This window comes from Arvicola amphibius, chromosome 9 (assembly GCF_903992535.2).
Source record: "Arvicola amphibius chromosome 9, mArvAmp1.2, whole genome shotgun sequence".
Classification (NCBI taxonomy): Eukaryota; Metazoa; Chordata; class Mammalia; order Rodentia; family Cricetidae; genus Arvicola; species Arvicola amphibius.
This window is the reverse complement of record NC_052055.2, coordinates 23,601,740-23,745,918: the sequence shown is the minus strand read 5'-3', so window position 1 is coordinate 23,745,918 and position 144,179 is coordinate 23,601,740. Positions and strand designations below refer to the sequence as shown.

Genomic DNA, 144,179 nt, shown 5'->3' with positions numbered 1-144,179 from the left:
AATGGGCTTTGTAAATTGTAAAGAAATATGCCACAAGTCAGAAAGCTATGAGGTCTAATGAGCTTCCCATGCAGCTGTTTGAGCGCAGCGAGTTCAGCAGAGGAAAAGGAGCTCACCAAAGCTTTCCATGGATATTTGTGAAATAAGTTTTAACTTACAGTCAGTGCCCGCGATGTTTTATTAGCTGTAAGCGACATTCAATTGGTATTGTGTCCTTTCCTTCATTTTGTAACTTCCTTCCAAGTGTCTTCATTGAAAGGGAAGGTAGAGAGAATGTATTACCTAAGCTTAACCAGGCTCAGGAGCTCAGTTAGTAAAGGAGTTTCAGAACAGAGGCTTACTTAAGTTTCAGGCAGTGACTTGTAAGAGTTCTTAAATGAGATGAAGTCATAGCAGGCACATTCCCCATGTGCTCGAAAAGGAAGTGTGAGGGATTGCTGCTGGCCTATAACAGAAGTAGGCATTTTCTGCTTAGGGAATGCGGTTCATCCTAGATATCTTGGATTAATGCTAGTGTGCTCTCCAAACCAAAGGAATTTTGCTTAGACCAGGCAGCTGTTTTCACCTCTCCAGCTGCAGCTCCTCAACCAACTCAGTTGATATTCATGCATAACACAAGCTCTGATTTGGGAATAATTGCTAGATTAGCTAATAACAGAGGTCCCTCTTTCCTGCTTCTATTACCCCTTGAATAGCTATTCTGATGGTTAAGTCCATTTTCATTCCAAAGAGAAGAGCAAATTCCAGCAATTAGTGAACATTTTATAGTTCTTGACCTGTTTATAAGAGCATGTTTCTGTTGTACATATTATATGAAAAGTCAGTAAGTAGGGCATGCTTCATTAATTGCAGTTGGTTGTATGTGAGTCATTTTTTTTACCACATGTACCAACTTAAAATGCAGTAGCTCGAAGTATAAAATTAAAGATGTTTGTTATTTATGGATAAAGCTGAAAAACTTAAAAAACGATTATAAAATGCAGTGTGCTACTTTTGATGAAATAAGTTTATCCTCGGGAACTGTTTAAAGAAAGACAGGAGTCAGAGAGAGTTTTGTAAATATTTCCATATGTATGCAACCAGTGTTCTTTTAGTGCTTTTGAAGCCATGGTTAAGTGTAATGTCAGAGTCTCATATGTTCCATTAGTTATGCATTTTAATACCTATATGACATGGTATTCATGTCCCGTAAAATTCCCTTATTGTAAGTAAACATTTCAATGATTTTCATTGCTCTAATTATTTCAGAACATTTCCGTCAAGCTAACTCTCTTGAACCTTATAAAGCAATGCTTCACTCCTTCTGCACATCAACAGCTGATACATTTTGTGTCTTTATAGAGTTATCTTTTCCAGAAGTTTCATACCTGCAGTCCTTTTTGTATCATTTCATTCATTTAACATAATGTTTTTTAAGGTTTATGTTGTAGTATATGCCAGCATATTGCTTTAAAAGAAAAAAAACAATTAATTGCCTATATGGATTAGTTTTTATTGTCAGTTTGATACCTGGGAAGAGAGAACCTCAGTTTAAGAGTTGCCTCTATCGGAAGGCTTGTGGGAATGTCTGTGAGACATTTTCTTGATTATTAGTTGATGTGGAGGGGAGAGTCTACCTTGGATAGTGCCCTGCCTAGACAGGTGGGGCTGAGCTGGGTAAATAAAGGTAGCTGAAGGTGAGACTAGAGCAAGCCAATAAGCAATTTTCCTCTGGGATCTACCTCCAAGTTCATACTTTGAACTGCTACCCTGGCTTCCCTCATTGATGGACCGTGATGTTGAAGTGTAAGCCAAATAAACATTTTTTCCCCTAAGCTGGTTTTGATAGGCATTTTATCTTAGCAACAGCCAAGCAAACTAATGCATTGGCAATGATGGTTCCCTTGAGTGGAGATGAGGTTTTAGAATGCATTCAGAAGTAAACGGGCATTTGGATTGTTTCCTCTTTGGGGACGCAATGAACAGTCCTGCTATGAACGTGTGACTTGTTTTTGTAAAACGTGTTTCTCTGTAAATTTTGTTTGGAGTAGACTGTTCTCTCCTCCCACTGTCTTCAGATTCATTCATAGGACCTACTGGTGCCAGTAGGACAGTAGCAGATGAGATGCAACAATACTGGGTTTGCACACCAGCTTTTTCTCTTGCTTCTCTGTCATCTTTTCAGCAGTTATTAGGCTATGTTCTGACACAGCAACCTGGACCTACACATGAAAACATGCAAAGATTCAAGTTCACATCACAGAGAAGAAAATGATGAATAATTTGGTTACTCTTGCCTTACTGGTCCAAGTATGAAACTACATCAACAATATAGGCTGGTTTGGCTTGATATCTAAGATCACTGGTGCAATTTCTTTTATCTAGAAGATCATTGGAGTTAGGTAGTTTAATATTCATACACATGACACATGCTTTCAGCTAACCCGCATGCTTCCAGTAAGTTATACTGGGCTTGTTCACATGGGTTCAAGAATACTAACATTAAGGAAGGCAGAACAAGCATGCAGTGCAAAAATGCCTTTCTAGAGGATGCTTCTATGATGTTTCCTCATGTTCTTGGGATGCATGTCACATTGTAAAACCCAGAGTAAGCAGAGAGGATTCCTTAAAGGCATGCACAGAAAGGGATGTGTCACGTATAGACCTGCCACAGTTTTCCTGTTTGCCCCTGTTAGTGATGTCTCTCTAGCATGCAAAATGCGTGAATCCTCTGTTAAGAGCCCCAAAATGTGATTCATATATGGCATCACACTCTCATCGGTATTGGCTCCAGAAATAAATTGAACTCCTGCTTTGACTCTATTTCCTATTGATACAGAGATGAGACAGCTAAGTTGTCTGCTCCAAGTGCCTGCCATACAATGCTGAGGCCGAATTAGAACATTGCAACAAGCACCTGCATTCAAATGGACAGACGAGAAGATGTAGAGAGACATATAGAAGCCATAAAACCCAGCCAGGCACTCCTCTCTTTGCTGAGCTCATTGGGAATGCTTCTTTAGACTTCCATTACTAATGTGCTTTGTTCTACTTCTTACACTATGCTAATATATGTCTTGTAAGAATACCACTTTCCTCAAGAAAATTTAACAGATTTATTTCCTTTGCTGTCTCTTACCAAAAAAAAAAAAAAAAAAAAAAAAAAAAAAAAAAAAAAAATAGAGAACTACACTCCTTGTCCTAAGAATGTATATATGGCTTTAAACTTTTTTGAACTTCTTATGTATCACCTTATACTCACCGTGTTAGTTCAAATTCACTCGTATGATTCTTTTGAAAGAACCTTCTCAAACTACAAATATCCAAGGCTGTTTTAAAGTTATGATTACATTTAAATATACCCTAAAGGTTTTCAGGAATAATTTTACCCAGCTGAGAGGGCCTATCAAGAAGAACCTTAACGTTTTTGTGACATTTACCAAGAGCTGCATAGTCAAATTCTTGTTTTAGTTTCGAATCTGTGACTTTATTTATTTATTTTTTTTTTGAGGGGGGGGTTTCGAGACAGGGTTTCCCTGTAGTTTCTAGAGCCTGTCCTGGAACTAGCTCTTGTAGACCAGGCTGGCCTCGAACTCAGAGATCCACCTGCCTCTGCCTCCCGAGTGCTGGGATTAAAGGCGTGCGCCACCACCGCCCGGCTATTACTTTTTTTTTTGTCAAGATTTCCATGTCTCATTGGAGAAACAGGCACTGTAAAGGTTTTATTTTTACAACTCAGAAGATTGCAGCTACATGGTATCTCCTTTGAATTCTGCTTACAAAGTAACCATATACAGCTGATAGGAGCCAATCCACTTCCATCATCTTTCCTGGAAATCTCCTTCTCAAGATGCACAAATACATTTGGGACACTTTCTCTCTTCCAGCTAACTCCCATGACAGCTTGAACACGAATTACTATTATAAAACTTACAAAGGCAGCGCCCTTAGCATTTATCTAGACTACAATTTTTTATTCACAGTTTTATAAGAAATTGATAATGGTTTACTCAGCACTTACCCATTTACCACACACTGAGCATTCTCAAGAACTACAAATTCTGTTTAGCATTATACAGTTAGATTTCTTTTCTTGGTAGCAGTACACTCAGAGCCTCCCGTCCCCTGGTAGGGAGAGGGGAAGACTCAGAAGCCAAGTGAACCACAGCAGTTTCCAATTGAAACATTTCCTCATGGAGGGTTCGGGAAGGCTCATAAAACTCCCAAGAAAGTTAATCATCAAGGATCATGAAAATTTAGAAGACACAGTAAATAGTTGCTGAGCCGTGGGCGACTCTTCAGTAGAGAGTTGCAGGTTGCATGGTGACCTCCCATGATACAGCCAGAATGAGCCATCACTCACAATGGATGGACTCCTCCATGACTGACTGTCTGATTCACCCCTCGCTTCTTAACTCACCCCAGTAACTCATTGCCTCACTAAGCTGACCCTGGATGGAATGACTATTTTGTTCTGTCGGTGTCCTCTGTGGAAAAGATTTTTTCTGTGCATCTTCCAAAAAACATGAAACATAAGCTCAGCCCCAATTAATAACCAAAAGGATCAAAGACAAATAACTAAGTGACTTTTTTCTCATAGTATTTATTAAAACAACCATCAGAGTACACAACAAATCTTTGAAAACAAATATATTAGTATAAAATAAAAATACATATGTCAATAATATAAACATATTAAAGCAAAGTACTGTTTGTATTCAGAATAGTTACTAGGACCACACTTCAAAGTTCATCCAAATTATCTATGTCCAGACTAACATAGAATGTGGCTTCTCCTCAAATGTGGCTTCTCCTCAAATATGGATAGTTTCAGTTTCTTCTTCTTCTTCTTCTTCTTCTTCTTCTTCTTCTTCTTCTTCTTCTTCTTCTTCTTCTTCTTCTCCTTCTCCTTCTCCTTCTCCTTCTCCTTCTCCTTCTCCTTCTCCTTCTCCTTCTCCTTCTCCTTCTCCTTCTCCTTCTTCTTCTTCTTCTTCTTCTTCTTCTTCTTCTTCTTCTTCTGGAAACTTTTATCATGTAAAGATAAGAGAAATGATCATAGAGTTTTCCTGATTAGAATCACAGGCCTGTCAGTATTTCTGCTCCTGTGGGGATCATGGATGTGGACCATAACACACACAAGGATGAGAGCAAGACTGGCATCATTGTGTGATTAACAGTGACCACAACACATATAGAAACTATGTACACTAGATCATGTGGATGTTGTCATAAAACTCCCAAGAAAGTTAATCATCAAGGATCATGAAAATCATGAAAGGAGCACAAGTCTCCTCTTTTCCCAAACACTGCAGAGGTTTAGAGTGGGGAATGCAAAATCATTTGCCGGTACCTGTTGTTGGGTAATATCCTTGGATCATGAGGAATTGAGTCAGGCTGTACTGGACAATAACCCCTGACCATAAAGAATTGCTTGGTGCCAGCCTTATCCTACTGTTTAACTAACAGAATTAATATGCCTGGTATTAAAGACAATCCACCCTGCTCCAAGTCAAACAACAGCAAAGCTATCACTTCCTGTTAGCTACCTATGTATATATACCTGTTCCCAAGCACCCTCTCCCAAATGCACTCAACCTTTATCCCATGGAAAGGGGCCCCTCACTGTTCCAATAAAACAGCTTCAGCCTATTGAATTCTAGTCTGTCTGCCTTTCTGACTCACTACTCTTAGACCCATTGTAACTCAACACCCATAGGTGATCGCAAAGTGGCTGAAGTAAACCACAACAATCAGGAAGCTAAGTGACCTATGAGAACGAGGAAGTGATAGAAAGCCTGCAGCCACCTGAAATGTGATTAAGGCTTATCATCTCATTTTTTTCCATTGATTTACTCTGTCACCTACTGATTACTTTTATTTCTAAAGTTAATTGAGCACTTATGTCTATAGTGTATAGGAATGAAGGATATGGGGAAAATAGTTTAGTAGTTTCCACTGCGGCAAGAGACTGATACGTTATTCATCCTTTTATCCATTTTCTGTTTTGATTAGAAGAGCAGACTCACTGTAACAGTGCACCAATTTATTTGTACTATAGACTAAGAATAAAGAAATACCTCTGCAGTGATAGTACTCTGCTTGTCTATAGGATACAAACTGGTTCTGGAGCATGTGAGCAACTTTCTGCTCAGCCCCAGTAAAGCTAGTAGTCTTCTGAAACAGGCATTGGGGGCTCGAGCATCTCCAGCATAGGTTGCTTAGCCCAGATTATGGAGGCTTGCAAATCGGCTAACTACTTAAGCCTTTGAACTGACTACGTGCACATGATCCAGTGTACATAGTTTGCTAATTTCTATTCTTCTAACATGAAGACTAATGCTAACACTTGTTAGATTCATGTAATGTACCAGTGTTTGCGGTAATGCATATATGTGCATTTTCATTTTTATACAGCCTTAGAGATAATATTATTATCCCCATAATACGATAGAGAAATAAGAAGTCAGCGGGGTTAAAAAAAAAAAAAACCTGATGGAACACTATCATTCAACTGATGTTTGCTGAATATCTACAACTAGATGTGAAATTGAAACAAAGGCATAGGTTCTAGCACCTGATATTTTTCTGCCAGAGCAGTGTTGTTTGCAAAAAAGTGGTATGAGGGCACAAAACGGGGAAGCAGGGCTGGGGCTTGGGACAAACAAACATCCTGGATTTGTCTGTGTACTATCCATGTCCCATCTCCTCCGTCTTTCCACCCAGCCTCCTCCTCTACTCTTCCCTCCTCCCCCATGACATTCAAATCCTCCCCCTCTCTGACCCAGACAATAGTCCTTTCTGGAACATCTTCCTTGGAAGGATAACAACAGTGTTTTCACTGGTACTGCCGTCATATGATCAAAGCATAGCTCAGGAAATGGGGGTCTTCTGAAAGCTGTTTATCTAAAATCTCCTGTTTCACCAGTTGGAGCATTTTAAGGGAACATTCTGCACCTTCTCTCCCAGAGGGCAAATATTTCAGTTACCTGTGTATTAAGAGGCAGGCAGAGGCCACACATACTTCTGCAGTAAAAGAAAACACGCCCCACTTCACTCACCGCCCCCTCCAGACTCACCCCATGTAGGACCTCCCCACCCCAGCTTTGTGTTCCCATACCTCCCCAGCTCCAGCTGCTCTAGAGGCCAGGAGGAAATCCTGATCTAGTCTCCTACAGGAAGTCTGAGTGATTCTAGGCAGGGAAGACTTAAAGACAAAGAGCTCTAATTCCCGACTTAGGTGGGAGTGTGTTTTATTACTGACAAAAAACAGAGTTCCCTTTCTGCCTTATTCAGATGAACTCAGAGTAAATATTTATCCTTTCAGCTAATAGGTCTGTTTTGAGGAGTTCTGTGGCTCCCAGACAACCAGGCTGATGGATCGTTTCTTGCTTCCCCACTTGGAGGAGGATTGGGCAGAACGACTTGGCACAAAAAGCCCTTTTCCTGTGGCCTGCCTGTCGCTGTGTATGAGGTATAACACCCTTCTTTGTGCCAGAACAGGGTGGATGTGAGGGAAGGCATTGCTAGGACCTCCCTGCTCCACCACTCTGAAATGATTTAATGGTCATATCGTCAGTATTCCCAGAGCAAACAGCCACCCACCTCTAAGGAGGAGAAAGATGGATGGCTAGATGGGATCAGCAACCTCCACCCTCCTCTTGTGTTTCAAAGTAGGACTTTGTTCACTACAATTTGCACAGAGTGCAGAATTCATGCCATGGGCACTCCCAATATACACAGGCACATGCATGGAGGAGAATTTACATACATGAATAAATGCAAAGGTTAAATATGGACACAATGCATGGAAAGCTTTGAGAAGAGAGGCTCCTCCTTGTTCATCTTTGTATTCTCACATTGCTTAGCAATGCCTGGCACAGAGAAGATGATTAATACATACTTCTTGAATGAATACATGAATAATTATAATTGCAACCATTTAGTTAGCACTTAGCAAGCACCGGGCAGCAAGAGAAGCACTGCGTACACCATTCTGTTCTTGAGTCCTCACCACAAGCCAGTGAGCGAGGGGCTGTTACTCCTCTAGTTTCCCAGATGTGGAGAGAGGGTCTGCAGACAAAGTGTTTCACTGAAGATGACAGCAGAGGTTTGTGGGAGCAAAAGACATCTGACTCCAGAACTGATGCTGAGCCACTCCAGGACAAAGTTAATTATACTTCTATAGGTGGCGCATATAGAGAACAGCAGGGACATTGCTCAGGTGCAAAACCTTATCTGTGAACCTTGATGCTAAAGTGTCTGTCTTTGCCCTGCATCCCTAGTTATCTGGTGCCCAAGGAGGCATTGGCTTCAGAGTATGGAAGATGCATCTGTGGTGAATAGGAATAGCAACTTTGGCTTTGCTTTTTTGTTTTGCTCAAACACAGAAATTTGAGAAAGTGAATCCCTTCCTTCCTACCTCCATCTCTTTTTTTGTCTTTCTATGTTGTATAACAGTGACATGGAGGTCAGTGGTTCGGTGAACCCAGCATCTGTAGTAAAGAATACCCAATCCAGCTGAAGTAGGCTTGCTCAGTCCACAAACTCCCTAACTGCAGAAGCCTTTAAAAGGGACATAGAACCTTCCTCCAGCAACTAATGGAAGCAGATGCAGAGATCTACACTGGGCTAAGCTGCTAAAGTCCAGTCAAAGAGTGGGAGAAGTGAGAATATGATCAAAGAGGACAAGACCATGATGAGGACAACTACTGAAACAGCTTACCTGAGCTAATAGGAGCCTACCAACTCCGTCCTGATAGCAAGGGGACCAGCATAGGACCAAATTGGACCATCTGAGTGTGGGTGACAGTTGTATGGCTGGGGGCAAACTGTGGGGCCACTGGCAGTGAGACCAGGATCTATCCCTACTTCTTGTACTGGCTTTTGGAACCCATTCTCTCTGGAGGGATATCTTGCTCAGTATAGATATAGCCGGGTGGGCCTTGGTCCTGCCTCAAAGCAGTGTTCTAGGCTTTGTTGACTCCTCATGGGGAGCCTTAACCTCTCTGAGGAGCGGAAGGGAGGTGGGATGAGGGGGGAGGTGGAGGGATGGGAGGAGGGGAAGGAGTGGGAATGGGCATTAGTATGTAAAACAAAAAAGTATACTTTTTAAAATTTAATTAATTTAAAAAACTAAAAACGTTATTATAACTTTTAAAAAGTGACCATTTCTCTAAGGCTTAGCTTCTATAATTTTTCAATTTCCAAAGTCCTTTACCACGATTTGTGATAACACTTTAGATTCTTATAAAGCTTTCCTCTCTTTACTAATACATAGATGGGTATGTCCAGTTTTTACAAAACTCTGAATATAAGCATTGCCAGCCCCTTCCTCTTCTCTCCTCCCCTCTCCTCTTCTTTCCTCTCTCCTTTCTCACTTATCTTCCTCCTTCTCCTTCTTAGCCACAACTCCTTCCTCTTGCCTGCTCCCTCAGTGTAGCCCAGTCTAGTCTAGGATTCATGATCCTCCTCTATCTACCTCCTGAATGCAGAGGTGAGTGGTGTGCACCACCTCATCCAACATTGTGCACATTTCCTGTCATTCCAAGAACACATTATCGCTGACTTGCCTTTTCAAATAATGCTCACATATTGCCTTGCATTGTTTTAGAACATAAGTTTCAAGCCAAGTCGGAAAGGCTATCCTTGGAGACTCATGAGGCTAACTTCAAGTTAAGTACTGGTTGGATTCTTCTTTAGGGGCTGTGAGAAAAACTCTGATCTTAAGCCCATTCAGGTTGTTGGTAGAATTTAGCTCTTTGTATTTGCAAATAAATGTCTACTCCTTTACTGGCTGGTCTGGTTCCAATATTAGTGTTTCTTCAAAAATTCACCATGAAACTTAATCTCTAATGCAAGGGAGCATGAAGAAGTGTGACACTGGCAGGTAATCAAGCTGCAGAGGCTCTAATTTCTCTTAGTGGGTGGAGGAAAGTGGTTAGCTTCCTTCCATCTTACTATCCCTTCTGCCTTATGAGAATATACTGGTCCTTCCCTTTGGGGAATACAGTTCCCAGTGTGACATCTTGAAAGCAAGACTGGTCCCTCTAGTTTACTTTTCTTAAGGACCCATGTAATCAGATTTTGGCCACCTACATACTCTCCTTTGAAGATCAACTGTGCCATGTAAAATCAGACAACTATGGGAGCGATTCACAATTGGCAATAATAAATGCATGGAGCCAGTCAACATTTTGATCTAGCACTATGACCTCCAGAACCATTAGACATAAAATTGTATTATTCATAGATTATCTGGTCTCAAGTATTTTCTCACATTAGCATGAAGAGCCTAAGACTGTAAACATTGGTAAGCAACTGTTCTCTGTTCTCAGATGGTACCCACAATTCCTTCCAATGTGACCCATGGCACCTTTCATCTTTCTCACACTTTGTATCTGTCTGATTTTTCTCCCTTCATCTTAGGAAAGTAGCTGGTGAAAGCTTCCATTTCTTAAGGACTCATGTAGTTAGATTATGGTCACCTGGATATTCATTTTTGAAGATCAACTGTGCCATGACAGTTATTGGAGCAATTTTCAAGTTCCTGGAATTAAGGCAAAGAACCTTGGGAGTCATTCTTAGTAATTTGATTGCCACTAATTAAAACTGAGGACAAGGATATAAGAAAAGTCCATAGGGAAATAAAGGGGATTGGCCCATGCACATTTTAGTAGTGGCCCATGGCTTTGAAGAAACTGCCAAAGCAGAATGGGTGAATTACACCACAACTCAGAAGTAAGTTAAACCATCAGGAGAGAGCAAGAAAAAATGAGATACATTAAATAGTTTCTTGATGGATGGATCTTACAAACTACCACTCAGGTGCCCTGTGATATCGCATGAAGAAGGCAAAGGAAAGCCTTCACACAGTCCCTGGTTGCATAAGGACAATTTACATGCACAGTTATCACCACACATCAAGCATAATTCTGGATGCCTTTCGTGTATTCATTGTCTTTTCCAATGAATGAATAATACCCAGTATCATTATCCTCTTCCACTGGTGATTAATGACTAAATTAAGGAACTTGCCAGTGTCACATAGCTCATGGCTGGCTGTTTTCTGACATAGCAGTTTTAGCTATTACCCTGCATGTTTTTTTGGGATCATAACCTTTGAGGGATGAAGTCATGGCTGACAGGACTAGGGCAAAAGGCAATACATAGAGTAAGGGTCTGTGACTCTGAAATGGTGTGGGGACAGTGAAAGTCAGCACAGTCTAATAGGCAGAGCCTAGAAGTTAGAGTTCTGTCTGGAGCAGACGAAACAGTCGTGATGACTGTGTCCTCGGGTCACCCATTTTCAGTTTTCCATCCTCACATTCTCCTTGTAAAGTGAGGATAATACTTGTCCCATTCTTTCAATAATTCTCATAGTTTCTAATGGTGTGCAAAACCTGTCTTGATGGGCTGTGCAAGTCTATAATACTGCTACCTAATATTTACATTTTGCTTTTTCTAGATCCCAGAGGCTCTGTGAAGTGAAGAAGGCTACCCTAGTTAGGTAAGTGTCGTTTTCATTTTAGGCCAAGATTTCTGCCCAACCACATTGACCCATCATTCTGTTTCTGGGTAGTTTTAATCAACTTCAACAACTAGCGTCACCTTGGAAGAGGGAACCTCTATTGAGAAATTTCCTTCATCAGTATAAACTGTAGGCAAGTCTATAATATGTTTTCGTGATTAAAGACTAATGTGGGACGCCTTAGCCACTGTGGGAAGTACCACACCTGGATAGGTAATCCTATGCGGTATAGGAAGGTAAACTGAGCAAGCCATCGGGAGCAGTGATTCTCCATAGCTTCTGTTGCAGTGTCTGACTCCAAGTTCCTGCCTTGAGTTTCGACCTTGGCTTTCCTTGATGATAGACTTAAGCTGTAAGTGAAAATTCCTCTTTCCTAACCACATCATTTTTGGTCAAGATGTTTTTACCACAGCAGTAGAAACAAACCAGGGTTTTAGTCATCATTTGTTTCTTTTCTCCTGTGCGGGAAGGCAGTAAGAGTTAAGGTCCTTGAGAGATCCTATCGGCAATTAGTAGAGGGCACTATGATGTCAACTAAAGGAGAAAAAAAGAGAAAACAGAAAGGAGCAAGTTAGAGCAATGTGCAAAGGAGGCAAAAGCAAGAGAGAACAGACAAGGGAAGTGAGGTTCCCTAGCTCTTCTGCTGAGGGGTAAAGGAAGAGAAGGTGAGGGCTAAGGCACTTAGGAGGAAAGGTGACACCAGGAGTGTGCCCTTTGGGAAAAGGAAAGGGAATTTAGTAGAGACATGTGAAGGATTATGAAGAAATACTTAGAGGCTGCCTAAGATTGAAAATCATAAATTTGTTATGAAGTCAATTAGCATGGTTACACAATTTCCCTCTAATAAGTCATAGCTGGGGAACAGAAGCAAAAACTCCCCAGTGTTCATCTGAAATTTAGAAAGAATCTGGTATCTATTGGACTCCAATAATTCACCCATTCATTCATGATAACGTTATTTATTGAATGGATGCCTACTATGTAGCGGGCATGGTTTTAAACACTGCAAATGGGCCATGTTAAGGCAATAATGAATGCAAATGTGATTTATATGTCACTAGCCTAATGTGTAGATATTAATATATTTGTAGACATAATATATTTGTGAATATACAAAATTAAATTTCAATGTTGATTTTGTATGTGTGTATTTGTGTGATCTTCATCACTGTATATTCACGCAAATTTATGAAACACCATTACTTGTCATTTTGTAAATTAGACAGACCTAAAGAGACTACAGGTCTGCTTCCAGGTCATGTAGATATAAATGTCAAAGCTAATGCCCAGACGACATGCACTGCCTGCAAGTGTTCATTTCACTGTGGAATCAAGTTCTTCTGTTGCTCTTCCTCAAAAGTTGGTGTTAATGAGAACGAACAAGAAAGGATGAACTAAAAGGAGCACAAGATCATGAAAATAGAGAAAAGAGGAAGGTTTTACATTGAACGGAAAAAAGAAGAAGTGAAGAATTTAAAATTCTCTTTGGGGGATTCCACACTATTGGAAGATGGTTGAAGTCTGGATATATGCATCCAGGGCCCTGATACCTGGATTCTGTTGGGGAAGTGCTGTCAATGCACTCTGAGCTTCTACTTCAGGATAGGGTTGACATTTCCTGGATGAGAGGCATTTATTTTACTCCCAGCTCATCCCAGTGGTCATATGACAGGCACTCCTTATGGGAAATGGAACCAATGGATGCATATGTGCATAATGCTCCATCAAGAGATGAATGCTCAAGAAACATTGTTTTTGGTGTTTCCTTCTGATTCATGTATGTGATTCCAAAATTAAGAAACTCTATAGTTCTTGCAAAGGAGGTAGCAGTTGATTCATTTACCTGGGCTTTAAGTTGTATACAGTTAGAGAAAGGATATTCCTTTTGTTGATGATAAAACTCTTGATAATACACTTGATGAATATAATTTGTGCCATCTAGCTAACTGAAATCAGGCTTTGGAATTTTACTGCCTCTGACTTAGGAGCAATGTCAACTTCTGCCCTCAAAGACATTGTATGAACATTCCAACTCAGTGGCACCTGAGTCAGCACATCACTGCCAGGGACAGGGTAGTTCAGGGAGCAAACAAAATGGTTTATTTATAAGCTGATTTCCCAACTGCAAGCCCAGGGAAATTGCCGTTCTCAGAATTAAATAAAGGTCAGGATGCCTTAGTTCATACCCAGCAGAATATTTATGGAATGACTTTTTCATGCTATGCAGGGCTACACAGGCTGCAATATTATCTGATGTGTTGACATGACATGTTTACGGTGATGCATGTGACAATTATCCTGCTAGTGTCATGACATACATGAACATGTCGGAAAACACTACACTGGGCTCTGATGTGGGATGTCCTTCTGTATATGTGTTGCTTATATTGGATAATGAATAAAGCTGTTGTAGCTAACGGCTTAGCAGAGCAAAGTCAGGCTTGGAAAGATATATAGAGAAAGTAGGCAGAGTCGAAGAGACGCCATGTAATTGCCAAAGAAGACAGGCTCTGGACACTTGCCAATTATCCACAGCCTCATGCTGATACACAGATTAATAAATATAGGGTAATTTAAGATGTAAGAGGTAGTTAGGAATATGCCTAAGCTATCAGTCAAGCAATGTTGTAATTAATATAGTTACTGTGTAATCATTTGTTTCTGGGAGGTTGGGAAATGAAGAAAACACAGTCTCCATTTACAAATGGCATGCCAGCATTGGGCAGCTACATCCACATTAAACCCGAGAGAGCTTGGGAAGAATTCTAGACAAAAAAGACCAGAGTTAATCACAGCTTCTTGGTAGCAGATTTTCTTGGGTGGGCTCTCTTTGCTAGAGGCAAGCAGAGGGCTTTCGGACTCAGCATTAGCAAGAAAACTTGCAGAAGCAAAGGACAATGGCGCTGGGCTCTGATTCTTCTGCATGGATGGGCTCTGTGGGAGCCTTCTCAGCTTGGTCGATCACCTTCCTGGACCTGGGGGGAGTTGGGAGGACCTTGGACTTAGCATAGAGTGGGGAACCCTGATGGCTCCTTGGCCTTGAGAGGGAGGGAGGGGAGGTATGGGTGGAGGGAAGGGGAGGGAAGGGGGAGAAGGAGGGGAGGGAAGGGGGAGGAGGAGTGGAGGGAGGGGGGAGGAGGAGGGAAGGAGATGGAAATTTTTAAATATAAAAAAAAAATAAACCATGAGAAAAAAAAAAAAGAAACGACAGCTTCCTGGTTCATGCTGACATCATAAACTCTGGCTCTTTTTGGAAGTCCTGCACTGAAATGGGGTTTATGAACAGTGCCCTACTCATTCCCTAATGATGACATAGATTTACTGAGCCCCTGCACTGGGGGCCGTGAGCATGGATCACAGAGGCAGTAGGCATGTACCTCCATTGTGTTGGACTGGGTGAAGCAAACAGGCAGGACTGAGGAGTTGGTCCTAGTCATGCCTGGTTAGCATTTTTTAAAAAAGTGCTCCTGGTCAGAAAAAGATTACAGATATGCAATAAAGACAGATTCGGATGAAAAAGACCTCTGAAAGGGTCACAGTGTTGGGTAAATATATGTAGGCTTGGGAGAGAAAAGAAAATGGGTATAGTTAGAAAAAGAAGTAAAGTCTTTAAAGAGACAGTAAAAGTTATGTAAAAGGGTACTTTCAGTCATAGATTAAAGGAGTAAAGAAAAGAAGCTTTGTAAAGATGGAAAATACATAGGGAGTCTGTATTGTGTATTGTGTTTTCTTTAAATTTTTTTTGACTGCAGAGAGAGATATTTGATTCTGGGGCCTGCTAAGCTAAACCACCATATAAATTTTAAAGGTATCTTGACTTCAAAATTTTAAGGATATGTTTCTTTGGAAAGGATGTTCTGTATTTCCACAGAAGATGAGAACCTGTGGATTCTATTTCGGCTAATGTGTTTTGATGGAACAAGAACCCCTGAAAGGTCTCCATGAACCCTAAAGACACTTTGCCCAACAAAATTCAGAAAGCAGTTTGGAGAAAACAATGCCCAAATTCCCAAAGTAATTGTTTATAAATGTTTGTTTTCATTTAAAGGGAGTTGATTATAAGTGATTAACGGTCACAGTCAATTTTTTTATCTAAAAGAGAGGGGGAGATATGATATAGAAATGAAAACATTTCATTGGTACTGATCTTGGTCTATTGATACAGATTTGAGGTTGATTTCATTACATTATGTGTATGTTTTTCCATTCTTGTTAAGGTATTATGTTTATACAACTCATTTAAAAATATAACACATAATTAAAATTGCAGATTAATAGATAGTCATCTATTATAGTTAAACTTGTAGTCATGTTAAGTTTTCTAGATATACAAAGATATATTTGAGTTATATAGATAATCTTTAACACTTCAAGGGATAGGCCTACAGAATATGGCATTTAAAAGGTTTTAAGAATTTAGACTCTTCTGACAGTGAGAAAAGTTTGCTTTGGGCAGCACCATTTGCTTCAAGAGGATGATGGTCATCAAAGAGATTTCTTATGGAGCTTGTTAGCCATTTGGGCAAGAAATTGCTCTTGCCTGGACTGCTTGATGGTATGTTACATGAACTGGGCATGCAGTACCCACAGAAAAGTGACTGCTAAATTTTTCTTTTTTTTTTCTTTTTTTTCCTCATGGTTTATTTTTTTTTATATTTAAAAATTTCCATCTCCTTCCCTCCTCCTCCCCGCTCCCTCCACTCCTCCTCCCCCTTCCCTCCCCTCCTTCTTCCCCTTCCCTCCCCTTCCCTCCACCCATACCTCCCCTCCCTTTCAAAAGACGGGATGGTCCTTAAGAATTCCTGATTTGCAGAAGAAACTGTCAGACATTTTGCAGGACACAGAAGAAAGCAACTGAGGAACTTTGTGATTACAAGTTTGAAGAGATCTTCGAATTTCCTGCTTCATGGAAAAGTCTGCTGGATACTATGGTGCTGTAGGCTAAAGGTGGTTACCCCAACATTACAGAAGAACTTTGGGTGACTTTCCAGGCAGTGAGATGTCTCTGTTAATTCTAGAAATTTTGAAGTTACTTAAATGCACTTCCTGTTTATTTAGGTAATATTATATCCTTGAGTAGTTGAAGACAGATGTTATAGTTTTCCTTAGTTATGATAAAAGATAAATTAGTTATAAAACTTTAGACTCACAAAGATAGATTAGATGATAGAGTATTTTCCTTAATATAACAAGTGTAAATGGACTAAATATTATAAATATAATTTTTGCTTGATAACTTTTGTATATGTAATTTTACTTTGTTAAAGTTAATACTTTACATTTTATTTAGAAAGAAAAGGGAAGATGATGTGGGATGTCCTTCTGTATATATACTGTTTATAGTGGATAACGAATAAAACTGTTTCAGTCAATGACTTAGCATAGAACAGCCAGGTTGGAAGAGATATATAGAGAGAGTAGGTAGAGTCAAAGAGATGCCATGTAGCTACAGAAGGAGGCATATGCTGGACACTTACACATAAGCCACAGCCTCATGCCAATACACAGATTAATAGAAATAGGTTAATTTAAGATGTAAGAGATAGCTAGAAATATGCCTAAGCTATCGACCAAGCAGTGTTGTAATTCATATAGTTTCTGTGTGATTATTTGAGTCGGAGCTGCTGGGAAATGAATGAATTCAGTCTCGGTTTACAGGGCTCCATAATAAACACAATTACAGGGGAATTGAAGTTTATGGAAAATTTGGGGATTGTAAGTATCCTGGCCTTACTCCTCAGCAATTCTCATAGCAGCAACCTGTGTTGTGGTACAGTTATCTTCTGCTGGGCTCTCTATTTCTGAGCTACCTGTGCACCCCAAGGCTATTATAACCGTGCCCCTCCGGGCAGATGTGCATGCTGTAGTCACAGTTCTGACCACCTTACTTCCTTTCTCATAAGCTTTCATAAGAAACATCAAACGGAGACCTGTAATCTGTTGACTTCTTACTGCATGCTAAGATAATTATTATCATCATTTTTGTCAATCTTGTTTAAACTTCCACCTCAGCATGCAGAACCTGTGTATGCCTGTTCCAAAGTAGCTGCCAATTATTTACGTGTTTTAGAAACTGCAGCTTTAGATAGTGAATTACATTCTTAAAATGACAGAAAGAAATCCATATTTAAAACTTGGGTTTGTTTGATTTCAAAGCTAATTTCTTAAAACAAATTTCAACTTTGACTTAACATGTCATTTTAGCAACTACTGTAAAGAACGCCAAGTAAGTCCATCTCCCATCTACTCACAACCTTGCAGAAGATCATGCCTCACATGTTGGTCCATTATATTCAGATCCTAACCATCTTTAATGTGTTATCATGCCTGTCATGTGTGCAGGAATTGTGTGATAGTGTTTCTTTGTATGTGAGGTGCAAAAACACCCATATCTCATGTTTTGATGTGAAAAAAGAATATGCTAAATATCAAGGTTGTCAGAGTCTTAATAATTTGTGTGTGTGTGTTCCCTGAAAGAAACTTTGCAAATGCTTCTTAAACTAAAGCATACTAAATTTGATACTAAGTCCTTTAAATTTCCAGTTTCTTCCAACAGCTAGAATAAATAGTGATTCTGACTGAAAAACCTGAAAAACATAGTCCAGTTTGGAGAGGCAGTACAGATCAGAGAACAGGTTGGATGTATTCAAAGGAGCAAAATGCCCTATGGCTGGATAGGGAATAAACAGAGGATTTAAGCATTTCTTCTACATCTGGTCATAGCTCCCAGCCATTCTTAATTTTGGAAACTAAAGCTTCTAGAAAAACGAGGAGGGCACATGCCTCCCAACCTAACATGAAAAGGCACACACCCATTTCATAGAGTGTCACCACATCTAGAATTGTGACCAAAAATCCAATGTGGGGCAGGGCTAGTGGAAGGTAGAGAGCAGTTGAACCAAATCAGTAGTTTTAGCATGGATTTTGTGCAATTGCAGAACAAGACAGGGTGTCCTGTGCATTGACTTAGAAGTCATCAAATAGAATTCCAAATGCCAAGACCTGAAAACCTACACCCATTGTTCTTTCCTTTCTTTTTAGAGCAGGCAGAACCGCAAGCTGAGAGGATCCCAAGGTATTTTTTGAGCTGCGTATATTGATTTCTTTAGCATGTAGGAACTACTATATTCTGTTATAGCCCCCAAAACAACAAAAGAGGAAAACCAGTTGCAGCAAAATCTTGTGTAGAGCATGGCAAAAAAATATTAAAATGACAGACTGCTAGGGAGTTACTAAACTTACAATGTTTGGGTATTCTAGCATTTAAGAAGCCTCTCTCTTCAATGGCTTTTTATCTCAATCATACCCTTTGAGTAAAGATTTCATAGCAGAACTCTTAGATCAGTGGATATAGTGTGTATTGGCAAACTATTGAGCAGTACAAGAGTAGACAGCCATGATCAATAACTGACAGAGATCAGAAACAGCTGATCTCTGCTGCAGAGTTCTTCCTCTATCTAGATTACCTATTCCCATCCATAGCTCCATTGCCCCTAATTGAAAAGCTTTGCTGCCCTGGATTTGTGCAGTTCTTAGTTTTAGCTCTACTTCCTGACTTGGATGTTTATGTGGCGTGTAGAGGAACACTGATGTCTCCTTGTCTTCTCCTCCGCCTAAAGAAGACTACCTCCAGGGAAGCTGTTTGTGACTAACCTATTGGAGCTTAGCACCCTATACCTCATTTTCAGTCTATTGCCCTTTCTGCTAGGAGGTAATGTTTTCTTCCTGAGTTCCTGCCTGAGTCTGTGAAGCAGACTTTTGTTGTTTTCTTGGAAGTGGATCCCGCCTTTCTTTTCACACTACCTTCATTTCAGCCTGTGGGAGGGAGAACTATTCAGAAAGTGACTAAACCTGGTAAGGTATTAGGTATGTATTGACCAGTATTCTTCCTTCTTCCTGTTATTTTAGTAGTGCTGTATTGAAACACACACACATTTTAAGTTTTATGTGCACTAATCTTGATTGTTTCAAGATTCTGTAGAGATCTCTGTACTTCAGGAATTATGGTGAAACTGTAATTATGGGAAAATTTAAAACTATTGTGTCTAACTCTGCTTTACTGATGGTAATAAGACAAGTTATATCTCATTCTAGCTAATTCTGCATCAATATCGCAATATGTAATCACATTGAATCATTACACAGCTGCTATAATACTGTTTTATCTTATGTGTGAGGTCTGGAGAGGTTAGAGATTTCTTCAAGACACACAGATGTAATAGGCACAGTCAGTATTTGACTATAACGTCCTTCCCTTCAGTCATTGCTCATTCTACTGTTTCATAAATATATCCTATTGAAATTCTGTGCAGAGTGGTAAAGTGGAAAGAAAACGAGAAAAAAAATGTATCTGGTGTTGATGAGAGTGAGCCAGTAAGAATTCATAAAGAGGAGCCAAAGAGCAAGAGGTCAGCAAAGAGAGGGGGACTTCCTTGATAATGGAAAATATTTTTCAAGAATTTCCAGTGTGTTAAATGTGGAGGCTAAATGGGTACAGAAGACTCCAAGCCCCTGTCCGGGTTATGCTGAGAATGAGTGGTTGAGCATTTCCTAGGAAGTATCTACTTTTAGATGTGTTCTGCTCTTCTTGATGACTAAGAATCTATTATTTCTGGATAAACTTATGTACCTTACATTAACATATACCTTAGATATACTAATTTATTAGTTATATATTATTTATTTATTAATTAAGATATATAAACTCCATCTACAAATGACAGCAACTCCATGAGCACTATTCATTATTGCTGTTATTCAGAATCCAGTAATCATGGCTGTGATATCAAGCCACAGGATTAACTTTTTTAGATTTCCTTTTTCATCCCATTTTGTGTGACCATCCCCTAATTAGTTTGAGTATGAAAATCTGAGGTTTTGGGTTTAAATTAAGAGATATCTTACATGAAATTCTATATGGTGGAAATGTCTTAAAAACTAGTGACTGACAATTATCTATTTCCAAAGTCAGTAAGTCCAGTCCTAGAAATAACATAGCTCACATTTAGTCTTTTTTAGCATTTTTGAGAAACAAAAATTACATATATTTATGACATACTAGATGGTATTTAGAAATAATTATTAATTGAGAAATACCAAAATCAAGCTAATTGATATATTCAGTACTCAATTATATTTACATTAATTTCATGGTAAGAACACACAATATCTATTCAGAACAATTTTGAAGTGTATACAACACAGTAAGTACAAGAATCATGGTGTATAACAGATTTCTGAAACTTGTTCCTTTCATATACTGAAGTTTTATAGACTTTGATGACTTTCTCCTCCATCCTCCATCCCTCAGTTCCTGGAAGCTACCATTCTAATTTCTTCTTCATGTATTCAACATTATTTAGATTAAAACATAAGTAGGAAGGTATGACATTTGTCCTTTCTTACATTGTTTATTTAGTTAAAATGAATGTTCAACCATACACATTGTTGCAAGTACTACTATTACATTAATTTTTAATGTTGTTATTTCCATGTACATATATCCACACATGCTTCTTGAATACACCTACTGATGAAATTAGACTCTTACAGAACATGTAGAAATCATCTCAAAATGCATTAGCAACATACATCTAAGATCTGAACTTGTACAAATATAAAACATAGAAACAAAGTTGCAAGGCCTTGGTTTAGGAGAAGTTTTAGCCCACAACAGGGAGCAGAAGATGCAACAGGCACGTGAATCATGTCAACTAAAAGGGCTTCTTTCTGCTCAGCAAAGGAAGTAACTGAGCAAAGTGGGAAAATGTGTGCAAAGGACATCAGATAGTGGACTAATAATCACATATGCAAGGAACTCATTGCCACAGAGAGAGAATAAATAACCATATTCAAAACCAGGCAAGGCACTTGACTAAATGTTCTTCAGAAGACACAAGAATGACCAATGTGCATGTAAAAAATGCTTAACACCACTAATCATCAAGGAAGTGTAAATTAAAACTAGAGCATAGTAACACCTCACCTCCCTTAAAATAGAGTCTTTAGAAAGGATGAAAGAATGGCAAAGGTTGTTGAAGACACTCACAAAAAGTAACCCTTGCACATTGTTCATGGGAATGTAAATTAATATAGTCATTTAAAATCCAGCAGTGAAATTCTTCATGAAACTATAACCACATGATTCCATGATTCTACCATGGGTATACCGTCAAAGAAAATGAAATTAATATGTTGAAGGGACAGCTGCATTGCTTTGTGAATTCCAGAATTATCCACAGTACCAAGATGTGGCATCAGTCGCAGATTTAATCACCCCCACTGACTGTAAGACTGGTTACTACTTTTGGTTAGACTACTTTTTAACATCCTGAACCGAGTTTTATCCTCTGTGTGTGTCTCATTGGTACTGGCTTCAAAGGAACAGAGATGATACAGGAATGATGTTTCTGCTTCTAAAATTTAGTATCTGGATGAGGTCACATGATTGGTGGTGTCCATAAGAACTCAACAAATTCTGGCTGGCTCTAATGTCCATGTTCTTTGTTTCTATCTGCTCCTTGTAATATCTCAATATCAAAGTATGGGTTTTCCTATACAGAAACTACATGAAGATAAAAATAACTTTTTGATCAGATCTTATTTCAATGGTGTCTAGTACAACACAAGTTTCTAGAATTCAGGAAAGATCAGTTATGTGAGTAGATCCAAATCTATGCCTTCTTTTGGTTCTGAAGAACATTTAGTCAAACCTAAGTCTAAGCCTGTCCATGTGTTTCACTATTGATTCTGTCATTTTCCCTGTCTTTTGGTATTATACCACCTGAAAAGTTGATAAAAACAGGTATTGGCATCTTACATTATAGAGTGGAGAAGCATTATCAGATATTGACATAGCATATGGATTTTGAGGATAGATTCCCTGGGTTTAAAACTGTCTCCTTCAACTCTTGTGTTGCTTTGTGTAATAACTTGTTTGTTAGTTGGAATAAAGTAGGATTCCCTTCCATTGAGTTTACAGGTCTGACTCAGTGTAATAGCCAATGTTTTAGCATGTTTGTAAGACCCTACAAAGAAAACTCATCACAGATATTGCTAATATCAAGGTAACATAAGTAACAGCTTTCTTCTGTTTAGTTTAGTATTTCCTTTACACTTCCCTAGAAACCAAGACTGGGGTTTATATAGTCAATTGTGCTACTGTTTTTAGAATTGTTTCTTATCCATACTATTGTGCCAGTTACCTTGTAGTTCCTTGTACTTGTAACAGCAATGTCTTACAGTAGGTTGGAGTGTAACTTGCCTCTATTTGGATATGTGAGTGAATATAAAGAATAAATAGCTTGCTTCCCAATTCTCACAGATTGTAGCCCTAATTTCTCTGTCATTTACATCTGTTCTCTGCCTTTGGCTTTAGAATCACTCACTTTGATCTAAACAGTGGGTACATTAGAACCATAGAGCATTATCTGCCATCTGTTAACACACCACCTGTCACAGGCTTTGGTTTAGTCTTCCATTTTTCTTCATTCTTTACAATCACTTAGAACTATCTATCAGGAAGTTGCCTTGAGAGACCTCCAATTCTATCCCTACCTAGTACTATGCTAGTCTACAAAGGGAATATTTTAATAATACTTATTATACCTAGTTAGTTTCTGAAGATCTCTAATGAAGAAGTCTACTCTTGCTTCTAATTTACTTCAAAATTTATTTGTTTCTTAGGCTGAGTTGTCTGTTTCCAATGAGAGTTCAAGAATAAGCTATAGTGGTAGGGCATATAGAAGGAAACATAAGATTATTTTCTAAATCTAGATGCTTTTGAAAGTGAATGGAATAACATTGCAGCTATACTTTAATGATTTGTTGGTGTCATTCTGAAAAAGTGGGACCTGTGTCAACCCTGGGTATATGCAGGGGTATTGATAAGACAGCCAGAATACTTTTCATGCCAGACAGAAATCTGGACGCAGCAGATAGAGTATTGGTGCAGAGGCAATGAAGCAAGATCACATGTCTATAACTGTAAATAGAAGAACTGGTACCAAAAACATTATACAAATGTTATCAAGGTTGCCTTTTATAAGCTAAGATGTCCTGTAGGTGTAAAGGTTACAAAAACCTGATTATCATAAATCTTACCACCTATTGGAGACTCTGACTATTCCTATCTTTAGTTGGTGGAACCTGATGGAATAGTAAGAAATGTTTCTTGTATAGTCCTATATTCAGGTTCAGCCCTCAGAGGTACATATACCCTGGTTTCTTATCGCATAGAAAAATGGTGCATATATAAATGTGACATGAAGGTGGAAAGTGAAATAATTTGTAGACAGAGAAAAGAACCATCAAGTGGCAGGTAGGGAAAATATATATGAAAATGCCCATGTAGGCGGAAGACTGCTCCTTCATGCCTGGCTGCCCAGACCCGAAATAATTACACAGAAACTATATTCATTAAAACACTGCTTGGCCAACTATGTAAGTGTCTTGCTAGCTAGCTTTTATATCTTAAATTAACCCATTTCATTATTTTGTATTTTACCATGAGTCTCATGGTTTAGCAGCAATGTTCTGGCTGGCAGCTCACATTTTCTCCTCCAGCAGCTATATGAATTCTCCCTTATTCCACCTACTCTCTACATATAGATCTTCCAACCTGGTTGTATTCTGCCCTACTATAGGCTAAAACAGTTTCTTTATTAACCAATGGTATTCACAGCATACAGAGGAGAATCCCACACTGTGTCCCTGTGGATACTTAAATATTTTTAAGTGCAAAGTTGATTCTGTTTATGATTTTGTTTTCCACAACAGGTGGGATTTTTTTCAAAGTATTGGGTCTCATGATTAACAAAATAGGAAAATATAATACATATTTTATTTATGTGTTCAAATGAGTTTTCGAAATAGGTTATAATTTTCTCGTCTGTGATCATGTTAGAACAGAAACCTCTGTCAATATTAGAGTCACACCAACCCAGAGCTGATGATTTCTTCAGTTATCTATAGAATTTTTTAGTTATGAAGTTGAAGATTAAGCCTTGAACATGTTAGATAAATACTCTACTAGACTACATTTCCAGCCCTAGATTCTTTTTGAAACTGGATATCACAATTTAACCACAGTTGGTCTTGAATTTGCCATCCTCCTTTTTGAGTCTTCTAAGTGCTGGAACTAGTGATGTATGTCACCGTGTCTGCCTTTATATGTGAACTCTTCTGCTTAATCCTTCATTGGGGCTGTTTCTTATTGACCAAAAATGACAAGAAATGGATGAATTTTGTTGATTCACTGGTGATCAACATTAAATGCCTTGACTGTTCAAATTCATTCATGCAGAAATAATAATGGTCTCTAAAAAATTATGAAACCTCTATAATCTACTTCTTGCAATCATCCTTGAGTAAAAAAAGGGAATGGGTATATTCCCACATCCCAGACAGGAAATTGTACTTCACTATGTGTATAAAGTTATATCTTATTAATAAAATCATTCACAATGCTGTGATTACCACCATAATATTACAGAACCTTCTAGCCCTTCCCCTACCTGATATACTTTGGAGAAGTTATTCGACAGAAACTTTTAATTAATTTTCATATGTATATTTTATTCCTTTAGCAATTCCTCTAGGAAAAGGAAGGTATATCAGAGAAGTGGTTGCCATGGTGATTGACTAGGGATAAACAGTCCCTTCTATCATGGAGAGAAAAGCCAGAATCTACAGCAGACCAGAGGCAGATGAAGAAGGCTGTATGTCACACTGATTTCTGATTAAATCTACCTACAGTTTTGGACCTTGCAAGATCAGTGTATAAGGGAAGTTCCAATATTTTATCATGCCTGTCGTTGTCCTCTACAAATAGGAGATTTTCTTGCTAGATAAGCAGACACTGCAGCTTTATAAAAATACCTTGTAAAGGTTTGCCCTGGGGAGGAAACAGACAAAGCTAGGTTGTTAGCTTGGATAGACTACTGACTATCTACTTGGCCTCACACATTCAGAAAGTAGCAGATAAATTCACATTCTCTATTTCTGGTTAATATAATCTACAAACAATTTATCACTTTATATATGAGATAAGAGGGTAAGACAAATCCTATATAAACCATATTTTTATGCATAAATGCCTCTGATAAAATTTAGCTAGTAGATTAGGTATGACAGACTGATAACAATAAAAAAAATTACAAAATAAAATGTGATAAATTTTTAAACCAATGACTTATAAATGTAATTTTTAGTTAACGAATTCACACATGGTTCACCTTAAGAACATAGAAAGCAAACCATTGATGTGTGAATGTAATTTTGCATATAAACTGAATCAGCCTACTTTAATGCAAGTAACAATTCCTGCTTTTTATTTGTTATATAATCTTAGGCAAGTTACTTAATTTCTCTAATCTTTATTTTCATTATCAGTAAAAATACAAAATTATGTTTATGATTGTAAATCTTTCTCAACATTAAAAATCTATTTAAGCCTATATATTGATGGTGGAAGATACAAAATAATCCCACATTAGTTTATAATTATGTATAATAAAGGGTTATTTATTTAGGAGAGACTTACATATCACGGTCCTAGAACACAGTCCTCTGCACAAATGGGGAACAGGAACAGAGTCTAGCAGCTGGCAGTGATAGCAGGGAGCAAGTGCAGGCTTTACAGCTGCATTTATAGTATAGGAGACAATGCCTAAGTGGGCTGGTATCTTAAAGACTTTTGGCTGAAGGAGCAGAAGGAGCTCCCACAACATCTCCCCTTTTGTTTAAATAGGAGAGTTCCAAACCCAATACAAAACTATATACACTAAGAATAGATATCAAGTACAAGATTAGAATTATAACCAGCATAAACAATATTAAGCAAGGAACATATGCTAAATGTTTTAATAAACATTCTATCCTAAGGAGTCTAAGTCTTGAATTGGAAATGGCTTGGATAGATCATAAGAGGATGGTAACTACGACTATCTAATCTTTAACCCCATCAAAGGCCTGAGAAGGGAGATAATATTACTTGAGTAGGCAGAAAGTGCAAACAAGCAGCTTCCAAAATGTGCAGTAGATGACAGAGACAACTGGCTGCTTGAACAATCACCCAAAGTCTCATTTGCAATTTTGGAGCAACCAACTTTAGCTAAGGCTTAGAATAACTTACAGACCATTTTAAGAGGCAGGAAATTTTTCAAAACCATCTTACCCTGTCTTGGCAAGATTCAACAGTCTTTTTTCTTGTATCCTGCTTGTCCAGTCCGGACATCATGCACTTTGTCAGTGGTCAAGGCATGGGTAGTTTCTTGCCAAAAGGCCAGTTGTGCCAAGAAGACAAACTTCAAGTGGAGTGTCTTTGGTGCTCAATGCTCTCTCAGGAATAGATCGGTGCTGCCAGGAGCTGTAAGCCATCTCCAGTTAAATGTTTTCCTTTATAAGAGTTGCCATTGTCTTAGTGACTCTTCACATACATAGAAACCCTAAAGAAGACACAGAGTATTCTGGGTAACCATGTGAAAAATTGAGTGGATCAGTGAGTGGGCTTCATTTTGTAAAAAATCACTTTTTATGTCTAGTCTCCCTCATGAAAGCTAATTAGGGAAAGAGTCAGATATACGTGTGTCTTTGGTAATAGTGCTCTTTCTGCGGTATCTCTTCTTGCCCTTGTCACCCTCGGGCACTTTTCTAACTTGTGTAACATGATCTGGGACCTCTCCAGTCAAATGTGCTTCTGTATATACATGACTGCTCTGCTGCCATATGGCATGAACTGTCCTTCTGCTTTCCTGCCACATGCCATTGTCTTTTTCATGGCGTTCAGCCATCTTGTACACTACAACTTAAAACACACATATACACGTATAATCTCAAAATAGTTTAAACGTCTTCATTGCAAACTTTTTATGCTATACATAAAAATATCTTCTGTGGATGCCATACTGTATTTGCAGCTGTGTGTGTCTGCCTAATCTTCATCATGCACTTCCCAGAGGACTCGGGCAACATCTGTGTTTTCTGTTTATTCCAGAAGGAAACACAGAGACTGAATATATATTCAGTATCTCTGGGTTGAGATGAGCAGATTCTACCAAGTAGAAGATTCTTTTAAACTTTACTGTAAAAAAGTGTGTAAATCTGGAAACCATATTTCAGAACTCTGGCTTACTTTGAAAATAATCTAGAAGCACATACCCTGGATATCTTTTGGCTGTTGTAAACATGTCTTCATTAAGATTTTAATTGACATGATCAAACACCATGACTTAAACATGGGGAGGAAAGTGTTTATTTCAGCTTATAGTTCCTTAGCCGTGTCTATTACAAAGGAAGTCAGGGCAGAAACCAGGAGGCAGGAACGGCAAGAGAGTCCATGGAGAGGTGGTGATGTCTGGATTTCTCCTCATGGCTTCCTTAGACTACTTTCTTTCAGCTCCCTGGACCATTACCTCTGGTGTGGCATGACCCACAGTATGTTGGGCCCTCCTACATCAATCATTAATCAATAATATGCAGCATATGCTTGCCCACAAAGCATATCTGGTGGGGGAATTTTATCAGTTGAGAGTCCTCTTCCAAGATGACTCTAATTTGTGTCACATTGATCTAACGTCATACAGTACAACATACAAACTCAGAGATTTTGAGTTAATAACTTTGTAGTTTAATAACAGTAACTTTTTTCTGGTTCTTATTTCTTTCCTTTTCTTTCTTTGTACTAGGGTTTCAACCCAGAGCCTGGTGATTGATAGGCCTACATTATTCCACACAGCTGTGTCCCCATTCTGGCTTCCTTTTTGAGAAGAGCTTCTTATGAGGCTTTATACTAGATCCCCGGATGCACAAACATCCATGTCCCCAAACCTCAAGGTTTCAGTGCAGTTGTGGTCAGAATCACATGTTACACATGGGTGTAACATGGGACAAAAGAGAAGTAGAAGGCAGTTCTCTCAAGGCTGGGAGAAAGTAAGGAGAGTGAGAGCCCATATAACACAAGGCATCTAGTAACACTTGGAAAGTGGCATGGGTTCCGGTTCCTAGTATTACTGTTAATGCTGGCTTTTGGGGGAGGGTAATGTACCTTTGTCTGAGATGTGGGGAACCCAAGTGGGAAAACAAGGTAATCCTAAGCAGAAATAGCTGCATTATTAAAAGTATAATACTGCCTGGCAGTGGTGATGCCTGTTTTTAATCCCAGAACTCAAGAAGCAAAGGCAGGTGGATCTCTTTGAGTTCAAGGCCAGCCTGGTCTACAGAGCCAATTCCAGGACAGACTCCATAGCTACACAGAGAAACCCTGTCTCCAAAGACGAAACAAAACCAAACAAAAAACAAACAAAAAAGAATAACTATGCGAATCATTTTAAAAACCACAAATTTATCAATATGCTTTTCAAACTGGTGAATATCCATTTTCAGGCCTTGAAGAAAGATCCACAAAATAGATATCTTCTGGTAAAGAGGCAATGGAAACGGAAAAGGCTGATGCCCACTTACTGCTGTGTGAGGTCGTGTTCTGGTAAAAAGGAAGATGCTCCAACTAAGATCAAGTCGATTGATCTGTGGGAATAAATTACGTTGCAGTGGAAATGCAGGGATCGTCATCTTTAGTGTGAGTCTGAGGTCCACGCTGCAGTGTGTTTACATGTAAGGCTGTGAGTACAGGGTGAAGTTAAGAGCAGTACACACACATAGTGAATCAAGAAGGATACAGAAGGTAGGAAGATGCTCAAAATGTCTCCTCACTCTACCTGGAATTACCCTCATAATAACCATGGACACCTATTTTGAGCCAGCTTTGATTTAAGACCTCTCTGAGGGTAGCTTTAGAAGCAAGTTCAAACATCTCATCTCTTGGTTTCCATTGCAGTCAAGGGACACCTCTAGGTTAAATAAAAAGAAAATGACTCTGAGTCAGTAGAATCTAAATGATATAATCAAGTCGATATAACTGCAAAGAAAAAAATAGGCATGGTCTTTTGGCTATTCTTCAGTCCAAAGCTTCCTTTCCCACGCAAAGATAGAAATATGTATTTACATTTACCTCATCTGGCTTTCTCTGAGGGAAGCTCATAGTGTGAATTTGTGGGACTCTTACTAATATTATTGAAGGAAGACCATGTTTTGCACAGTTGTAGGAATAGCTGGAATTTAAAGACATGTGTATTCCTTAAATTGCTCTTAAGAGAGCGATGAAATAATCACTAAAATATGGAAGGCTCTCTCAGCTTCAAAACTGACGTCCTCCCCTACTGTTCTTAACGTCTTTATTTGCAATGATTTTAATCAATAATGTCATTTGACAATGTGTTTCCTATAGTGGACAGAAAGTAGGGGAAGGGAAGCAGACCCACAGGAAGGAAAGGGGTGAAGAATGGACTAAAGCAGTAAAATTCCAAAATATATCAATGAAAGAAATTTTGGAGTTTTCAGAGGTTCTATCCTTTTTATATGTTAATACGCAAGTGGGGTCTTGGATAGATGAACTGATCTGCCTTAAGCAATATATATTGTTTGAAAAGAAGAAGCCAGCAATCCATTTTATAAACATTGAATGAAACCTCTATAAATTTCCATGCCCTATATTAATGACAAGGTACAGCAAAGAAAAAAGAACACACAGCAGCAACAAAATAAATGAGTGTGGTTCATTATTATAGGAAGTTGCAAATGTAGACAAATGATGGTCACATCTTGTTCAAGAGAGGTGCATACCCAGCAGGAAAAGCAGGGATGACTGAGAAGCATGTGATAAAATAGAGCTGAATGGTCCAATCCAGTAGAATATCCCACAGTCAAAAAATGTTCTAGGAAGCTATGTTTTTCCATCTAAGTAGAAAAGTGCCACATGCAGCTATTGAACAATTTAAATGAGTCTGGTGTTACTGAGAAACATCCTTCCTTCCCATCACTGTCTGTTTTCTGGTGTATATTTTTGACTTCTTTGTCAATCATCAATTAGGTATAATTGTGTGGATTTATATATGGGTCCTCTGTTGGTCTCCGTTGGCCTATGTGTATATATTTTGTGTTAGTTTCGTGCTGTTTTTATAACCATTGCTCTGTAACACAGCTTGGAATTAGGCATGGTAATACAGTATATTTTTCCTCAGGATTGGTTTTATAGCCATCATATAATTTTTATTGTTTTTTTTAACTGATGCCTGTGAAGGAAGGCATTTGGTATTTTGAACTTGAAACACATGTGAAATTAAGGAAACTATTAAAGGGCCAGTGCATGGGTACATGCATTAGGAGAGGGCAGACTGAAGATTAGAGGTGAAGTGGAAGCAGAGAAGGAAACACTAGGAATAGAAAGGTTGATGCAGGTGTGGCATTAGGGAAATGGGCAATGAAAAGGGCAGGGGAAAATGTGCTGACAAAAAGCAAACTGTGTATGAACAAGCCACATGGCAACCTGTGCTTTTGTAGCAAGTAAAAAATATAATAAAACTAGGGGCAGTAGAATATGTGTAGCATGAGAAACCACATGGCGTAGGGCTACTGGGAGCTAAAGCTTGGAGTGAGAAGGATGTTACAGGGTAGGGGAAATGAAGGGAGGGCATGGGCTAGCTCTAAAGAAGTAGGAAGAAGCCATAGGAAACCATACTCGTTTGTAAACTACTTAAAGCTTTTAAAAAGGAGTTTGAAAAGAGATATTCTGTGTAGATGGATAGTGCTGATCCCAGAAGACATAGGCTACTAAATGAAAATCACAGCGTCAAGCATAGGTTACCTCCCTAGAAACACTTGGTTGGGGAGGCCTCCAAATACCCAAATCTAGACCGGATAGAGCCATTTCTTTTGGTTTCCCATCATAACTGGTAAGACCATGTTATTGAGGACACTGCATACTATGGGTGAAAGACATAGGAAATTAACATTGAACTGACCAAGAAATGTTATCTCTCTCTCTCTCTCTCTCTCTCTCTCTCTCTCTCTCTCTCTCTCTCTCTCTCTCTCTCTCTCTCGTGGTTATCTTTTATAGTGCTAAAATGTATTCTCAGGTTGCTGGGGAAGCAAAATACATAATTGATTTTACCCAGAAATCGACTTTGCATATTATAATCTGACCTACTATGAAAAATATACCTATTTGTGTAATATTGGCAATGTTATTTTATAGGGGAAAAGGGGAAACCAACTTGATTGGATTTGAAGCCTGTTACTGAGAAGGGAATTTATTCTAAATATTATAAACATGATCCAAAGCCCATGACTAGGGAAGCCATAGACCTTGGGGGATAAAGTATTGATGTTGTTTTACTAAATGGTTTAGTTGTCAAACACTCTTCTAAATATTTATACTTAAAACCACATATTTGTGCTGTTTTCAACCTTGGTCAGAGACGCTTCTTATTACAGAGGGTAGTAGTTAATGTAATGACTGTTCAAAATGCTGAGAATAAGTGCTATGAACGCTCGACCATAGATAGGACAACAAAGACACCTCCTGCCCAACCGATCTCATCATGAAAGAAGGAGCTAAAAACATAGAAGAGCCAGATGTTGGGGGGAATATGTCAAAAGGCTGGCTTCAGTGTCTATACTGCTGTTGTACAAGTAGACTCACAGCAGTTGTGGTTACCAGCACAAAAATTCTCAAGAGTAAGAGAGTTAAAAATCCAGCATAAGGTCAGTAGAGTCTCCAAAGGCCCCATTCCTGTGTGAGAAACTATCGGTAGTTGATGGTAGTTGATGGGGCTATTGTTGACAGATGTTTGCTAGAGAGACACAACACCACAACACATAAGTCTATCCACTGCAGATAAGAAACTCACAACAGACCAAAGTATGGATACCACCAAAGTCCAACTTGGTGAACCTATGATAATTATGGGAATATCGATGAGAGGTTATGGAAGCAGAACTGACTCAAAGAAAATTGCAACACCAAAGGCCACCTAAGCATTGGTAAAAGCTCACAAAACGTGGGAACCTGGAGCACGTTTCAAAGCCTACAGGCAGCACAACATGTTAGAGTGTCCTTTCCAAATGACTCAGTTTATCTAAACCTCTCTCAGGTAGCTTAGTTTGTTTTTTTCTTCTTCCAGGCAACTGGTCTTGCCTCATTGTCTTCTTTGTGGCTTGGCTCATCTGCGAGTGACTCTCAACACTCTATATTGATTACTATCAGGAAAGACGAACCTAGTGAATCTGGTCAGTTTCAGGGAGTGACTAAAGCTATTTGGGGCTGTTTGTCTTCTGTATTGGGGATTTTCCCTGCAGGATGGAATGTTTCCGTCTCCGAAGAAAAAGTTACAGAATATGTCAGAAAAGTCACTTTTCTCTGGGAGAAGAGGGCAGTCATTAGTGGCTTGCCAGTCCTGGGTGATGACCTTATACACGTTTTATCCTAAAAGGTGTAACTTCACAAGCGAGTTCCAGGACAGGCTCCAATGCTACACAGAAACCCTGTCTTAAAAAACGAGTGTGTGTGTGTGTGTGTGTGCATGTGTGTGTATGTATGTATGTATGTATGTATGTATATGTATATGTATATTGTATACCCTCACATTTAAACATAAAATAGTGTTTCTATATTATGTATACATAGAACAATATCATTCCCTATAACTTTTGGAGGCATCCTGGGTGTTATTTATTCTTCCTTTTGCCCTCACTCTCTGTGTTGCCCACCCTTTCACTTTGCCTGTTAGGTGTCACCCTCCCCTTGTTTTACCCATGTCTCCCTGCACAGTCCCATGTGTCCTACTACTTCTCCCACGAGAGTTCTTCCTCTATCCCATGGTTCCTTTCTAGCTTTCTGATATCTATAATTACTGCAGGTGCCATACCCACAAATAAAGATTAAAAGTTAATATCCATAAATAAGAGAGTACTTATATTTCTATTTCTGTGTTAACATCACATAGTATAATATACTTAGTTCCATTCATTTGCCTGCATATATCATAATTTCCTTTTTATTTACAGATAAATAGTATTCCATTGCATATATCTACACAGTTTTATTATCCATTCCTCTGCTGCTGCAGGACATTAAGATTTTTTCCATTTTACAGTTATGTCTTCACCTAGTTTTAGTATTTGAGTAATACTAGCTTCGTAGACTGAGTTTGAAAGTGCACTTTCTGTTTATAATTTTTTTAATTATTTAAAAATTTTGATTATAAATTTTCTTTGAACATCTGGTAGTCTGGTAGAATTGTGCTAAGAACCCACGTGGGCCTGGGCTTCTTTCAGCCAAAAAGCTTTTTGCTTTTTTTTTTTTTCTATTTCAATTCCCTTAAATGTTTGACTGCTTAAACAATTAATGGTTATTTAAATAATTGATCTTTTGTTCTAACTTTGATGGTTAAGTAGGATACACAGAGTTATTCTAATTTTTCTGAGTTTGTTATCTTTGTCTTGTGTCCCCAGATGTGGTTTGTATTAGAGGTGGTTCTATGGGGCTACTTAGTAGAATGTATAGTCCTTGGTGTTTGTGTGAAATATTCTTCAGACAGCCATTAGGTCCATTTGTCTACTATGAAGTTCTTGATAATCTAGTCTGTGCCATCGACCTGGGATTCTTTTTCGTCTCTACCTACAATTCATACATTTGGTCTTTTCATAGTGTCTGACAGTTCTTTCATTTAAATTTTCCATATTTTTGCTTTAGTGGTTCTAATTTTGTACTTTATCTTTAAATCTTGATATTCTATGTTCTACTCTATTATACTAAAATGTACTTTTCTGCATTTTTAAAAACTGGATCATTGAGTTTTTCAATTTCATCTTTATTTCAGTTTTAGTTTTCTAATATTTTTATTTCTTCCTTGAATTCAGTTTTCAAATCTTGAATTGTGTTCATCATTTCATTCAGTCATATGCTTTTTTCTCAGAAAAGAATCAGGAATTTATTTGTATTCTTCTTAAATTTGATGAGTTATTTTCTCTTTTTTTTCTTAAAATGGTTTTAATTTTTGATAAAGTTCATGATTATTCTTTTAAATTGTATGTCATGGGTTTCATTTAGACAAGTTTTGCTGGAGAACATTTCTTTAGGACTAATTGGATTAAAGGGAGATACAATCTTGACCTTTTGTATAGTTAGTGTTTGGCTATGTGATCTGGGCATGCAGATCAGATGCCTTTCTTTGGTGATGTGTCTGACGTAAGAGTCTATCCTGCCTTAGACTCGGCCAGTGCAGTAGCTATGTGGCTGCAGCTAGGCCACAGACAGCGGGCCTGTGGGTTTCTCAACTGGAGCTAAGCCTGTGAGCTTGAAGATGGTCCGAGAATTTTAATGGCATGAGAAAGTCACCAGCCATGCTGGAATTGTGTCTATCTTGAGCTTTCATGGATCTTGCATGCTGTCTCAACTTCTCAATTCATGTGTGCGACTCTTTTCTTTTTCCTTATGGCTTTTTTTCCTTATTCAGTTTGGTTTCATGAAACACTTTCCTAAGATTCATTTGGCTATATGACTTTATTGTCAACTTGACCAGATCTAGAATTACTATGGTAACACATCTCTGGGTGTGTCCATTAGTTCCTGAAAGTTTTTCAGAGAATGGAAGGTTGATCCAAAACTTGGGTGGCACCACTTGATGGCAAAGTATCCAGGCCTGAATAAAAGCAGACAAGTCTTTGCAGCAGCATCGTTCTCCTCTTTCTTCTTCTTGACACTGTACATGATTTAACCAATGGACTCAAGCTTTCTTCAGTCCTTCTTCTCAGTGATAGAGCATATCCCAAATAATAAGTCTAAATCAAACCTCTTCTTAAGTCCCTTAAATTGCATCTCTTAGGTATTTTGTCATAGCAATCCACAAAGTAGTTAATGCAGGTTCTTACATTATATCCACATCTAGTACTAACTGTGTGATCTACTATCCCATTCATGTCTGTGTTAGACTTGACTATATTCCTATTCCATTTTTTCTGTGTTAGACTTGACTTTGTCCCCATCCCATTCAAGTCTGTGTTAGACTTGACTATATCCCATATTTGTTCTAGTTGCTGAGTCTTGACTTCATTTCCATGACTAATAACACATTTAATGCAGGATGTATTTCTTGCTTCTCTGAGGACAAAAATGTGCACAAAGAGTGATTTCTTCCCTCTAGAAAACCATATCTATTTGTGTGAATGAACAATTATAATGAAACTCCAAAGATCAGAAGCATAATTTCATGAAATGCCTATAACTACCTATTAAATTTAAATATTGTGCTAATTGCTAAAGACATAATCAAGCACATATATGCATTTTACCTCTGCAGAACTCACAGACAGTAGGACCCAATTACAACAGTTTATGGACTCTGCTACATGGCTATAAGTATGTGAACGTAGCATCTCTGAGCCCTAATTTCATAACTAAAGTGTAAACAAGCATAACTATCACGATAGGCATTTGGATGAAAAGTGACAGCTCTTATAAGTTCTTAACAAAGTACTCTTCCTTTGCATTTTCCGTCTCCTTCCATTGACCTACTCATCATAATCTTCTCATTTCAGTGACCTCAGCAGGTGAGATAAGTTCACAGATGAGGATAAACTCTACCCTCTCATTTCCTCTAATCTTTACATGCTAAAAAATAGTTCATTATTCTACTAGTCTCCATTTTCCTAAAGAGAACTGAAAGTTTCTGTCTAAATCAAGCCTATCCAAAAGCAAAATAGAGTCAGCCAAAAAGGAAGAACAAAAAGAAAAGTATAGATCTCTTCCTGATTCCCAAGATCCTGTGCTTGCTCCAAGCTTGTCACTGTTCAGGTCACTGTGTCTCTTGTTACTAAGGCTACAGTTTTTATTTACAAGAGGAGCACATTGTTAGCCATTTAAAATAAATAAAATGTAGAGACAGACTGTACACCACTAAGAGGGGAAAACCCACAAGTGCAGCTGGGGAGGATTGCTCTGACAGATCCTTTAGCTCCAAGAGCAGTATCATCTGGGAGTGCAGGGGAAAAAAACGTACTTAATTTCGTCTTTGGCTTGAAGATGAAAATCTCCACTTTCTTTCATTTGCTATGGATCCCAGCGCAGCAATGTGCTTTTATAAAAGGAGCCAGTAAAACACAAGGGGAGTCCCAGAAGTACAGGACGGGAAGAGCACTTACCAGTGAGCTCTTAGAAACACCCAGGTGTGGATGTGGGAATTGCTGACCCAGGGGTCTGGAGACAGTGAGGCTTGTCCACGTGCATAGACCTTAGATACGGAATGAGGTGCAGGGTTAAAGGTTCTTATCAGTGATATTGCAGGTTTTCACATTTGGTACTGAGAGTAAATTGTAACAAGCTGGAAGTCAACAGTTTCTACCCTATGTGGGCAGAGCTGTTTTCTCATAAGTGTGGGAGGCATTGCTCCCCGCACAGTCTGGGGAAGCTAGATCACCAGGGAAGCAAATTTAACCTTTACCCTTCTGCTCCCAGTGCAGAAACTTATCATTGCTTTTAATTTATAATTTGAATCACTCTTTACCTCCCACTTGGTCATCATGTTGGGCTGTTCATATCTGGATACATTATCTCTAAATAGACGGAAGTGTTGGAAGCTGTACTTAGAGAAAATTTTGAGATATTACAAAATGTGAAACATAGGAAAACTTGGCTTCAAATGGACAAATATCATTCATCTAAAACCAGGAAACTGGAAGATAGCAACGTATTTAAGTGAACAGAAAGTAGAGTAGTTTGTCCCTTAAAAAAAAAAAAAAAACCCTGCATTACAAAGAGAATGAAAAACCTGTTGGTAGAGAAGATGACAGATAGAAATTTGGACCTTCAAAATGGAATGAAGAGTCAGTTGAAGTAGCAATAGTTTAGAGAAAAAATGAGTGAAAGAGAGGGGGTATTTCTCCTTCAAATAATTTGATTTTACTAAAGACTATGTAAGACAAAAATTATACCATGATCACGAGAAACTTGTTTTTCTAATGAAAGAAAGAAAGGGAGTGGATCTAAGTAGAAGAGGAGGTAGGGAGGAACTGGGAGGAATAGAGGGAGAAAAACTAATCAGGATTTATTGCATGAGAAAAGAACTATTTTCAATAAAAGGGAAAAATGAGAATAAAAACAAAAGAAAGTTCTCTACGGTGTCATGTGGCTCTAGTAAACACAAAGTAGACTGTGAGATATTAATGTGTAGACCAATCTGTAGGTTCATTGCTAGTTTATGATACAAAAAGGAAGAGCTAAAACTTTTAATATATTAAAAGTACATAAATAATTATATAAATATAAATAATTTAATATATTAAGTAATTTAATATATAAATAATATAAAATAAAAAATAATAAATAATTTTAACTATGGAAGTATGGGAAGGGAAAAACACTTATCTTAAAATTATAAAAAAAATTCAAATGATTCAATAGCGACTAAGAAACAGATATTTTTAAATGGCACAAAAATAAAAGACTAAATGGTAGACAACTTAACTCTGACAATAATCACTTTAACTGGTCATAGCTTAAGACTCACAAAAGAACAGTTGAGACTTTTAGAATGGGGAGAAATGCCAAGGCAGTATCTTTATTAATAATGAAAGTAACACATAGACACTCCTCCATCACTCATCTTTATTATGGGCAACAGTTAGCAACTCACCTTTAATAGGTTGGAATGACAGAAAGGATAAGAAGACATTTTTTAAGATGAGGGCTTCAGACATTCCTAGCATCCACCATGAGTCAATCTCCCTCCAACATTCTCTCTCTTGTGTGTATTATGTATATGGGATATTTTTGTCTGCCTGTAGGCCGAAGGTCACTGCTTGTTATCTTTTATTCTTGTATTGTACCTTTTATGGAAAAACCTTCATTTAATAGGGATTATGGAAAAATTTTAAAATGCACCAAGGTAGGTTTCTATCTCACACTAAAATGTAACTTTCCCAAATTTTTACTCTCAAGTTAGTAACAACCTAATATCTTTCCAAACTAAGTAGTAGATAGCAAATACTGTATGATGACGTAACTACATCTGCCCCAGCTCACAAATCCTGATGATAACTTTTCTTATTCAGCTGATGTCAAATACTGACCATAAAATGCAGACCGTGAGTGTCAAATTGAAATCTACACTATCTTCACTGAACTTGGAAATCACTGACACACTGGACAGTATGACCCAGAGATTCCCCTGTTTCTGCCTCCCAGGCCTTAGGATTAGAGACATACACTATAGTATCCACCTTCTGTTGTTATGTGGGTGCAGGGATCCAAAATCAGATGAGGTCTTTATGTGTGGCAAGAACTGTATTCAAGTAGCCACTTGCCTAGATCCAAGTCCTTAGATTTGAGTCATAGAGTCCATGAGGGCTGTGATCTCTCAATGCTCCAGTTTCTACCTTCTTCTGGAAATACATCTGTAAATCACTGTGCCCAGATCTCAACCAATTTTTAAGCATTTGGAAAGTAGGCTGCAGATATCAATCCCATTTATAACAGTGTAGTTCAACTGACTCCACAGCCTTTAAGATTTTTCTGTCCATGAAAGTCTTAAATCTTTAAGATGTTGCCTCTGACAAGCCTCAGTGCATTTCTTGTCTCCAGCATCTAATCCACAAGTGAGGGTTTTCAACAACAGCACTTTCTGTCCCATGCCAGAGGTATTATGAGCTTCATTATATGGTTGGTGGAGTCCTCCTTGTCAGCTAGCTGGTGGATATCTAGCCATGAGAGTGGTAGCAAATCACCTAAAGCTTCAAATCCTTCAGCACCCCTTTAAACTAAACTTTTAGCCTTATAACTCTGGAAGATATTAATAAAGATGCTGCTACTGCAGGTAGCATCAAGAGAGCATTGAGTGGAAAGCAGTTTTCTCCATGTCTTATGTGCACAAATTTGTTAAAGCTTTTCTCTCTTTTTTCTCTCCCCACTCTCTCTCCCTTTGTGTGTGTGTGTGTGTGTGTGTGTGTGTATGTGTGTTTCTATTGCTCTCCCTTCCTCCCTTTCTTCTTCCACCTTTCTTGTCTCAACTCCATTTTTTTTTTTTTTAGGATTTCGAGTACCATGTTAAGGGGTATTGAGAAATTATACTTGATTCTGTTCTCAAACTTAAAAAGATGAATCTAACTTACCTCAATTATGACACTAGCTTTTTTTTTTGATGCTTACATCTATGAACTCACAGAAATTGTAACAGAATGCACGAGATTTTCATGAGCTTGAGTCAGACAAAATTCCAACATATAGAGAGAGGGAAAACACAAAATCTCACTACTATCTGCGGACTTATTGGCATTTGATGACTGCTGGAAGAGACTCAGCTTTCTTGAATGATGTGACCCCTGGTAGGCAGACCACACTCCGGGAAAGCCTCACTCTGAAAGTGATTAGGCAACAGATAGACTTGATGAGAGTCAATAGGAAGAACATTCAAATTTAGGGATTGGGTAAGTAGAGAGATGAGGGTAGAGAAGATGGGTATGGGAGCAGTTAAGGTTGAATATGAACAAAACACATTTTATGAAGTTATCAAAGAATTCATAAAAGTATCTTAAATATATATTTTCTTCCTAAAGTTGGGGAATTTATCCTGATTTTAAGGTTGCTGAGATTTTATTTTAAATGAATATTGAAATTCACCAATTGTTTCTGTTTTGTCAGTTATGATCTCATGATTGATCTTTTTAGCTGACAGATGTCTTTCATAGTTTTGATTATTATTTGATATTTCATGTGTTAAGCTAATTTGTATATTTTAAATAAATCTTATTTGGCTAAGTTACATAATTATTTTTTATTTTGGATTGGGTTCTATTTGTTAATATTTTCTTGAATTTTCCTATGTATTCATGTTTTTATATACCTTTAATCTATATTTTATAACCTGTATTTCCACAAAAAGATATGAACCAGCTAATCTGTTTAATTGAATACCAATTTACTGAGATCAATTGCACAGAGACAATGATAGCCTTTGCTCAAGGACAAGTAGTTTTTCAATTAGAGCCAGGAGAAACCTATTTCCTGGCTCCTTAATATAATGGTATAGCTGTGAGTTCGCCATCCACATTCTTTGTTCACCTTATAAGAAAAAAAGTCTAACAGAGAAAACAAGAAAGAACGGACTTTTCTACCTACTATTCCTCTCATTTCTACCACACAATGTTATGCCATGAGATGGTGAAGACTATCAATTATCTTGGTTTCATGTTTCACAGCTGCATAAGAGGAGTTATGTTCTGTCTCTAGACCATCTTCTGTATTGAAAGCTTACAATACTTAATCACCTCCAACATTAAAGGTTAGGTAATGATCAAGAGAATAGTGTCCATGAACACAGAGTGGCACTACTCAAAACAGCCTTAAGGCACAGAGAATCTCTGAGGAAGAAAAGTTTAAGATATGAACACTATTCCAAGATAAGAGGGTGTACAATTTGAACAAATAAAGTCAGAGATGAAGAGATGATAGATAGATGATAGATAGATGATATAGATAGCTTATTGATTTGAATAATAAAATATATCTTGTCAATCAACATTTTGAGTCTAACATAGTTTTCTTTTAGTTTTCAGGAAGCAAAATAGAGTCATGCCATTTTCCTGCCCAGGCTGTCTGTGTCAACCAGTATTTCCATTAGCCTTGGTCAAGGGAATCCTGACCTCTGTTCTTTCCCAACCCTATGCCTCACCCTGCCCTAGGGCACTAGATGGAGCTCTATGGAAGCACTTAGCTTTATGAAAGAGCTTAGAAAGGATGGGAAGGGAGTATCCAAGGAATTTTCAGCATCTAAACTTCTTGACTGGAACTGAACATTGCACTGTGATGCTGCACTACAGATGGAACCCACCAATGGATGGTCTCCTTTTAGTTCATTGCTTCTTCTTGGAAAGATCCAAGGATTTGGAATCATAAGGATCTTCTATGGGGAATCGTACATATACCAGAGAGAGCAAAGTTCTCATGTTCATACAAGAGACCAAAGATAAAATTTCATTTCTGCTTTTTTACAGATGGCTATACATGGGCAAAACCTTTCATTTTAAGATCCAATGTCACTCTCTCTAAAGAGGTGGGGACCATGCCTCCTTCACTGACTCATTGCAAAGACTAAGTGAAGTAAAGAATTCAAATGGAAAATACCCATGTTATAGAAACTATATTTGAATGTGTACACATGATTTTCATTCTTTTTTTAAGGCTGGAGGAGGAGAGGTGAGTGCAGTTTGTAATAAGCAATTCTGTGTGTTCTTAGATCCAGTATGTGTTAGTCATGGGGAATTGACTGAGTGAAAAAAAGAGAGTGGGACCAAATCACCTAAAGCTTCAAATCCTTCAGCACCCCTTTAAAATAGTGCATCTTCTTTTAACCTTATAACTCTGGAAGATATTAATAATGACGCTACAACTGCAGGTGGGATGTAGAGAGCATTGAGTGGAAAGCAGTTTTCTCCATGTTTCATGTGCACAAATGTGCTTAAGCTTTTCAACAACCCCACAAATTGGATACTACTACATTTGCACTCTCATTTTATACATAAGGTCATGGGGTCCAATATCATAAGCAGGAGACAAAAACTTCCTCTGATTATCAGACGGATGACAATAAAAGAGTGGAAAAGACGCAGCCACTGTAGAAAATCAGAACACACTTAATCGGAATTTTAAATGATGTAGGAGGCTTTAGACTGAGACCCAAAGACTCAATAACCACCTTCCACTTTTGTGATTAGGTTGAATATAACACAGAGAGCCAGGCAGACACATGACCAGGCAGGAGAAGTAGTAACAGACTAAGGGAAAGAAGTCAGCATGACCAGTCTGTTCAGATTTTGATTGATCGACCTGAGTCATAACCCTTCATTTTGGGTATACGAAAGAACCCCTTTAGGAATGTATCTATAACCTTTATTCACACAAAGATGTGTTAAAGAACTTCTTTCTGGACAGGCCTCACACAGAAGACAAGGGAAGATTAGAATAATGCTTTGAAGTTTTGGTTGGGAAGGAAAATTCCAGTTTCTAGGGAACTGGGGAAAGGGAAATGAAGAGAGAAGGGCATTAGAACTTTATTTATTTATTTATTTATTTATTTTTTACTTTATTTATTTATTTTTTTTTTGGTTTTTCGAGACAGGGTTTCTCTGTGGCTTTGGAGCCTGTCCTGGAACTAGCTCTTGTAGACCAGGCTGGTCTCGAACTCACAGAGATCCGCCTGCCTCTGCCTCCCGAGTGCTGGGATTAAAGGCGTGCGCCACCACTGCCCGGCCGGCATTAGAACTTTAGAAAGATCTTGCTTTCAATTTTTTTTTTGTCAGGTCATTATTTAGGTTACTATTCAAGATGCTAAAGTTCCACAGTTTAGAGTATCCTGAGTACCAAAACGCATGCATAGTAATCATCATTCGCTGAGTTTTGAAACCAGTTTGGGATCAGAGACCCTGTTTTTAGCCCTTTTGCTGTGACCTAAATTCACCCCGTACTTGTGGATCTGTTGAAGGTTGTCCAGGGACTCTTAATATTTTAGTCGCAGTGTAATGATGTGTCCACAGCGATTTATCCTTCTCAGGTTCTGATGGCTACCAGGCTTCCTCCTTCTTTGGCATTTGTCCTGTTTCACTGACACACAGAACAGAGATGCATGTGAGCAATGCCAGCCTCACTCAGGAGCCCAGGGAGCCAGGCCTGATGCCAAGCTTGCCTTGAGCTTGTGTTAAAAATACTAAGGTCTCTCTTGATGCTGAGGTCCTCTGTCTTCAGTCCAGAGGGTGATCTGAGAATATCATTGAAATTCTACTAAAAATGGCTGAAGTTCTTGCTTTTTGCTTGAAGTACTTTCTGAAGAAATATGTTTTAAAAAAAACATGTATAAATTACCAAAGAGATGGTGAAACAAGCAAAAGAAAGCACAGCTGTAAACCAATTATTAGAGAAAAAGAAACTGGTACTCCTGAAGTACGTGAAGAGGATGGAACCCAAGGTATTTGGATTTATGTTTTTCAAAGAACAAGAATCTTCTGATGGATGTCAGGGTCACTTGATCCACGTTGTCTTCAGTTGCCCTGTAGTCATGGCATAATTTGAAAATCTTGGCTGACAGCTAGATGGAGAGGAGCAGGAGATGCTCACCATGGGCAATTTCAGTAGGAAGAGAGGAGCAGGAAATGCTCACCATGGGCAATTCAGTAGGAAGAGAGCAGCAGGAGATGCTCACCATGGGCAATTTCAGTAGGAAGAGAGGAGCAGGAGATGCTCACCATGGGCAATTTCAGTAGGAAGAGAGCAGCAGGAGATGCTCACCATGGACAATTTCAGTAGGAAGAGAGGAGCAGGAGATGCTCACCATGGACAATTTCAATAGGAAGAGAGGAGCAGGAGATGCTCGCCATGGACAATTTCAACAGGAAGAATAGTCAAATTTAATAATCCTTTTGCCCAACTCCACTGAATGATCTCTTTATGTTCACTTAATATCTATTCTAAATATCAGTGATATTATTATTTTAACATACCCGTTTTCATTCATTTTTTTCATCAAAGGCTTAATGTTTTTAGTTTGGCCATGGAAATAAAAGTATAGAAAAGAATATGGAGAAAATGTAAGAAAGGGGAAGGTAATAGTGTGAGAGGGAGGCGGAATGTAAGAAGGGAGGATAGGACATGGTAATTTGAAAAGGCTTATTGGGGAAGGTCCAAGGTACGCTCTACTATGTCTAGGCTGATTAGGGTACGAATCCAAAGAGAATGGGTTTCCCAGAAAGCCAGTACAAGCAGTAGGGATAAATCCTGGTGTCACTGTCAAACCCCACAGTCTGCCTCAGCCTTACAACTGTCACCCACATTCAGCCAGCCTGGTCTAAAGAGCGAATGCCAGGACACGACAGCATTGTACCAAAGGAGTCTCCTTTATTTCTTTTTCATCCTTTATAAACTAAGGGTCACACCTTTTTGAGTTTCCATAAACGCACCTATGATGCTCTCTTAAAGTTCTGGTTGGAGAAGAGATATTCTAGAGAAAGTCACTTGTGCCCTTTTCTATCTCCTTTTTGTGACTTGCAAAATTAATATGCTTGCTGGATATGCAGGAATCAGAAATGAAACTGCTGTGTGTGTGTATGTGGTGTAACAATGTAAAGAAATCTATTGTTTTGTTTACTTCAAAAATAAACTTCAAAAGTGGTTCCACACCACACACACTCTTCCTATCAAAGAAATGGACTTAGAGACATAGAGCTTTGCAAACCCAGATGGGTAGGGATCCTATAACCACAGGAAACCCAAGAGGTTCTTTTCTTTTAAAAACTGGAGTTCTTTAAGACCAGGTTTTCTTAGGTTTGAATTTAAACAGCCACACCAGAATTGTCTCTATCAAAGATTGGAAGCAACCTGGACCATGAGTCCCTTTTTTGTTAGGAAATAATCTGATAATCTTATTGTAATTAAATTTTGTAAATACTGCCCTTTCTTTCATGAAATACTAGAAATTGTAAAATGGCAGGGAGGGGGTGTAGACTTTTCTTCCTCCCAGTTTTGCCCAAACTAAATAAATCTATTATTTTACTTTACTAATTTCTTTAAAAAAAATAGAGGAAAACTAGGATAGTAGGCCCAAGTTCCTAGTAAAATACATGTAGTTTGCAGACTTAGATATATTGGCTGGACTCAGCTCGCGATACTGGGGTTATGCAGCGTATTCCGTTAAAATCTCAGCTCAGCTGCATATGAACTTCGTGACCATGGTTGGGAGTTACTTATCGCTCAAATGTCTCAATGTTACTCATGATGTAAAATGATGGTAATGATTCGATCCTGTCAGGAATTCAGAGTTCAGCCGGGCGGTGGTGGCACATGCCTTTAATCCCAGCACTCGGGAGGCAGAGGCAGACGGATCTCTGTGAGTTCGAGGCCAGCCTGGTCTACAAGAGCTAGTTCCAGGACAGGCTCCAAAAGCCACAGAGAAACTCTGTCTCGAAAAACCAAAAAAAAAAAATAAATAAAATAAAAGAATTCAGAGTTCAGAAGGAAACATTTATGAAAGGCAGTGGAAGATTCCAACAGCAAGGGAAGTAATACACTGCTCCTTTCTCATCCCGTCTTACAAGTATGAGCGTGTCTCTTCTTACCTAAACAAACGTGTCTGGAAGGCCTTTAGGGTGAACAATGACTATTTGCAGCACTTACTTTGGTTTGCTGTTGTTGTTTTGTTATACAGAATTCACTGACATGAAGCGTATTGTAAATTTTGAAACACAAAAGTAAATCATTTCAAAAAATGAAATGGTTTTTTTTTGGGGGGGGGGCTGGTCAGACTGCTCACCAGGTAAAGGCACTTGCTGCCAAACCTGAGTACCAGAGTTAAATTTCTAGAACCACATGGTGGAAAGAGAGACCTGGCTCCTACAAGTTGTCCCGTGACCTCCATATGAACATTGTGGCATGCTAATGCTTACACACTTGTCCACAAAATAAATGAATAATTGAATAAATAAATAAATATAACATTTTGAAGATATTCAGCACAAGTTTAATGTTTGATATATGTTATTCTAACAACTCTGCAATAGCCAGTCTGTTTGTCAAAGCACTCTGTGGGTAAGTCTCTCAATGAGATATATCTTGTAGTTGAAAAAATTGTGCAATCAAGAGACTGAAAATCTTAATTAAATTCACATGGGTGGCAAGCCATAGACCTGAAATTACAACTCAAGCAGCTGAACTTAAAGTGTAGACCATTAAATACATCACCACATTTTTTCTTACAATAGAAAATAGTACTGAAATTAGTCACAGAATATTTGAAAAGACTAATTGAGTCAAGGATGGTTGAAGATAGAATTCCTATGTTTATGAACATGTAGAGGAAAACAATTACTTTCAAATATCCCCTTAACAAGCTAAAGCAAAACATGTGCCTCACCTATAAATTGTCAATTTCACTCCTAGGGTGTGTTCCTTTAAGAACCCAAAATGTATGAGCAAAACTGTTTAAATCAGATTAAAAGAAAAAAGTTCCCATAAGGTAATAACCTAAGCAAGTCTGTAAAAGAGCATATATGATGTATTCTATTTATATAATGATACAATACAGATCTATATGAAAAAACCAAGTAGTGTTATACACAATAATACCACAGCTTACTTTCCCAGACATGACAGTGAGCAAACTAAGCCATCCACAAACAGTGCTTTCTATACAATTATATTTGTAAACAGTTCTGAAACATGCAACATTAATTTGTGCTGACGGAACTTAAATATCCGTCACCAGAGCAGCATGCATGCATGTGGCAAAAGGGTGTAACTGAAAAGAAGCAAGATTGTGGGCTTTGCAGAGTGATCACCCAGGTAGACAAAAACGTCAGATTGCACTCTGAAGCTTTGTACACAGAAGTTCCAGTTCCTTAGCATCCCCACCACCCTCTCGTCTCAAAACAAGTCATGTCCCTTATTTTCACAAGTGATTCCAGGTTGTCCTGTGGGTTATCATAATATCAAACAGTAATCTGTTTTTCTAGCAGAGAAGTAAAATTGGCCTTGAATTCTCAAATAGAATATCAAAAACCAGAAGCAGATTTTTTTTTTTTTTTTTTGCAAGAAATGGTTAAGTGAACTGATTTCTCCCATTGCAACAGCCAGCAGCCAATCAGGCAATTCTGCTTGGCTCAAGGGCAATGGGATTAGGGAAAACATCCAAGAATAGAGTCAGTGTTTTATGATCTGCCCCAAGCCACACGATCATGCACTAAATCAATAAAAATCATCCGCAGATTTTTGCACTTACTTTAATAAACTAGCGTTTCTAGGAGTCTCCTAGTCAGACAAGGAACAGCTTGTCATTGGGCCTACAACACCTTGCAAATAACAGTTCTCATTGTTCAGCCTTAGTCTGGCTAGTGAATAAATAACTTTAAAACTCCAAAGAATGCATGTGGCGATAGGTTGACTTTGCACTTGGGAGGACTTTAAACTTTGTTTTCTAAGAAGGAAATTGTGGCACATAATGTTACTGAACTCTGGTAACATTTATTTATTTATATTATATATTTATGGTAAATATGTATTTCACTAGTTCATATCATGGCAAGAAGAAGTGGAACTCTGGTAATTTAGATACTACACATATCTTTTCCTGCAGTTGAATAGAAGATGTTTTAACATCTGATTTTAGCTAAACGACTATTGTAATGCCGTTTTGGGTTTTGCAAATCTTTATTGAACATTTACTATGATCCTTGACGTGTATACGAGAGCTACATTTTGTAGATGCGACACTGAGCTAGCTGGTTTGCATAATATTCTATTCTGACACAGTCAGAATTTGAATCAAGATGTTCTGACCTTGAGGAAAACGCTGTGGGTTTCTACTTAACTGCAGTTACATTTTTAAAGTAAAATGATCACAGAGTAGTTCTAGTTATATACCTGTTTTTAATAAAATGCTTAACCTTGGGAAGAATGAACTTCACAGCTTCAGCTCCTGTCTGTTGATCTGAAGAGCAAATCCCCTGCAGTAGGATGTCTCCAAAGTGTTGTGGTCTTTGTTCCTACTATGTTTAGCTCTAAATTGTGCCCCTTCCTATTTCCTGCCATAACACAAAGAGAACCACATTAGAACCAAAGGCAGCTTTATTTGAACTAGGAATGTTGGGAAATTATAATTCAAGCCACACAATTTATTCTTTTCCTTAATATGATTATTTCAAAATATCCATTCTCACAGAGTAATTGAAATGAAAGGCTTGCCTTGGGTAACCAAGGCCAGATTCTGAAAATTTTATTCATCTGAAGAAAATGATATGCCAAACAGCTCAAGAATGGGTAGACACAATAATGCTGACTTTAAAAATAATTTAGTATGTGAATTTCTAATAGAAAGGTATTAGTATTATTTAGATCATATGGATGTACAGAAAGACAATCTTGAACTATGATTGGTTTACAGGGTCATGTAGCAATTTTGGGAAGAATTTTAGTATGTGTTTTGCTACAGATTTGCGATGAATGATAGTCCCTCAATTAAACAGGTTGGGGTGACACCCTAGCATATTTTCCAATAAAGGGGTTATTTATTTTCACAAATCCTTATAGATATGGATCTCACCTACCAGAATTATATTCTTAGTGTGTAACTCTTGATTTCATACAGTTAAGAAAATAATATCACTCCTTGCCATTTGTTGAAGCCAGAAATGTTGCTTGTCTTATTCTTTGTTGAACTACTTCAAAATTATCTATACTTTTTTTAAATGGCCTTTTTATTTTAGTATTTGAGCGTATACAAGTTCCAATTGCTGTAGACAGACCATGTGCTGTCTATAAATATCAGTATTATATTTAGAAAATAAAAGTATGTGTTTTAAGATAGAAGATAGATAGATGATAGATAGAAAGATAGATGATAGATAGATAGATAGATAGATAGATAGATAGATGGATGGATAGATAGACAGATGAAAACATAACTATGAGATGCCAAAAAATCAGAATAAAATGAAGTATATATATAAGTAGAACTATGAATATCTGTCTTGAAAATCGTAGTGAATGAGAAATTAATATGGTATTAGTGATCCCAGAGGATTCCTACAAGGAAAAGAGTGACAAGAAAAGTTTTAAACATGAATAAGAGTGATCCAGGTAAATGAGTTTGGAAGGACACTCCTAAATAAGGCATGAAATGGAATTATCCTATACATAAGGAATTTAAGTGTCTTATTTAAGTAATGAAACTGAAGTCCAATCTAACATAGTGAGTGAGCTGGGTCCTCTCTCTAGTGCCGTTGTTCCTTTATTTGGACAACTCATATCCTGGAAGTTTTCAACAATGGACCATGAACCCTCAAATATAAGCCCTCAAGTGCCATTTTTTTCCCAAGAGTTTCTGGGTCATCAACATGTTCTTATGTGTAAAACAGAGGAGAATCCTTATAAGAAAATAAATGATATAAAGATATAAATACCAATGTAAGAATACATCTTATTCAGGTATGTCTCCCACTTGAAGAAAAAGAATGAAATCTTTGTAGCCATATCCCAAATGGTTGCCTGACATTAAATTAATTGTGAGTAAAATTGCTCTTTTAACTAGAAGAAAATTCCCAGAAAAAGACTATTACAAGCAGTTGTGTTTCATGTGACTTTTGTTTTTGTTTTTGTTTTTGTTTTGGGGGGGGGGTTTCGAGACAGGGTTTCTCTGTAGCTTTGGAGCCTGTCCTGGAACTAGCTCTTGTAGACCAGCTGGCCTCAAACTCACAGAGATCTGCCCGCCTCTGCCTCCCAAGTGCTGGGATTAAAGGCGTGCGCCACCACTGCCCGGCTCATGTGACTTTTGTTTTTTTTTTCCATGGTTTTTTTTTTTATATTTAAAAATTTCCTGGGAACCCCTCTAGGGTCAAGTCTCTTGACAACCCTCAGGTGGCTCCCTAAATTAAGATATATGCTTCCCTGCTCCCATATCCACCCTTCCTGTATCCCAAGCATCCCATTCCTCCGAGATCCCCCCATTCTTCCCTTCACGCTTTTCTCTCCCCATCTTCCCTTGGCCGCGTCTCACCCAACCCTCAAGTTCCCAGTTTTTGCCTGGCGATCGTGTCTACTTCCAATATCCAGGAGGATTACTATATCTTCTTTTGGGAGTTCACCTTCTTATTATCTTCTCAAGGATCCCAAATTATAGGCTCGATTTCCTTTAATTATGGCTAGAAATCGATTATGAGTGAGTACATCCCATGTTCATCTTTTTGGGTCTGGGTTACCTCACTCAGAATAGTGTTTTCTATTTCCATCCATTTGCATGCAAAATTCAAGATGTCATTGTTTTTTACCGCTGAGTAGTATTCTAGCATGTATATATTCCACAGTTTCTTCATCCATTCTTCCACTGAAGGGCATCTAGGTTGTTTCCAGGATCTGGCTATTACAAATAATGCTGCTATGAACATAGATGAGCAAATGCTTTTGTAGTATGATTGGGCATCTCTTGGGTAGATTCCCAATAGTGGAATTGCTGGGTCCTGGGGTAGGTTGATCCCGAATTTCCTGAGAAACCGCCACACTGCTTTCCAAAGTGGTTGCACAAGTGTGCATTCCCACCAGCAATGGATGAGTGTACCCCTTACTCCACAACCTCTCCAGCAAAGGTTATTATTGGTGTTTTCGATTTTAGCCAATCTCCCCCAGTTAGTTCCTTGGGCAGCTGAGGAGAGGGAGCCTGAAAAGGCCAGTTCCTATAGCCATACTGATGAATTTCTTGCATATCACCATAGAACATCCACCTGGCGATAGATGAAGAAAATGACTGAGCCCCACATTGGAGCACCGGACTGAGCTCCCAAGGTCCTGATGAGGAGCAGAAGGAGAGAGAACATGAGAAAGAAAGTCAGGACCGTGAGGGAACCTCCACCTGGCGATAGATGAAGAAAATGACTGAGCCCCACATTGGAGCACTGGACTGAGCTCCCAAGGTCCTGATGAGGAGCAGAAGGAGAGAGAACATGAGAAAGAAAGTTAGGAACGTGAGGGGTGCGTTCACTCATGGAGACAGTGGGACAGAACTAATGGGAGATCACCAACTCCAGTTGGAATGGGACTGATGGATCATGCGACCAAACTCGTCTCTCTGAATGTGGCTAACAGTGGGGGCTGACTGAGAAGCAAAGGACAATGGTGCTGGGCTCTGATTCTTCTGCATGGACGGGCTCTGTGGGAGCCTTCTCAGCTTGGTTGATCACCTTCCTGGACCTGGGGGGAGTTGGGAGGACCTTGGTCTTAGCATAGAGTAGGGAACCCTGATGGCTCCTTGGCCTTGAGAGGGAGGGAGGGGAGGTACGGGTGGAGGGGAGGGGAGGAAAGGGGGAGAAGGAGGGGAGGAGATGGAAATTTTGAAATATAAAAAAATAAACCATGAAAAAAAAACAAAAAAAAATTCCATCTCCTCCCCTCCTCCTCCCCCTTCCCTTCTCTCCCCTCCACCCATACCCCCTCCCTCCCTCTCCAGGCCAAGGAGCCATCAGGGTTCCCTACTCTATGTTAAGACCAAGGTCCTCCCAACTCCCTCCAGGTCCAGGAAGGTGATCAACCAAGCTGAGAAGGCTCCCACAGAGCCCGTCCATGCAGAAGAATCAAAGCCCAGCGCCATTGTCCTTGGCTTCTCAGACAGCCTCCACCATCAGCCACATTCAGAGAGTCCGGTTTGGTCTCATGTTCCATCAGACCTATTCCAACTGGAGTTGGTGATCTCCCATTAGTTTAGTTCTGTCCCACCGTCTCCATGGGTGAACGCACCCCTCACGTTCCTGACTTTCTTTCTCATGTTCTCCCTCCTTCTGCTCCTCATCAGGACCTTGGGAGCTCAGTCCGGTGCTCCAATGTGGGGCTCAGTCATTTTCTTCATCTATCACCAGGTGGAGGTTCAATGGTGATATGCAAGAAATTCATCAGTATGGTTATAGGAACTGGCCTTTTCAGGCTCCCTCTCCTCAGCTGCCCAAGGAACTAGCTGGGGGCATCTCCCTGGAAACCCTGGAACCCCTCTAGAGTCAAGTCTCTTGACAACCCTCAGATGGCTCCCTTAATTAAAATATATGCTTCCCTGCTTCCATTTTGAACGCCTAGTTCTGAAAGGGAGTCTGAGCAGAACACCATAGAATTGAGCACACTGGTTACACCGATAGTCTCACCTTCCCATTTTATAGTACTAGTAATACTTATGTTATAGCATCCCAGCTTTAGTTGGCACTCATTACTGGGAATGTCTTTGGACTGAAGTAATAATACTTCATGACAGTTATGGCTCATAAGGTGTGTGGAGTATATGTGTGGTTGTGGTCAGGAATCATTTATCATCTATCCCTTTTGTATCTCCAGGGGGAAGAACACTTAGAAGAAAGAGCACTCATCAATTGCACCACGTACAAGAACCCAAAATTTAGAGGATATCTCCATATCACACTGCAAATAACCTCTGAAGTTGAGATTCCATCAAGGTAATCATTACAAATTTACACCAATTTCAGATTTCCACCTTTTCTTGACCACCATCACCTCTCAATTTTCCTCAACCCTCCCTTTTATTTATGGAGCAAGCTGGTTTACATGCCTCATTTACTTTAACGCCCATGATAGTTTATGGGTTCAATATTATTATTGTCTTGTTTACAAACTCTAAAATTAATGATCTCACTGTTAAAGCACATTATCTAATTGTACAGGGTTATAGAATAGGGGCTTTATGCCAGTCTATTTGGCCTCAAAGTCATATAAAACCTTGGGCCTATAGAAAACTCTCTCTAGAATCATCAGTGTGCAATTCACCACTGAAAGAGAAATGAACTCACTTTTGAGGAAGATAATTTTCTAGAAATCTCTCAGGGATGGAAAAAATTAATTATGAACCCAATTCCCTCAGTATCTAAGCACTTTGAAATGAGTTCCTTGGAAGATATTTTTGTTCTCTGGGGTCCCATTTAGTACCAGAAGAAATGATCCTTTAAAAGTCTCTTACTTCACTAAACTACTAGCCTAGTCTGCTTTCCAAAAATATGAGAAAATATTTCATATTCTCAAAGATGAATTAAATCTTCAGGTAATTTACAGGATACAGTAATATAATTCTTAAAGGATTATTGGAATTAAATACAACCTTATTTTTTTCTTCTTAAATTCCAGTAAACTCTTTAAATGGAGCAGGGAACAGATCAAATAGTCATCAAGGGAGCTGAGTAATTCTTCATGAAATGTCTGTGTCTAGTGAAAGCCCTGTGGTTGTGTGTGGGGGGGGGTAGGCAGATAATGCAGATGATGATCAGTAACAATTATTGGTCAGCAATACACAAAACCCGAGACGTACATTGGAAGGAAACAGAAAGAAACTGTCTCCAGTTTTTCCTCATGGTGTCTTCTAACTCCTTGTGAGCTTGGGTTTCAGAATAAGGTTCTTTGCATCTCTGGTTGTAAATGGAGGAGGGTACATTTTGCTTAATGAATCACGTTGGTCTGTCAGTTATTCTAGGCCTAAGCCAAAGTTGGTTGCTCCAACACTGCAAATGCAACTTTGGGTGTTTGCCCAGGTAGACAGCTGTCTCTGTCATTTGTTGCACATTTTGGAAGTTACTTGATTTCACTTCGTGCTTTCACAAGTAATATTATTTCCCTTCTAGGGTCTTCGATGGGGTTGAATACTAGATAGTTCTAGTTACTTTCTTCTCATGACTCGGCCCAATTATTTATAATACAAGACATAAACTTCTTAGAATACAATAATTATTGAAACATTTGTCATATGTTTCTTCATTGATATTGTTTATGCTGTTGTAATTCTAATTTTTATACCTGACATTTGTTCTTATTGTATATAATTTTGTATTAGGCTTAAAACTCTTTTATTTAAACAAAAGGGGGAGGTGCTGTAGTAATTCCTACAACCAATAACCTTTAAGTTACCCACCCACTTGGGTGTGGCCTCTTATATGCCTATGTAAAGCACTGGTCTGGCTTTTCTTCCAGTGGCATGATTCAGTTCCTGTGCCCATTCATGTAGAGGGTTGTGATCTGTGAGTCTACCCCTAAATAAATAACCCTTGATTATATTCAATTCTGAGCTAGTGTGAGATTTCTTTTTAGTGTCCTTCTTCACCAATCATTTGTGCCACCACAGAATAGAGTTTATATCATATACATGTTTCCTATTTTCAGATACAAAACAAATACTCCAATTTGAAATCATAAATAAAGAATGCTTGTAAGTATATGACTTCTAAAAGCTTACTGTGTGCCTAATGCACATTAATTTAATTTTTACAACTATTCTATTGACAAATCAATCATTAATCATATTTTTATTGATGAATTAGCCCAGTCTTTGAGAGATTTAATAACTTGTCCAATGCTATTAGCTGGTCTGAAACCTAGTTATATCAGAATACTAGAATGATTGGGCATTACAAATCTGCTCAACTCTCTTTCTCTGTCCAATTCTACTTTTTATTGTCTGTGAAAGAAAGGATGATAAAGGTAGTCTACAAAAAACAGAGTCCAAAACTTAATTATGTTACTTGTAAGTTTGAAGATTTCTTTGTTATCAAGGGATGATGGAGAGAGTATTTCAATGATGTTCTGACCTCTCTCCTGGGGAAAGAGCCAGTTTAAACACTAGCTAGATATAGAGAATGAATGGAGTTCATTCCCATATTTATCAAGTAATAACTCTTGTATTTGGTCTGTTTCTCTTGGTCTCTCTTTAATACCAGCAAGTTAGAAACTTGTGTTTCCAAAATGAATGTACAAAATTAAACTATGGAATATGTCAGGTATGTTGGCCTTCCATAGAAAGCTAGACTGCCTCCTGCCAGAGAAGGAAAAAGACAACAGGTATAATTGACTGGTACTTACAACTTTAGGTATGCAGCTGCTATGACATAATATGACAATAACTAATGACCTTTCATCCTTTTATTACATGAGTAAGTATAACTAAAGCAAGGTAAGACCTATTATATTTTTATAATCAACAATTATTTCTGCATGTTAAAATTAATAGCTGCAATGTATTATGAATTTTTTTTCTTTTCTTTTTTATTGTTTTATTTCACTATACATATTTCTCCATTCCCTTCTCTTCCTCCCCTCTCCCATTCTACCCTCTCTCTTGGTCCCCACCCTCCCAGTTTACTCAGGAGATCTTGTCTTTTTCTCCTTCCTATTTAGATAAGTGTGTGTCTCTCTTAGGGTCCTCTTTGTTGTCTAGGTTCTCTGGAGTTGTAGCCAGTAGGCTAGGTTTTCTTTGCTTATGTCTAAAAGCCACTTATAAGTGAGTACATATTATATTTGTCTTTCTGGGTGTGGGTTACCTCACTCAATATGATTTTTTGGTATTGGCACAAACACAGTCAGGAGGACCCACGGAATTGAATCAAAGAACCAAATATCAATCCACACAACTATGAACACCTGCTATTTGACAAAGAAGCTAAAAATAGAAAATAGAAAAAAGAAAACATATTCATCAAATTGTGTTGGCATAATTGGATATCAGTATGAAGAAAAATTAAAATATATCCATAACTATCACCATGCATAAAACTCAAGTCAAATGGATGAACAACCTCAACATAAAACCAACCACACTGAACATCATAAAAGAGAAACTGGGAAGTACATTTGAATGCATTGACACAGCACACCACTTCCTAAATATAACAATAGTAGCACAGAAACTGAGAGAAACAATTAATAGGTGTAAAGCAAAGTACAAGGTCAATAAGAAAATGGCAACCTACAGCTACAGGATGGGAAAAGATCTTCACCAACCACACATCGGACAGAAGATTGCATGATGAGTGCCTTTTAATTCCCAATATTTCCCCAAGTTAGAGAAGTCAGTATATCAAATAAAGCTTCTCATTATTTCAACAAAAATTTTTATTGAATATTACCTGTGTTGTTAATTGTTCACATCAAACCCAAGTTAATGAGGTAAGTAAAATAAGGTATAGCTTCTGTTTCTAAGGAATGTGAACACTTATGAGTGAATAATGCCTTGAATAATATCAAAGATTATGATTAATCAATTAAGAGAGCAGGTGGGAAAATGAATCAATTTTGCCAAAAAGTTCAAGAAATGTTCACAAGAGAGAGTGCCTGGGGTGAGCATTTAAAGTACGAATGAATGAACTTTACAGTGCTCAAATGTTTTCATAGGACAGAGGCATAAACAAACACATATGCAAGAATCCACAAGCATATGGCTGAGTCAGAATATATGCTAGGCAAGCAGAAAAGACACAAACTAAAAGGACAGGTCGGATCCTCAGCATGGCTGTATTAAACCGATTCTGAAAATGTTTGTTGTGTGGGCAATAGCCCCACTCTTTTCAAGTGCTAAAGTAAGCCCACTCATGCACTATTTCTACTTTTCCATTCACAATAACTCATTTATCAGGTACTTGCTGTTCATCTGCCCCAACATGCCCCAAGTGGGGTTAATGTTTTACCTCATTGCCTCACTTTATTTTATATTTACTTTCAGTTATTTTCACTGGTTCAGATTTAATAGTAAAGGAATGAATGCGCTATTTGATTTTCATCTGGACACTCAGGTCCGTACTCAAAGTGATTGGAGAGAAGATAGGATGCGTGAGGTTTTTTTTTTTCTCCTGATGATTTTTTTTTTACTTTCATAATGCTGAGAAATCTAAGCTGTGAACGTAGGAAGACTAAAGACTTTGAGTGGTTTTCTAGAGCTATTCAGTGTGGTTGATACTTTAAAGAAGGGCTGAGAGAGGTCATGAGAAGCTGATGTTTATTGGTGGAGTCTTCATGGCAAAGGCGATTGCAGGGAAGGAATCTAGGCAGAAAGGATAAGCACAAGAGCAGCTGTTCAATCAAGAAAGGTAGAAGTGAGGCTTTTTTGTAGGCAGTATGGTGGGAATTTGCACAGTCTTGTCATAGTGCATATGAATCTGAGAAAAAAATGGAAAATAAAAGTTCTCTAAGTAAGAATCGCTTCAGAAAGACACCAGGAGTATAGAACACCCAGGTTTAATGTGATGTGCATGGTGATGGCATATCACTAAAGGGTTTGTAAATAGAGGCTAATAAATTTGTCACTACTGAATACCCCTTCCATTCCAAGTCCATGCTGGGTGTGCTGCGTGCCTGAGGATCTGGGAATGCTTTTTAGCTTATATTGCTAAAGTTACAAGAGGCCATTTGGGGTTGATATTTGCTGAAGCTTGAATGGAGCCTGAGACAAAATGTATTCACATGTATACCTGTATGTATGTATGTATATGTATATATGTGTGTGTGAGAGAGAGAGACTGTGTATGCAAAATGGCATGTTATCAATAAGCATTCAGTAATATTTTAGAAGAATATCTAGTCTTAAACATTTCAAAAGCTACACACATACTCTTTAAAGGACAGATGAACCTCACCAGACTTTGGGATTCTCTTAATGTCTGTAGCTGTATTTTCAAATGCTTTGGGTTTGGCAGGTTGCAAAGCTAATATGTGCCAAGTCTTTTTTCTCTCAATTTTTAAACCCACATGTACTTCAAGAGAACTTTATACATATGGTTTTTATTCATTTACACTTAACTCATCAAAAAACCTTAAGGACATTTGAAGCCCGACAAACCTTCAGAGTCAGTATTATTCAGACTTTGGAAATTATTATTAAATCCTAATACTCAAGGGTAGCATTTATTTGCTAATCAGGAAAGGTTGTCTTACACATGTATCTAATCAAGTGTTTGTTTCATGAATGAATGGCTAGAGTTTAGTTTCAGTGTGAGAGCTAGATACTGCTAATATTAGCAACACTGCTTCTTTTTTTTGAAGTGTTGTCTGTGGCTTTTAGTGAATCGTCCAGGAGACTCTTAATTCTTTCAATAACCTATTAAATGTCTTTGTAATTCAGACAAGTACCAAATTGAACTACTCAGTTAAAACATGGGTTTTTGAACCCATGTTGTTGACCTTGCTGACATGTGTAATTACCTCCCTCAGTGCTGAAGCTGTAGAGTGGGAAATGCCCTTAAGCAGCCAACACATTAAGGTACAGACAGAAGGAGCTGAATTTGTGCTGCCAAACATCAGTCAACACATTAGAGTTGGATTTCTGCTATCCACTTGATATTTTCCTGTAGATATTCTTCCTCTACTGTTAATAGAAAAAAATTATATTTATAAAATTTCCAAATTCACTGTCTCCTGTAATAAGAAATGAAACAAATGAGTGATATATAGATATATAGATTGCTAGATGTAGATGTCTATGTATATATATATATATATATATATATATATATATGCACATATGCATTTGTATACATTACACAGGAATAGATGTATATAGGTAGATAAAAATGGAAGCCAGGAACTAAGAGCGTAAGTCACTCAGGAAGAACAGCCTTTGCTAAATTGAGAGCAGCCACAGTGGGTACCACTTCTCACTCTTGGTTCTTGGCACCAGTTGTCTCTACTGATATCAATGCTAAAATTGAAAGGCTTTGTTTTTCTATGAAATTGAAGGTCAGATTTTATTAAATTGTTAACTTCCAAGAAAAAAAAAATGTTTGTTCAGAAGCTAACGAATAGTGCTTTGACCATTATCTGGTTTTAGGAATGTTTAGAAGGCGCTCTACCATGTTGGTTGGTTTATAATTCTCTCTCTCTCTCTCTCTCTCTCTCTCTCTCTCTCTCTCTCTCTCTCTCTCTCTCTCTCTCTCTCTCTGTGTGTGTGTGTGTGTGTGTGTGTGTGTGTGTATTATCAACTGTCTACTCCTCCAGTGTGTGTCATCCATTGCATAAATACATGAAACTTAGTTACACCCAAGACAAATACACAATTACCTTGTTGCTCTCTTCCCTCTTCTCCCTTTTTGAAATGCTGGGGACAGAACTTGGGGCCTTTTATACATGCTAAGCAAGAACTCTACTACTGAACTATATGCCTTTCCTCCTTTCCCCCCATACACATAAAAATCCACAAAATTACATAGGTAGATTTCAGGTCGTTTTATAAATACCCTGGGCAAGATGATTAACCAATTCCCCATTTGTGATATGAAGCACGTTGTCCTCTAGAGGATTTCTGTGATAGCTGAACAGAGTCGTCTTCTTTTCAGCTTGTATTTCTGGGATGGCATGTGAGATCAGACAGCTCAGAGCACAGTGTGGCATTTAGAATCACTCTTGGCTCTGGGCCAAATTGAATCCCCATCTGACTTGACAAAACGGGGGTAGGCAGAATAAAAGGCATGGACCGGCCACCTAGATCTTCCACCTTCTTGACTTTTCTTAGAACCTGTCATTTTCCTCGGGCTGCGAAAACAGAAAGAATCCTTTTCCTCCTGACTCAAATTGAGCATAACGGCAGAGCAGATGGTGCTGGTCAGTTAAGTAACAGCAGAACACAGGGAACAATTTGTTTTCAAAAACAAATGGCTCTTCTTGGAAGGTACAGTCTAATAGGGCTGACAGAAATCAAATTCAGAGAAATTCTCGCTAAGCAAGCAGTCAGCTAGCCTTTTCCCTAAACTATCCTGCAAGGGATTCAGAGATCTTTCTCTTCTTTTCTCTTTATGCTGAGGGCAGTATGCCTTGCAGAAAAAGACAATAATGAATAATAATGACCAATCCAAGCTCATGAATATTATTGTATGTTTCTGTTTTCATAGAAACCACCTGGGCTCACAATTTTTCTTAATAAAGCACAAAAAAGCCAGAGAATTTATGCTGGAAAAAAAAGGGTCAAAAATTTTCGGGCATTTTGCTGAGGTCAAGAAGTAATAAGCACAATGTTTCAATGTTTAACCTTTCACCATTTATTGTTAACGTATTCATCCAAGTGCACATGTATACTTCATTCACTGTTTGTGCTCAGCCTGGAGATCATGCAGTGAACTGGAGCATCATATCTTTTGCTTACAAGGAGACTGTAGCTTAGAAGTTTGAGACAAATAGCTAAAGGCAACAAGATATAACATCAATGGGCAAAAACATAGGACCATCTAATGTAGCCTGTAAGCAGAGAAGGCAGTAGCTGTGGAAAAGAATCAGCCCCTGGTTCAGTGAGATAGATCAGTAGTAAATGCACTTGCTACTATAACCATAATCTACATTACCTTTTCTTTAAAAAAAACTATATAAGTACATTGTAGTTTATTATAATCTCATCAGTTTCTACTCTACCTTTCATAAATTTATTGGAAAAGTTATTTTTCCTTAATAGGAAAGATTATTAAGGTAGACTTCTCCTTTCCAGTCTACATGATCCACTCTATCACAGTGACCAATTTAAGATTGGGTAATCCTTGGACTCTTAAGCCGTGTTACTTGGCAGGCCATCCCCCTGTGAGGCCCAGAGAGAGGCAGAGCCATTTGGCATGGTTAAATTCTGTGGTGTGTTTGAGTTTTCTCTCAATGCACATTCCATTATGAAGGAAAAAAGTTACGGCTCATGACCAGCAGCTGTTTCTCTGGAGAAAACAATGTAGTGTATTTTTTTCTGTTTAGCACGCTGGAGTCCTGTGCTGTGTGAGCCCAAGATGTGCGCTTGGCATCTTATGGAAATTACTTAATCCTTGAGAACACATGCAAAATACAGTCATTTGTTCACATGCTCATTTGTGTCCATCTGTTCTCGAGGCTCCCTTAGCCTTGTATTCATCCATTCGCTCACTCAACTGCTTATAGATTATCGTTGTGATTATATTTACTACGAAAATTTCCATGTATCTGCTTGCACACAGTCTGTTATACTATGGCATTTGTTATATCCTCTTTTCACACTTGTGTACAAATTTTAACATTTTTCCTGTGCCAGCAAACACAAAATCTCTGTTACAATTATCTTTCTTCATTATTTCTTCTTTTATCTAACAAATAGGAACGTATGGTAACCAGACATCTATAAGACGGGCTGTAGGAAAATATAACTTTTCATTCTTCGTGGTGTAGTGGGAAGGAGCTGAAACTCTGATGGGATGCACGTACCCTCAAGATAAACCACTGTCTCCACATCCATTTCCTTCTCACATGCTCTGTGGCCTTTAGGCAATAGACTGAAAGGTAGAGGAGAAATCACAAATCCACAAGTCTGATTTGGTCCTCATGGTTTTGTCTTGCCTTCCTTCCTAGCCCTAGCTCTTGCACTGTGACTTTCCAGTTAATTAGATAAAGTATAATTATTAATAAGTGATGGACAGAAGCATCCTTATCATGAGCAGTGAAAGAAACAATGAAGCCACCAACTCTGCCAGGCTAACCTCCTTTGTCTTACCAATTTTTGCTTGATATTACTAATTCTTATCTCTGGTTCCCAGTGAAACTTCTTCTAAACTGTGTGCTAGCTAGTGAAATTAAAATATGACTTAGAGGTTGAAATATTTTTATTTTAAACATAATTATTTATTCTTTATAAATTTCACACCACTCACCCCAATCCTGCTCAACTATTAGTCTCTCTATATTAGTAAAAAACAAAACAAAACAAGCAGTCAAAACCCACCCCTTTGCCATTTTTCCAGCACCTCTTCCTGTATCCTAGTGGCATAGCGAGCTGCGGCATGTCACACAGTATATCCAATTTGTCCAATCAACCCCACCAGCTAAATGTTCATTACAATGAGTCGTTGGTCTGGTTCAAGGCCACTAGTTTCTGGTACACCATCATTGCTGGACCATCATCGAAACTGCTCTCGGATATCCTATGTGGCCCAGAGTCACGGAGATCCTATGGTTATTATTCTTAACTCTTAAGCTTGTCTTTAAATGCCTCCAATGGAAGTGTACCAAGAAGATAAGGAGAAATGCACGTTGTATGAATATGCTTAGAAAAGGTATACTTGCTCTGAAGGAAGTAGAACAAAATCTTCATAGAGAAGACCACTAACCTGGGCAAGGGGAGTGTAATTTACCAGAAGTTAAAACACTGGATTCTGAGGCAAATGTCATGTCCAATGATGGAGGAGTGTCTATGTGTTACTTTCATTGGTCAATAAAGAAACTGCCTTGGAGCCGGGCAATGGTGGCGCACGCCTTTAATCCCAGCACTTGGGAGGCAGAGGCAGGCAGATCTCTGAGTTCGAGACCAGCCTGGTCTACAAGAGCTAGTTCAAGGACAGGCTCTAGAAACTACAGGGAAACCCTGTCTCGAAAAAAGGAAAAAACAACAACAACAACAACAAAAAAAAAACCCAAAAAAAGAAACTGCCTTGGCCCCTTTCATAGGACAGAAAATTAGGTAGGCAGAGTGGAGAGAACAGAATTCTGGGAGAGAGAAGGCAGATGCTTCAGGCAGTCACCATAGTCAGCCGTCATGCCTCTCCTCTCTGAGATGGATGCAGGCTAAGATCTCTTCTGGTAAGCGACCACCTCGTGGTGCTACACGGATTACTAAATGTGGGTTAAAGCAAGATGAGAGAATTAACCAATAAGAGGCTGAAACTAATGGGCCAGGCAGTGTTTAAAAGAATACAGTTTCTGTGTAATTATTTTGGGTGTAAAGCTAGCCAGGTGGCAGGACGCAGCCCTGCTGCTCCATCTACAGTCCAATATCTCTTGGTTCTGGAAGTCTGACATAGAAGATGAGGGACTGAAGGAAGGATAGACACAAAGACATATGCACAAAAAAACTGGGTTTGGGTGGCTTCTGCTTATTCTAGTCTTGGGGAATACCTACTAAGCAAGCAACCTGGGACCCCAGCACATTCACTATGTACAGTGCCACAGGGAGGACATGGCTAGTTTCAGTAGGAGATCTCTGTAGGGTAGCAATCTCAGACTGTCTACAGCAAGGAGAAGGAAGCTGTAGCTGATGCTTTCACACACACAGACCAGTGTTAGTGTTTTAACAATTCCCTGAGCCTGATCTGAGAAAGGCTTGGTCAATTCCCAAATATCTCAGACTTTAGTCCCTTGTAATGATACACATTCCTGGAAGGCTTCTTATTTATTTATTTAGTTAGTTCTGTAGAACTTTCTCTGTTCTCCAAGTGAAAAGAAATGACTAATTCTATCCTAATTCTGCTGCTAACTGCCTGTGTAAATGACTATATGGCTTCTCAGAGCCTCAGTTTCTCCATCAATCAAATAAAAAATGTCACAGTCGCTATTGCTATCTAACTACTATAAAGATTTGACAAAATGATAAAAAGTAGAATAACCACAGCTGTATTTTGCCAGGAACTTTGTTATTCTGTATTCTTCATTTGTTGTTGCAGCAAAATTGCAGGATGAGTGTCAAGATTATCTCCATTGGTCAGATGAGGACACAGAGGGATAGGCAGTGGAAGTAATTCAGACTGCTTGCATAGTCCATAGTAGAGCTTCCTATAAACCCAACCACTCTAGCTGTAGACGCTATATAGTCTTCTGTCCCAAGAATCTATACTCTGTGTTATGCACATTTATGCATGTAATGAATATTTAGTAACTGCTAAGGAGATTGCAGATATTAGAATATGTAATGTGCATTAAATAACTGATTTGTTTAAAGACCTCTTAGAGTTTTCTAGCACAGCCTTAGTGCAACCTCACCTTCTTCCAGCTAGTGTATCATTTTTCTAATTCTCTGTGTCCCAAGGTGAACCCAATGAACTTTCAGGTCACTCCACTATTCAAAATTCTCCAGTGGCTCATCATACAAGAGATAATGTTTGTTATATTACTGTTTCCTTGTCACGTGAGGCTTCCAGGATTTGTCATTATTTCCTCAACAATATCCATTCATATCACCTCTCCACAGCCAGCTCTCCCTCCAGATATACTGAGATGCATGTGGCCCCTCAATCTTCATGCCTGTGCATATACTTGCCTTTCTTTCTGAAATGTCTCCTAATCTGGCTCAACAGTCCACTTTTCAGAAGAGATAGCATGCCTCTTTCTGCCTTTGTCATACTTTTGTGATATTCCCTAAATCATTTGAATTTATTTATAATAAAAATCAAATCCCATGTCTTTGTCCCATACCCCATCCTACATCTTCTCATTCATGTCATATGTGTTTTTCTCCCTGCTTCTCTTCTATGCATCTTCTCTTTTATTTCATTTGCATATTGCAGATTAACCTCCACATTTATGAAATCAATTCTGGTATCTTCTAGGCTCATATCTAGGATTAACAGGAAAACATATTCTGTATCAGCAATTCTAATTGCATTATTCCCCCAACATATGAATCTGGAAGGAACATGTGCACTAAATTACAAAATCCAATAACAGCAAAATGTATAGCTTTTCTAGAGATCAATGAAATAGGGACGGTTGCAGTGATTTAAAAACAATAGATATGTTTACTGTTGGGATACACTTGGACTTCTAAGTTCTACACTACATACACATACACACACTCAGAGAGAGAGAAAGAGAGAGAGAGAGAGAGAGAGAGAGAGAGAGAGAGAGAGGCAGAGAGACCCAGAGACCCACATAAACACACACAAACACGTGGAGTAAATATTCTCAGTCCCCATGTCAACCATGCTCAGTAACTGTCAATGAGTAGGTGAACATGGTTCTGCACTTACATTGATTCATTTATACATGCAGAGAGCAAGAAGAGAAAAGAAATCCCTTTATTTTCTCACAGAAAGAAATTGCTACATCAGTCAGCTTATCCTTGACATTAAATGTAGTCGTAGGCCTTGTAATGAAATGTATTGTTTATCCTCAAGCAGACAAACATTTGAAGATTGTTTTCATTTTACTAACACAGTTCATTATACATTCTGTTGGACTTCATGAGTCACTGGGACTCAAGGTTATGGCAAAATAAGAAGGAAAAAATTCAATGTTGATTTTGGAGGACAGCTTTGTTTTGTGTCTTCTTTTCCTTCTACAACTAACATGCTTCTATTTAAAAATTTTACTCTTGGCTGGTAGATACCTTTAACCTTATAGTATTTTCAGTGATACAAATGAGAAAGCAGCCAAGACCATTAGAATAGTCAGAGATGTAGCTGCTATGAAATTACATAAACATTCAAATAAAATACTAAAGATTAGCCATGTCAGTGGTGGGAAACCCTTCCGAGAAAATGATGTCAACTTTGGTATGTTTCTTTATTTAACAGAAAAGGAAGCTGAGCTTATGTACTCTGCTCAAGGCTAAGAAGTGATTGACTCAACAGACAAAATAGTTGTACCCCTTGCAAACCATTATCTGCATATTAAGTATTTACAAAATTCACAGCTGTTTTCCTAAGGAAAATTAAATCTACAAAGGTAATGATAGATAGGCAAGGACAGGGGGATTATTAAGGGTTTTTTGCTGACTCCCAGACCCCACCAGTAGCTTCTGAGGATGAATGGAATTCCACATCATGGATTGGAAAGGGCATAGTCACACAAAATGGCAGCACAGAAGATAATGAGCTAAAATTTTTCATTTTAGTGTTTTATAGATATGCAACTGTGAAATTGCTGACTGTTTGAGAAGGCCAAATCTAGAAAGTGTGAAGATGGGTGTGGTTATCCAGTACTGAGGAAACTGAAATATCGCTGAGGTACTCTGAGGAATGTCTAATGTTAAAACCGATGAGGTTGGAAGACAATGAATTAAGGAGTTCATAAATAGATCAACGTTGAGGTGACCGAAGTGAGATAGTAAATAACAAAAATAAAAAAATGTTGAAATCTTAGAAGTTTATCAATGTCATTTTAATCATCATCTGGGCAAAGATTTTGAACCATGGCACTTTTAACTGCATTATCTCTCACTTTGTATCCAAAAGTGACACTGTGCAAATACCCAGTAATTAACAGAATCTTTCTATAAACTCCATATATTCCAATTTAATTTTTACATATACTGTGCATTTTAACACCCATCATAAAACTATGTCTACAGCGTCTAACCAGCAATTAAGCATGTATATTTGCCTTAAAAATCAAGGTAACTGCTGCTAAGAAAGTCATTTTCCAAGAGTTTACAGAGATTTAATTTTTTTAATGACCCAATGACTTGGGAGAGATGAATAATGGTGTCTAAATTTATGAACTTGGGGTAGCATTATTCCAACCCAATCTACCTAATTTTGCTCATGTTTCCTGCCCCGTCATATAGAGTACAAATTCAGCAATAGGAGCAGAGGGGCTTCCATCACCCAAACAGATCTGGATATACATGATATGGTTCAAGTATTTGATTTAGTTGCTAAAAGCTAAAACACAAAACGAAATTTGCTCATCTGTAATCACAAAAAAATCCCAAAGAGACTATAGGTTTACACTGTTTTTCTTTTTCAGAAGACCATCTTCAAATAGAAAAATAAAGTCCTCAATGTGTTAATTACAGTATAATCAAAAGGATTTAATTGCAATAGTATTATTGAATTTATACCTAGATACCTAAATCTTCCATGCTTATTAGGGCTAAGAAGCCTAAGATTCCTAAGACTGCTTAATTGCATTGTCTGTTTTATTTTACGTCATAGATTTTACTCATTTCACAGCTTATTATATATTGTTTCCTATGAAAGTTATTCTAACTAAATTTCCTTAAGAACGAGAATTTAACCTTAATCCTGTCGGGATATATTCTGAGACTTGTGTTACAAAATAAGTGAATGACTTTCAACAATGTGTCGAATAAGACTTGTAAATCCCACATTGTTCACAGATTATACAATTAGCACATGCAGTCATCCATTCAACAAATATTTATTCTGTTTCTGTGTATACCAGATTAGTGTATGTCTAGCTTGTTAGCAATTCTGATTCAATGATTCCTGATAAATGAACTCTCATCAGGAAAGAATGAATGTGAAGGGCTATACAGATGCATCCATTCCAATACAGAAAAATAAAAACTCATTATTATTATATAGGAATATCTTATTTTTCTTTTTTCTCATTTCTCATAATTTTCACTAATAAATATTTATTATATTTATCATGAGAAAAACAAGAGTTATAGTTATTGGAAATATGTTGTTTTAGTCTTACTTTAATTAGGCTTGTCATTAGCTTTACCAGCTCAACATTTTTCTCCCTCTACTGTTCTCTGATATCTTCCCTCTTGGAAAAAAATACATTAGTTCATAGTCATAATTTAATCCTTTCTAGGTCTGATTCTTATTTCTTTCTGAAAATAGATAATTTTGTTTTATTTTAGCAAATCTTATTTTTGGTTGAAAGCCTATCCTTTACTGGCTGGGCCATTTTATTTCATTATATTTTTCTAGGGGAGGGGTGTTTCAACGGCTGAGAGCAGATATGAAGGGATAGGGAAATGAATGGGATTGAGATGCATGATGTGAAAGGTGCAAAGAATAAATAAAAAGAAAGCTAAAAAAAAAACAATGTTAAGTGTCAAGGTAAAATACTGCATGTACATAAAGCATGAAAGAGAAAGAGTTGACTTAGTGTTCACCTTACCTTCACCCATGATAAATTGAAGACAATTTCCTTGTTAGTAAAAATGGAAACAATAATAACTTTATTATCCTTTTTTTGTGTGTAGCATTAACCTAGAACTAAATGGACCTTTGCAATGGTGAAGTTATTGCTTCCTCCTTCTCTGACCTTCCAAGATCCAGTGACTGTTCTCAAGAAAGGATCTAACCTATAAACCACAGCAATGAACTCTAATTGTTTGCTTTAAGCTTAAGCCACCTTGATGAATTGAGGAACTGAGGACATAGCTCAGGAGTTCCTAATTATTGGTTCACTGTTAAGCTTTCCAGAAAAAGAAAGCATTATTTCTCTTTGAGTAAGAGTCAGAAATTCATTAAGAGGGGTCCTGGAGAGATGGCTTAGAGGTTAAGAGCACTAGTTGCTCTTCTAGAGGTACTGAATTCAATTCCCAGCAACTACATGGGGCTCACAGCCATCTGTAATAAGATCTGGTGCCCTCTTCCTGACTGTAGGCATACAAGCAGACAGAATATGTAAATATAATAAATAAATAAATAAATAATTTTAAAAAAATCAATAAGAGTACTACATTGTATGAATAAGGAATAATAAGACAGTGTACTTCTTCAGATTAATAGAGGTACTGATTATTTATATATACAATTATCACAATGTACTATGAGCTTAAACCAAGAAAGTACTATTACTTGGAATGCTTACCAATTCTATAAAATGTAAATACTTCCAAACTTTTAACAAAATAAGTCAGATATTCTGTTGCATAGGTGAAAGAAGCAAGTTAATGTTTAAAGCTAGGCACATTCTTAGATCTTTTTAAATTACTTTGTTACTTTACTATTTATTCATGTGCCTGTGCATGTATGTTTATATGTATGTGTGTGAGTGTTCACATGATGATCAGAGAACAACTTGTTGGAGTTGGTTGTTGCCTTCCACCATTAGGTTGCCTAATACCAACTCAGGCCTCCAGTCTTTGTAGCAACCACCAAATGAGCCACCTTGTTGTCCTAGAATTTTAAAATATGGTCTGTTTGGTCTGAACATAAAATGCCCTCCAGACTCTGATGTCTTTGAAAACTTGTTCTCTATCCTGTTTTCAAGGGTTATGGAATCTTTGTTTAGTGGATCCTCAATGGAAGAGATAGTTATAGGATTTGGGCCTTGAAGTTGTATACCTTGGCCCTATTTTCCTGTCTACTCTTCGTTTTCTGACTACAGATGCAATGAGACCGGGTGCCTTCTACTCCTGCTTCAACGCCTTTCCTATTGTGATAGACTTCACCTCCTGGAACTAAAGGCCAAGGTAAGTTTTCTTCCTTAAGGTTGTTTTTTCTTTGTCATGTATTTTATCACAGAAACAAGAAAATTGATGAATATATGGCACTTCTGTATTGTATCTGTGGGAGAGTTATTGAAAATAGAAATTTAGGAGCAAACAAATTAGGCTTTTTTTTCCAAAGAAAAGGAGAGTAAGCCAAATTTGAAATAGCCCTGTCTTAGAGTTTCTATTACTCTGAAGAGACACCATAAACATGGCAACTTTTATAAAGGAAAACATTTAATTGGGGCTGGTTTACAGTTTCAGAGGTTTAGTTCATTATCATTATGATGGAATATAGCAGTGTTCAGGCAGACATGGTGCTAGAGAAGTAATTGATAGTTCTATGTCTTGATCCACAGGCAGCAGAAGGAATCTGTGACATTTGGCATAGCTTGAGCATATGAGACCTCTTATATTAAGCCCTCCCCTACAGTGATACATTTTCTTCAATAAGACCAATCTTATAGACAGAGTTTCTATCCCACCTGGTCCTGCAGCCATTCAGTCCCAAAAAAATACACAGAGGCTTATATCAATTATAAACCATTTGGCCTGTTAGCTCAGGCTTATTATTAACTAGTTCTTACAACTTAAATTAACCCATAATTCTTATGTATGTTCAGGCACATCTTGGTACCTTAGTCAGTGCAGCATTCTCATCTTGCTTTCTCTCTCTGTTGACTGACTCTCTGTCTTTCCTTTTCCCAGAATTCTCTTTATCTTGTTGCCCATACTTCCTGACTGGCTACTGGCCAATCAGTGTTTTATTAAACTAATATGACTGAAAAACTTTATATTATACAAAAGCCATTCCCTTTTTTTTCTTTTTAAAACAAATCCCTGAATCTCTTCTCCTTTGTTCAACATTTCTCTTGACTATTATCCATAACTACTTGTAACCAACATTCTAAACAAAGACAAGCATCCACAATCCATTTTTGGGAATGTGGGTGTAAGTTTTCTAGGCTATTAGAGCATGAGACTCTTAATTTTAGGGTCATGGATTTAGGCTTCATTTTGGGTGCCATTTGTAGACAGAGTTTATACCAGTCCTATTCCCACAGCCATTCAGTCCTAAAAAACACACAAATGTAGTGTGGAGCTGCGGGCTGCGTTCTGGCTGCCCGGCTCCCGGCCACCAGCTAGCTTATGCCCCGAAATAACAACACACAAATTGTATTCTTTTAAATACTGCCTGGCTCATTAGTTTCAGCCTCTTACTCACATCTTGATTAACCCATATCTAATAATCTATGTAACACCATGAGTGGTGTCTTACCAGGGAAGATTCAGCATGTCTGACCTGGTGGCTGGCTTCATCGCATCTCTCTCCCTGAGGAGAGGCATGGCAGTCTGGCCCAGAGAGGAGAGGCCGGGCAATTTTTTGAGCCATCTACCTCACTTCCTTTTTCCTGTTCTGTCTACTCTGCCCACCTAAAGGTTGGCCAATCAAATGGGCCAGGCAGTTTCTTTATTAGCCAATGGGAGTCCTCCATCACACAAAGGCTTATGTTAATTATAAAATGTTTGGCCTATTAGTTCAGGATTGTTATTAACTAGCTCTTACAACTTAAATTAACCCATAATTATTAATTAAGTTTAACCACATAACTTGGTGGTACCTTAGTGCAGCATCTGCATTTTGTTTGTTTGTGTATGTGTGTGTGTGTCTGGACGATGACTGACTCTCTGGTTTTCATCTTTCAAGAATTCTCTTCATCTCATTGTCCTGCCTATACTTCCTGCCTAGAAACTGGCTAATCAGCATTTTATTCAAACAATATAAGTGACAAATCTTAACAATATACAGAAGCATTATCCCACAGCACATACCTACTCCAATAAAGCCACACCACCTTATAATTCCTATTCCCTATGCAGACCATTTCCTTTCAAACCACAAAAAAAACCCCTGATACAATTTCAAACTTTTCTAGTCTATAGCATAGATTTCCCTGCTATGGGTGAAGAATTCAGAACATCTCAAATTTCCTTCTTCTTATTGTATCTCACAGACCTAGGCATTGGCATACCATCAAATGATTAGCTTACTTATTCCATGACATTTATCCCTTCACTAAATATGTTCTATGTATTCATCAAAGAGATGGGAAGTTAACTGAAACTTGAGAAACTGACAGGATTTCTTACTCTAAGTGTTGATTGTAGACTTTCTCTTTGCATGCGCCTGAGTAAAAGTATTTTCTCTCATAAAAAAAAAAGTGATGCAAAATATCAGTCTCCATTTGCCAGAGACTTTGCAAGTACATTACCTGAAGTTAGTCATGGTACTCAAATGGTGTGTAAGAGTACCTTAAACAAGGCGCTTGCGCCATGAAATTGCATGCTTACCTCAGGATTCTGGAATGTTCCCAAGCAGTTGCTTACCTTTGGCTGAGTTTCCTGACTGGATGAAAGGGGCTTTCCAATGATTTAACACATGGGGCTTATCTTGAATTGTGTCAACAAGTAGCATGAGGACTAGAACTGTTGAAAGAAAGAAAGAAAGAAAGAAAGAAAGAAAGAAAGAAAGAAAGAAAGAGAAATGACTATGTACATCATGAATAACTGTTTATATGGATAGAAGAAAAGGTTAAATTCCTACCCATTTGGAAAACAAGTCTTTTGCTAATTAAAATACTGTCTGCCTTGTAGATAGATGAGTAGAGACAAAGTATGAAATGTTTTAAGTTCAAAGCATAGGATCTACAACTATATCTAACAGTAAGGATTCCACATTTCATCCTTTGTCCCAGAATAGCATTTTACATGAGAAGAAGGTACAGTATTTTGAAACAAGAAGACATACATCAGTTCCTGGACTCATTAAAGTTAACCAATATGCTTTGTTTCCCTGAATGTGAGTTTATTCAGATTTCAAATGCCGGGACCATGTCTCATAAAAAAATTATAGGGTTGCTATGAAGATAAAGACAATGACTATAAATGTGGTTGCTGGTAAAAAATGAGTCCAATAGCAAATTCTATTGTTATTGTCTGTTGTTACTTTATTAAATAAGTTAGCCATGGGATGCTACATAGTAGACTTTGTGCTTTGTCTCAAATGTCTCAAAGGAGTGTAAGTACTTTGAGGTTAGGACTTAGACATCTAACCCTAAAACATCTAGTGACGTTGTGTAAATCTACTTTCTTCCTAGAAGCATATTCCATTGAAGCAAATTCTCCTTGAGCTCTTCTTAGTAAAGAATACTCACACAGCAAGGGCTGAGTGTGTTTTAGAAAAGGCTTCTGCTCATTGTACACTAGGACACTGAAACTTAATTTTAGCCACAGTGATGATGGAAAAGATCACAGAACTCTGGCCACTATTCAGTGGAAATGAAATTAGAGAAAGGTATGAAGCCAAAAATAAAGGCCTTCCCGAATAGTGTTTGGGGACATGGACTTCAGCACCTCAAGTGCTCACAAGCCCCTCTTTCATTGCCAACTCTGTACAATCCTTTGCTCAGCCTCACTAGGACATGAGGATCTTGCTATAGGAAAGCAAGGTTCCATTTTCCTGACGCCAAGCTAAGCAGAAAGGAATGTACCTCAAATAGCCCTGATTGCTCCGTAACCACTTTTGGGCTTCATGGTCCTTAGGGTCCTGCTCTCTTTGTAATTGACATACATCAGTAGCCAACTGCTGATAGGAAAGACAGTTCACTTCGTTTAGAAAAGGGACTTACGTAGCATGCTCTTAGATGAACCCTGTCTGGGATGTCTTCTTTTCCTAATGAGAGAGGAGTGCTGAGGAAGAGGAAGATACATTTGTATATGACAGAGTTTGTACATTCTCATGTTTTCTCTATGGGCTACCTACTATAGTTTCTAAAGCAGTTTTGGAAATCCATTTGTTAGAATCCTCAACATCAGAGATTATCATATTTATTTTATTTGTAAGAGTACAGTTACTACTAATAAAAAGTGTCGGTACCTTATAACTTATCACTTAAATTTTCACGCTTAAAATCCCCATATGACTCATATACTAGTAAACTCTTTACTGATCCTATACATTAGTGAGACCCAAAGAATCAGGTGCTTCAATTTAAATTGTCCAGATATAAAGTTCATAAGCTTTGACTTTTTTCCATTTAAAATCCATGGATTTGATGGATTTCCTGATTTTGTTTTGCTGGCTATAATCATTTTATGATTAGCCTCAACAAATGATCTGATGATACCTTAACACACACGCACGCGCGCGCACACACACACACACACACACACACACACACACACTGATCACTAAGTAAGAGTCCAAGCTTCCAAGCACAGTGATAAAAGGACCTTTGCATTCTCCCTCTTCAAACTCTTACTTTAGTTTTTCTCCTATGATCGCTTTGCTCCATTAATTTTAGAATTTTGTTCATGTTTTCTTTCTGTATGGAGTGTGCCATGCCTTGCTGGACTTTTTCATGGGCCGTAATGGAATGTAACTTTTGATGACATTGTTCTTGTGATGGTGTTTCTCCATTTCTTTACCTAATTCCAGCTCATCTTCAGAAGTTAGCCAGCCTATCCACATAACCAACCAAGACTCTGCTACATTAAAAAAAAAAAAAAACCCTCTTCTTCTATCAGCCTACATGGCCTTGAACAAATTCCTAGCGGTATATTTCACATCATATTAGAAGTCTTACTTTCCTTGTTTCTATGCCCCATTATAAATTCTTCAATGTGAAACACATAGCTAGAGTTTTGGTCATTCTCTCACTTAACAAATATATTTTGAAGCCCTAACTTTTAGTACCTATAAATATGACATTACTTAGAAACAGAATTTTTGTAGATGTTAATAAGACATGAATTAAGACAAGAGCATGCTGGAGTAGGGTAGAACTTGAATTAAAAATAATTGGTGCCTATGGAAGAAGGTAGACAGAGAAGGCAAGTGAGGCAACTGGAAGCCAATGTATGATGAGAATTACCAGCAGTCATGAGAATCTAGCAATGATTTCCTCTTGACTGTTCAGAGAACACAAGACTTCGGAGATACGTTGAATTCAGACTTCTTATCCTCTAGAGTAAGCGCTGTTGGCTTTACCCATTGTCTTGTGCTTTTTTTTATATACCAAAATCTAGTTAACAACAGCAGAGTTTGTCTTATTTATTACCATATGTATATGCCCAATCTAAGCAGTGGAATATAACAAACAAGTAATCATTTGTCATTTATAATAATCTGAAGCATTCATAATGCTCCACAAACTTTCCCTATTTCTAACTAACTAGCCATCCCAAATTCTACTGAGTCATATTGGCCCATATCTAGTGGCTTTCTGTCTTGGAAAAACTTCTTACTCAATTAAGTCCAAACTTCTTTGGATTCCTGAAACTGTTTACTGTAGAGATTATAATCATTGATGTCTCAGTGCACTGCAAGTGTTTATCTTGACTCCAGCAAAGGTCTCAAACCCTCAGAGGGTTTGTGGATATTCTATCTCAGTTTTCTAGTGTCAATTATGCAAGAAGTATGTGATACTTGCTTGATCTATAATATAACAGTAACTGTGTATGTATCTAGATCATGTTTTCAAATGATGACAAGAAACTTTAAGCCTCAGATTGAGTTGTACAACTTGCTTAAGACAGTAAGTCTAGGAAACAGGTCAGGGTTTGTGTGATTCTAGCTTGTACTTTTGTTTCTGCCCTTAGTGAGAATTCAGAATGGTAACCAAGGGACATAGTCCTCAATTGCTATTTGCTGTTGCTGATGAAACCTGAGACTTTTGACCAGCAACAGGAGCTGAGCACACAAATATGTGGAACATGTGGACCCAGCTAACCTAGAGACCTGGAAGCCAGGGCTTGCAGCAAACACACACACACAAGCCTCTTGTAATCTTCTGTAATCAGGTCCAGCATATCCCAGCTTCCCTTGGGATGGCTCACTCTGATCTAATTGCCTCTAAAATAGCAAGTCAGCTTTTTGTAAGTTCAGGTTGGGTTACATTAATTAGTAAACAGTAGCAGAAAAGAGCAACGCTAGGGATGTTTCCAATATGCTGTCCTCATTATATTTCATGTCTTTCTTTTTCAGTATTTCTTCTTTCCAAGTACTTCCTGACTACAAGTGGAGACTTTCTTAATAAATAGCTAGAGTCCTTAAACTCTAAGAAAAAAGGAGCAAGTGGTATCTCTTTCTAAAGTGAGGACTGGGTACATGACCATTCTGCAGACTTAAAAGTGGCTGCATCAAGAGCTATTGTCAATGCCTTAAGAACAAGGATGGGTCATTTCCCGATGACTTTTTACATCTGGCCCCAAAGTAGGTGCATTGATGTTACCTTAGTTATTTTAATCTGTCTTTATTTTGTTTGTGGTTTAGTCTATCCCAGTCCCTGAGGGATATGTTTTAAGAATTCCAGTGGATGCTTGAAAGTATAAATAGCATAGCCCTCTCCCCTCTATGTATAATCTGTTTATCTATCTATCATCTATCATCTGTCATCTATCTATCTATCTGTCTGACTATCTATCTATTTTCTTTCTTAAAGTTTTATTGATAGATAGTTATCATAGGAAGATATCAACAAAAGATACTTCTAATAAAATAGAACAGTTACAAGAATATATTATAAAATCTGTGTGAATTTTGATTTCTTTCTCTCAGTTTATAGGTGAAAAGAGGGAGATTGGTGGGTGGAAAGGTGCATGATTGCATACTATTTTGTCACACCACTCAGAATAGAGTACAACTGAAGACACCTGGATTGTTTGCTTCTGGAATTTTACATTTTAATCTCTTCAGACCACACATGAGTGTGGGGAACCATAAGTGTGCAAAGTACAAGTGTGGGTAAGCGGGGGGGGGGACTATCATACTAAATTTGTTAAGACAGCATCTGAGTCAGACTGGCTGCTCTAACAAACTCTCCTGGATTGGATGTGCACACAACAGATACCCATTTCACAAAGTTCAGGAAACTAGACATCCAAGATCAAGGTGCCAGCAGATTCAGAGCTTTTAAAAGGCTTGCAGATGGCTGCCTCCTACTATTTGTTTATAAGGGGAGAACAGGGAAGAGGGAGAGAGGAAAAGAGAGGGGGAGAAATAGAAAGATAGCGATTCTTCTTAATTCTACGAAGTAAGTACTGTACTTTTATTATTGGACAACATGGTGGTACATGTGAGTAATCCGCAGTATTTCAGAAGGTTGACACATATATGTAGTTCAGTCCAAGATTCATAGCTAGAACTTGTCTCAAGAAAGACAAAAGTTCTATCTAGGGGCTCCTATCCGCATGATTTGCATCTTGAAATTATCTCCAAAGGCTTTACTTCAAAGACTATAGTGTCAAGGGTTAAAGTCTCACATAGGAATTCATGGAACACACCAAATATGCTGTCTGTAACAGAAAGTATATGATTTGAGGCAAAAATTTTGTGCTCATATGACAAGATCCTATCGTCTCTGTAAATTACAGAGCAGACACTGCAGAATGGTCGATTTCCGAAAACTCACACAGGCATGAGAGGGTTTATTTGATATTTTTAAGAGCCTTAATATATATTTTAAAGATCAGTGTGGTCAAAACCTAGTTTTATTCCAAGCATCACAATACAAGCACATGACTCCCTAACCTCTTCAAAGTGGCTCATATGGAACAAGAACTGAATAATACACATCAGAAGTGTTATCAGTGGCTTCATGCATAGACAAGACAATTATAAAAGCATAGGAATAAAAGTCTTTTGACAGTGACCATAGTGAAAAAAAAAACACAAATGGATAGTCAACCGAAGACATGGAAATGAAGTGTAAAGTGAGGTTGGCACAGTGCTGAAAAAGTCCACGCTAGTAGCTGTTAATCACAGAAGTGAAGCAAGTAAATTTAGTGAAGAAAAGAACTTCACTTGACATTAACTAATCAGAATTAATGCCACCGTTAATGGTTAACATTGGCTTCCTTGGACACTAATTTCGAGCAACAGTCACAAAATGTGATATTCTGGTTCAAAATGAAAACACTTGAATCTGATCTGGGCAAGCATTGGACAAATCAAGCTAGAGAGGACATTCCACAAAAATATTACGTTCTGTCATCTTCAAAGAAAACTCCAGTGTGGTTCTACCAGTGAAGGAAAGGTGGAACCCAGAGTAATTGGTCATGGTGAAGAAGGACCTTGAAGACATGACAACTTGAAGTAACATGTGATGCTGGATGGAATGCTTTGGCCATAAAGATCAATGCTTCTGAGCAGATGAAAGTACAGTAATTCTTGTAATTGTCGTCTCATCTTCAAAATTATTTTAAATAAAATGAAAATATGCAAAACTAAAGGTGCTAGAAGGCTGGAAGTTGCATAAAAATTGAAATGTTGAGGAGGCTTCAGCTAGCAGTCTTACTTTTTTTTTTTTTAGAATAACAGCATTGTTATAGAATTATGGGAGCTGTTTCTATTTTTGTTATACTGGTGCTCATGTCTGGGAAAGGGAAAAAGAAATTCAACATTAAAAATGACCTGTTCCTTTGATCTTCTTAATCTGGTGTTATTTGCAGGAAGCTGGAAAGTGAGCAAACTTTTATTTAGTCATGTATGTGGAATTTAACTATAGGCATTATTGAGAGGGCCAATAAAGCATCCCGTGGTATCTTTTGTGCCGTTTTGATAGTAAGAACAAGAGAATTGTTATTTATGTGGCAGACGGATATATATTTTTTCCAGGGGATAATGCAATTTGAAGTCTCTGTGTTTTAGATGGTTTCTCCGGGCTGATTAAAGCCTTCCCATTGGATTGGGAAGTTAGTACTCATGCTTGTCTGTCTCACGGATGTCTTTTTGATTGCTTGAATTTAAGTGGAAGGTGAGAGTCATGACAGGATTACACAAAGACAAGATACACAAAGAGAATTACATGCCAGGATTGGTGCAAAGCGGGGATGGGGGATGTTAATGAGAATGCCTTTGCGTGTTTTTGAGCTAGGGGACCATTTTCAGAGCTGTAGACAGTGGATTTTCACATGCTTTTGTGTAAACAATTAAATTGCATCTTTAATGTGTTCGTTTTATGTAATCACTTTACCTTTAGTACTCAGCAACAATAAAACACTGCTTGAGATCCCTGCACATTCAGAGTAGTATGGATGTCTTGTTAGAGGAGTAGATGGATTGTAAGAGCCAGAGGTGGTGGAAACTTCGAGGAAATAACATCACCCAGACACACTGGGCTAAATATCCTAAGATCTCCGAAGATTGTGACAGCAGTACAAATCATACATGTTTCAAACACGCACAAAATCAGAGCACTGAGAAAAAGGGGTGTACACAAAGTCCCATCTCTTACCCAAGAAGTTCTTTATAATTGTTAACTACTAGGAAAGTGAAAAAGAAAACCTGCATTCTTCAGTGGAGGAGTCACTGACTTTTATCAAATATTCTCCAGGGCAGGTTCCATACCCAGGAGTAGTTGGCCAATCAAAAATGAGTCCATATCGAATTTTATGTGTGTATGTGTACATGATTTTTTTGTTAAGTTTTGTTTTGGTGTCTTTTTGTCTTATTAAATGCCCTCTTTTTGATTTTTAGTTTGTTTTGATTTTTCTGTTTTGGTTATTTCCCTAGCTTTGACTCTTTTGAGAAATAATGTGAAATTGGGTGGGAAAGAAGTTAGGAAAGATGTAGGAGGAATTGGCAGAGGGAAAAAGAGTATGATAAAAAATATGTTTGTGAAAAATTTAAAAAAATTCAGAGTGGAGTAAAAGATGAATAAATGGATAGCAATGAATAACTGAAGCAGATCATTGTCCGATCTTATTGATCAGCTATTATGAACTTTCCTTTTACATTCTCAAATTTGTGGATCAGGTATCACTAGACTGTAATTCATATACAAACTCTTGCTTGCTATTTAGTTTTATATTTGTATATAAATGCTTTATTTCATAGCAAAGTTGAGTGCTTTCAACACAGACTTTATTATCCACCAAGTCTACAATGTTTAATATGTGGCTACTTTTCTAAAGAGTTTGCTGACCCTTATTCTGAAATATGATCAAGAGCTTAGAATTTAAGAGAGTGAACTTGCAGAAATTTACATCCAGGATATGACTGATAACGACTTTACCTTTTAGAACTCTGTGGAGGCAATCCTGTTCTTCCATTCTGCCTTTGGAAATCAAGAGGTTCTGGGTATTTTGAAAGAAATACTTTGTCACAGAGACCTGTTCACAATGGTGAGGGGGGAAATGGAAGGCCAAATGTGGATGGTTATAGCTTAGTAAGTTTGGGAAGCTGATAATACTTCCCTCAAATGCTAGAGAAGCAGAGAAATATTTAGACTGTTTCCCAGAGCAAATACTTCTTGTATGACTTTTGCTGATGCTACAGCAACCAGGCTGCCTGAGGATGAGCATACATATACCAGTGACATAAAACTGCATGCACAACTGGTAGCATTGATGGACTATACCTTCAGAAGATGGGGATGTGCTTTGTTAGGGCTCCCATCAACTCCCTCTAATACCATATACTAACTCGGAGCCAGCTGGGGACAGGGTTTGATACATGTCATTTGTAAGCTGCTAACCCTAGTAATACAGAGATGTAGAAACTGTATATATATATATATATATATATATATATATATATATATATATATGTACGTTCATATATTGTCCTTATATTTAACTTATTTGATTTTGCTTTTTGGACAACGTCATTTTGTATTATGTGATTATATAGCCCATGCTTGCCTTAAACTTGCAGTTTAAACTGCATCCTTTCCTTGAGTGACCTTGAGCGATAGGATTATAGGTGACCAACACTGGCTAAACTAAGGCTGATTTTAAAGCGTTGTTTAAATGTGATGGTGAGCAGTAAAATAGAGACACTGAGAAAAATCCACTACATGCAATAAAAATGAGATGTGAAAGAGTAGAATAAGTTAAGAATATTTGATGCTATTTTTTTATTGATGTGTTATTGAGCTCTGCATTTTTTTCTGCTCCCCTCCCTGACTCTCCCCCTCTTCACTCTAACCCTCCCCCAAGGTAAACTGCTATTGTTTGAAAATGCATGGTGGACAGGGAGGCCTCACTATGTTAATGCTAGAGAGAATAAACATTGAATGAGAGATGTGTGTTGTGCCTTTTTGGAAAATGTTACTGTGTAAACAATAACAAACCTTGTTAAGAAATCCACCAAGTTATATCCTTTCTTGCCATGATATTCTTTACCAGAAGAGCCATAACCCAGGTAAATCAGCCAATTATCTATAAAAATTAACTACAAGAAAGTTCAATTTTCATGGTTCATATTTATTAACTAAAATCTAACTGCCAGATCCAAATTATGAAGTATTTTAAGCAATCTTCAGAATGGTTGGGAAAGAGGACCTTGGTTGGCTTGTGTTGTTTCTCTGTGTGGTAGAAATGGTCATTTGTGTCCTACATTTCTTACCAAGGTTATAATAGTACACCTGATAAATGTATCATCAAGGAATTTGCGAAAGGTGGTAAACACATTTGTGATAATGAATGCAGGGATTTGATAAATGCTCAATGCATAAACTTTAGGAGAAGATAATTGAATAAGACTATCTTCAATAGTCTTCAGTTGCTCTTCTAATCAATGATGATAGGCTGGATCTGTGTGTCTCAGGATCATTTCAGTGGGTCTGATTCAAGCATTTTTGTAGGCTGTGTGCTGCATAGGTTCTGTCCTATCTTGCCTGGGTTGGATGTATTTCTTTAGAATAGTTCTTAGGATTTGCTTCCTGATTAGAAAATCCTAACTTTAGTCCAAAAGTTATAGAAGAATAAAAACATATCTTTACTTTTTGCATATGAACTTAATAACTACATTGCATGGCTATTCCAACTGTGGTAAGAAAAGCACAACCAAGTCAGTTAAGAGCATCACCTCACACTATTTGCCTAGGTAGATTTTTTAGAAAACTGTAATTCTAATAGTTCCACAAACCACTGCAGTGTGCTGGGACTGTGCCTGGTCCTCTTCTCTTTCCTGCTTCATTCATCATTAAAGAGAGTTAGTAGTTGTCACAACAGACTGCAACAGACATTGCTTGTTGAGACCCTACACAGGGTCTTAGCATGGGAACCTGTGTAAATGTGACCCAGCCATTTCTCTGCTAGATTTCAACGTCTAGCAATTCTTTGCTCTGAATACAAAGTTATTAAGGCTTTGTTTCTTTATTTCTTTTTTTTTTTTTGTAGAGGTGGGAGGATAGAAGACTTTGAGTAGCCTGCATGAAACTAACATCAATCACCCTCTTTTGCCCTGTGTTCTTTTGTTGTTCACGCACTAACCAGAGGGGCCCCTTTGCCTGATGTGGTGTCTAATCCCAGTGTTAAGTTTACTTCTTGACCACTCTCTCACAGTGCGACTTAACACACATTGTTCTTTCTCCAGGAACTTGTGGTGGGCACCTTCCTCTCATCAGGACCAAAATTTGTTTAGATTCTTCTCTTGAGCACTACTATTCTCCCCTCTATTCCATATCTGGATAATTCCTAATGCTCCTTAGATATTCATCCTAAAACAAAGACCCCCATCGACACTGGTTATTTTCTCATAGAATTCTACCCTTTTAATGTCATCATGTTTCCTATAGCTTAAATATATATGTGCTTGTGTGATTAATGTGTCTATATATCACACTTGAAAAAATATTGACTTGAAAAGAATAGGAATGTTTTATAATTTGATCATTGCTGTATGCCCATGACACAGGTTAAGAAAATTCAATATTCTTTTTAGAATGTATTATTTCTTACTTTATTCCTACCTCTTTAAAGAATCTCAAAGTTTCTGTTCAAAATATTGAATAAATGAAAAATTAGAACTTTGATAAGCAAGTGGTATAAATTTATTAAGGACTCACAAGCTGATACTGTTTGAAGATGAAAATGACTTATGCTTCTATACAAATGAATCCGAACCTATTCTATTAATATGAGTACAGAGGGTCAGGATCCAGCTTTTGTAGAATGGGCATTAGATCAGTGAGGTCTAGTCAAACAGAATGAAAGATGGCTGAGCAAACCAGATACTGTGTCAGAGAGTCAGCACTTTCCTGGGAACAGGCATGAGCTGAGTTCTGTTCATACATAATCTCCTGAGTCCTTTTTGAACGGTCTCTGTTATCTCCACTGTCACCATAATAATGCCTTAGGCTGACATTAGAGACCGGGCCACATGCATTGGATGGATTACATCACTGAGTGCCACAGGGATCTTATAAGGTAGGCCTTAACTTCATTCTCATTTTAAAGAGAAGAAATTGGAGATTGGGTGGTTTACTCAAATTGGTAAGGTAAGACATTTCTCCATCTCTGGAACTAGAAGTCTAATCTAGCATTCAACTTGTGTCTTTTATTACTTGTGCCAACTGAGGGATTTCATTATGCCACCTCCATCAATTTGGCTAACCTACTTTGACCATATGTATCCAATTATTCTTTTTTTATTCTGCATTTTCTTTATGACAAGCCATGCTCAGCACTCAACGTGGTGTCTTCTAGGTCCAGGGCTAAACTGTGTTGTAATTCAATATCTTCCTTGACAGGGAAATTCACAGTTTTGGTCTAAGAGAGTTCATCTGCAAGGTAGTAGAATTGGGTTTTATGTCAGCAAATGGAAGACAAAGACTAATACTCTCAGAAGACCATAGGCAAAGCACTCTAGAGGACAGAGAACACAGAACTTCAAGGGGCTACATTTCATAGAGGCTCTTTGATAGGGGCTCCATCTTCTGACCCTCAGGAAATTATATCTCAGGCAGAATTGAAGTTTGTCTTCCTGTGTTTTGGGGTTACCATTGTCCATGATAACCCCTTCTCCATAGATTTCAGTGAAATTATTATCTCTAAAACTTGGTTCACTTTGAAGTTCCTATTGATGGAAGATGGTCTATTTGTCCTTTCTCTGCTAATGATCCTGCATTAATGTTTCAATTGTTCAGAGGACTTTCACCCGACTTCCTTTATTTGAATCTTGAAACAATAGTTTGAGGGGCCAGGAGCCCATCTATTGTCACAGTAGCTAGGAGCACAACACTAGTAAGAGGAAATGCAGCTAGGCAGAGTCAGGGCTGAGGTTATCAGGCATTCCAGGATTATCTGGCCTTCCAAAGCGATGAAATCAAGGCCCTTTCATTCTTAATCCTCTCTCCTTAGTACCTGCTTGCATATGCCATGAACCTGATGATAGTTATCTGTATCACAGAGGGAAAGCCTATTTTCAGACACACAACACTTACTGTATATGAACATGGCCTGGTCAGACTGACAGAAGCAGGTCATAATCGCTCAAGAAAATAGCAGAGTCACAGGAAGAAGGTCATGAATATCATCAAATACAAAGCTTGACATTTCCCAAGGATGATTGTTTCATCATAAAATGTCTCAGGCTTTTTGGAGCCTTTCAATTAAACCTCCATAAGCTATTCTGCCCCTTCACTGAGGGTGGTGGACGGAGGCAAGAATAACAAAGTGTGTATGTGTGTGTGGATGGGGGGCCAGGGGATGGAGGTGGCAGATGAGAAGGGGAAGACCAAAGGACACATTCTTGTGGTTTCAGGAGTAAATTGAGCTCCTAATTCTTTGTGAGCAGTAGTAGGATTAAGAGTTCAAAAGGGCAGGTCACACAGGGGCAGGGGGCCAGGCTGGGTCTGGCAGGGATGTGACCCAGGAAATTCTGGCAGGCTGGGCCCCCATACCTTCCCAGCAGGCCTCCAATTAGGATTTAATGGTCCAATGTGGAATGCATTAGGACATCTCAGCAGAAAGTCAATGTTCAAAGGAGCCGGATCTTTTTGGCTAAGTAGAAAAACATTCCTCTATGGTCAGTTTCCTCCTGAACCTTCTAATTCTGGGACCTCACTGGCAGTGGTGACTTTCAAAGCATCGCATGTCAGTGGCTCTCTGTATATTTTCACGATTTTTCCTTGAACAAAGAAGAATAGACTCACTGACTTTCTTCAGTATTTGAAGCAGTGTAAAGAATAGGAAAGAGTTTTGACTGAGAGTTAATGTTTGCGGATTATGTGAGTATCCTTAATGCTAATGGAACATGGATTAAAATACATATCTGCTAATGTATGGGATATAGCAAACATATGTCAAAAATTGTGCATACTATGTGTGTGCCTGCTATATTTATTAATATCACCCTCTTAAATTTTTTTCATATGTTCTGCCTTGTCACAGAGAGATATTTGAAGCAACATTCCAAAACAGGACAGTATTCTGTGTGTATGTATGTATGTATGTATGTATGTATGTATGTATGTATGTGTGTGTATGTATGTATGTGTGTATGTATATGTATTTTATGTGTGTATATGTGTTTGTATGTATGTATATTTATGTATATATGTATGCACAAATGTTCAAAAGATAAATAGAATATATAAATGTGAACATACATGTGAAAATCTGTGTAAACTTCATGTTCCTCAAAACGTGACTTAACATATGGATTTTGGTACCCATGAAAATGATCCTGGAAGTGGGTATGAAAGAGAATAATAAAGTTCATTTATACATAAAAATCAATGAATGTCTCTTGGATATACATTTTGCTTTGTGTGAACATGAATGCTGTATATTTTGTGGGAATGATGTCATATACTTACTTAAAAGTACATGGATGGAAAGATGTGGAACTGATAAAGGGCTTGCATTTGTGAATAAATATTGGCTAATATGTAACCAATGAATTCAAATAAACTTGTATATGCACATGTATGCTATGGCTAATGGTTATGTGGCCATGAGAGTATCTGTGTCTCAAACAGAGCTTGAATAGTGTTGATACTCTGGAGAGCTTGCATACTCATGGGGAGTATGACACTTGGTGGATTTTTGCAGTGAGCCAAGGAATGTTCTTGTGTTGGTACTCATGGCTTTCCTATCCTAACACAGAAGAATGAAGACTATAAACTTCATCCTAAAAATCATACAGTCCCTATTTTGATGTGGCCGAGCATTTGTTTCAGGTTTCGAAGAGTTACACAAGTAAATATGTTCCATTTTCAATAGTGTGTTACACACACACACACGCACACACACACACACACACCTATACATAGTGTTTGGTGTAAGAACATGACCAGATGACTTACTTTGAACATTTGTGTGATTTATATCAGTGATAAATTTAGGCTGAACAGGCCACCTTGCTTTTTCTGGGACTTTCCTAGGTATTGAGTTAAAAATCCCAGATTCTAGGAGATTCCCCAGTCCTGTTCAGAGCATGTCAATTTGACCCCTCTATCTGGTTTGTGGATACACTGGAGAATGGGGAAACTAAGTCAGCAAGCTACTCAGGACAATGGCTCAGATCCACATTTCTAATCTTAAAAACATTTTTATTTTATGTATGTTTGCCTGACTCCTCTCTCTCTCTCTCTCTCTCTCTCTCTCTCTCTCTCTCTCTCTCTCTCTCTCTCTCTCTCTCTCTCTCTCTCTCTCTGTGTGTGTGTGTGTGTGTGTGTGTGTGTGTACAGATACCAGAAGAGGGCATATAGAAAGTATGGGCCACCACGTGGATGCTGAGAAGTAGATCCCGGGCCTCTGCAGGTTAAGCAAGTGATCATAACAACCGGCCTATTTCTCTATCTTCTGCATTTCATTTTGTGCAAGGGGTTAAAATGTGTTGGATCCTACAAGAAAAATTATTGTCCATGTAAATCTGCTTGTTCCTTTAGCACAGCAAAAAGTAAAAGGGAATCTTTTGCTGCTGGACTCTCTTTGGGATTCCACTATCCTAGACAAACATGTAACCATGTGAAATCAGATTTCTGTGCCTTAGGTTGAACTTCTGTAGTATGAATTCATCATACATTCAGTGAGAAGGCACAGAAGTGAAGTAGGTAATTTCTTATTTTAAATTAAGGATACATGCAATGAATGCTATACTATTGGTGTACATAATACACACACAGTCACACATGCACACACCTATTTCATAGACTGCAGAAAAGTTATATGAAATAGGATTTTTTCTAAAGTTGCACAAAATGTGGTCCTTATCCTAAAAAGTATTCATTTTACTGAGAAAGACACTAAGACTATAATATTAATAACTAGCCTTTTCTAAGAGATGATAGTACTTGTATACTCAGAATAATTTTTAAAAGCAATTCCTTGTTGTCTTCCTTCAGCTGTTTTTTTAGTGATAGCTAGGGGTCTAGCAATGGGTTGGAAGTTAGAGAACACTTCACATGGTGAATCAATTCTTCCATAGAAAGATTGCCTCTGAAGAATGAGGAAGGATACATGATTACAGACTGTATTAGAATCCAACTCTGAGTGTCATATGCATAGGAGAAAGTAGAAGAGAAAATCTGAAAGAGGACAATTTGGAGTCAGTTTAGCAAAAACAGTGCCTGGTTACTATGTAAGATATACGGCTCACTGTTAACAAGGAATTGAGTTATTGTAACTAGTACCTTGCAGTGAATAGAGAAAACTGAAATCCTCATATTAAGGTTGTCTTAATGACATTTATGGCATAGACAGGTTATTTTTAATATAAGCTGAAGGAGGCTATAAGGAGAAGAAAGTAGATCACACTAACATCTTGGGAATTCTAAAAGGCTTCTCAGAGATGAGAAGTCAACAACATGAATTTGCCTTATCAGAGGGTTTGCTAGTAGAAAATTGGGATGGTCTACCACCTTTGCAATTCCAGGATGGAGACAGAGATTTATAGTAACATTCTAGAGAATGGGAATAATAGTGCACATATGAGAAATGGAAACTAGAGATAACAAAGACATTGCTTGAGCCTCTTAATGGCCAGAATCTGATCTTAAATATCCTAACCTCCTTTTAAGACTTAAGTCCCAGAGGACAGAACCCACTGTTCCCATCCTCAGAACACAAAGGCCTGAGTGTTTCTGTTTAGTAAATGCAAAAATAAGACGGAAGATGTGTGAAGTATGGACACAAATTACTCTGCTAAGGAGTTTGTACTTGATCCTGTGGGTAATATGAAATCAGCAAAGAGTTTTCAGAAGGCAAATGAATTGTTCCAAATATGTATTTTAGAACTGTCACTCTGAGTTAAGCAACATGGGGTAAATTTGAAAAAATAGAGGTAGGGACAAAAAAACTATGAAGAAAGATGGCTTAAGTAGTGCCTACTGTCATCCTGATAGCAAGTGTGGGGAGAATGAAGGAAGATTGCCTCAAGAAGAAAGCTGAGCATTATCTTTCCACAGAAGTGAAGTGAATCTTGACAGCTATGCAACTCTGTATCCTAATTCACATGTGAAAATCAATCATTCCCTCCAAGGTAAGAACTCTGGGAAAGAGCTAATAGGCTTTTGAATACTTTTGATAAATTTGTATGTTCATGCTAGTGGTAAAGTGGTATATGGCCATTGAGTGAGATAGGTAGATAGATAGATAGATAGATAGAGAGAGAGAGATGGATAGATAGATAGATAGATAGATAGATAGATAGATAGATAGATAGATAGATAGATAGATAGATGGATGTATAGATGGATGGGTGGATAGATAGATATATAAAGATAGAACACTGTCTTTCATAGAAATATGTCTGAAATTTGTTCACAACCATTCAACCCAGTAGCAGCTTGAATTCGACTAAGTCCGTTATCCTGCTTCCCTCTATCAGTGACATAAAATTAGAGATATAATACCAGTATCATGTAATTTTCAGAGTTTGCAGGTAAAAGTCCCTTTGAAATTCTTGACCAATAGTGCAAACATTAGGTATTGATTTTGCAGACATACTGGACAGAAACTGACATTAACTAATTGAAAGAAAAGATATCTGTCCTAAATTTTGGACCATTAGTTGCATAGACATGAGGTATCTTCTAAACATGTCTTCCCTGTGTTTCATAGCAGTTTCATTTCTAAAGAAAGCTCTTCCCAGTGATGGGGGCATTAAAAAAGAATTCAGTCAGAAGACTAACAAGCTGATGTCTCCATAGCATTACTGACTCTGTTCTAATTTTTTTCTAGAAGGGTTACATTCTGGAGGGAGTTCCTGACTACCTTGCTGATTACAGGTCATAGACTATAAAACACCCCAGGACAAAACCTCTCTATTTACTGCTCTTCCCACGTGTGTGACCCTGTGTCATCCAGCACATGCTCTATTTCAATTAACTTTTCACAGTCTCGTTCTTCCCATTTTTCTTTTGCTATTCAAGCACTGGTCCTTTCTCATCTCGGTAGCTTGTGGAACACTCAAGACCCCATTAAAGTCAATCGACATATGTCCTTGATTAACAAGAAAGATGAATGACAATCAGGGTTGAAGACAATGTAGACCCATGAAATACCTTAAACTCCACTGAAAATAAAAAGGCTTTTGTCCAGAGCCTGAGGTTCCTGCTTCATGGTGAGCAGATGGCTCATAGTCATGGCATGACACCTCCCATTTCCTGTCATATGGAGAAATGGAAATTGAGAGACTCAGCACTGCAGAAGCCTAGCGCTTGGGTGACAACCCTTGAAGATCATTGTGGTAAGTAGCCTCAATTGTCCTCTTGACAGGATAATTGAGAGATGCATAGGGTTAGTAAAACACACTTCTGCATGTGTTTTTGTGGATGTTCCCAGGGACTATTGATATGTAGGATGGCAAGTGATGAGTAAAGACCCACTCTAGGTGTTGGGTGGATTATCCAGTATGTTAGAGGCCTACGATGGAGTAAAAGTGAGATCAGGGTAGGAGTTCCTCTTTCAGTGCCTACGAAAGCCCACCATGACGTGCTTGATGGACTGAATCCAGTGAAACTACGAGCTGAAATAAATGTTTTTGTCCAAATTGTCTAGAGACTAGAAATTTCTAGCAGTGTCCTAAGGCAGAGGGAGTAGATTGACACAGGCTCCAGAGTCCATAGGAAATGGGAGAAGGCCACTGAGGCTGTCATTCAGCGAGTAAGAAGAGAAGAGTGAGCCAGACATGGGGGAGGTTTAGGAGCTGAATTTGTCAGGGTCAGTGTGAAACTATTCAACAACGAAAGTAAGGGGTTAATGTTGTGAATTTGTATTTGTTGAGACAATAACTCTGCAGTGCAAAAAAATGTCAAGAAGGCCAGCAAGTGTGAAATCAGAGATACTAATGGGTGTGTGCTGCGGATAAATCCAGAAAGAACACTGACCTGGATAAGGATAGATATTATGGATATAGATAAAATGATAAATCCAATGTAAAAGTGAGCTCTGCTTCTTGGGAAATGCACCAAGGATTGTTAACTAAGACCCTGACTTTTGAAGAAATCACTTGCACAACAGTGATTCTTCTGATGAGGAAATGTATTTACTGTGGATAGAAGGCATTCCTTTCTGATATCAACACATTTCTCAAGCTCTAATCTGGAATTCTCAGTTCCCACAAAGTTTTGCCTTAGCATGGAACTTCATTTGTTGTGGCTTCTGTGACTTATATGGTGCTTGCTGTGTTAGAAAGAATGATATAACCAATAGAGTGGTAGCTAAGAATGATAAAATGGAGGTACATCATATGACACAGGCCTTTTCCAATCAAGACATCTTCCAATGGGAAACACGGGAAGTGGACTCCTCCACTAAGCTGAAAATGTCCAGTTCTTCTTTCCCAGCTCAGCAGTCAGTTACAAGAATGTTGTGAAATATTATTTTTAAGATGTTTTATATTCATTCATGCTGTGGAACATTTGTTTAATGATGCCTAGATATGTTGCATTCTTTTATGAAGCATTTGTTTGACTCTGTGCTGGAGGAGGAAGTGGGCTGCTTGTTCGTCCTGCTGCTCAGTTCCTGGCTGCCCTACTAGCTTAGCCCCAAAATAACCACACAGAAACTATTTATTAAATCATTGCTTGGCCCATTAGCTCTAGCATCTTATTGGCTAACTCTTACATGTTAATTTAACCCATTTCTAGTGATCTGTGTATCTCCATGTGGCAGTGGTTTACCAGCAAAGATTCAGCATGTCTGACATGGTGGCTCCATGGTATCTCCCTGACTTAGCCCTTCTTTCTCCCAGCATTCAGTTCTATCTTCCCCACCTACGTAAGTCCTGCCCTATCAACAGTCCAAGGCAGTTTTTTTATTCATTAACCAAGAAAAACAACATAGACAGAAAGACCTCCCACACCACTGTGAAGTTGTGCTACTCTGCCTGTCTAAAATATCTGTTTGGTCTAATAAAGAGCTGAACAGCCAATCGTGAGGCAGGAGAAAGGATAAGCAGGGTTGTAGGCAGAGAGAATAAAGAGAAGGAGAAATCTGTGAAGAGAGGATCAAAGAGAGAGAAAAGAAGGGGTCAGCTACCCAACCACAGTCAGACACAGAATAAGAAGGAAAGAAAAAACTTATAGAAATATAGAAAAAGGCAAAAGGTAGATGGAATAATTTAAGAAAAACTGGCAAGAAACAAGCTAAGCTAAGGCTGGGCATTTATAAGTAATAATATGTTAATAAGTCTCCATGTGTGCATTTATTTGGGAGCTGGGTGGTAGGTCCCAAAGAGCCAAAAGAGTAAAGAGAAAATAATCCATACACAATAAAGTAGAGAAGAGCCAGGAATAAAATGAAATAAAAGAAACACTGTTCTCCAAAGCACTCATTGCATGTCTTGAACATATTTTAAATGGCTCTGTCTTCACTCTTGTATTAGTCATGTCTGTACATATTCTTATGCAACATAGATCTTGAGCCATTAGAAAGAGAGGTCATTAAGTGTTCAGTGTCCACAGCTTTGTGTACAATAGACAAGCAGCCCTTTGCGCAGACTACACCAGACTTTGGAGTCAGACTCAAGGGTTTGAATCTCATCATTGTTATTGATTATATTTGTGATACTGGTTGATATAATCTCTTTAACCTCCTGTTTCTCACCTGTGGAGCATAAATATCTATTTTCCAAATGACTCTCAACATCAAGATACCATCTCTGCAAAAGCTTGTGGTGCAGTCAGCATTAATTAAATGATATTCCCTTTTGTTTTTTTTTTTTTATGGCACTTCAATAAATGCTTCCTACGTTTCAGGACTCATCTGCTTTTAAATACTGAAGCACCTTAGGTTCACCTCTGTAGAAACTAATAATACTTAGGCCTGATTTGTGAGTGTAATGGAAAAGAATGGGTAAGGTTAGAGCGATGGCTCAGCAGTTCAGTACTGGCTGCTTTTGTCGAGGATCTGGGCTAGGCTTTTAGCACCCTTGTGGGTAGCTTACAACCTTTTATAAATCCAGTTCCAGTGGACCCAGTACACTTTTTCTGGTCCCTGTGAGCACCAGGCATGCCTGTGATGCAATACTTTCATGTAGACAAAATACTTGTGCACACAGGATAAAATAAGCAAATTCAAATAAAAGAATGTGTAAAATACTCAGTACAGTGCCTGGTACTGTACTCTACAATAGGAAGCAAAGTAAAATTTTAGTGGCATTAGTGATTAGGTGCTTAGCTTTATGTTTTTCATTTTTATTCAGTGATTGCTCAAGAGACCAGTGAGAAGCTGTATTCCTAGTACAGCTTGATTTTTGTTGTTCTTATGATTTGGTTTATTTCAAAAACAAGTGAGATTTGGCCAATAAAGTATAGAGCACAAATTTCTAATCTGATTTGCTTCATAATATCCTAATGGGCTTCCTTTTACAAATTCATTCGACATACATAATGATGTCTACTTTTAAAATATTCAGCGATCATCCTCTTAAGAAACTTAATATGGAATATTACACCTCTTTTAGTCAAAATTCAGAAATTAGGGCCATTGCCGTTAGTGAAAATGAGGATTGAGCATTTAATTTCACAACTACAAATGAAACTCAATGATATAAAAACATGATGCACAAAAAGTCACCTCAATTATTGAAGCAACTGAAACATAGGCGCACATTTTCTCATCTTCTCATTGAGGGGGAGGCCATAACAGCCAAGTCCCATTCTTTGGAAATAAAGTATCTGACAGGCAAGGGGAATTCTCATGAGAGTTTAGGCTGATGTGGCTTTCCAAAATGCCTTCTAGCAAAGAATGACCACACATTCCACAGAAGCATCTCTTGGAGAGATGAAAGCAATTTTTTTTTTTCCTAAGAGAAGCTGACATTGGTTTTTGAATCCCGCAAAGCATATTTAGGTCAATTCTGGATGGGAAAAGCCAGCCTTGGAGATAGATACAAAGGATCTGAAACATATTGATGTTTCATGGGAGAATGTCTTTTAGTCTGAGTCAGAATTCTGCCCAAGTTATTGGTTATATAATACCACTGAATATAGTCAATGGACAGCAATATTGATAACAAACAGCCAAATCTCTAATTACAATTCAGAATCCAAATAACTCTGAAAGAGAAACACGTTTGTGTAATTTGTTGACGATTGATTTGGTAACTGAAGTCACTGATGGTCTCTGAAATCTATATCAGTCTTAGGGTGAATCTTCATGTCTTTTTTTTTTAAAAAACAAAACAAAACAAAACAAAACTATCTTTTTTCCTTTTACATGTCAGTCCCAGTTTCCACTCTTTCCTTTCCTCCCATTCCCTTTACCTTTCCTCCCATTCCACCTCACTCACTCTTCAGAAAGGGTAAGGCTTCCCATGGGGAGTCAACAAAGTCAAGCATAATGCTTTGAGGCAGGATCAAGACCCTCCTCACTATATCTGAGCAAGGTATTTCTCCAAAGAGAATGGGTCCCAAAAAGCCAGTACAAACAGTAGGCATAAATCCTGGTCTCACTACCAGTGGTCCCACAGTCTGTCCCAGATTTACAACTGTCACCCACATTCCTGAAAAAAATTGGGAGCCTTAGGATGAGGGAAGAAAGGAGCAGAGGAGAAGGAACGGGGGAAGAGAACTTAAGGGAACAGGATAGTCGAGCTGGGAAAAGGACAGAGAAGGAAAGAGATGTTGTCATTCACATGAATGGTGTTGGGACAGTACAAGGCATTAACTTATCCCATAGTCCAAGGCAATGGCAGCATAGATCATACAACTGAGGTCCTGTGCAGTTGGATTGCCATTATAACAGGGAAACAGGGACACTTCATGCTTTGTTTTAAAACCCTGTATATTATAGAAATTACTAGAACCTTTGGATATATTCTTATTTTCAGAATTTGGAATGCTGTCTGGCCTTGAGTATTCAAACATTTTTTTTTTTTGTTTCCTTTTTTTTTTTTTTGTCCTTTTTTTTTTCCTCATGGTTTATTTTTTTTTTATATTTAAAAATTTCCATCTCCTTCCCTCCTCCTCCCCCCTCCCTCCCCTCCTTCTCCCCTTTCTCTCCCCTTCTTCTCCCCCTTCCCTCCCCTCCCCTCCACCCATACCTCACCTCCCTCCCTCTCAAGGCCAAGGAGCCATCAGGGTTCCCCACTCTATGCTAAGACCAAGGTCCTCCCAACTCCCCCCAGGTCCAGGAAGGTGATCGACCAAGCTGAGAAGGCTCCCAAACATTTTTAGAGTAGTCAAACAATAAATAACTAACAGGGGAGGAATATGTTTTTGTCTTGGCAAGCAAGAGAAATATAAAACCACAAACAGAATACATAAATTTAGCCAATTCTAGACAAGAAAAACTCCATCCTTTTGGGAGGAAATGGTGTTCAATTATGAGATTTACTATATGCTGGAGAGTAAAAATTATATTTTAGGTTCCCATCTTCCTTATTTGGGCAGAAATTCTTTTATTTCCTGGAGAAACCTCAGTGACTTTGTGGGAAATTTTATGTTTTCTTTGGAGATCCAAAATAAATCTACACAACAGAAATCTCACAGATCTGTATTATTTTAGAAAATTGACTGAAATTTTGATAAAACTACATGACAGTTTTCCTGAGATTATCCTGGCTTATGGTGGATATCTGTCTTGGTATATGCATTGGTATCTTCTTCCTTCTCTCTCAGAAATGATGCATTTGGAATTTTAAATTCCTGGGTGAATATTAATTAATAGAGCACTCAGTAAAATACAGAAATATAATCTCTAGAGTATAGTTTGAGTATCAAAATGAGAAATGATGTAAATATTCAAAAGCAAAGAACCAGATATGTTACTGAAGGAAACCCCGTGCATGAACATCATGTGGTTACTGAAATAATACTCTAAACTGGTATCTACTAGGAAAGATGCACAGGGTACTGTGACAAAGGCAGGTATGTAACATTATTTTCCTGATTCATTCTTCCCAAAGAAAAAGAGAGGAGAATGAACAGGGAGAGAAAGGAAAAGAGATACAGGGAGGAGTGGAGAAAGGAGGAAAGGAGGGGACCTCCTAAAACTGAGAAGCTTCTGTAAAGCAAAGGACACTGTCATTACGACAAAAAGGCAACCTACTTACTGAGAGAAGATCTTCACCAACCCCGCAACAGACAAAGGTCTGATCTCCAAAATATATAAAGAATTCAAGAAACTAGATTTTAAAATGCTAATTAACCCAATTAAAAAATGGGGCACTGAACTGAACAGAGAATTTTCAACTGAAGAAGTTCAAATGACCAAAAGATTCTTAAGGTCCTGCTCAACTTCCTTAGCGATCAGGGAAATGCAAATCAAAACAACTTTGAGATACCATCTAACACCTGTCAGAATGGCTAAAATCAAAAACACCAATGATAGCCTTTGCTGGAGAGGACGTGGTATAAGGGGAACACTCATTCATTGCTGGTGGGAATGCAATCTTGGGCAACCACTTTGGAAATCAGTGTGGCGGTTTCTCAGGAAATTCGGGTTCAACCTACCCCAGGACCCAGCAATAACACTCTTGGGAATCTACCCAAGAGATGCCCAATCATACTACAAAAGCATTTGTTCAACTATGTTCATAGCAGCATTATCTGTAATAGCCAGAACCTGGAAACAACCTAGATGCCCCTCAATGGAAGAATGGATAAAGAAAGTCAGGTTGGAATTCTTAAGTGAACTCCAGGAATCCCTTTTTGCCTTATTCTATAGGGTCAACCAGACTTACCCTTCATGGTTTCATCATTGAATAATTAATCAATGAAAAAGAAATGATAGCTGAAGCCTTGTCAGCAGCATATTGATTTGCCCATTGAGCTCTGTTCATGTTCAATGAAGGTGGCAGAAGCCGTGACTGCACTGAGAAATGACCAACCAAGGACATGTTCAAACACTTTACTGGTCTTTTTCTCAGTTACCATGCTTGTTTTGTAAACTGATGCTCAGGTTGTTAACGCATGAATCTATATAATCCTCCACATATTTGTAAGTAATTGAGGAAAACCTCCTTTTGACCACATTCTGTGTGAACACAGACATGTACCTTCATCTCTGTAGGATTCATAAAACAAGCTTTGCATTAAGTGTAAAAACAGACACTAAAATCAGTCAAGGAATGGCATAGTTAATCACTGGAGAATTAGGGCTCTGATGACTTTTTTTTTTTCTCATGGTTTATTTTTTTTTATATTTCAAAATTTCCATCTCCTTCCCTCCTCCTCCCCCCTCCCTCCCCTCCTCCTCCCCCTTCCCTCCCCTCCTTCTCCCCCTTCCCTCCCCTCCCCTCCACCCATACCTCCCCTCCCTCCCTCTCAAGGCCAAGGAGCCATCAGGGTTCCCCACTCTATGCTAAGACCAATGTCCTCCCAACTCCCCCCAGGTCCAGGAAGGTGATCGACCAAGCTGAGAAGGCTCCCACAGAGCCCGTCCATGAAGAACAATCAGAGCCCAGAGCCATTGTCCTTTGCTTCTCAGTCAGCCCCCGCTGTTGGCCACATTCAGAAAGTCAGGACCGTGAGGGAACCTCCAGCTGGCGACAGATGGGGAAGGTGACTGAGCCCCACATTGGAGCACTGGACTGAGCTCCCAAGGTCCCGATGAGGAGCAGAAGGAGCGAGAACATGAGGGAGAAAGTCAGGAACGAGAGGGGTGCGTTCACTCATGGAAACGGTGGGACAGAACTAATGGGAGATCACCAACTCCAGTTGGAATGGGACTGATGGATCATGCGACCAAACCCGTCTTTCTGATGACTTTTGTTATGAGTCCCAGCTCTGTATTGGTTTAATATGAGAACTTGGGCACAAAACTAAACTTGCATATGTCTTAGTTTTCTTAAAACTTGTAAAATTACTGTGAAAATAATAAATTTTTTTACTGAGTCTTTGACTGAGTTAGGATAAGATTTTTTTTTATAATATTAGCTCTTAAAAGTATCCAGGTAAAATAAACTTTACTATTCCTGCTTCTCAGGATTCTTTATATGATCTAGTTCTTGTCTGGGTTTTGTAGTTTTACTTTCTATTTTATTTCACAGACACTGATCAGACATTGATAGATTGTTACCACCACTTGTCATCTACTGATATTCACTGTTCCTAACTTTCCCCATTATAAAACTCCCCATCATTATCTGGGTAGCTAGGCAAATTCTAAGGCTAACTTAAAGACAGATGTGACCATGAGAACAAATGGAAAGAAGTACCAGAGGAACACACACATGAGGGAGAGAAGGGGTGCTTTACATCATTTTACCCTCTTGACATTGATGATAGAGACAAGCACTTCAAACTGTAATTGGGAAGATAGAAGTGAAAGAAGGCAAGACGGAGAGATAAAAGGATGCCAAGACTGTCCTCTAATTTCATTTCAGAGCAAAGTAATTCAGCTCTTCACTCAAGAGTCTCTAAGAAGGAATTCATAGTCATGCATGTATCAACTATAAATAATGTTATTAAAAGTGTATTAAAGAGAAGTCATGGTTTTGAATTCTGCCCTGTACCTTCTTGAACACCTGATATGGCCTGGAGAATCCACTCTCTATGCTTTACTTTATCTGCATGATGTATTCAACACCAACACTTGCATGTCATGAAATGATTCTCATAAAGCAAAAAAAAAAAATGTAGAAGCATCATGAAAAGTTAAAACCTAGAAAATTCATAATGTATTTCTCTAATTTGTTTCCCTGACTGTAGGTAGCTATTGACTCAGATTTAATGGAAGAGAACTCTCAAATGGAAACGAAAAGGCTGCTAATATGCCAGTTGGCAGGACATCCCCCTGGGGTTGACAGGGTGCATTTATGCATTTGTATCTAGTTTTGCACCTGCCTCCAGCCCAACCCTTTCCCTCTGTGGAGAGACACAAGCCTGCTATTTATCAGCCTTTCCATGCCTTTGAGAATGTGCTGCTGCTGCAGTCTATTGCAACAGGCGGTTGGTTGGCAAGGCCAATGGACACCTGTTGAGGTTGAGTCATTCCTATTCACAGGATGTGCCTTGCAGCCTGCATGTAGCGTGTTCAGTTAAGGATAAGAGGCTTGACTTACCCAATATGGTGCAGCTGATGCTCTCATTCATTGGCAGCTCTTGGAGGAAACCAGAGAGCCATGGTCTAATTTCACTTGCTCTTCGTCTTCCTTTATGCCAGATGGATGACTGCAGTGGCGTGCCCATGCACATTTGTTCAAGATCATGGACCTCACAAGGAATTATGTTGGGCTTGAAGGAAATAAACCTTTTAATGAAAATTAAGATGAATGACGGTGGCCTTGGTAGGACCTCATCCAACCCCTGTTGCTTTCTTTTTGTGTTGCCAGTTTTGTTAGCAACTTAGGTTGAAGTTCAGGCCACTGTAGATTAAAAAATGATCCCATAGGAAAAAAACAAAACAACAACCAAAACCCCTTGATCTTAGCTGATGTTTTTGTAATAACTAATCTGTAACTTTTGCATTTTTACATGAACCAAATAGCTATCAATATTTCTACTTATAGGACAGTCTAAATTATGCTTTTCTCAGTTGCCTCTCCATAATTTCAAGTTAGAAGGGATTTTTGATTGATATGAAACACAACTAGAAGTGGAAACTTAGGGCTTTTAAAATAAGTTCCCTATTGGCTTAAGTAATATTCAAAGAAAATATTGTAGGAATGTGGAGGATAAATTCTCCAAGTTACTTAGTTTACTCCAGTTCTTTCTTTAGAAGTTGTATTTTCTTCTATATTGAATTAATTCTCTCTCTCTCTCTCTCTCTCTCTCTCTCTCTCTCTCTCTCTCTCTCTCACACACACACACACACACACACACACACACATACCTGTAGAAGACAAAACCTTATTATTAAAGAAAAAACTAGAGAATGCAATATGAAAGCATGAACCTGTTTTTTCTCTGCTGCTTTAACCTGACCAGCCCAGTTAGGCACAGCAGTGTTGAAACTATAGGGTTTTCTAGTAACACTACAGCCTACACTGGTCTGCTCACTCAGTAACATTGGAGCTTCATTCAGAAACATCCCACAAAGCAAACCTTTAACAAATCCATATTTTTCCTGAAAATGAGTCCATCAGATGTAAATATAAGGGTAAACATTTGAACTCCATACTTGAGAGAGGGCAGAAACATTCATTTTTAAGGGCTTTAAGTTTTGTTGAGAAAGAGAGAACATGACTTTTTTTTTCTACCGTGACCATGGTCAAATAAAGAATTGTTGAAACATAGAATAGGTAGAAATCTTTATTTGTATCTAGGTGGGACTAAGTTTGAAAACTTGCTCTTCTTTCTAATGCTTATTTTTCTTTTAAATTATGCGTATTCTTCTGTCTGTTTGTGGGTATGTGCATTTAAGTGCAGCACCGATGAGGGCCAGAGGAGGGCACTGTACACCCTAGAGCTAGAGTTGCAGGTGGTTACTAGCTGCCAGGTATGAGTGCTGGGAACTGAACTTAGGCCCTCTTCATAGGTAGTTTGTGCTCTTAAGTGCTAAGCCATCTGTCTCCTTGATCTTCCATTCACTAGAGGTGAGGCAATCTTTCTTTTTTTTCTGATAGAAGGGATATCCTGAGACTCAAACTTTCCTTCAAATCTGGAAATGAAGAATTATGTTGAGAACTAACTTTGAAGCCAGAAAGACCTCTGCTTGATTAATCTTGGTCAGGTTTTACATTTGAATAGAAAAAAATGTGTATATGCCTGTCACCTTAAAGTCTTACTTTGGATAGTTAATGAGAGATTGCAGATGGACCAGGAGTTAATGTACAGTAAATGATAAATAATGTCATTTTTAAAACCAATTCCCTTGGTTTAAAACCAATCTTGGTCATTTTTATGGACCAAAAATTACATTCCATTTCACTCATTTATAACATGATGTTTTCCATACCCTATCAGCATCTTCTCTACTGATGCTTATTCCAGAATATCTGATTCGTTTTTCTCAGGTTAATCTTCAGGCCATCATCAGATTGTACTGTTATTCTACAAGACCAGTACCTGATCTTGGGACCCATTATCACTGGGTGAGTTCATGCTTATGTCTGGTTATTATTTAATTTAGCAACTATTCACTGAGCACTTAGTATGTGTCAGGCAAGTGTTTACTATACAGCCTTGTAATTGCTATCTCTGAACTTCAGTGACTCCACTTAGCTTAAGAAACCTTGACTCTTGAGCTAATAGAATTAAATGATACTATCGAGTTATCTCAGGTGGGTTTCCTAGAAACAGTCTGAGATGGGGACAAATGCACATGTGATTAACTGGATGTGTATTTGCATGAGAAGCAGGAGAGAGAGTGAGGGAAAAAAAAGAAGAGGAAAAAATTCTACAAGGCTATGGATTTAGATGAATTCCTACTTCAGCTTTATTCTATAGGGGTGGGCAAGTGACTGTGGAACTTAAAAGTTCCATCATAATCCATAGTGACTAAGGCCAGGTCAGTAAAAGAGGAGGTCAGAGGATGTTACAGCCACAAGTTTCTAGAGATAGCATCATTGTTCTAGAGACATCCTCTGGTCAAATTTGTAAGTAAAAGATCAAGGCTAAAATATCCACAGCACGGGAGGACAGAAACATCAAATATAAAAGAGGGATCCTAGGAGCCCTGGTTAAGGCATCTGTAAGTGCCCTTTGTGATTGTTACTGAAGACAGCTAGAGAAGCCAGCAGGTGAATGGTACGAGCAAAGTTCTCAGAATTGAGTCTAAGCACAGGGGCTCATATGGATGTGTGCTAAGCCGGAGTGAAAAGAGACTGCTTGCGGGATGATGTCAGTGGATACAGCTCAGGAGGATATACAGGAGGAAGCAAAGCAAAGATCGCATTCCAAAAGTGGTCCTTGACAGGAAAGATTTGTCCAAGACCACCATCCAAAACAAACTCCCTTGTTTCACCGTCCAGCCTGCCAGGAGGGCAGTTGGTGGTTTCTATTGGGAAAAATTAAGAACTTGCCTTCTGAGTGTCATTAGGGTATAGCATGACAAACCGAGGTTTGATGTGGTGAATTGAGGATGAAGTTCCCTCTTCCCAGGCAATCATCCAAACACTCTGTTCTTGTTAATAATCCTCTAGCAGGGCCAGAGAAGCGCACACTACAAATGTGTAGATTGATATCAGCATGTGCTGGGAACAGCTCCAAACCGAGCTTTCAGCAGTTTGTAAGGATGTATATGAGGCACAAAGCAAAGGGTATAGATTGGGCTGACCCTGGAAGAGGGAGGAAATGTTCTGTTCTTTCAGGGTGTTGCCATTTGATTTTGTTTAGGGGCCCCTCGGATCAGCAGGCAGACTCGGGAAAAGTGATGATTCAAAATGTTGAAATCAGAAAGAGCATCTTGCTAAAACCTCAGCTATTCTGTGGATAAAGTTATGACACGTTAAAAATGAGAGCAAGAGGGAGCGAGATTAACTGCAATCTTCAATGCTTCCAGCTGGGGGAAAGGCATTGATTCAACCCTTAGATTGCTAATAGCAGGTGTCTTATGTGATGGATGCCAACTCACAAAGGCATGTTTGGCTTTAATCCTTCCCCAACTGTTCTGTTACAGAGACCATGAGTTTGGGAATCCTTCTAGAACTTCATGTTCCTTTTAATTTTGGTTCACAGAAGTCTGACCACCCTGTCACTTGGTCACTTCCCAAAGACAATGGAACTTTATTGACAGGCAGGTTTCCAGTTAGGTGCAGATTTTCTTTATCTCTGCTACCATCCATGCTGGTGAGGCATCCAGGATACACGGTCAAAGGATGGAGGGTTTGTTCTTGTTTCTCTCGGGTGTAATGAAACACTCCTGCTTCTCCTTTCCTTTACTGACACAGGGGTTGAAGAGAGACTTGGAAGTGAAAGAATTCTGCAGTACTAGCCTGCTTCCATGTTTTAGGAAAGGATGGGGCGGGCAGTTAGAATAGAAGGACTACAAGTTCAACACGTCCACTTAAACATGTTTGCTAAATGCATAGCTTTCTTGGAGCTGGCACTCTCTATGAATCTGAGCTTCTCAACCTGTTTTGGAACTTGAGAAGAGGTTCTTAGTTAAAAATCAATATGATTAAAATGTTTTCTGGCAGCTTACACTCTTCCATTAACTACTTATATGAATCTCTATCTTCTTGCTAAGAAAGGGCGACAGAAGTGGTTAGAAGAGTGTCCACAGATTAGGGGTCAGGAGGTGTATTGCTCGTGTTCCCTCACTGCCAGTTCCTTGGAGAATGACACTTGCATTTCCAGCCTTGGGATTCTACTGTCAATGTGCTATGAGTTAGCTTCTTTGAAATTATTAGCACCAAACCCATAAAATATAAGAGCACACATGACAACACATGTATTATTGCCTGTCTTAAAGCTGTATGTCCTCAGCCGGGCGGTGGTGGCGCACACCTTTAATCCCAGCACTCGGGAGGCAGAGGCAGGCAGATCTCTGAGTTTGAGGCCAGCCTGGTCTACAAGAGCTAGTTCCAGGACAGGCTCTAGAAACTACAGGGAAACCCTGTCTCAAAAAACCAAAAAAAAAAAAAAAGCTGTATGTCCTCACTTTAATTTTATTAAGCCTCCAATGACAGTTCTCAACTAAGGCTATACTCTCAGTTATTGGAGTTTATTGTTTGGATGGGTTTGGGATCAATCCACGATATGATGAGAAGAAAGTTCAGAGGAGGGAGACACAAGAAACCTCAGAGAAGCATCTTATCATGAAGACAGAACTGTAAAAGAGGAGCAGAGAAAAATGCCAGAACTGAACTTCAGACAATGACCAAGTACTGGGCAAGAAGATGGAAGCTTTTTAAATTTTTTGAGATTATAATGTGATCACATCATTTTTCCCCTCCCTTTTTCCCCCTTGCAAACCCTCCCATATACATCTCCTTCTTCTCTTTTGAACTCATAGACTCTTTTTCATTGCTGTTACATACATATATATGTAATATATATACATATACATATTTGACACAATTAATATATTACATATTATATAGAGATATGCATAAATACAACTGTGCAATGTTACTGGTATGTACATTTTCAGGGCTGACCATTGGCATTGGATGATCAGTTGGCGTGCCCTTCCCTGGGAAAACTATTGCTCCCACTGTCAGCATTCCTTAGTTACCTCAATTTTTTGTCTAGGGTTGAGGCCTCATGCACTTTCCCCCTCCACTTTGACATGTCTATAGTGTCCTCGGCGCTCAGCTCATGTCAAGGCAGGCATTTTGGTAAGATTTTTGATTACTTTATCTGGCAGCATGGTGACAAAGAAGATCACATCCCTGCACTAAAAACACTCTGTGTGGTCTGTACAACCATCTTCTACAGAACTGCCAACATAGGAAGTAGTCCGTGCCCTTCCAGATTGTGGTATAGCCAATATCTGTACTCCCTTGTTGTATTTTACGCCTGTGCTATTTTATTTTCCATGCAATGCATAGAGCTTTGTGTAGCTCCTGATAGAAGGTATATTAAGTAAAAGTGTTTTCTCAGACAATGCTATAGAATAAATAAATATCCACATTTATGGGTGTAAGAACCAATGGAGAGAGAAATTTGTTGAAAGAGGCACATGATCAATAGTAATATGGCTGATATAAACTCTGGCCACATTGATCCCGAGGTCCCTGTTCTCTGAAGAGTGCCACTTGCTTTTTAGAACTTCCTTAACGTTTTATCCTTGACTCTTTCAGTGAATGTTGTGCACTTTCCATTTAATTCTCCTTTTTTAAAGGTCAGATTGCACTCAGAAGTTCTTGTCTTGCCTTCCTGAGACCATGAGCCGGGGTCTGACATCAGGACATCTGACAGAGCAGGGGCTTGATCTGGCTCCATTCCCTCAAATGACATGCTCACTTTCTCCCACAGATGTTAGGCACAGCCTAGAGGACATGGTGACATTTGGCATCTGCAAAAGGCCATTGTAATTCCTCGGTCACAAGCACTGCCATTCATCCTGTAATATCCATTTAAAATAGTACCGTATTCTGACCTTTGTTCCGGGAGATAAACAGTATTTAGGAGGATAGGTTTGGCCCCAGGCTTCCTTGCTGAGTGAGGAGATAAAACAGAATTCAGGTTTCATCACATTAGACCTGCAGAGTGCAAAGGAAAGTTAATGTATCTGATTTTATCCCTCTTAAATATTGCTTAAAGTAGCATTGCCCTTTTTCTCTGCATTCATGTTCTCTCTCTTTCTCTCTCTCTCTCTCTCTCTCTCTCTCTCTCTCTCTCTCTCACACACACACACACACACACGTGCGCACGTGCGCACGTTTGGAGGGAAGGAGAGAGATAAAGATAGATAGATAGATAGATAGATGAGAGAGAGAGAGAGAGAGAGAGAGAGAGAGAGAGATATTTAAGTGTTCCTAAAAACTTAAGCTATAGTTGTACCTATACATGAATTATTGTCTAGGCTTCTTGGAAGACAAGGAAAAACATTTATTTAATCTGAGTAGCTCCCATCACAAGAAGATAAATTTAGTATCTAGTATATTGTTGGGAAGAATTAGCACAGATAAAATACATTATTTATTATATGTACTTGTATTTATGTCCCATTTGACCAATTACTACAGCCTTAATTTGCTGTTATTGTTCATGCTTTAACAGGGATCTGAATTATACGTGAGAGGAACTTATATTGAATTATTCCTGCTAATGATATATAACTTTGTAATCTTTTTCATGCTATCAAGAATGACAAGAAATATTCCAAAATTTGGACTGATCAATGACTATAATGAATGGTAGTACCTTGGTTCTACAGAGGATTTTCAAATAAATAACTTAGAATTATTTAGACCAAGTCTTAGAGAGTCACACTTCCCTTCCAGAAAATCAGCAGACTTTGTCACCTCTTGTAGCTCCGTTCTGGTGGTAGCGTCATCCGAAACAGACAAAAACACCCCGAAGTGAATTTGATCGGCAACAGCAAGGTTGAGACTTCATCTTACACTGCCATAAGAGCATGTGTGTTGGGACACGATGTTAGTACAAGTTAGGAACACAAACCCAACACTTCCTCAGGTGAGAGGTAGGGAGTCATCACTTCAGTTTCAGCCAACTAGCGAAAAGGCAAATTCTGTAGGAAGCAAAAAGCTTTCAAATACGAATGCAGGGTGTCCATCCCTTTAACACCAGCTGTGAGTGATACAGAATTTCTTGTAATAACAAAGGACATATCACACAAAACCTGGAGTTCAGACTCCATCCAGGGAGCTGTGAAAAGTCACCCAATAATTTTGAGAACTACAATGACATGTTCAGGTCTTCAAAATATCATTCTGACAACACTACAGAGTAGATGTGCACGGCGACAATGGAAATGGGATTGTGGATCAGAAGAAAACAAAACGGCAAAAGACAGATGTCAAATAAATTAAAGAAGTGAAGTATGTGGGATTTTTATAGTATTCAAAGATGGGGTTGGTAATTGGAAAAGAATAAAAATGAAAATGGGAGCCTTAGTATGATTTTAGACTTTTAGCAGGGCAACTTGGTAGGCGTTTAGTCTTTTTTTTTTTTTTTTTTTTTTTTTTTTTTTTTTTTTTTTTTTTTTTTTTTTTTTTTTTTTAGTATAATATGGGCTGGGGCGATTTCACAGTCTGGTAAGTGAATTCAATCCCAAGAACCCACATTAAAAAGCAAGGCGTGCTTGTTATTCCAGTTCCAGGTAGATATAAACAAGGTGGATCCCTGAGGCTTCCTACCCAGCAAGTCTGTCCTATTGACTTCATGCCAGTTAGAGATCTGTGTCTCCAGCAAAGATAACAGGTGGACTCTCCATCAACACTGGTGGTTATCATCTGGTTTCCCATTCTTACAGTTCCCTGCAAATACACACACATATACACAGAGAGAGACAGAGAGCAGGGAGGGGCAGAGAGAGACAGAGAGGGATAATGTGGTAAAGTTCACCTTTTCTTTTCTTTTTTTTTTTAGAATTTAAAGGGTGATATTTTTATTAATTAAATGTATTTATTTTACATCCAGACCTCAGTTTTTCCTCCCTTCTCTCCTTCCAGTCCCTCCCCCACATCCCCACTGCAATTGCAATCCATTCCTCCTCTGTTTCTGTTCAGAAAGGGGTAGGCCTGCCATTGATATCAACAAACATGGCATATCAAGCTGCAGTAGGACTAACTAAGCACCTCTCCTTGTATTAAGGCTGGGCAAGGCAACTCAGTATGAGGAATGCATTTTCTTTTTTTTTTTTTTTTTTTGGGAAGTAGACAAGATTGCCGGACAAAAAATGGGAACAGGGGGGTGGGGTGGGATGGGGGGATGGGAGGATGGGGAGAGAAAAGTGTGAAGTGGAGGATGGGAAGAGCTTGGGGGAATAGGATGGTTGGGATATAGGAAGGGTGGATATGGGAACAAGGAATTATATATCTTAGTTAAGGGAGCCATTCTAGGGTTGGCAGAGACTTGACTCTAGAGGGGTTCCCAGGTGTCCAGGAAGATGCCCCCAGCTAGGTCCTTGGGCAGCTGAGGAAAGGGTGCCAGAAATGTCCAGATCCTATTGCCATACTCATGAATATCTTGCATATCACCATAGAACCTTCACCTGGCATTGGATGGAGAAAATGACAGAGCCCCACATAGGAGCACCGGACTGAGCTCCCAAGGTCCTGATGAGGAGCAAAAGGAAGGAGATCATGAGCAAGGAAGTCAGGACCATGAGGAGTGCGTTTACCCATTGAGACGGTGGGACAGATCTAACGGGAGACCACCAAGTCCAGTCGGAATGGGACTGATGGAACAGGGGACCAAAACGGACTCTCTGAATGTGGCTGACGGTGGAGGAGGACTGAGAAACCAAGGACAACGGCAATGAACGTGAACTCTACAGCATGGATGGGCTCACTGAGAGCCTTGTCAGTTTGGTTGCTCACCTTCCTGGACTTAGGGGGAGCTGGGAGGACCTTGGACTTAACATAGTGAAGGGAACCCTGATGGCTCTTTGTCTTAGAGAGGGGAGGAGTGGGGATATGAGTGGAAGGGAGGGGAGGGAAGGGGGGGAGGAGGGGAGAAGATGGAAAATTTTAATAAAAAAAATGAGAAAAAAAATAAAGTTCACCTTTTCAAGGATTGCTATGACTGCCCAATAAAGAGCTGACACCAGTGGAGTCAGGACAGATGCTTCAAGACAACTCGGAGATGACCATGGTGGTCTGGGAGGCATGATGGAGTCCAGATATGATCATACAGTGAAACTGAACTCTTGTGAAGAAGGAGGAGGAGGAGGTAGAGGAAAAGGAGAAGGAAGAAGAGAAAGTGGTGGTTGGCAGTTTTAAATGCTAAAGAGACAGTGAATAAAATATGCAAAGATGTAGCCTGTTTCTTCTTCATTGTTCTCAATCTTAGATCGTTGTGATTCCATTTACAAGAGCTCAGGAACCAACACAAGAAGTCATATTCAAGTTCTCTATTGTAGTCACAGCCATTATATAATCAATTATAACATCTCGTTTCCCCTAACAAAAATTGATACCCCTAACTCATCAATGTGTTACCAACTTAATTGTATTATTTCTTTTTATGAAACACCAAGAGTTTTGTATCCCTTTTAAAAAATAGATTTAATTATTTTTCCTGTAAACTTTGGCTTTGTAAATTGCTCTGTTACTAGAGATCCCCAAAATCCCTTCCTTCTGCGATACTCCTTGAGGCCCCTGTTCCATCCACCCATTCCCTTTCTTTAATCACTCTACTTACTTGCCTGCACCAAGCTTTGAGCTTGCATTGCTTTACTCACTTCTCCCAATATCTTCCTTCCCATATTTTGTTTAGTTTTTTCTCATTTCACAAATCATTACGGAGATTTTAGCTAACTGCTCCAAAAGAAAGAAGGGAGTCTTCTCCAAGTCAATTCTCTATGCCCATATTTTGCTTTATTCTCTACAGCACTCACTTTATGGACATAACTATATGCAGTCTCTCACACCACTAGTACATCAATTTTTCGGAACAAGAATATACTCTGCTTGGCTTACTGCACTGTCTGAGAGCCATTGTATCAATGATAAAAGAGTTTCTTCTAGCCACAGTGGGAAAATAATGTATCTTCTCTATTTATTTATTCTACATGAAACCTCATGTTTGGGTATGACTGTATAGAGTTGAGACATTGCCTAATCCTAGATTGATCTTTGTGACTAGAAAGTTAGGATGTCCTAAACGGAAGGGTTGGATTGTGTTTCTATCCTGAAAGATAAGACTCATTAATCTTGAGACACAGGAAGTGAGAGTGGGCTATATTACCCCTGAAAGGAAATTTAGGCGCAGCTTTTGAAAGGAGATCTTAAATTTGTGATCTTTTACTTAGCTAAGCAATATAAACATTGATTAAAAATTAGTTCAAAACTATAACTACAATGTTTGGCACATGGCAGTGGAAGGGTAATGTGCTCTGAAACTTCATAGTACCTTGGCACATGCATGTCTATGAAGAGAAAACAAGCAAACTCCTGGAAATCTTTGGTAGACAAAACAGTATAAGGAAGCTACCATATGTATTAAATACAGAAGACCATGAGAGAAGCTACCATGTGTAGTAACTAGAGAAGACCGTGAGAGAAGAGGACTTGGTCTGAAGTACTGAGGAGAAGAGGTGACAGTTAAGTATGAGATAGTCCCGTTTTTCAGCTGAACATATCCCCTGCTCAGTGCTAGAGTTTACAGAGAAGTTTTTATCCAGTAAGAGAGAAATATAAAATTGAATCTTAAGCCTTTCTGTTCTTACCATTGTCTTTAGCTTGCTGTGAAGACTTGAGGGAAAAAGAGAACAAACATCCCCAGTAGAGCTAATCCTCTTGAGGAGAAAAGTTACATAAGTGTGTTCAGTGATAGAGTCTCCTCCCACTTAACTTACAACAAACCCTAGGATGTCCAGTCTATGTCGGTTGTGAATGCTAACAGCTAGGTCTTTCTATATATTCAGCATCTCCACCTGAGGGAAGACGTCATCGAACTGGGAATGTGGGACTCAGCTTGCTTACAGTGGCGCAAATGTCCTTAGTGCTCAGGGTCTGAGCAGTTCTGTCCTGGTCCGTTTGTAAAGTGTGGCCTCAATGTGTATTTGTAACAGTCAGGGAGGTCAGCGGAGGCAACAGACAGAGCGGTGGACGGGGAAAGGAAAGGGGCAAGTATGAAGCAAGCAGGAGAAGGGGCTGCTGGGCTTGTTAATGACATCTGGGGAATAGCACGCATCACACGTGCAGCTCTTTATAGAGCTTGCTGGGTTAATGAGCTATGATAGCCTGGACTTACAGAACATCAGAACATGTTCAACGCTTAACGGTGCTCTCTGGGGCAATGAACTGTAATAGCATGGTTTTACAGAACATCAGAGTTCATGGATCACCCAAGCTAACTTCCTGGGTATCTAAAGAGCAAGTTGAGGGGTCATTGCAGGGGCCCTATGTATGTAAAGTATGACATTTGGTAGTCAGTGTGTTTGATATTTTTGATTAAACATTTCTAAAACTCAAAGGAACCCTCTCTGTAAGCATATATCACAACAGCATCATAGAGTAGAAAAGTTCTATAAATCAATTCCATAAAGGGGAGTGTTTGCATCACTTACATGAATATAAGAAACTGATATTTTAAAATTCTTATTATGATTAATATTTATTGTCAGTGAGTATGTGCCAACCACACGTGTATCTTTTCAGAACTGGCACTGCCTCTAAAATCCTTCATTAATATTGATTATTTGACTAAATGTTGCTGATTTCAGTGATTAGATATTAAACGCTCTGCGTATGTTCACTCCAAGGGTGGTGCTGTAGAGCATGGGGCTCCTTAGAACTTGGTGATTGGGGTAGCTGACTCCTCCTTGATCAGCACAGCCTAGCAGCCTACTGACAAGTATGCCAAGGTATCTATATAAGAAAGCCTCCTTTCCAGAGGGCAGTAAAGCACTAGCTTGATCATTTCTAGGCAGTTCAATCTGAAGTGGACCGGCAGGTCCCCAAAGCCACACTGGAAGACTCTGCAAGTTACACAGTGCTGTAGAAACTGTAGCAATGGGGTAGATATGTTGCACATCCCAAGGGCTGGCTTCCTTCCTGCTGTCCTGATTGTTAGCTCTTCTGTGGTGGCCAGAGAACCGACTGCCTCAGCATTTAGATTGGAAAGTACACATTAGTGTCCCACATGCCCTGGCCAAGGAATGAGCAATGCTCTCAGTTTAGTACTTCATGTTCATCCAGCACAAGCCCACAGGGACTTCTCCACAAAGCTCCCTGGATGCCCAGGATGTAAGAGGCTGATACACGAAACCCCAGAAAGAAACGTGACATGGTTTGAAGTACAGAATCCTGGCCAATACATTTTGCAGTGACCTCCCTCAAAAGAGGTGGTTTGTGATAAAAATGGCAACCCACTTGAGAAACCCTTGTGCTGCTCTGGTAAGGGCACCAGTCCAGACATCCCACAAGCCTGTGGAAGAAAAACTAGATTTTTAATTCCTTGAGGCTTGGGTTTAAATTCCCATTTCAAAAGAATACAAGATGAAAGGACTCCACTAGCTAATTTTAGAGCAAACTATTTCATCTCTGTGATTGACTCAAACTGGGAAGAGGAACATGGAATTGAAGGGAGAAAAAAAGAGAAGACTTCATGATCTTTACTGTAAAGCTAGACCCATAAAGCTGGTTCATTCTATACTCGGATTCTTCAATCTTTAATATAAAACAATGATGGATACTCTAGAATCATTTTTAACGTCACAGAATAGCAAAGATTCTCCCAGATATCCCAGGTGATTAATCAATTGACACAGCAAAAGTATGACAATCCCTCAATGCCTCTAAAATTAGAGGATGAAATTGAGAGATGAAGAGCATACTGGGAAAAGTAGGCTAAGGAGCCAGCTAGCTCCCATCCTAGGAGGCAGAGGTCGGTGAAGGTTATTGGGTTTATACAAGGCCAGATTATTAGTCACCGACAGAAACAGGACTACTGCTTTAATGATCTGAACCCCAATTCACTGCTTTTTTATTTTTTTGACCAAACAGTCTCAAGAATTACTTGTTTAGTTTCTTTAGCAATATTGCAATGTGAAGTTTTGAAGGGCTTAAAAAAATTTAATCCTGACTTCCTTGTTCATGATCTCCCTCCTTTTGCTCCTCATCGGGACCTTGGGAGCTCAGTCCGGTGCTCCTATGTGGGGCTTTGTCATTTTCTCCATAGTCAGGACCGTAAGGAGTGTGTTTACCCATTGAGATGGTGGGACAGATCTAATGGGAGACCACCAAGTCCAGTTGGAATGGGACTGATGGAATAGGGGACCAAACCGGACTCTCTGAATGTGGCTGACGGTGGAGGAGGACTGAGAAACCAAGGACAACGGCAATGAACATGAACTCTACAGAATGGACGGGCTCACTGTGAGCCTTATCAGTTTGGTTGCTCACCTTCCTGGACATAGGGGGAGCTGGGAGGACCTTGGACTTAACATAGTGAAGGGAACCCTGATGGCTCTTTGTCTTGGAGAGGGGAGGAGAGTGGATATGGGTGGAAGGGAGGGGAGGGAAAGGGGAGGAGGAGGGAAGGAGATGGAAATCTTTAATAAAAAAATGAGGAAAAAAAAGAATTATCACTGGCAAAAAAAAAAATTAATCCTGAAACATGGTACAGATGGAAGTGGTATTTGCTACAAGCCAGGGATGGACAGAGGGTGATTTGGAAGCCTTTCTTTGGCAGCCCCGGTCTCTGGAGACATGAGAAGAAAAAGCCTCAGACAATTGGTGCCTGGAACAGGCAGCAGCAGCTGGTGCTCTAGCATTTGACTCTGCTATAGGGGATGGAAAGAAGCAAGGTCCAACACAGACCTCCCTGTCTTCACTGCTTTGGAGACAAGACCACTTGATCTCTCCAAAGCCTTTAGAGATGACTAGAGAAAAGATATTGCCAGTGCATTAGAGGACACCAGAGCTGAGAATCATCTACTTTTTCCCTTCAAGTAGGAGATGGGAGTCAGATTATGAAGTTTTCATACTAAACAAAAGCAAAAACAAAACAAACAAAACCCCCAAAGCAACAACAACCAACCATAATGCCGCAGAACATACATCTTTGGAATAGTACCAAACCTTCTGCATTTTCTTACACTTAAGTATACCTCTCCCAATCAGTTTTCTCTCACTGAAAGAGACCAACTCTTTCTTACACTCAGTTGCCCTTACTGCCTAAAGGTCTCCTACCATCTGCCTGGAGCATCCATTTCCTAACACCCCACCTCTCCACTGCAGGTGGTAAGAGATAAATGCACTCTTTCTTCAGAAAGTCATCTTGGGTTTTGCACAGGCTCAGTATTCCTCTCAGATTCCTAGAGTAGCCTGGTGGGAGCCTTGTGGCACACACAGGACATTGCATTGCTATGATCTAAGTTACTTTCTCAGCATCAGACTGTTATCAGAGTGAGCTCAGAAAGTGCTGTATGTTTGGCTCAGCAGTTTGTTTCCCGACCTTAGCATGATTCTCAGCACAACATAAGCCCTCACTGAGTGTTTCAAGGGATGAACAGCAGTACCTCACATTTTTAGTGTAATGACTGCCACTGTATGAGGACTTTAAAGCTGTCATTAATATTTTCAAAAACTCTTAAAGAAAGTGCTGTCATTAATTCCCTGTAGTATGGAGAAAATTTAAGTTAGAGACTCTTTAAAATCTTACCCAAAGCTGCATGATTATCTATCAATGGGGAAATGATAGAAAAAGAATTTTTTGACTGTTATAAACCCAAAGACCTGTTGTATTTTATCTACTCTCCTCCAAGAACTTCTTACAGACAGGGGACCAGAAGAACAGTGCCTTAAAAGACAGCACCTTTCACCAGTGTACTAATTTTGTATGATTGATGACTCAGCTGCTGCATAAGGAGATGCTTCTTAGACATCTCCTGCTGCCAGATACGTGCCTGATATCTCAGCTTCCAGTGCCTACTTCAGGGAACCACTCCTCCCATTCCAGTTCTGATGACTTCCATGGAGAACAAACTGTTACTCAAGCAAGCCTCACGCAGGCTGTGCCCAGCAACTTCTGACAGCTAATACCATGCAGTGTCGTGCTCAGGAGAGTCTTCCCCCAAGAATAACCTCCTTGCCTCTTAAGGTAGCAGAGGCGAAAGTCAAATAAGGTAATACTAGGCTATTAAAGGGAGCAAATCGTAGCTAGTACTCTAAAGGCTGCTTACATTTGCTCAAGAAATTGTGGAAACCCTTTCCCAGTCGTTCATACTGTGTCTCTTCTTCCACTCATAACTGTTAGTATTAGGTCAGGAGATATAGAAAAATGAGACCTTTAAAAACTTTTTATGTGTTGAAATTAAAATATAATTACATCATTTCCCTCTTTCCTTTCCTCCCTCCAACGCTTCCATATTCGTCCTCCTTGCTCTCTTTCATAATTATGGCATCTTTTTCATTAAGTATGGTTATATACAACTATGTTCATATGTATTCATAATTACAGCCTGTTTAGTCTGTATAACATTATACTTCTATGTACATGTTTTCAGATACCAGCATTAGAGAATGTTAAACAATTTTCCCTGGAAGAAAAAAAATCTTGCCAGAAAGATGCAAATTTCATCAATTAATCTGGTTGGGTGGATGTGTGAACTTCTGCTTTCATTTTCTCTCCAGAACACTACACTGTCCCTTCTTCTTGTTCAGTACATGTCTGATGGATGAACTAGCTCTCTCCGCATGCCACAGCCCAGTAGCCACCAATTACTGGATGCCACTAAAACCGTATATACACGAGAACTCTTTCATTCAACACATCTGCATAAAGAACCAACTTCCTACTCAGAACATTAGCCAAATAGGATAATGGTGCCCTGAAAATCATAGAGAACAGGGTGCACCAGGGCCTGATCTGAATATAATTACAAATGTGTGTTCAAGGCTGAATTCCTACCATTTAGCCTTGGATCCTTCTTTTGGTATTTACACTGTTCCTTTCAATTATATGTCAGCTGTGTGGAATGTAGGTGAGTCAACCTGAACTAAGTGAGACTCCAGAATGTCTCGTTTTCACCGATAATGTTATTTCTCAATGTTAAAATTATTAGTATTCTAAAGCTTTTAATGAGAGAAAAGGGAAGCATATTCAATTAGATATAAATGCAAACACTAATAACTCTTTTTTGGAGTAGGGACAGAGAATGTCTTGAGCCTGGGATGTTCGTATAGAATGTCATTCAGAAAGAAACTATCTTAAGCATCTCCGTAATGTCACAGACAAGTTCAGAGTATAGGGGATGACCCTGAGATACAGAAACTTAGGGAGGGGAATGATCAAATTTTAAGTTGCCTTCAAAAGCAAGATATTGAGCTATTGGACAGTCAAACAAATTGTTTGAAGTCTGCTCTGGACAAAAGAATCAATAGGCTTAATAGAGTTAATTCTTTGGAATTGTGGAACTGTATGGACTATACACCACCTCAGCACAGCGAGCATCCACATAGGTGTCAGTTCTACTCTGAGCACAGGAAACTGCCTCCGATGCTGGTGACTTTCCAGTCACTGAATTGTTCAGGCAGAAGCTGGTTGACCATCGGAGAAGATGCTAATGGAGTGCAAGCATTAGCTACTCATATGACAAAATAACAAAACAAGCAATAATTAATGGCCTGCGTTGCCTCATCTAGGGTTGCAATTGTTTTGACAATGAAAGCAATATCTGACTGATATTAGCATGAAAATATGGGTGGTTATTTAGCAAGATGCCCAAAGGTAAACAGTTCAGCCTGGTGAGTAATAGACTCAAGACATTTCCTTCTCTTGTTTTTTTCACTTTATTATTATTATTAAGGTCTTATTGTCATATTCATAATAATGGTAATAAATAAATAATTTATCAAGGAAAATTATTTAAAATCTGAATTAAATGATCACTTCTTTAGAACTAAGCATGAGCAAATTTTTTCTCAACCCAGTTTTACATATTAATGCTTTTACTCATGGTTCCAGGATTGGCTGTGTTACTGATCTCATACCTCTGTTTTAGTAAACAATGAAAGCAAGTTTTGAATATGTCGCAAAAGGGAAGTTAAAAGCTAACATTTCCTTTAGGGTAGTGTAAACCTTCCTACAACCCCACTCGAAACAAGCCTGCTTGTGTTGCATTGATCAAAAGCATCATGAGAACATTCTTAGCTAGATGTTTAAAAAACAAAGACTCTCTGCTTCTCAGTCAGCCCCCGCTGTTGGCCACATTCAGAGAGACGGGTTTGGTCGCATGATCCATCAGTCCCATTCCAACTGGAGTTGGTGATCTCCCTTTAGTTCTGTCCCACTGTCTCCATGAGTGAACGCACCCCTCACGTTCCTGACTTTCTCCCTCATGTTCTCGCTCCTTCTGCTCCTCATCAGGACCTTGGGAGCTCAGTCCAGTGCTCCAATGTGGGGCTCAGTCACCTTCCCCATCTGTCGCCAGCTGGAGGTTCCCTCACAGTCCTGACTTTCTTTCTCATGTTCTCTCTCCTTCTGCTCCTCATCAGGACCTTGGGAGCTCAGTCCGGTGCTCCAATGTGGGGCTCTGTCATTTTCTTCATCTATCGCCAGGTGGAGGTTCTATGGTGATATGCAAGAAATTCATCAGTATGGCTATAGGAACTGGCCTTTTCAGGCTCCCTCTTCAGCTGCCCAAGGAACTAACTGGGGGCGTCTCCCTGGAAACCTGGGAACCCCTCTAGGGTCAAGTCTCTTGACATCCCTCAGGTGGCTCCCTAAATTAAGATATATGCTTCCCTGCTCCCATATCCACCCTTCACCTGGCGATAGATGAAGAAAATGACTGAGCCCCACATTGGAGCACCGGACTGAGCTCCCAAGGTCCTGATGAGGAGCAGAAGGAGAGAGAACATGAGAAAGTCAGGAACGTGAGGGGTGCTTTCACTCATGGAGATGGTGGGACAGAACTAATGGGAGATCACCAACTCCAGTTGGAATGGGACTGATGGATCATGCGACCAAACCCGTCTCTCTGAATGTGGCCAACAGTGGGGGCTGACTGAGAAGCAAAGGACAATGGCGCTGGGCTCTGATTCTTCTGCATGGACGGGCTCTCTGGGAGCCTTCTCAGCTTGGTCAATCATCTTCCTGGACCTGGGGGGAGTTGGGAGGACCTTGGTCTTAACATAGAGTAGGGAACCCTGATGGCTCCTTGGCCTTGAGAGGGAGGGAGGGGAGGCATGGGTGGAGGGGAGGGGAGGGAAGGGGTAGAAGGAGGGGAGGGAAGGGGGAGGAGGAGGGGAGGGAGGAGGGAGGAGGAGGGAAGGAGATGGAAATTTTTAAATATAAAAAAAATAAACCATGAGAAAAAAAAACAAAAAAAAAAACAAAGACTCTCTGAATGTGGCCGACAGTGGGGGCTGACTGAGAAGCAAAGAACAATGGCGCTGGGCTCTGATTCTTCTGCATGGACGGGCTCTCTGGGAGCCTTCTCAGCTTGGTCGATCACCTTCCTGGACCTGGGGGGAGTTGGGAGGACATTGGTCTTAACATAGAGTAGGGAACCCTGATGGCTACTAGGCCTGGAGAGGGAGGGAGGGCGGGTATGAGTGGAGGGGAGGGGAGGGAAGGGGGAGGAGGAAGGGAGGAGATGGAAATTTTAAATATAAAAAAAAAAACCATGAAAAAAAAAAGAGTAGCAAGGGCTCTTGACCACTGAGCTATCTCATCAAGACCAGATTCACACTTCTGTAGTGGTTGCAGTACTAATACAAGCATGAAATGTAACTATCCTTCATTTCGGTTTTTTTGTCATTAAAAAAATTAGTCATACAAAAAAAAAAAAAAAAAACCAAAGCATTATGAATGGAGGTTGAGTCCCCAACAAACCGGTTGTAGCACAAAGTTCACCTGCCCATGTAACAATGCCTCTGAGCATCACTTTGTATTTAGTGCTCCTTATGAAAGGAAGCCGGAAGACGCTAGTTTAAGCATTAATTTTTGGATCTGAAAGCAAAGCTCTTACCAGTGTTAGCAACTATCTTTCCATGATTGTCAGTTCTGCTTGAACCTTTCCTAGGGCAGTTTTACAATCCTCCTACCCTGCAATTTGACCACTGTGATGTGCTAGTCACCTTGAAATAGCAAAAAGAGTCAAGTACAAAGTGTCAGGTCTCCTCCTATGATGGCTTTCCATGAATTTTCTGGATCCAGTTAAGTTCTTCCGAGGTAAGTACTCAATGCCACTTAACTAGGCATGAGTTCAGCCTGGCATCAGAATTCAGGGCACCCTTCCTGCCACTGCTGAGCAAGGCACAGATTCCCGGGATGGAAACTCATTCTCTGGAAATAGAACATTCTAACAGGCCATTCGCTGTTCATATCAGGTCACAAGTCTATTGCTCCAAGTCCTAGATTAAGGTCACCTATATCAGTTCTGTGACCCAAGGAAGGTACTTTTTTTTTCCAGTGTGGCTCGGCTCATCTGACCTCCTCTGAGCTGCACATACCCATCAATGTAAGTTGGAGCTGTTCCCTTTTTGACAGAGGCAGAGGTGCTAGTCAGGCTATTCTTGGAGGATTTGTAGGTTAAAGACTAAAGGTGACTTGAATGATTTGGTCTGGAATAACAACGGTTGTACCAGAACAAACTTTGACCATGAGGAGGCAGCATCGCACAGACAGAAGCACAGGTTGCATTGGGTTTGATTCTAGACTCACACCCCCAACATCCAAGCCTTAGCTATGCTACCTAAACTCTTTGAACTCAGGTGATTGCCTTGAAAATTAAATAGGTTAGATCTTTGAAGGTCCTGGCAAGGTGGGTGATTTGTGCCCGTTATCGCTGTACTGATGCCCTTGCTATTGATAATGTTATTGATTTAGAGAACAGGGTTGGAGTTTCTTATCACTTAAAAATAAAACTTTCAAACAATCCCAGATATCCCTAAGGCAAACTTGAGCCTCAGCTATATGCACTGTTGAGTTTATACATCTAAACTACTGGACTCATTGGGAATGGTAGTGTACCTTTGGACAACTTTACAATAAGCTACTATACCTGTGAATACTCATTCATACTGTAAAATATTTACAATCTATTATCTCTATTCTCAAATGGCCCAGAGGCGGGAGAAGCACCCAGAGATAAATGGAATTTCTGGATGCTTGGTTTTCCCAGAGCAATTTAGTTGGCATCTGTTTCTCTGGTGTGATTCCTACTAGTACCCTCCTCACTCTCCAAAGGGCTTCAGTTTAGATAGTAAACTCCTTGTATAGTCCTCTTCTTACAGCAGGAATTTCTGTTGCTCGTTATCAGTATACAAAGCAGAGAATAACATCACTGTAATTCTTTCCCCAAAGCATCTCTCATAAAGAAAATAGAAACCTTTACTTTTCAAAAAACCAAATGTCACCTACAGTAACAAAGCACATTTTCACAAACTGTGTTCCAGTTACCCTCAATAACCCTGTCAGTCACCATCTCTATCATGGAATCAATGGCAAATTTGTTTAATACATCTACCTAGGATCACATGTGTATTGTTTCCAAAGAGAGATCTAAGACTAGGGCCTAAACTTCCTTCTTTTTTCTTCCATGTTGTTTATAGAACAAAACTAGCTACTATTATTGCTGTACTTTGCTTCAAGAAGCAAAATACCAGTTGAAAGAATAGGATTGGTAGTATTCATTGTAACATGATGGATGTAAATAGGAAAGTGAGGAATTAGGAAATGAGAAGGAGAGAAGAGAGAAGAAAATGTTGTAAATAACACAGAAAGGACAAAAAAGGAAAGCAAGTTATATTTACTAAAACATTATCACTTCTCTGCCTCTGTCTAGGATCAAAAGCCTTTAGTCAAGTCATGGAGGTAAGAAGGGCATCAGTGCAGTATTCTGCAAATCAGTAGTATGTATATACTATGCAGACCCACTCTAAGTACCAAATGCATACTTGGGTGGATCAAATAATGTGTCCACAGGACTCATGCTTGAGATGAGGCTGGAGGAGAAGGATGGACACCTTGTAACAGTACATTTGTGAAACTCCATTCAAGGGCACACAAGCGTGTGTGTGTGTGTGTGTGTGTGTATATGTGTGTGTGTATGTGTGTGTGTGAGAGAGAGAGAGGGAGAGAGAGAGAGAGAGAGAGAGAGAGAGAGAGAGAGAGAGAGAGAGAGAGAGAGAGAATTATAAATGGGAGTTTGCAATGTTCTAACCAAGGACAGGAGACAGAATGTGAAACAAACAAATAAAATCATTTTTAAGCACATCCTGAAATCACGTTAAGGTGAAGGAAAAAGAAACAATCCATGTACATACATAACATCAGACTGTCCTTGAATTAAATATGAATGGGATCTGTGACCTCCGTTCCTTATTGCTAAAGTAAGCACTTTCACTTCTTCCAACATTTCTTCAGTTGTAACATTTAGACTGCTCCACCTTTGCAGTCTATTCTCTGGAATGAAACAGATTTTCAAAACTGAAAACTGAATTTAGTGGAAGCATGCCATTTAAGACTGCTGCTACAACCAAAAATAAGGTTCATTTACTTATAGATAAAGTTTTAAAAGAGTGCAGAATGTCTTAAAAAAAAGAAACTGAAGTGTTATAATTTCAAAGAACTCCATTCGTTGTTTTTCCTCTTTATCTTTCTCCTCTATAGGACGTTTTCTCCGTGTCATCTGGCCTCTTCCATGCAAGGCTAGTGGAAGACCCACGCTCTCACTTCGAGTTAAAGGCTCTGACCTCATTCCAGAGCTTCCCCCACCTTGTAAAATAAAGCTCCAAACCACAGGCAGAGCAGTTTACATGGTAGACGACACACAGAGTGCTGATGTTAGACATGGAATCGCCAAGTCAGAGCCTGTGTTTAGACAGCTGCTTCACTCTTAGGGAAAAGCATCCTTTTTTCCCGAGCCTAGAAACACATATTATATAGCAAATGGTGGTTCTGTATGCTGAGGGATGTACCTGCACACACATGTACAGAGATGCATTCACATGTTATATCAATTTTGCCTTTCATTCTATATAGCTAATTTTTTTCTCACTTTTAATCTAGCAGACAACTGCTTTCTTGCCTCAAAGTGTCTGATGAGAACTCAGCTGGCGACCTTGTTTATAATCCTTGTATGTGATAAGGTCCTCCTCTCCTCGCATTCCCGGTTCTCATTTGGCCTTCAACAGCTTGGTTACAGGTCTCAGTTCCTCCTCTTTGGAATTCATTGAACTTAGAGCTTTATATTTGTGGGTTTTTTTCCCTTATCAAATTTTGGAGGTGTCAAGCATTTATTTTTTTCAAATGTCTTTTCTACCTCTTTCTTCTTCTTCTTTTTTTTTTTTTTTTTTTTTTTTTTTTTTTTTTTTTTTTTTTTTTTTTTTTTTTTTTTTTTTTTTTTTTTTTGGTTTTTCGAGACAGGGTTTCTCTGCAGCTTTAGAGCCTGTCCTGGAACTAGCTCTTGAAGACCAGGCTGGTCTCGAACTCACAGAGATCCGCCTGCCTCTGCCTCCCGAGTGCTGGGATTAAAGGCGTGCGCCACCACCGCCCGGCTTACCTCTTTCTTCTTATTTACTTTGGTTTTCCGTAACGTATGTGGCTTTGCTTGATGGATGGTATCACTTTTCTCCATCTTTTTTCCCCCTATTCAGACGTTGATTTCATGTCTCTGGGGACAATATAGTGTCTTCAAATGAGATGAATTCCCCTTTGCCAGGTGCTTTTTGGTAGCTGAGACTTTTTGTTCCTCTTGTTTTCATGGTTATACATTTCTTTGTGCTAAAGACCTTAAAGAAAATATTCCAGGTATTTTCAGGGATTTCCCGAATCTATGCTTAGCCCTGTTTATGGATGATGACTTTCCATTTCCCCCCACATATGCAGCTGATTGTTAATTTCCTCCTTGTTGATATCTGCCTCTTAGATGCAGGGAACATAACTGAGACAATGAGATAACAATCCTTTTCATTTTCTGGAAATCTTTCTGCTAGAGCAAGAAGGGCTAGGAAGAACAATGGTAAGAACCCCCCTCTGAGGAATGGGTAGGGGGTGGGATGGAAGAAAGTGGGGAAAGCAGGAGCAGGGGAGGGAGAGGGAACTGGTATTGGTATGTAAAGTAAAAAAAAAAAGAAGATTGTTTTAAAAAATAAAAAGAGAACAAAGTGAGGGATGTAAACAGTGGTCACTGCCTTATTGTCTGTGCTTTCATGATGAGAAGGAGAAGCCATCAATCAACACACTGATGCTTAGTACTTGGAGGGCAAGATTCCTTTGCTCAGCCTTTTCCCTACAAGCTGTATGCACGCTGCTCCAGGGAAAATGTGCACATCTGTCTACCATGAAGCGGTCCTGAGGAGTGGGTAATTAATTGCTACCGGTCTAGTAGCTGAAATTAACTGCTGTTTAATAAAAGCCTGTGCTTTACTTGAAAACCTTTAAGCTTTCAGTAGACTGCAAAATTCCAGTGCAATTGTTGCCTAGGTTGGAGGCAGATGCCTAGTGCTTCCTACACTGCCACTCAGTTACATATTCACTAGTTCATTCTCCAAGTGATAAACATGTTCGTTTTGGCATTGCTACAACCAATCCCCAAAAAGGAGCAACTTAAGGGAAAAATGACATACTTTGGCTCACAGTTTGAAGGTACAGGGAAGATATGGTACCCAGAGCAGCAGTAGGTAAGCATGTGGTTGTTTACCCAAAGCTTGCAGACAAGGATGCAGAGAAAGAACAGGAAGTGGGATTTAGTTTTAAATCTCAAGGCGTGGTCAAATAGCAGCCTACTTGCTGTAGTTAGACCCCACATGGAAATATTCTTAGAGCCTTCCAAAGCAGTACTGTCAGCTGTATATGACACCAAGTGTCAATTACCTGAGACTGTGGAGGAAATTTTACATTCGATCGAGAAGTTTCTAATTCTCTCTCAGCATAAATAAGCTACAATGAATGTGGCAGCATGAATATGAATGGCCCCCATAGGCTCATATATCGGGATGCTTGGTCATTAGGGAGTGGCACTACTTGGCAGGGATTAGGAGGTGTGGTCTTTTTGGAGGATGTATGACTTTGAGGTTTTAGAATCTCAAGTCAGGTCCAGTCTCTCCTCTCTCTCTCTCTCTCTCTCTCTCTCTCTCTCTCTCTCTCTCTCTCTCTCTCTCTCTCTCTCTCTCTCTCTCTCCCCCTCTCTTGCTCTATCTTGCTTGCCAATCCATATCCAGATGCAGAACTCTCAGCTCCTTCTCCAGCACTGTGGCTATGCTTCCTGCCACAACAATAACTAAGCCTCTGAACCTGTAAAACAGCCCCAATGAAATGCTTTCTTTATTAAGAATAGCCATGGTTATGGTGTCTCCTCACAGCAATAGAAACCTTAATTAAGGCAGTGAATAAATCACTTTGATTGCTTAGGAAGGTGAGCAGCTATCCTTTGGGATATATGTATTCAAGAGAGAAATTTGATTGCTACCTGAGTGATAAATCTAGTAATCATAAGTCTGGGCACTCTTTTTCACCTGTGTGGTCTGAGCTGTCTTGCACAGTGCTTCCCTTGTCATTTCTAAGCATAGTTTTATAAATTAGAAAAAGATATTAGCAAAATAAAACTAAGTATGTATTCAGGCTAATATTTTATGACTAAGCACAAGGATGAGAAAAGACTAGTGAAATTCAGTCCACAGCAGCTAAATCTAGGGAAACTAAAGAAAAAGCAGCTCTTGCTTTAATGTAAGCTTTCATATACCAAATGGAACAAATAAAACAGCAATGGAAACTTGGTGGACTGTACATAAGGAGACAGCCACAGTACACAAAGTGACTGAGAATTTTCAACGGCAAATCTTTTCTCTTTCACTAGCAAGACATAAAGTGTAACACTTATCACCAACAGAATTATCAGACGAGACATAAAGAAATAAAATCAGAAATTAGTATTTGAAAGTATGACATAATCCTTTAAGTTAATATTACAATTGGAAACGGTAAGAGAATCACCAAGAAGGCTAACCCACAGGTTAAAGAAAGTTCAACAGTGGTGCCCAATACCATAACTCAATGTGATTTCTTCACCTCAATCATAATGTAGATGAAAATACCTAAAAATAAGATATTCCATAATACAGAAGAATAATCACTGGTCCAGGGACTACCCTTAAAAGAGAAACAAAATTTTAATTAAAACTTTAAAGAATTAAAAATAAAATAAATCGCAAAACTCCTCAGTAGGCATAGCCAATGATGAGAACAAATGCACAAACTTGTATAATTTTAAACAGGAATTTTTTTAAAAAATTAAGTTAGCATGTTGTCTGGTTTTTGTCGTTGTTTTGTTTTACAGTCTTAGTAGTAGGCAGTGCCTGTATCATGCATATTAGGTGAGCTCGGGTGAGTTATACACCCTATCTTCCAGTGAAAACATTTTAAAAACATGATTTCTCTCCAGACTACTACAAATCTGGTACAAGACTTCTAATTTTCTAGGTTTTGTATACTTGATAAAATGAATTTAAAATTTAATCTGACTAAAGATATCTAAATTTACATTAAAACAATAACAGAGATAGCTTACTCCTTTCAGATATCAAGATATATAGAAAGACTATGGTAATAAAAGTAGTGTTTTATTGGTTTAACAGGAAGCAAATTGACTAATTGGAAATAATAAGTAACTCCGAGACAGACTCATTAACGCAAGAGAGCTAAATATATGAATAAGCTGGTGTGGCCAACTAATGGAAAGGGGGCAATTTGCTTAGAAGATGGCAATGAGCTATAGTGGTTCATCTCGCTCTAAAACATGAGCGCAGCTCTACCCTAATATCACACAGAGAATAAGTATTGCAGAAGGATTACAAATAGATGTGTGAAAAAAATGAGATCATTAATTTACTGGAGGTGTGCTTTAAAATAAAGAGGGATTTGCTATCTAGAGCTGGAATCAGTCTCTTGTCAATCAAAAGGAGCCTCCTTACTCTACCTTCCAAAAATATTCAGGCAAAAATTGCCAACAGACTAGTTTTTGAAAAGCAAAGCCAGTAAGTGATAGAAGAGCGGCAAAATCCATTCACAACAGCGGTTCAAATTAAGACACGAGGAAGTACGGGTGGAGTTATAGTGCGGCTCCGTTCGGAACCGTGTTCTCCTTTCAGGGTGAGGGGCTGAGCTCTCGTCATTGAAGTCCACCAGTAATAGACTACATTTTTTAAAAAGTTCAAAGCATTCATTTTAAAATAAATATTTTTAAAATGTCCCCTTACTTTGTTTTACACTTATAAAGTTCATTATAAAAACATACAAAGAGATAAAATTGTCACCCCTCAAAATCAACCAGACCCAAAGTCTATATAGCTTAAAGAACATCTACCCAGTTAGAATCGGCATTTGCAACAGAAACTGTGGTGTTTCACATTAAATTTATACTCTAACTACCAAATATAATTTATGCACTTATCTACCACCCAGAGCAAACAAACAAACAAAACCCACGACAGAATTTAACTAGAAAAACACTTTGCTTTCTATCCTATTCCATAGCTTGTGTTTATCGCCTGCACTCAGTCCTTCCTCTACCCTTATATTTATCCTTTCTCATTCCCTTTCCTACATGTTATGCCATACCCACATGTACATATATAGATAATATATAACATCATATATCATAATATATTAATATATTTGTGTATTATATAATATTATAATAGTATGTTAATACTTGATAATATATTATTGACTAAATTCCACATATGAGAGGGAACATCCATTTTCTAAATAAATTTGCCTAAAAAAACAGAAGAGGTAAAAGTTTCAATAGATGTGTCTGGATAGAACTATTGGAGCTGATAATAGATGATTTAAAAGAAAAGATCATGCATTTGCCCACGCATGAGTTAAGAGTTGGTGACCTCTCCCAGAACACCTTTACGTGCACCCGTGCATTAGCATCCACGATCTGTAGCTATCAAAGGTTCACATTGTAAGGGACAATGAAAATAATTTGAGAGTAAAAGCCACTCCTTTAATTTATTTAATTAGCAATTAACTATAACAATTAGTCATTGCCTCACTAGATAATGTTAAGATCCCTATCTAAAGAATTGGTTTAAATTCCATATTTGTAGTAAAGAAGGCAGAAATAGTATCTGCTTTCTAGAGGTTCATACACTAAGATAAATCATTTAAGACTTGAGCATATAAATACTGCATGACCCCTGGAAAGTACTTTGGATTTGACATATCTAAAACAGTAGCATATTATCTGTGTAACAGCAATGCAGTTTCCACATCATGTGGTGGATGGGAAGATTAAGCCGTGTTATGCTATAGTGAATACCACACAGTGAAATTTTGTCAGTCGATCAATTACCAAGGCCTGGAGTCTTTCACAGGCTGGATTCAAAATGAGCTGGACGGTGCTTCTCTTTTGATTTAATGGAAACTGAAGGTACTTTGCTTTATTTTGTAGAGCAGACATATAGCACTGCTTTTTGGTTCTCACTGCTTCTTCTTACTATGCTGTGCTCATTTTAGCAGACTCTTCTTCACTAACTGTTCTCAATTACTGTAGCTTATTGAGGCTAAGGAACACAAAGTACCAAGGAATAAATTCCTTAATATTATCTTGAAACCAATAGGAAGAAACCATCAAGGAAACTGGATATCAGCAGCGAGGCTGTAGCAAGGTAATCCAGGACTTTTTAGAAGTCAATCCTAAAGGGCCAAAGTTTTGTTAGGAAGCATCAAGTGTGTCCCATTTAGAGGGAATCCCGGGTGAGTTCTCAGACCAGCACAAAGGTGCACCACTAGTGATCTGCACAGGGGCAGCCCCCATGCAACCTGCAGAGATACAAGCAGCAGATGGCAGAAATGGAAGGAGACAGGAGTAAAGCTCTGTTTAGTATTCTTGCTGCAGAAGCAATAAAGAAACAGGCTGGTAGCTGGGTGGGAATTGGCCGCAAGACACTATTAAAAATGTATCCCAGGTAGCTGTAGTATGAATCTACTCGACCACACTTTGTTCAAGCATTCTCGGTTGATAGATAGATAGGAAGATGTGTTCCATTTATAGGTTTTTGTTACTCTAAACAATGCTACAATTGAAGAAAAAGTGAATAAAGATTGTGTTTTTCCTACTACTCAGCCATTCCAGTACTTAAAATCATCTATATTTATGATTACATCTTTCATTGTATCTATAGGCTAAGTTTACAGGAATGGACTTCTGAACAGAGTAAGTAGTTATGTATATAATATTTAATAGATACCCATCTACACATCTATATTTATTAATATACAATTTAATTCTTAAATGTTTTTAAGATTTAAAATGCTGCCACATTTTGCCAGCAATATTTTACTGTCAAATGAAGCTAAACCATGGAGTCCGGTGTAAATATTGATCATAGTTTTAATAGTTAGGGTTTTAATAGCTATGAAGAGATACAATGACCATGGCAACATTTAATTGGGGTTGGCTTACAGTTCAGAGATTTAGTCCATTGTTGTCATGACAAGAAAGCATGGTGAAATGCAGGTGGACATGGTGCTGGAGAAGATGCTGAAAGTTCTACATCTGGATTCACAGGAAGTAGGAAGAGACTGTCACGTGCGATGTGGTTTGAGACCTCAAAACCCACCTTCAGTGACATATTTCCTCCAGCAAAGCCACACCTGCTAATAGTACCATCCCCTATGGACAAACATTCAAACATATGAGTCTGTGGGGGCCATTGCTATCCAAACCACCACATGGTCAAAGAAAGCTAAATCAGAACCAATTATTCTCCCTCATACATGACCCTTGTTTCTCAGATGAGTAGGTGCTCACACAACAAGAAGTTGTGGATTCATATTTAAACCCAGATCTAATTTTAGATTCATTTCTCATCCCTCTGTTCTCTCCTGTCTTGGTCTTTTTTTTTCTGTCCACAGACATTTCTTAGTTCCTCTGCATAGAGTACAGAGTAAGTCATTTTTGACTGGGAAAGAAATTGTCTGCCTCTTCCCAGTGACCTTGTTGTGACCCAGAAGCCTGTCCTTCTTTCCTGGAGCCTATGAACCCCTTGGCCTTGAGTGTTTTACCACTCAAAGGCTCCATAGAACCTCATTCTTTATTACACATTCTTCCAGTAAAATGTACCCACTGTCAGGAACACAGAATAGGAACACAGTTACACAGGGTATTCCTCCAATCTGATAGATCTTCTTCAATGGTTATCATAGGTAGCTGCAGAGACAAGCAGAAACTCAGGTTTTGGAGCCTGGACAGAGGCATCTTGTACAAAAAAAATCTGTGGCCTTGGTTCAAGGCCTATCACAAAGAACAGTATGATATAAAGGCAAAGCATCCTTTTATTTCCTGGCCCTTGAATCAGAGTGCTGTTCTCTTGGGTCCAAGATCAGTAGCTAGTCATTGGACAGTACCACAATTACAACTGTTATTTACTGCAGACAACAGAAATTTGTAAGTCATAGGAAGCCTAGATTGCATGCTTGCTTCAGAAACCTTTTAAATAGCTTGTGTTTTTCTGATCCAGAATTACTAATATACTAAGATTGTATACCTAGTGAGAGAGAGAAACAATATTGTGATTCACAGTTCCTTAGTGTGAGTGTTCATAGTCTTTTTCATTGTAACATGCCACCATCCGCAATATCTTTTAAAAAGATAAAGAATAGCTATGGGTATTAAATATTGGGTGAGCTGCCAAGTAATTTAGGTACTCAGGTTTCCTGAAAACAATCCTCATTTTATGCACTTCTCAGTAGTATGAGATTTTTAAAATCACTATTTTTCTTAAGCACACGAGAGAACTATGTTGAATGTCTAAGCAATTTGACTACAGTCTTAGAACTAGTGAGATCTAAGAATTGCATTTAAGAGCTGAAACTCCTCATTTTCCTGTTGTTATGACACATAGTCAGATTCTTTCAGGTCTGCAATTTTCTGGGTCTGAACCTTGACTTATTTCCAAATAGTAATAGAAAACAATGGTATTTAAAGTGTAGCATGATAACGGCTTATCAAATGCGTCACACATGGGTATACAGAGCTTTTGCTTTGCTCGCAAAGGCTGTTGCTAAGTTTTGTTTTGAAGGCGCTCTATGAACTGTGAAGGCACTCTGTGAACTGTGAAGGCGCTTCTATGAACTGACTACATCATCCCTGGCCTAGATTAGACAAACCTTTACAAACCAGTGCTCGTATTTGTCTCCCAACGGAAAAGTTCTCATTCTTGAGTTACTGTTAACATGTGCCAATAAATAAACAAATAAATAAATAAATAAATAAATAAATAAATAAATATGTTCTGTGAAAGGAAGAGGGAAGAAACAGGCTAAGTAAGCTCAAACATGGACAGACAACGTTGAGCCCCTCATAAAGAGGAGGGGACCTCATGCTGCTGGTGAATCCAGGGGCTTTCCCCTCCTCATTCCTAGGATTTGTCTTCAATGACTGTAAGAAGACCATAGCAGAGGCACTCACAATGAGAGGGTGAAATAACGAGGTCTGTGACCGCCACCCTGAATTCGTGACTACCTAGAAAAGGAAGAGGAATCTGTAAAAGCACTGTTTGTGTGCCTCAACTTGAATCCTTGGAGATAGGCCAAACCAGTGAAAATGGATAGGGGAATGCATGCTATTCATAATATATCTAACATCCATGTGAATGCCTCATTTCCTAAAAATAAATATTGAACAACTGGAAATGTTATGACTTCATTATATTTTTTACGAAATCGATGCAGCATGGACACATGGACACTCTCATGTACATATATGTTTGTGTACATGGGCACATACACACACATACACAAACAGGATACTATTTCCTTTTGCAAAGAGACTTTTTTCAGTTTTCTCTTTTTGGATCTTAAAAGATTTATTGTTTGAGAATTTCATTCATAAATATAATGTATTTTTATCCAATCCATCTCCTATTCCCTCCTCCCGCAACTCCTCCCGCACTCTTCCTACTACATTCCTTCCCAGTTTCTTATCTGCTTTTTTAAACACACTGAGTCCACAGTGCTGCCGTATGTGCCTGAGTACAGATTCATCCGCTGGAACAAGGGCAGCCTAGCAGAGGCCACATCCTAAGGAAGCTGCTTCATTGTTTTTCAATCTGTGTTTTGAATCTTTAACCATATGTGGAGGCATGATCCCTCCTGAGTCTAATCAGTGGCTAAAGATCACAAACAACCTCCTATGACATGCCTTTCAATAGCAAACCAATCAACCCAGGCCACATATATGTGACTTCCTCTTTTCCATGCCTTCCAGGTTCCTTACCTCTGTCTCTTTTCCTGAATTACCTAAGGACCTTGAATCACAGTCCACGAAGGACAGCCTATTTGCTCTGCCACCTTCTGCAGTTATTCAAATTCACCAGTTCCAAATCTTCTTGTGCTACCTCATCGGGTTCTTACTGCAGAAGCATCAGGGGAGCCTTTGCCTATGATTCTACATCTTCTTCTACCTCCTGACTGCACCTCCTGCTTCCCCGTGTGACCTCTTGTGGCACAGTTCCCTCTCCTCATGATTTGCAGCATACTCTTTCAATGACATTTGTGTCCTTTATTGACTTAATCATAGCTAAAGAGTGAAAACCTCTACTAATGTATCTGGGACCTTACTTTTAAAACATGTATGCAGAGATTGTCATCATTAAAGAGATATGGAGATTTTAGGAAACGTGAGGTTGTCATCAGAGCTAGGGAGAGCACTACCTCTTGTCTTTGGGTGAAAAGATCATGCAAGAGAACACATGTCAACGGTCACTCCACAGTGGCAAAGAAAACCACCTTGGGGCTCAAAAGACGGCACTGTGGTCAAGAGCACATACTGCTCTTATAGAGGACACTATTTGATTCCTGGCACCTACATTAGGTGACCGACAACTGCCTGTAACTTCAGATGCAGGGGAATTTGACTCTTATGACTCTTATGGGCTCTAGGTGCACTTGAATACTCTCTCTCTCTCTCTCTCTCTCTCTCTCTCTCTCTCTCTCACACACACACACACACACACACACACAAATCTCCCATAGATATAATTTAAAATAAAATAAATCTTAAGAAATAATAAAAAGACAATTTGCACTCGGGAGGCAGAGGCAGGCGGATCTCTGTGAGTTCGAGACCAGCCTGGTCTACAAGAGCTAGCTCCAGGACAGGCTCTAAAGCTGCAGAGAAACCCTGTCTCGAAAAACCAAAAAAAAAAAAAAAAAAAAAAAGACAATCTGCCCTGGTATGACTCCTCTTGATGGGAAGACCTTGCAAATTCAGGGAGCTTGGTTCTTTGTGATAATTGTGACTACTGTGATGATCTAGAATAACAGGGTTGTAGCAAGTGCCTAATATTCTATGTACCCTCACTGCAAGTGTCCTAACATCTGTGCACCTTCACTGCAAGTGTCCTAACATTCTGTGCACCTCCACTGCAGTGTCCTAACATCTGTGCACCTTCACTGCAGTGTCCTAACATCTGTGCACCTTCACTGCAGTGTCCTAACATCTGTGCACCTTCACTGCAGTGTCCTAACATTCTGTGCACCTTCACTGCAGTGTCCTAACATCTGTGCACCTTCACTGTAAAAACTAACTGGCTAAGCTTTCTAGTGAATGAACAGAAATATTGTAAGGCTTTTAGATAATTATGCCTCTTCTATTAAAGAAAATGCTTTGCCAGTTTGGGAAATGACTTAACAAGCCATAAATTGCTAAGCACTATAGCAAAGTTTAAAGAAACACCAGCACTTAGGTACAAATTAAAAGGCTTCTTGACTACATGCAATTATTGTCCATGACTGCTTCATCTAGCTGGAATAGTCCCAAGAGTCAATGAAAACCAGCTTTAACATCTTTCATTAGAATTCAAGAGTCACCAGGATTTTGTCTTATGAGGAGATAGAGTCTCAGAAGGTATTAGTTCTCAGGTGTGGTCATGGATATGACCCAAGCCAATCAGATTTCCTCACTGCGTGGTGTTGGGCAACACACTTAGTTTTTCATAGCCTTAAGTTTCTTATTTATAAAGGGAATAAAAATAGGATTATTGTAAAGCATTGATGTAACATTTAAATGAGTTATTACATGTGTTTAGCACATCATCTTGCTTATCCATTGACCCCATATTTGGTGGCTATCACTAGACATCACAAAGAGCCAGCTAGCTACTTCAAAGAAATGATGCATGGATATAGCACATTTTCTTAATTACTTTTAAGATACTCTCATCATATTTGGTGTGTTTTTCTTAGTAGGACAAAACTTACAGAATCCTTAATCCTTATTCAAGAGAGGTTTGACTCAGCAGAAGGATGTACTATGACCTCATGCATATTCAAATGGGCAATTTAAAGTTTCTTTGCATATGTTTAAAATAGTTTAGCTCTTTCAGAAAAACAAACACATTTATTGCCTGAATTCATTCTTCCTTAATGCTTTAAATTTTTAGTTTTAGGGCCGGGCGGTGGTGGCGCACGCCTTTAATCCTAGCACTCGGGAGGCAGAGGCATGTGGATCTCTGAGTTCGAGGCCAGCCTGGTCTACAAGAGCTAGTTCCAGGACAGGCTCTAGAAACTACAGGGAAACCCTGTCTCGAAAAACAAAAACAAACAAAAAACAAATAAATAAATTTTTAGTTTTAATATAATTTCATCCATTTTGGCTATTAATGCCAGTGTCACTCTGGTCATTGAAAGCTAAGTTATTAAATACCAATGTCTCACCTTCCACCTTTGGAGCACTACAGATTACTTTAATGGGACAATTTTTTAAGCAGCCATATACTGGTTTCCTTGTATCATTCTCCAAAGCCTTCAAAGATTACTATTAGTGTCATTCAAGCTGGGAAGCTTAGTCATATTTTTCTAAACCTTATAAATATGTTCCCAAGTGAGAAAGGACAGAAGATGAGTCTTCAACAGCTGGGAGAGGTTTTGGCAATTTCATAGTGATTAAGAACTACTAATAAGGAAATATTAGACAAGGCCCTTGGCAGGAACATATTTTAAAATCCAGAACTTTTTGTCATGGACTGAAGAGAGCATTATTTATAATTTTTATTTGATGTGGTCCCCTTCCCATCTTCTTCACAACAGAAGGCTCTCTGCATTGAACAATTGCTTTATGTAAAGATGCCCTATGCCTGAAATTATGTGATACATAACCTGGCAAATGTTCCTCAGACAAAAAGCACAAAAGTCCAGTGAAATTTTCAGTAGCAGATGGCATTTTCACAAATTCCAGAGCCAGCTTCTCCTCAGAGGTAAGAGAGGAATCCACCCTCACTTGAGTTATACCCAGAAATGTCCATCATTCCCATAATGTCTCATTCATTCAACCACCATCATTAACCCCCTGGGCATCTTAATAACTCCAGGAAAGCATCCAGATGCATCCATCTGTCTCACGTTTGTGTCACCAGGCATATCTCATACCACTTCCCTGCCATACAAACCCTAGACTACAGCCATTTACAACCTTAATGCTTCAATTTTCACAGCTGATAAGCATCCACAAGTAATGAATGACATGTCATAATAGGTAAATTTACTGGTGCTCCAATTTTAATGCTTTAGGCTAGTGAGTTGAAGGGAGTCACTTAGCTTCCAAGAAGACTAGCCTGCTGCCGTTGTTCCACTTTTGTGTTTGTTCCTATATGTGTTCCTTATGGGGTGGATCACTCACGTACTGCCACAAGAATGCTGTGCTGCAACCATGAGCTTCAGCAGCCTGCTTACAGTAAATATTTATATGGCTTCTGTGTCTGTAGTCTGCAGAGACTGAGAAGAAGCTTTGCTTGGTTCTATGAGGACTTCCCCGTGAGTCTGTAGTTAACTTCTGGTTGTTTAATATCTTGATTGCTTTGGTCTAAGTACCCTTATGAGTTTCAGGTTGACAAGCTGTCAGCTGGCCCAGTGTAAACTTCACTAGTACATGCAAGGAAACTTGTCTCTACCCCACATGGTCTTTATCCTTCTGCAGGCCAATCCAGTTATAGTCTCCTGGCAATAGTAGAGACAAAGGAGCCAACACAAATAACTGCATAAAATGGGTACCAGATCTCTAATAACTCATGGGCTAATGGAAGTGATGTGGATGCCCAGGGAGTATCAGTTGGAGGCACTCCAACACTATCTGGCCAGAACATGAAGAGGTAAAGGTAAGGAGTCAGTTCCTAGGAGGTATCTAACAAGGGGCTTCTCTTTCCTTCCACTTGAATTCATGGGATGACTCTTTTTGCATGGGTGGCTCTTTCTTCCACTCTTCATATTATTTTTATCTTTCACCAATTATTGTGACAGTTCCTGAAAGTTATGAGGGCTGAACAAGTAAAACAGCCTCTAATTTTCAGCAAGAAAATAGATTATTAGACAACAGATATGATTGATTTGGGCTATACAGTACAAACAAAGACCACAGCATAATGCTCAGCATATGGAAAGAAGGAATAGAAGTCTGTGCTGAGATGTATCCTGTTGTGGATTAAATGAGAAGTATCCTTTGTAGGTTTATGGATTTGAACACTTGGTCTCCCATTGGTGAGAATTGCCTATTTTGTGTGATTATGGGACCTTCAAGAGGTTTAGCCTTGCTAGACAAAAGTAGTCTTTGAAGATGTATACCTTACTCTACTTTCTGACCTGTAAAATTTCTGTGTCAGATAGAATGTGAGCAGTCAGAGTTCTGATCCCGCCATCACACCGCGCCACTTCATGCTTTCCCGGCCATTGTGGACTCTCTATCTCTATGGAACCATAAGCCAAAATAAACTCTTCCTTCTATAAATTGAATTTAGTCTTAGTGTTTATCACAGCAAAAGAAAACTAACTAGAATATCTAACTTCCCTGTGGTCCCATCTGATTGCACTGCCATTACCTCTGAGATGACACTGTGCACCCATTGTGGTATAATCTAACCATCACTGGTCCAGGACCTAGGAATATGCCTCTCCTTGACTAACTGAAGACACAACTTTTTCCTGATTATACTGTAGGAATATTTGTGTAAAACAACAAGGAATAAGAATGGCCTTGAGAATGATGATTGTTCTAGAATGTATAATAATAGTAGTCATATCATACATATGATGGCATGAGTTCATCTCTTATACATGGTTTATAAAGGACGTGGATGACGAACAAATAAGAAAATCAATGGCAACTATATAATGAAATGTCTACCACATCCCTTCTCTGAAAATATACCTTAAAATTAGGTCATCAGTTTTAAGCCACTGGCAATAGTGGAAAGTTAGAGGGAGGAAACAAGAAAGATTATGCAATGATCTAGAAAGTGTTAATGGTTATCCTATGGGCACAAAAGTGATTCTGACAAACGTAAAGAAGGTATGTGTTCTAGGAGTCCGATTGCTAGAGAAGTACACAGGGAGGACCTAAAGGGTGGTATGCAGCTATCAGATTTGATTTCCCAATCAGAATAAAAAGATCCTGGATATGCTCAAGGGAGCAAGCCCTTGGGTAGAAAGGGCTCATGTGAGGTATTTAAAATGTAGTTGGAGAGGTTTATTTTTATAAAAGAGGGAACATGGACATGATAGAACTGAGAAACTGGTTTGAAAACCAATAGGGGCTTCAATACAAGAGAGCTATGCATTGGTTCTTGGCCAGAACTTTGCAACTGTTTCCCTAATATGATTGAGTGTGAACTCATGTACACACACACACACACACACACACACACACACACACACACACACACACACAGTTTGCTACCTACCCTTTCACAGTGTAGACTCATTAAAACCTTATACTTTTTCCTGTAGAATCTCTGTGAAGGCAATGGAGCTAAATAAACTTCCACAGAAACAAGGCTGCAGAACGTCTGTCAGTGAAAGGAACACACACTTGAGACCTGCATGGTTCTGTATCTGCACACTGGGTCAGCTGTAGGTTGTGTGTGGACTGAACCTGTCCAACCAATTCCTGCCTTTGGTTATAGGGAATGCTGCTTGTCTGCCAAAGGCTTTGTTAACATTGGAGGAGGATGTGCTAAAAAGAGTTGTCAACAACTGCCGCGCACCGCGGCCCCGTTTCTGCGTTCCATGCGCTTTTACCCAGTTACAGAGCTTCGGGCAAGGGGCAGGAGGTTAAAATACACAGACACATACAGACAGAGACACAGAGACCTGGGTCATCCTTGAATTCCCCAAGAATGCCCCCTTTATTGTGTTCAGGGGCAGATTATATAGAGATAGTCACGCCCCAGCCAAACCCACCAGAAACCACTTTCCTGCTATCAGGAACTCCTGAAGGTCTCGTGCTCAGAGCAGCTGTAGGCACTCAGATCAGGGGATTACAAGAAATTCAGGATCTGGGGTCTCACTGCTCCCAACAAACAACCTTTTTCCATGGACATTAAGTGGTGTCACTATCTTCTTGGTTTTATTTTTGGTTTTGGTTTTCAGTGATTTCTTGGGTGCCTGAAATAGTTTATGATCTAGAGCCCTCCCTTGTCTCAGCAATTGGAAAGGTCATTCATTCTCTCTGTCTCTGTCTGTCTCTCGCTGTCTCTCTCTCTCTCTCTGTCTCTCTCTCTGTCTCTCTGTCTCTCTCTCTCTCTCTCTCTCTCTCTCTCTCTCTCTCTCTCTCTCTCTCTCTCTCTCTCTTTCTCTCTCTCATTCTTCTTTTTAGATAGGGTTGCTCTATGTAGCTCTAGCTGACCTGGAACTCACTATGTAGACCAGGATGGCCTTCAACTCAGAAATCTACCTGCATCTGCCTCCCTGGTGCTGAGATTAAGGCATGTTACCACCATGCTAGCTGAAAAGATTTTCCTGAATCTTGCCTCTCCTCTTTGTTTTCTCCTCTACCTGTGACCAACATACAAGCAGCTGCATTGTAAGGGAACTAATCAAAACATTCTTGCTTTGAGACAAATTTAAAATGAGCCAATCAACTTACTTCTTTACCATGAGTAAACTAGAGATTTCATCTTAAGTAATTATCAGAAGGAAACAGAAAGTTTACGGTCAGTTTAATGCACTGGGAGAAAATGTGTATTGGATTAGGCACCAAATAAATCCACTGTTTTTTGTTTTTTTTTAATTAATGCTAGTATGTTAATGCTGATTACCACATACATCATACTGAAGCAGAAGAGCCAGTACCTGGCTTGAATTGTGTGCTTCTTACTTCCTGAAAATCTAGAGGAGCGAGTTTTATGAAATTTGGGGGAAATGTTCTTTCATCTAAGAGATCTCACACCTCATTTTTGTCTCCCCTGGGTTTTTCCCATCCTGAGGTCCAGTCCCTCTGTAATAGTGTTTTGGATCCTGGGAAACTAGCCAGAGATCCTAGCAAGGAATTTGGTTTCAAATAGAGCTTATTCTATCATATGAACCCAACTGCCTGATTTTCCCAGCATTATGAATCTCCTTATTCCCCATAGAAGGGATCTTGGGACACAGTCTTTATTAAGGTAATGTAGGATAAGAATTGAGACTCCGAAATCTTGGACAATGGAACCCAGGCTCTGTACTGGCTACATCACTTACTAGACTATAGGACATCTGCTGACTTACTTAACTTGTATAGGTCTCTGCTTTATGTTCATAAAGCCTTTCATTAGTAGACTTGCAAAATTAAATGGCTTAAATCATGTATGCTATTTTGGCAAGGACTCAATGCACACTGGTATCTCTTTGCTGATACCCACACTTTCTAATGTTTCCCTTGTTCATGCTACAAAAGCTCAGAATGTTGTGAGAAGAATCTTCCTGCCTGAAGCCCATAAGTAGTAAAGAGTCTATGAATTCTATTTCTATGTAACAATCACAGGTACATCTCTGTAGGTGGGGCACAGTGGAAAGAGAGCAATACTTCCTCTGTCCTGGGCACAAAACCATTGAAAAGTCGTGGAACTTTTGATTGGACTATGATCTCTCTGTGATAGCTATAGAAACTAAGAAAGATAGTTAACCATGCCGTACTTTGATTCCTGACTTGTAGGGATTTGGGGATGTTGAAATGAGTTTCTATATTCATTTGCTAACACAGGAGTCTCAGTTTTTGTGGTTCTTCATATTTTCCCTGCTTCTACTAAACTTTGATTTGTAGCTTTCTTTTCTCAGGCTGTTACTAGCATTGCGGCATTCCCTCTAAACCTTGGATACACAGGATCTTGAATTCATGGTCTTTACAAGGCAGTATAACATAGGAAATGAGACCCAGGATTCTATAACAAAGGGATGCACGTTTCCCAGTTCTTGTGCCACTTGGACTTTCATCACAAGCACTCAGAATTCTCCTCACATGACTATTTTTGGACAGTATTCAGACAGAGTAGCTCAGGTGGTCACCACATAATCTCAGCCTTGCTGGCACAGTTGCATTTTCTTCAATCTCTCTTCTGTCTGTGAGTCTTGATTCTTGATCATATTGAATATGTAGTTTTGTCACAAGTAATGTCCAAACCTCCATGAGTTAAGCACAAGTCACCAAAGCTTAACATACTCCTGTTTGGTTATTTCTTCTCGAACAAGTGGTTGGCTTTCCAAAGAAAGATGAAAACAACAATAGCTATGAATACCAAGCTGTGAAGGATAGATTATATGGCTTTTAACTATTACATTTATTAATGATGTGTAGTATACCTGATTATGTAGTCATATAATCTAGAGGTGAAGAGTGGTCTTTCATAGACCGTGTCAAGCATAGGAAAACAACTTTGCATGATCTTTTTCTCAGTTACTGATTTTAAATGCAGGAGACCTGGTAAGGCAGGTGCCTTGGTTACTTTCCTTACCACTGTGACCAAATTCCTAAGAGGAGACAACTTAAGGTAGGAGGGCCCTATCTTACAGTTCTGGGATACAGTCTGTTGTAATGTGGGAGCCATGGTGGAGCAGTGGCCTGAGGTTGAGGTGGCAGGAGAGGACCTCTTGTTTACATGTCCTTGGCCTAGAAAGCAAAGCTAGGCTACTTGGGCTATAAACCTTAAGTCAGAATTAGACTATAAACTTTAAAAATGGCTCCCTAATGCTCCCCAGTGACTCACTGGTCCAGCTAAGCTTCATGCCAAAGGATCTTCAACCTCCTACAACAGTATCACCAACTGGCACAAAAATACACCATCCTCTGCGATGAGAGAGAGATGAGGTGTTTACTGGGCCTGGTACAGTGGAGGCCCGTCATTCATCTCATCTCACTTAACACACCTTGGGAATGTGAAGTTGGGATTAAAGTTCAGCTTTGTCTAGCCCCCAACCCAAACTCCTTTGCTACTCCTATTCGTGTGGCTTGAAATACGGAGTTGTTTTAGATTTTTGTCAAGTTTCAGGCAGAACCGAAATAGATGAAAACAGAATGCCAGGCATCCACAAGAGGTAGAAAATTAGTTTCCCATTGGTTCTCCCTGTCAAAGAGCTTGCAAGAATCCATTTTGGTGGTATATGCCCAGGCTCCATCCATACCCTCAGCACAAACATGGGTTACTGAAGACCCAGCATCCAGTTCCTTTATGTATTACAGTCTGCTCCACAGCTATATAAGGGACTTCCCTCATATAGGATACTGACAAAAACGTCTGCCTCTGGGTCTACAATTTTGCCTTTTTTAAAATGTGGGGTTATTTCGGTGGAAGAGATCCAGCATACTGGCAGGCTGTGAGAAAGGACACAGGCTTGTGCTAGGAGTGGACTTCTGTGCATGCATAATATTCACTGTTGGAAGAAATTCCAGGAGTATAGAACCCCTAAGGGTCCTTGAAGCACCAAAGCCTTTTAAGGGGAGAGAGAGGCCATGGCTTCTTTCCAGACTATGGCTCTTCATATATGTTACTGAGAAGACTTGAAAACTGAAAACAGGAATTGCCTTTATTACTTGGGTCACCATTGCCAGAAGTGGAGCCTTCCTGACACAGGTGTTTTTCACAGTGGTTAGTGTTTCTATGCAGAACCACAAATGCTGTGCAGAGGGAAAACTGATCACAGAAGTGCCTGCTTAGACTTGGTAATCTTCTATATCAGCTTCTCTAGGTTAAACTAGAGTGGGTGCCTGTGTCAACCTAGGATGTGCAAGATCCTCGCTGATTCTTGAAGCCCTGGTGATCTCACAGCCCCATCAGCAATTTCTCCTACTCTGGGAAACAACTCACTTTGTATTGAGCATCTCTCAATATACTAGATGCTTGAATTGAATCCCACAACCCTTTGGGATAATAGAACATAAGATTCTTTGGCCAGTATATGGAAAAAGAAACTGTCCCAGAAGTCACCCTGCTAGTTGAAATTGAAGCGAGGGGAAATGGTTGCAAAGCATTCTGACACAGTCTGATAGTCTTCCTGTGAAGTCACATGGACTTGACTCCCTCGCTTGCACACACTCCATCATCCTTTTATGAACTCATTTAATAAACATGTTTTGAGTGCCTGTTACGTGGTACATATGGTGCTGAGTGCTGAGCTATAGAGTGAGCAAGGCAGACCAATTACTCTCTGAGGTTACATGATACTTGAGGGAGAAATATAGTGAGCAAAGCATTGTGGGGAGTGATGAGACTATTCAATATTAAAGCTCATAAATACAAAGAAAGGATACCAAGTGGTTTTTAGGAGATGGGTAGGGTCACAGATTGACTCTCTGAATGAAGCCTGCAGAATAAGTGTGAATGAACTAGGCCTAGATGGAGAGTGTGAGGAAATGGAGGCACCCTTGGGCACAGGGAAAAGTTCATACAGGTTTGGGGCAAAGAGAATAACGTCTGTGCTTCCTCTGAACCTGAAAGAAGTTGAATTTATTGGAGTGTCTTCTGGATGTTCCAACAGCCATGTTGATTTCACTGCATCATCCAAATCCTTCTCATCCTTTTCAATGGGCAAAAACGAAACAAGGATTCAAGTCAGCGCCCACTGCACCCATGAGGATGTGCATTTACCTGGAATCGTCTATATGGCAACAACATCTAAGAGCAAGGGCAAAAGGGATGGCATACCCCCCCAAATGCATGACGAGTCCAACCCTCATTTGTCACCATATTCTCGTCACACTGACCAGATTTTTTACACTAATGACATTGAAATTATTCTTTTACATAGTATGAGACAGGGAATACAAGTTACACATTATGTTAGGCTCTAAAAGAAAGTTAACATCTGTGAAGCTTTCTTCTGAGCATTCTGCTCTACTATGGAGGAATCACTTCTGGGTCTCACTGAAATTATCATCCCTATAATTTTACTGTCACCCAAATGCCATTCAAAAGAGAAATCTTCTTTTCCCAAATTTATTTATTTATTTATTTATTTATTTATTTATTTTTAACATTCATTTTATATTCCAACCACACTTCCTGGTGGAGTGGGAGAGAACTCTGTAGAAGGAAATGAATGTGTACTAAGCATCTAGTCTGTGGCACTTGTGTATTCTTTAATAGTTGGATGCTACAATTTCATTTGCAGATGAGAAAGTCAAATCGTGCTCTTATAGTCATACAGATTAGGAGCAAGAACACACACTTGAAAATAAGTTTTGTTGCAAAATCCATGTCTGACTTTAGGACAAAGAACTTTGTCCTTTGTGTGACTTGCCCAGTCACAAAATGTGGATGCATGTGAGAGTCATTACACCTTCCTATAGATTTGTCCTCAGTTGGGTTTCCAACAAGTGAGAAACCCAAACATGTACAATGGCTATGCAGTGTTTTTGGAGAAATGGTCGAAACTGCCCTTTAAAGTCTCAAAATAAGAGAGCTGCATATGATGACAACTTCCTACTGGGAAACCTAAGCTTTCGGGCAGCAAGAAATTTTACTTTCCATAGAACAGTTCTCCATAGGAAACTTTGTTTTACTGTTTACTTTAAAGAAGAAAACCAAAATTAAAACCACATGACCAAATTCCATCAGGAGATTCATTTCCCTTGTTCTTAATAAACTTTCATATGAAATCGGGAGAGTGGATCTCAGGCTTGGATAAATTGGCCTTCAATTCTATTTTTGTTGTTGGGATTTTTATTTGTAGTGCATAGGATTGTACCCAGCATTGTCAGGTAAGCACTTTTTTTTTTTTTTTTTTTTTTTTTTGGTTTTTCGAGACAGGGTTTCTCTGCAGCTTTTTTAGAGCCTGTCCTGGAGCTAGCTCTTGTAGACCAGGCTGGCCTCGAACTCACAGAGATCCGCCTGCCTCTGCCTCCCGAGTGCTGGGATTAAAGGCGTGCGCCACCACCGCCCGGCTGGTAAGCACTTTTTAAATAATAATAATAACTTATTATTTATTTACTTATTATTATTTATGTTATTATTATTATTTATTATTATTATTATTGAGATCAGTGTCTCATGTACCCCAGGCTGATCTTGAACTGACTATGTGACCAGCAATGGCTTCAAACTCACACTCCTCTTAACTCAGAGCCTGGACTGAAGGGATTACAGGATGTGATGTCACCATAGCCAGTCCATGACTATTCTTTCTCCCTGGTGAGTCACCATGGATGTATTATTGATCCTTTACTGGCCTATTTTCTCATTGATAAAATATCAAAATGAGGCAACATAAGTTTTAAGAACAAATGGCGCTGCAGCTAACAGGCATTTGCCAAATGACAGTCCTGCGTTTCACTTCTGCCAACTTCTTGAGTACTCAACAATATGTCCTAGCTTACGGTTTTGCTGACCAGATTTCCCCAGTTACATTATCTAGTACTTACCTGATGTTTTTTTTTTTTTTCAAATCTTAGTCACTACATCAGCCCTTTGACATAGATACCTTGCATTGGACAGGTTTTATGAAGCAGAGACTAAGGCTTGAAAGATAATCTGACCTAAGAAGTGAAAACTAGAACCCCGAGGCTGCGGGTGCCTGGACTTTGTTTTGTGATCTTAAGTGAATCACATACTCTCAACTTAGGTTTCTCATCTTTAAAACATAGGGGAAATGGGTTCTATGCTGTAACTCTTCAAGGAGAAATCGGTGAACAGGTATGTACTTACAACACTCATTACATCATGCTCTCTTTCCCCTACTAAAATGTAATAACTTTAAAGGTATTTAAGAGGAGGATGTAAGACAATATCAAGTTAATACAAGTAAATTATTTAAACCCAGACCTTATGCACACTAAGGTTTCAGCATGTGCTAACTTTCTATTATCCACTGACCATGATGACTCAGGTGGGAAGTAGGAAACTTGAATGAGTCCTATGAGTGGGGAGGGAGGTGATGTAGGAAACTAATCATTAAGTTCCTGTTATGTGCTAAGGACAGGGTGAAAGTCTTTACAGGCTTGCTTGTATTACTCTCATAACAAGCCCAGGAAAAAAGATACAGATAGGAACAGGGAGTTTGAAGGTTCAAATCCCAACCCTCTGATGTTTCTAATCCTTAAGTGAAAAAGGGCAGGTTTTCTAATTAACTTTTCATAATAAAGGTGCATATGAGGAGCTAATGAATTGATGCTCAACCCTCCTTCTTGCTGCAGCTCCTAACAGCTACCAAGACAGCCCCTAGAGACTGTACTGCTCTCCCTGTTGCTGGCCACTGCAACAGAAAATTAAATCTCAAGCTTCAATTATACCCCCTGGATCAACATATTAGGAAAAAAACTTCCTGCCACCCCAGAGTAGCCCTCATTCACCTGAAACTCCAGCCAAAGGCTGGAGAGTAGATGGGAAGGCTTACTCAGGGTTCATGGTGTTTTTCTCACAAGAAATCTGTGGAGTTGAGACTTCATTGCTTTTGAAAGAGGATCCAATTAGCCTTTAACTCTTTAGACACGATATCATCTTAAAATAAAGAGAAGAAATTGCCCACAAGCACCCAGAGCTACATGGAAGAAATTAATTAATGCCCTCCTTCACTAACTCTCTTTTAAGACACCACAGTAAATATGTTATTTATTTAACAATATTTTTACCCAAAAGCTAAGCACGGGTTTCAGTGAAAATAAATACCATCTAATACTGTGAGATAATGCTTTTGTACTCATAAAGATTTGTCGCTCATATTGCTTTAATAAAACATCGCATGGCTAGTAGCCAGGCAGGAAGTATAGGCAGCACAACCAGACTAAGAGAATTCTGGGAAGAGGAAAGGCAGAGTTGCAGTCACTAGCCAGACACAGAGGAGGCAAGATGAGAATACCTCACTGAAAAAAGGTACTAAGCCAGGTGACTAAACATAGACAAGAATTGTGGGTTAATTTAAGTTGTAAGAACTAGTTAATAATAAGTCTGAGTTTATTTATTTATGTATTTATCTGTCAATTTTTGTCTATTATTTTATTTTTCTATCATTTATATTTATTATTACTTTTTTGGAGATAGAGTCTCTCTACATAGTTCTGGCTGTCCTGGAACTCACTGTGTAGATCTGGCTGTCCTGGAACTCACAGAGATATGCATGCCTCTCTTACCCAAGTGCTGGGATTAAAGGCATGCAGCCGTGACATATGGCTAGGATGTCAGAAGTCTTAATGCTCTCAAAGCATGTTACATAGAACTAAGGATACAATAAAGAAGAGTTATGCTAAGGTATATATCTCTGTTTCCCTCTCTATAATCATAGGTGAATATCAGCATCTTCTAAAGATTGTGTTTGAAAAAGGACTCTGTAAATTTTCTAAAGGCCCTGGTAAGCTTATTAAGAATGTTTTATGTGCCCAATAGATCAATAGACTTGTAAAGACATTCAAATACAGAAGGATTCCAGCTGAATCAAAGACCCAGAAAGACTATGGTCTGTGAGGGAAGGAAGGTCTCAGAAAAGATTTGAGAGAATCATTTCATGAGACATTCAGCAGAATTGTTTTAGAGGTTATTAAATGAAAGAGGATTCAATTGGTTTCATGTATTGCATTGTGATGATTTAACTTCATGAACAATTAGACTAGATTTGAAATCACCCATAAGATACACCCATCCTTAATGCAGGTAAAGTCTCCATGGGCAGGGATCCCAGACTGATTACAAAGGGGGTAATAGCAATCCAGCTGAGGACCAGCATTCATCTTTCTCTGTTTCCTGGCTGCACACACAAGGGGACCAGCTGCCTGTGCTTTTGCATGATGGAGCAGTTCTTACTGCAGGACATTTTTTAGCCAGGATAGACTGTGTCTTCAAACTGAGCCAAATAAATGCTTCTTCCTTAAGAGACTCTCACCAGGCAATGACAAAACTAATCCATGCCTCTACTCTCTTTCCAAGTTACATATTGAAGTTACACACAGAGAGAGACACACAACATATGTACTTGGAAGCATATGCACACATGGCATGTGGCTATTTGGTTACTTCTTTACATATAAGCACATAGTTTCTTGGGTGCAGAACCACGAAAGCCACAGTAACATTTTATTTCTTACTCCTACTATATATACTCAGTTTTAAAGATTGTCAGTTGTCAAGGATAACCTTGATGGTCAATCCTGGAAGGGTCAATGTGCCCAGATTGCCTCATAACCCAGCAAAAGAGCTTTTAGACATTAAATTGCTTCCAGAACTAGTTCCTTTAACACAGTCTTCTTATTAGGTAGATAGTAGCCTTTTACTATTTTTTTTTAGACAGGTACAGGCCCATAGCAGTTATTAAAACTTATCCCTTCTCAGGACTACATATCACCAACTCTAGAATTAATTCAAAAGCAATTCACTGATTTTCAAGAGCTCACACTGTAGTCCAAACTTAAACTTAGTTTCTTAAACATAGGAACAGGAGACAGTGTTTCAGGCAGACTCAATATGGACTTCAACTGGCATATTAAAAAACTGAAATAAAAAAAGAAGGGGAAAAAACTCATGTGCACACCACACACACCAAATATGGTTTGTGAAATGTGATTAAATATGCATTTATTCCTGTGTCAAGAACAGCAACAGAGAATACATTTTTCTACTCTAGGTCTTAGTCAGGACACTTAAAAACTGCTACCCTGTATTCTGCAGCCACAATCAGTCCAGTCACTGGCCCGAGAGTTTTGCTGGATGTGTCCAGCCGGAATAAATTGCTTCCTCATGCTTTCCCTGTGAGCAATGAACATTCCTATCTCATAACCATAATCAAATTGCACTTGGGTTCCTTCCTCAAAGGGTGTTTGTGTGCATGTGGATTCCTTCTCCCTGTGGCTTTTGTCTCTGCTTTTCTATGCCTATTTGAGCACCCAGGAAGGAATGAACACCCAATGGGCATGTGTGGCTTTTAAGATTCATGGAATGGAAAATTGTTTTATTTGAGATGATTTCTCCTGTTTTTACATATACCAGGTTTTTCCATTTAACAGTCTAGCCTAAGATCTTTGTAAAGGAGATGCTAAGGAATGCAGCAATAACAACAGTAAAAAGTCAGAAGAAAAGATGAGAGATGAGAGACTTTACATGATAATATGTAAGTATAGTGTAGGGCTTTCATTTTTGACTACTGGGGATCAAACCCAAGGACTTACTTTATTCTATTCTATTATATGCTCAGTCTCTAAAGTTATTAATTCAA

General features: G+C 38.9%; 1 long non-coding RNA gene across 4 annotated transcripts; it reads left to right on the top strand.

Moving 5' to 3' along the window:
* The first annotated feature begins 56,428 nt into the window (after nt 1-56,428).
* On the top strand, nt 56,429-105,362 carry LOC119823866. 4 transcript variants are annotated; one of them, XR_005286992.1, is made up of 4 exons: nt 56,429-56,504; nt 68,472-68,556; nt 98,714-98,791; nt 105,316-105,354. It is a non-coding gene; the product is annotated as an uncharacterized LOC119823866 (long non-coding RNA). The 4 variants fall into 4 exon arrangements; XR_005286993.1 differs by lacking the exons at nt 98,714-98,791; nt 105,316-105,354 and adding exons at nt 86,712-86,848; nt 87,550-87,799; XR_005286991.1 differs by lacking the exon at nt 56,429-56,504 and having other exon boundaries at nt 68,366-68,556.
* Nucleotides 105,363-144,179: the final 38,817 nt, after the last annotated feature.